The 142,384-nt window shown below is 52.8% G+C and overlaps 3 protein-coding genes across 18 annotated transcripts; 2 read left to right on the top strand and 1 right to left on the bottom strand.

The window, feature by feature from the left end:
- Positions 1-18,578: 18,578 nt before the first annotated feature.
- LOC125159348 (uncharacterized protein FLJ40521-like) lies at positions 18,579-49,363 on the top strand. Of its 7 annotated transcripts, none has more exons than XM_047847633.1 (4): positions 18,579-18,900; positions 34,630-34,899; positions 35,517-35,680; positions 49,279-49,363. In XM_047847633.1, the coding sequence occupies exons 1-4, from the start codon at positions 18,744-18,746 to the stop codon at positions 49,315-49,317; spliced, it is 630 nt and encodes a 209-aa protein (XP_047703589.1). In that variant the 5' UTR covers positions 18,579-18,743; the 3' UTR covers positions 49,318-49,363. The 7 variants fall into 7 exon arrangements, with proteins under 7 accessions (XP_047703589.1, XP_047703588.1, XP_047703587.1 ...); XM_047847632.1 differs by lacking the exon at positions 49,279-49,363 and adding an exon at positions 35,903-38,036; XM_047847631.1 differs by lacking the exon at positions 49,279-49,363 and adding an exon at positions 35,841-38,036.
- Positions 49,364-74,754: 25,391 nt separating this feature from the next.
- On the top strand, positions 74,755-97,698 carry LOC125159366 (PI-PLC X domain-containing protein 1-like). 10 transcript variants are annotated; one of them, XM_047847675.1, is made up of 9 exons: positions 74,954-75,045; positions 79,267-79,404; positions 83,065-83,182; positions 83,509-83,645; positions 87,066-87,170; positions 87,217-87,240; positions 88,061-88,216; positions 89,448-89,631; positions 91,229-92,982. In XM_047847675.1, the coding sequence occupies exons 2-9, from the start codon at positions 79,336-79,338 to the stop codon at positions 91,483-91,485; spliced, it is 1,050 nt and encodes a 349-aa protein (XP_047703631.1). In that variant the 5' UTR covers positions 74,954-75,045; positions 79,267-79,335; the 3' UTR covers positions 91,486-92,982. The 10 variants fall into 10 exon arrangements, with proteins under 10 accessions (XP_047703639.1, XP_047703630.1, XP_047703637.1 ...); XM_047847674.1 differs by lacking the exons at positions 74,954-75,045; positions 87,217-87,240 and adding an exon at positions 74,801-74,847 and having other exon boundaries at positions 87,066-87,194; XM_047847676.1 differs by lacking the exons at positions 87,217-87,240; positions 91,229-92,982 and adding an exon at positions 96,114-97,698 and having other exon boundaries at positions 87,066-87,194.
- Positions 97,699-101,849: 4,151 nt separating this feature from the next.
- On the bottom strand, positions 101,850-114,921 carry LOC125159413 (putative GTP-binding protein 6). Its single transcript, XM_047847747.1, is given in 12 exon segments — positions 101,850-102,217; positions 102,572-102,724; positions 103,256-103,404; positions 105,055-105,263; positions 107,059-107,160; positions 107,163-107,216; positions 108,142-108,209; positions 108,553-108,683; positions 108,839-108,909; positions 109,472-109,609; positions 114,148-114,490; positions 114,604-114,921. Coding segments are annotated over 12 exon segments (1,872 nt in total). The 3' UTR covers positions 101,850-102,081.
- Between the last annotated feature and the right edge of the window lie 27,463 nt (positions 114,922-142,384).

Here is a 142,384-nt window from a genome sequence, read left to right as displayed (position 1 = left end):
GCATGCACCCAGTATTTATAGCAGAATTATCAACAGTAGCCCAACTATGGAGAAAGCCCAAGTATCCATCAACTGATGAAGGGGTAAAGAAGATGTGTTGTGTGTATGTATACGTATGTATATGCATATGGACATACGTGTATGTTCATATATACATACATACGTATATACAATGAAATATAACTAGGCTTCAAGAAGAATGAAATCTTGCCATTTGCAACGATGTGGATGGAGCTCGAATGTATTATGCTACGTGAAATACGTCAATCAGAGAAAGACACATATATGATTTCACTCATGTGGAAGTTAAGAAACAAAACACATGAAAACTAAGGAAAGAGCCAGGAAAAGAGAAGCGTGGTAACAAACCACACGAGTCTCTTAATGTTAGAGAAAAAAAAAGTGAAAGTTGATGGAGGGAGATGGGTCAGCGCTGGGCTAGATGGAGGACAAGTATTAAGGAGAGCACTTGTTGTGATGAGCACTGGGTGTTGTATGTAAAGGATGAATCACCGAATTCTACTCCTAAACCCGAGAATGCACTGTATGTCAACTAAGACTTAAATTAAAATACATACATACATACATACATACATACATACATAAAGCTATAACAAGAGATGAAGACAGACACGATCTCATACTAAAGGGGACAGCCAAACAAGAAGATCCAATGATTGTAAATTTCGATGCACCCAACATGCGATCACCAAGTATACAAAACATTTAGCAACAACCGTAAAGGAACTCATTTATAATATGATGATGATAGTAGAGAACTTTAACACATCACTCACATCAATGGACAGAACCTATAAACAGAACGTCAACAAGGAAACAATGGCTTTGAATGACACACTGGACCAGAAGGGTTTAACAGATATATTCAGAACACTCCATACTAAAATGGCAGAGTACACATTCTTTTCAAGCATACCCGGGGCGTTCTCCAGAATTGATCACATTCTAGGTCACAAATCAGGCCTCAAGAGGTACCCAACGACAGAGATCAGACCAAGCATCTTTTCTAACCACAAAGCTAGGAAACTTGAAGTCAACCACAAAAAGAGGGCGGGGGGGGGGGGAGGGCGGGAAGGCCACAAATAAAGGGAGGTTAAGTAACGTGCTACTAAATGAATGGGTCAAACAGGAAATCAATGAGAAAATACACTGAAACAAATGAAAATGAAAATACACTGGTAAAACCCTTTGGAATGCGGCAAAAGCAGTCTATGATTGAAGTATATAGCAATACAAGCCTACCTTAAACAGCAAGAAAACTCTCAAAGAATCCTAACTTACACCTGAAGGAATGAGAAAAAGAGCAGCAGAAGGAAGGAAATAGTAGAGTTTAGGGCAGAAATAAGGAATATAGAAACCAAAAAGACACTAGACCAAATCAATGAAACCAGGGGCTGGTTCATTGAATGCAGTAATCAACTTGAAAACCTCCTAGGCAGACTCTTCACAAAGAAGACAGAAAGGACTCAAATAAATGAAATCACAAATAAGAAAGGAGAGATGACAGTCAACACCACAAAAATACAATTAGAAGATAATATTATGAACATCTATATGCAACAAATTGGACACTCTGAGAAAAATGGACAACTTCCTAGAAACTCACACACTACCAAAACTGAAACAGGAAGATACCTAAAAGCTGAAAACAGAAAGATACCCCATCAGTAATTAAAAAAATCTCCCCCCAACACAAGAGTTCATGGCCAGATGGCTTCATGGATGAATTCTACCATCCATTCAAGGAAGAGGTAATAGGTATTCTCCTCGAATTATTACAAAATTAAAAAGGAAGGAAAACTTACAAATTCATCGTATGAGGCCATCATTGCCCTGATACCAAAACGAGATGAAGCCTCCACTAAAACCAAAAACTGCAGCGGCGCCTGTGTGGGTCGGTCGGTTTACTGTCCAACTCTTATATTTGGATGAGGACATTATCTTGCGGTACGTGGGTTTGAGTCCCACGTTGGGCCCTGCCATGACAGTGTGGGGCGTGGCCAGGATTCTCTCTCTCCCTGTCTCTCTGCCCCTCCCTCACTTTTATTTACACTATCTAAGGAAAGAAATAAGCATTTAAAAAGATGTTTAAAAATTTTTAAATAAAACTGCAGAGCAATAGCCTGATGACTATGTATGCCGAAATTCTCATTAAAATACCTTCAAATTAAAGTCAACAATACATTGATAGAATCATTTCCCATAATCAAGTGGGATATATTCCTGGGCTGCAAGTGTGGTTCCACATTCACATATCAATCAACATGATGCACCACAGTAATAGAAGAAAGCATAAGAACAATAGGATGCTTTCAACAGATGCAGGGAAACTATTTGATAAAACGTCACATCCATTCATGATAAAAACCCTCAGCAAAGTACATTGAGACTCAACCTACCTGCACATAATAAAGGTCGTGTATGAAAAACCCACAGCTCATCTCATCCTCAATGGGCAATAATTGAAAGTTTTTCTTCCAAAGTCAGGGACAAGCTAGGAATGACCCCTCTCACCACTGTTATCCCACATAGTACGGGAAACCCTAACCACAGCACTCAGACAACAAAAAGAAATAAGAGGCATCCAAATCGGCAAGGAAGAAGTAGCACTTTCGCTGTTTGGAACTGACATGATAGGTTCTATAAAAAGCATGAAAGGCTCCCTTAAAAATTGCTAGGATCGATATATGAATTCGACAAGTCACAGTCTACAGAAATCAAGGAAGACAGATGTATTGAATTTCTAACACAAATCATGAATTAACACAGAGAGAAAGTAAGAGATCAATCCCATTGACAGGCTCACAAATACCACAAGAAACCAGGAATAAACCTAACCAAAGAGGTGAAACACCTGTACTCTAAAGGCTATGAAACACTGATGAAATAAATGGAAGAGGACACAAAGAAATGGACATACATTTCATGTTCATGGATGGGAAGCACAAAATACTGTTAAAATGTCTACACTCCTCAAAGCAATCTACACATATAATGAAATGAAGTGTGATAGGGATATCACGCTAACAAAAACATTTGTCACCGAACAAGAACAAATAATCTCAACATGTGTATGGAATGACAAATGTCCCCAAACAGCCAACACAAACTTGTAAAAGAAAAGCAGAGCTGGAGACATCACAATTCCAGACTTTAGGTTATATTACAAAGCTATACTGATCAGAACAGTATGATCCGTATGTCCGTACTGAACAGTACTGACAAAACAACAACAAAAAGTAACAACAACAACAAACTCATATGCATAGATCAATAGCATGGACACCCAGAAATAAACTCACACCTCTATGGTCAATTCATTCTCAACAAAGCAGGAAAGAACATCCAATGGAAAAAAAAGATAGTCTTGGGACACATGGGTGGCCCAGTCAAGAAAGCGTGTGATGGTGGGTTCAGCTCAGGTCATGATCTCAGGGCAGTGCAGAGCATGCGTGGGATTCTCTCTCTCCATGTCTCTCTGCCCCTCTTCTGCATGCTCGCTCTCCCTCTCTCTCTCAAAAATAAATACATAAATTAAAAAAAAGGCTCCTCAACATATGGTTTTGGAAAAACTGGACAACAATCTGCAAAACAAAAAAAAAACAACGGACCACTGTCTTACAACATGCACAAAAATAAATCCAACATGGACAAAGACCTATATGTGAAACCTGAAACCATAAAAATCCCAGAGGATAACACGGGTAGTATCTTACTTGACATTGCCTGTACAAACGTCTTTGTAGATATATCTCTAGAGGTAAGGGAAACGCAAGCAAAAATAATGAGACTTTATAAAAATTAAAACCTTCCGTCACCAAGGAAATAATCAACAAAACGAAAACATCAACAGAATGATATTTGCAAACGACATCGGATAAAGGGTTAGTGTCCAAAATATATACAGTTATACAGCACCCAAAAAATGAGAAATCTGATTAAAAATGGGCAGAAGACACGAGTGGACATTTCCCGAAGGAAGACATATACATGGCCAAGAGACACATGAAAAAATGCTCAACAATACTGATCTTCAGGGAAATACAATTCGAAAGTACAATGAGAGAACACATCACATCTGTCACAAAGGCTAAAATCAATGAAGGATGACACAGCAGGTGTTGCCATGGATGTGGGGAAAGAATAACCCTCTTGCATTGTGGGTAGGAATGCAAACTGCTGCAGCCACTCTGGAAAACCACATGGAGATGTCAAAAAACAAAACAAAACTAGAAATAGAAGTACCTTACAATCCAGCAACTTCACTACAAGGTATTTCCACAAAGAATACAAAATCTTCAAAGGGATACATGCACCGTGATGTTTACAGCAGCGTTTTCTACAAAAGCCAAATGACAGAAACTATCCAAGCACCCATCAACGGATGAATAAATTGAGATGTGGTCTATGGAATGTAATATGATTTAGCCGTAAAAACATGAAATCTTGCAATTTGCCACGAGGTGGATGGAGAGAGAGAATGTTATGCTGGGTGAAATAAGCCTGTCGGAGAAAGACAAATACCCAATGATTTCACTAACACATGGCAAGAAAACAAAAGAAAGGGGCGGGGGGAGGAGACCAACGGACTCTTAACTAGGAAACAAACTGGGGAGTTCCACAGCGAGGTGAGGGAATGGGTGAAACAGCTGATGGGGATTAAGAAGTGCACCTGGGATGAGCACCGGGTGACGTGTGGAAGTGTTGCTCTATATTGGACACCTGAAACTACTATTACACTGTGTCTTCACTCAGTGGAATTTAAATTAAAAGATAACATAAGGTTACTGAGACTTACCTACCGGGTTTTCGGTAGTGTTCAATCACTTCACTAGGGTGGAAAAATAACCATGAAATTTTTTAAAAAGCATGTATGATATGTGGGACAGTTTGTGCCCTTACCTTGGCCTCTGGGTCCAGCAGGACTCGGAACATGGGTCCCAGCTCCTTCTTCTAGAAGGTCGTGAGACGAGCATTTCATGGATCCACGTCCTAATTGAATGCAGCTCCCGTGCTTCTGAATTTCTGTTAGGGTTCCTTCCCGGAAACAAGCCTGGATCTGGAACAAACCATCGACTGCATCTATGAGGTGATGTCGTGGGACCCCGCAATCCACAAGTCCTTTAGTAAAATACGTCTTGTTCAAACACTGTCCGGGAAGGGGTGGAATGAAACACGGGAACAGCCCAGAAAATGCAAAGGCCTGTGCAGCTCAGCGATCAGCTTGACCAGGGAAGCCACCCGGCGCCCCCTCCTCAGCACTCAGTACAACAAGGCAGCTTCTCTCTGGCGACTCAGGAGATGCCAAGTTGCTGCTAAGCTCCCAAGGTCTCCCCTGGGGCGGGTGGCAGAACCTGCTGGAAGTGCAGCTCTGCTCTCTGTACTCAGGCACCAGCAGAGGCCTGAGTCCTCTGAGAGCAATCAAAGCCCTTCCTGCTCTGAGGTGCCCTGGGTCAGAAAAGCAGATGGTGCACCCTCTGCTGGCTATCACTGCCCAGCAGAGGAACCGGCCCCTCGGGGGTCTGTGGTGCTTGAGCTCTCTCTGCTGGCCACCATGGGAATTCCTTCAATGTGGAAGGCCCTGGTTGCTCAGCTGAGAGACCGAAGGTGCTCTGGGCAACTAAGCCTGTTCTCCTCGTTGGGAAGGTTTTAGTGACAGGGCCTGGGACACAAAATCTTTTCCTTCTCTTTCTTGTGAGTGAAGAATGAAACCGAATTTATTAACGTGACATCATTGGTAATGTTTTAAGCAATATTCACAGAAAAATAGACCACCGATTTACACATGCTGAACAAGAGGTAATGTTGTTTACCACCAAAATACTTAGGTTAGATAAAGAATGGACACCTTTGAGAGAGAGAGATACCGGCGTCCAGCGATGGAGTGAATGAGTCCTAGGGATACAAGGGACAGCCAATGGAATGGAGTCAATCCTGTAACAATATTGTTGCATGCTTTCACAGGATAGCTACACTTGTGGTTGAGTACAACATAATGTAGAGACATATGGAATGACTACAATGTATGCCTAAAACTAACACAACGAATGTGTGAACAATATTTCAATTAAAAATAGACATCCTTTACACTATCTTTAATTTCTTCTTCTTTGCCACTAAACTATCCTTCCTGGGGCGCTTGGGTGGCTTAGTCGGTGAAAAGTCCGACTTTGAGTCAAGTCAGGATTTGGCAGTCCATGAGTTTGAGCCCCGCATCAGGCTCTGTCCTGAGAGCTCAGAGCCTCGAGCCTGCCTCATATTCGGTGTCTCCCACTCTATCCCCCTCCCCAGCTCGGGTTCTCTCAAAAAAAGAAACATTAAAAAGGAAAAATCATTCCTCATTGAGAATCTGCGAATTTCCATTCATACCAGATTCTCTAGCATCACCTTCTTGGTGTTGAAAGCTTATCGGAAAAGTCACGAATAATATCTTTGATGACACATATGTGACAACGTCAGAATGCAACTTACAGGGAGCTACACATCAGTTGTGAATTTACAGTGTGTATCCTTGGCTAATATTTACACTGAAATGTGCTTTAGGGATACGGATGGATGAAATAATGTCCATCCGTCATATAGGTCAATTGCCTATAGGACTATTATGCCTTCAATTACTCATTGCCATCTCTTTAGAACTAAAAGAAAGCTGGGTCAAGAAAATGTCTTTGAATTTCATGTAAGAGGACTAGGGTGTTTGAAAGGGTCCACCTACCTTCTGGATTCCTCAGATTGGTTGTGGAGAGGAGGATAGCAACCTATGATTTGGATGCACACCGCTAGTCCCAGAGGGAGGATGTGTACCTTATTGTCAAATATATATATATTATATATATATATTACCAATATTACGAGTCCACCTCTGCCAGGTCCAGACTGCAGGACCTGGGGGCAACGCAATGCCTGATGCCTGGGTTCAGAACTTGAGGAAGGCAGGCTGGCGGGGGAGGGGGGAAATCCAACAGAGCCTGGGGCAGTGAGGGAGATGGCCCTGGGACACCTCCCCACAGGGCAGGCTATGGAGTTTACCTGCCAAAGAGCGGCACACTCTCCCTCAAGACATCCCTCTCCATGACAGAACGTGAGGCTGAACCTCACAATTCTAGAAGAAATGAGGGCTACCCATCTTTTCAATTCCAATGGCCTCTGCAGAACTTGGGCCCAGGGATGTTGGAGTCTTGGGGCCATGGAACCCTGATTCCCATGATAGAAGCCCTTTCTGCCCCAGCACTCAGAGCCACTTCCTACATCCCCTCTCCCCTGGCCCATCTAACCGTGTCCACATACCCGGACCAGGTCTCTACTTTCCTTCTTGTACTTCCTCTTTGTCTCTTTGTCTGTTTCTCTCTAACCACATCTCTATTTCTTCCTTTCACTCTCTAGGGAGTGGTGTATTATACGGTGCTAAACTTTGTTCTTATACATGGGAATATCCAATTTTCCTAGCACCAGTTATTCAAAAGACTACTCTTCTCCACGGTGTATTATTGACTCCCTTGTCGAATACTAGGTGACTGTGATGCATGGGTTTAGTTTGGGCTCTCAATTTCTGTTCCATTGTCTTGTGTGTGTGCTTATGCCAGTGACATCATTGATTTCTTTGTGTTAGAATGACGCTTGAAATCCAGAAGGGGGATGCTTCCTGTTTTGTTCTGTCTTGCGTTGGCTACATGGGGTCTTTTTGTGGTTCCAAATAAATTTTAGGATATGATTTTCTAATTGCATAAATATTGCATCGGAGTCTTGATAGAGATTGCACTGAATCTCTAGATGGCTTTGGGTAATATGGACATTGTATCTGTATTAATTCCTCCGAAAGTTGGACATGGGATGGCTTTTCACTGACTTGTGTGTTCTCCCCTTTCTTTCACCCAAATTGAATTTCTTCCATTCCTGCACACAGGTTTTATAGTTTTCTGTAGAGAGATTTTCATTTCCTTGGCTAACGGTATTGCTATAATTTTTATTGTTTTTGATGCTATAAATGGGATTGTTTTCTTTACTTCTTCTCAGATAATTGGGTTAGTGTATAGGAATGATACAGAATTTGATATGGTGACTTTATAGTTTGGAACTTCACTGCATTTCTTGATTAGATATTAACAGGTTCTTTTACATTAAACTTTTTATTTCAGTCCTTTACCTAGTTAACAAAAAAACAACATGTTATTTGGGAATAGCTGACACACTATGTTACATTAGTTTCATATGAAAAACATAGTCATTGGCAAATGTATACATTCTGCTATGCTAACACAGGTGTAGCTATCATCTGTCACCATGCATCCCTACTCCAGTACCATTCTCTATGTGCCCTATGCTATATCTTCTATCTGTGATTCATTCATTGCATAACCAGAAGCCTGCATCATCCAATCCCCTTCACATATCTAGGGCATCCTTGTCTTGTGCCTGATCTTAGCGGAAAATCTTTCACAATTTCACTACTGAGTATGACATTAGCTGTGGGCTTCACATACGTGGCCTTTGTTATGTTGAGATTTGACCGTTCTGCACAGAATTTTACAGATTTTTACCACAAATAGACACCAAATTTTCTAAGAACGCTTGTTCTGTGTCTATTGACATCCTCACATGAGTTTCCTTTTTCCTTTTTAACATGTATTTATTTAGTTCAGTTTAAACGTATTTATGTGTTTTTTTAGTACTCATTTTTTCAAGTTTTTATTTAAATTCCAGTTGGTTAACATGCAGTGTAATGTTAGCTTCAGGTAAGGAATGTAGTCATCCATCACTTACATACAACACCCAGTGATCCTCACTACTAGTGCCCTCCATAGCCCATCACCCATTTAACCCATCCCCCTATGCCACCTCCCTGGCGACGTCCCTGGACCGAACCCTAACCCAAGCTATGGCTCTCCCCCATGGGGACCCAATTCCAACGTTTGACAACACCACACGCCTGGGGTCCATAAGCGGTGCAGGCTGACTCGGCATGGAACCTGGAAGCTCACCATGTCGTTTCCCAGGCCCGGCTGCAGCTACTAAGAGGATTCTGGAGGCCTCCTCGACCAGGGGCAAATCGTCGTCTGTGGCCAAGGCAGCCAAAGACAGATCCTGCACGGAACCATCCCTTGTGCCCTCAGGTCAGCCCTTTGGGGAGACCACTGCCCTGCTGAGGGTTCGGCGCCTGGAGCCTGCGGGGCCTAACCCAAAACCTAACCCTACCCCGAACCGGGACCCTCCACCGAAAAATAAGCCTGCCTCGATACCTAACCCTGGAATTGAGCTGCCTTCTGGCATGGGCCCTCACTTCAACCCTCGAGGGAGATCAGAAGACTGGAGTCGCTTCGGCACCAGCTATGTCCCTGGACCGAACTCTAACAGAGCTAAGGCTCAGTCCCCATGGGGACCCAATTCCAACGTCTGACAACACCACGGGCCTGGGGTCCAGAAGCGGTGCAACCTGACTCCGCATGGAACCTGGAAGCTCACCATGTCGTTTCCCAGGCCTGGCTTCAGCTGCGCGAGAGGATTCCGGGGGCCTCCTCGACCAGGGGCCGATCGACGTGTGTGGTCTTGGTAGCCAAAGACGTATCCTGACCGGCACAGTCCCTTGTGCACTAAACGCAGCCCTTCGCAGATACCACTGCCCTGCTGTGTGTTCGGCGCCTGGAGACTCCTGGGACCTAACATTAACCCTAACCCTACCCCGAACCCGGACTCTCCACCGAAACCTAACCCTGCCTCAATTCCTAACCCTGCAATTGAGCAGCCTTCTGGCATGGGCCCTCACTTCAGCCCTCTAGGGGGATCACGAGACTGCAGTCGCTTCGACCCTGGCGACGTCCTTGGACCAAACTCTAACTCTAGCTCATGCTCAGTCCACATGGGGACCCAATTCCAACGCCTGACAACACCACGCGCCTGGGGTCCAGAAGCGGTGCAGGCTGACTCGGCAAGGAAACAGGAAGCTCAACATGTCGTTTCCCAAGCCTGGCTACCGCTGTCCGAGAGGATTGCGGAGGCCTCCTCGATCAGGGGCCAATAGACCTGTGTGGCCTTGGCAGCCAAAGAAGTATCCTGACCGGCACCGTCTCTTGTGCCCTCAACTCAGCCCTTTGCGGAGACCACTACCCTGCTGTGGGTTCGGCGCCTGGAGCTCCTGGGACGTAACCCTAACCCTAATCCTACCCCGAACCGGGAACCTCCACCGAAACCTAAGCCTGCCTGGATCCCTAACCCTGCAATTGAGCCGCATTCTGAAATGGGCCCTCACTTCAGCCCTCGAGGGAGATCACGAGACTGGAGTCGCTTCGGCCCTGGCAATGTCCCTGGACCGAACCCTAAACCTAGCTAAGGCTCTTTCCCCATGGGGACCCAATTCAAACGTCTGACAACACCACCTGCTGGATGCGGTTTTTCCGCCTCCTGGATGCGGTTTAATTCCCAAGGTTTCCAGGGATGAGCATACCTTCACAAAGAGAGAAAGCACAGGCCAGGCCAGCCAGACTCCTTATCTGTCGAGGAACAAAGTGCCAGCCTGGTGGCACCAGGAACCAGCACCAGCACGGCGCTGACTGCCCCACCATACAGACCATCCAGGGCGGGAAGCTGGCCTACGCTCCCTGCTCAGCCCCAGAACGCATCCCCAAGACCAGAGGCTGCACGCACAGCCTCAGGGAGGCACAGCGGTGGGCCTACATCTCTCCTCTCTGTGCCTGAAGCTGCGCAGTAGGTTCTGGGTCCATGCCTTCTTGACCTTGGCTTTCTTAGAGGCCAGCTTCTTCCGCTTCCTGGGAGGGTGGACGAGACGATGCAGAGCAGGAGGGACAAGGTAGTCAGGGACATGGGCCAGGTGGGGCTTCACCACAGCAGGGTGTAAAGGCAGATCGGGCCACAGCAGCTGGAGGTCCAGGGGGTTGTCTTCGAAGTATGTCTTGTAGCTCTCTGAATGCAGAAGTTCCTCCCTATTCTCCTTCAACTTTCAACCACTCCTGGGGTCCAGAAGCAGGGCATGCTGACTCGGCATGGAACCAGAGAGCTCAACATGTCATTTCCCAGGCCCGACTGCAGCTGACCGAAAGGATTCCGGAGGCCTCCTCGACCACGGGAGGAACAACGTGTGGCCTTGGCAGCCAAAGAGGGACCCTGAACGGCACCGTCCCTTGTGCCCTAAACTCAGCCCTTCGGGGAGACCACTGCCCTACTGTGGGTTCGGCGCTTGGAGACTCCAGGTACCCAACCATAACCCTAACCCGACCCCGAACCGGGACCCTCCACCGAAACCCAGGCCTGCCTCGATCCCTATTTTTGAATTTGAGCCGCTTTGTGGCATGGGCCCTCACTTCAGGCTCGAGGGAGATCACGAGACCGGAGTTACTTCGCCCTTGGCGACATCCCTGGACCGAACCCTAACCCTAGCTAAGGCTCTCTCCTCATGGGAACCCAATTCCAAGGTCTGACAGCATCACGCGCCAGGGGTCCAGAAGCGGTGCAGGCTGACTCGGCAAGGAACCTGGAAGCTCACCATGTCATTTCCCAGGCCCGGCTGCAGCTCCCGAGAGGATTCCGGAGGCCTCCTCGACCAGGGGCTTATCGACGTGTGTGGCCTTGGCAGCCAAAGAGGGATCCTGCCCGGCACCGTCCCTTTTGCCCGCAACTCAGCCCTTCGGGGAGACCACTGCCCTGCTGTGGGGTCGGCGCCTGGAACCTCCTGGGACCTAACCCTAACCCTTCCCCGAACCGTTACCCTCCACTGAAAACTAAGCCTGCCTCTATCCCTAATCCTGCATTTGAGCCGACTTCTGTCATGGGCCTTCACTTCAGCCCTCGAGGGAGATCAAGAGACCGGAGTCGCTTCGGCCCTGGCGACGCCTCTGGACCTAACCCTAACCCTAACTAAGCCTCTCTCGTCATGGGGACCCAATTCCAAGGTCGGACAGCATCACGCGCCTGGGGTCCAGAAGCAGTGCAGGCTGACTCGCAAAAGGAACCTGGAAGCTCACCATGTCATTTCCCAGGCCCGGCTGCAGCTCCCGAGAGGATTCCGGAGGCCTCCTCGACCAGGGGCTTATCGACGTGTGTGGCCTTGGGAGCCAAAGAGGGATCCTGAACAGCACCGTCCCTTGTGCCCTCAACTCAGCCTTTCGGGGAGACCAATGCCCTGCTGTGCGTTCGGCGCCAGGAACCTCCTGGGACCCAACCCTAACCCTTACCCTACCCCAAACCGGGACCCTCCACCGAAACCTAAGCCTGGCTCGATCCCAAATCCTGCATTTGAGCCGCCTTCTGGCATGGGCCCTCACTTCAGCCCTCGAGGGAGATCACGAGACCGGAGTCGCTTCGGCCCTGGCGACCTCCCTCGACCGAACCCTAACCCTAGCTAAGTCTCTCTCCTCATGGGGACCCAATTCCAAGGTCTGACAGCATCACGCGCCTGGGGTCCAGAACCGGTGCAGACTGACTCAGCAAGGAGCCTGGAAGCTCACCATGTCGTTTCCCAGGCCCGGCTGCAGCTCCCGAGAGGATTCCGGGGGCCTTTTCGACCAGGGGTTTATCGACGTGTGTGGCCTTGGCAGCCAAAGAGGGATCCTGAACGGCACCGTCCCATGTGCCCTCAACTCAGCCCTTCGGGGAGACCACTGCCCTGCTGTGGGTTCGGCGCCTGGAACCTCCTGGGACCTAACCCTATCCCTAACCCTACCACGAACAGGGACCCTCGACCGAAACCTAAGCCTGCCTCGATCCCTAACCCTGCATTTGAGTCACCTTCCGGCATGGGCCCTGACTTCAGCCCTCGAGGGAGATCACGAGACCGGAGTCGCTTCGGCCCTGGCGACGTCCCTGGAACGAACCCTAACCCTAGCTAAGGCTCTCTCCTCATGGGGACCCAATTCCAAGGTCGGAAAGCATCACGCGCCTGGGGTCCAGAAGTGGTGCAGGCTGAATCGGCAAAGAACCTGGAAGCTCACCATGTCGTTTCCCAGGCCCGGTTGCAGCCCCCGAGAGGATACCGGAGGCCTCCTCGACCAGGCGCTTATCGACGTGTGTGGCCTTGGCAGCCAAAGAGGGATCCTGACCGGCACCGTCCCTTGTGCCCTCAACTCACCCTTCGGGCAGACCACTGCCCTGCTGTGGGTTCGGCGCCTGGAACCTCCTGGGACCTAACCCTAACCCTACCCCGAACCAGGACCCTCCACCGAAACCTAAGCCTACCTCGATCCCTAATCCTGCATTTGAGCCGCTTTCTGGCATGGGCCCTTTCTTCAGCCCTCGAGGGAGATCACGAGACCGGAGTCGCTTTGGCCCTGGCAAAGTCCCTGGACCGAACCCTAACCCTAGCTAAGGCTCTCTCCTCATGGGGACCCAATTCCAAGTTCGGACAGCATCACCCGCCTGCGGTCCAGAAGCGTTGCAGGCTGACTCGGCAAGGAAGCTGGAAGCTCACCATATCGTTTCCCAGGCTCGGCTGCAGCTCCCGAGAGGATTCGGGAGGCCTCCTCGACCAGGGGCTTATCAACGTGTGTGTCCTTGGCAGCCAAAGAGGGATCCTGACCGGCACCGTCCCTTGTGCCCTCAACTCAGCCCTTCAGGGAGACCACTGCCCTGCTGTGGGTTCGGCACATGGAACCTCCTGGGACCTAACCCTAACCCAAACCTTACCCCGAACCCTTACCCTCCACTGAAACCTAAGCATGCATCGATCCCTAATCCTGCATTTGAGCCGCCTTCTGGCATGGGCCCTCATTCAGCCCTCGAGGGAGATCATGAGACCGGAGTCGCTTCGGCCCTGGCGACGTCCCTGGACCGAACCTTAACCCTAGCTAAGGCTCTCTCCTCATGGGGACCCAATTCCAAGGTCTGACAGCATCACGCGCCTGGGGTCCAGAAGCGGTGCAGGCTGACTCGGCAAGGAACCTGGAAGCTCACCATGTCGTTTCCCAGGCCCGGCTGCAGCTCCCGAGAGGATTCCGGAGGCCTCATCTACCAGGGGCTTATCGACGTGTGTGGCCTTGGCAGCCAAAGAGGGATCCTGACCGGCACCGTCCCTTGTGCCCTCCACTCAGCCCTTCGGGGAGAACACTGCCCTGCTGTGGGTTCGGAGACGGAACCTCATGGAACCTAACCCTAACCCTAACCCTACCCCGAACAGTTACCCTCCACCGCAACCTAAGCCTGCCTCGTTCCCTTATCCTACATTTGAGCCGCCTTCTGGCATGGGTCCTCACTTCAGCCCTCGAGGGAGATCACGAGACCGGAGTCGCTTTGGCCCTGGCGACGTCCCTGGACCGAACCCTAACCCTAGCTAAGACTCTCTCCTCATGGGGACCCAATTCCAAGGTCGGACAGCATCACACGCCGGGGGTCCAGAAGCGGTGCAGGCTGACGCGGCAAGGAACCTGGAAGGTCACCATGTCGTTTCCCAGGCCCGGCTGCAGCTCCCGAGAGGATTCCGGAGTCCTCCTCGACCAGGGGCTTATCGACGTGTGTGTCCTTGGCAGCCAAAGAGGGATCCTGACCGGCACCGTCCCTTGTGCCCTCCACTCAGCCCTTCGGGGAGACCACTGCCCTGCTGTGGGTTCGACATCTGGAACCCCCTGGGACCTAACCCTAACCCTATCCCGAACAGTTACCCTCCACAGAAACCTAAGCCTGCCTCGATCCCTAATCCTGCATTTGAGCCACCTAATGGCATGGGCCCTCACTTCAGCCCTCGAGGGAGATCATGAGACCGGAGTGGCTTCGGCCCTGGCAACGTCTCTGGACTGAACCCTAACCCTAGCTAAGGCTCTCTCCTCATGGGAACCCAATTCCAAGGTCTGACAGCATCACGCGCCTGGGGTCCAGAAGTGGTGCTGGCTGACTCGGCAAGGAACCTGGAAGCTCACCATGTCGTTTCCCAGGCCCGGCTGCAGCTCCCGAGAGGATTCCGGAGGCCTCCTCGACCAGGGGCTTATCGACGAGTGTGTCCTTGGCAGCCAAAGAGGGACCCTGACCGGCACCGTCTCTTGTGCCTTCCACTCAGCCCTTCGGGGAGACCACTGCCCTGCTGTGGGTTCGGTGCCTGGAACCTCCTGGGACCTAACCCTAACCCTACCCCGAACCAGGACCCTCCACCGAAACCTAAGCCTGCCTCGATCCCTAATCCTGCATTTGAGCCGCCTTCTGGCATGGGCCCTCACTTCAGCCCTCGAGGGAGATCACGAGACCGGAGTCGCTTCGGCCCTGGCGACGTCCCTGGACCGAACCCTAACCCTAGCTAAGGCTCTCTCCTCATGGGGACCCAATTCCAAGGTCGGACAGCATCACGCGCCTGGGGTCCAGAAGCGGTGCAGGCTGACTCGGCAAGGAACCTGGAAGCTCACCATGTCGTTTCCCAGGCCCAGCTGCAACTCCCAAGAGGATTCCGGAGGCCTCCTCGACCAGGGGCTTATCGACGAGTGTGTCCTTGGCAGCCAAAGAGGGACCCTGACCGGCACCGTCTCTTGTGCCCGCAACTCAGCCCTTCGGGGAGACCACTGCCCTGCTGTGGGGTCGGCGCCTGGAACCTCCTGGGACCTAACCCTAACCCTACCCCGAACCAGGACCCTCCACCGAAACCTAAGCCTGCCTCGATCCCTAATCCTGCATTTGAGCCGCCTAATGGCATGGGCCCTCACTTCAGCCCTCGAGGGAGATCACGAGACCGGAGTCGCTTCGGCCCTGGCGACGTCCCTGGACCGAACCCTAACCCTAGCTAAGGCTCTCTCCTCATGGGGACCCAATTCCAAGGTCGGACAGCATCATGCGCCTGGGGTCCAGAAGCGGTGCAGGCTGACTCGGCAAGGAACCTCGAAGCTCAGCATGTCGTTTCCCAGGCCCGGCTGCATTCCCCGAGAGGATTCCGGAGGCCTCCTCGACCAGGGGCTTATCGACGTGTGTGTCCTTGGCAGCCAAAGAGGGACCCTGACCGTCACTCTCTCTTGTGCCCTCAACTCAGCCTTTCGGGGAGTTCACTGCCCTGCTGTGGGGTCGGCGCCTGGAGCCTCCTGGGACCAAACCCTAATCCTAACCCTACCCCGAACCGGGTCCCTCCACCGAAACCTAAGCCTGCCTGGAACCCTAAACCTGCACTAGAGCCGCCTTGCTGCATGGGCCCTCACGTAAGCCCTCGAGGGAGATCACGAGACCAGCGTCACGACAGCCCTGGCGACGTCCCTGGACCGAACCGTAACCCTAGCTAAGGCTCTCTCCCCATGGGGACCCAATCCAATGTCTGACAACACCATGCACCTGGGGCCCAGAAGCGGTACAGGCTCACTCAGCATGGAACCTGGAAGCTCACCATGTCATTTCCAGGCCCGGCTGCAGCTGCCCAAGAGGATTCCTGAGGCCTACCCAAACATTGGCCCACAGAATTGACTCGCCTTTGAACCCAAAGACTAATCATGCCCGGTACACTCCCATGTACACTCCACTCAGTCCTTCTGGGAGTCATTTTTCTCCTGTTTGTTCAGTGCCTGGAGCCTCCTGGGGACTAATCCTAAGCTTAACTCTCACCCTAATCATAATCCTCAACCTACACATAACACTATACATCTCCTTAACTCCACACAAGACTACAGTCGCATTTGTGCCCTGACAAAAGGCTTCCAACTAATTCAGAAGACTGGTGTCGTTTCTGCCCTGGAAATATGCCTGGACACAGCCTCACCCTAGCTAAAGCTCTCTCCCCATGGGGACCCTATTCCAATGTCTGAAAACAGCACAAAGTTTCGAGAATAGGTGCAGAAATATTCTGCCTAGAACATGGAACATCACCATGTCTCTTCCAAGTCTAACTGCTGCTACAATAGAAGATTTCTGAGGACTACACAACGAGCATCGATAGAGTTGTCTGGCCTTGTAACCCAAAAACTTATCCTGACTGGCACCCTCCATAGTGCTCTCCACTCAGCCCTTCTTGGATCCAACATCTCTGCTGTGGGGTCAGTGCCTGGAGCCTCCTGGGACGTAACCCTAACCCTACCCATAACCCTAACCCTAATTCTCAAGCTACACCTAACCCTATCTCTAACTCTAACCCTACACTTGGCCTGCACCCTTTCATGGGCTCTCAATTCAGCCCTCGAGGGAGATCACGATATTGGAGTCGCAACGGCCCTGGCGAGCCTCCTCAGACCTAAACCTAGACATAACCGTCACCCTACACCTAACCCTCTCTGTGTCACTAAGTTTACACCAGTCCCACAGCCACACATGTGCTCTCACTTCAGCCCTCCACGGAATTCACAATACTGGTTATCACTTCAGCCCTGGTGACGTCCCTGGACCGAACTCTAACCCTAACTAAGGCTCTCTCCCCATGGGGTCCTAATTCCAAAATCTGACAACAGCACGCACACGGGTTCGAGAATCGGTACAAAAATACTCCGCATGGAAAGTGGAACATCACCATGTCACTTCCAAAGCAGGACTGCAGCTGCACGAGAGGATTGCTGAGGCCTATCCGAAGTGTGGCCCATACAGTGGTCTGGTTTTGGAAACCAAAGACTAATCGTTACCAGCAGCCTCATTTCTGCAATCCACTCAGCCCTTGGGGGAGACAACTGCACTGTTGTGGGTTTAGGGACTGGAGCGTCCAACGACTTAACCCTAACGCCTAACGCTAGCCTATCTGTAACGCTGACCCTCCATAGGCCTAACCATACCGTAGCGGGACTCTGGCTCCAAGAAGCCCCACCTGTCTGTACAAAGCAAAGAATAGATTTGGGGCCCATAACCCGTGCAGGATTCTTAAGCAAGGATCTTGAAATTTTGGAAAACATATTCAGTGCCTGGGTGGAGCTACAGGAGGGTATGCTGAGCCCGACATAAGGCAGGCTCACAACTCGGTCAGACCCTGAATCAGAATGCTAACCCTGGGGTGCCCGGGTGGCTCAGTCGGTTGAGCGTCCGACTTCGGCTCAGGTCATGATCTCACGGTCCGTGAGTTCGAGCCCCACGTCGGGCTCTGTGCTGACACCTCGGAGCCTGGAGCCTGCTTCGGATTCTGTGTCTCCCTCTCACTCTGACCCTCCCTCCCGTTCATGCTCTGTCTCTCTGTCTTAAAAATAAACACTAAAAAAAAAATTTTTTTTAATAAAAATTAAAAAAATAAAAACAGACGCTAACCCTAACACACTCTTCACTGAGCCCTGATATCAGCTGGCCCAGGCCCTATTCCTAGTCCTAATCCTAACGCTAACCCTCAACCCAGAACTGTAACCTGGAACCCTAATCCTCATCCAAACCCTAACCTCTACCCCATACCCCATAACTCCAAACCCCAACCTAAAACGATTCGAATCCTAACCCAACCCAAAACGTGCACCTAAAACCTAAGCCTAAAGCTTATAGCCTAAACCCAACCCCTTCCCTATCTGACCCTTGCTGTTCGTGGTATCACCCCTACCCCTCTGCCCTGACCCCTCGCTTGAGAGCATGATGGTGTGGTTTCCTGAGACAGCATCTTCCGAGAATGTGAGAATTCACCCCAGATGGGAGAAACCGCAGAGCGCCTGCGCAGATCCCCCCCCCCCCCCCGCACTGAAAGAGAGGGGCGTCCGTGGGTCAAGACCAAGAATGGGCGCGCGACCGAAAGACCGCGGGATGGGGAACAGGGCCGAAGCCGTGCGCGGTGCCGATCATCGACGGGGACAGCCGAGTGGCGGCGGGCAGCGACGAGGGAGGCTGGAAAGGGCGGAGACTGAGCGGAAAGAGCCGAAGCTGAGCCGATGTCGAGCGATGGGGGCCGAAAACTGACGGAAGAATCCGAAGGCCCAAGGGAGGGCTCGAGGGCCGCTCCGCGCCGTAGACTCAGTCGGGGAGCCGAGGCTGAGGACCGAGCGGCGGGACGCAATGGGAGCGGGCGGGCCGCGCCCGAGAGCGGCGGTAGGTAGGACCAGGACTTTAGTGCAACCTGCAGGGGTGATCGGGAAGGGGGCGACTGGGGGCAGGCCAAGAACTGGGTTGGCTGGGGAGACGCCCGGGGTTGTGGTGGGGGTGGGGCACCAGCTAGGAGGGACCAGTGAGCAGGGGGAGGGGCGGGGGAGCTGGCGCCGGCGGCCCTTAAGTAGGGGCGGGCAGGAACGGACAATCCAGGGGCGCCGCGGGAGGGACAGAGGGAGGCCCAGGATCCTCAGTTGGGAGGAGTGAAGGTTGGGGGGGGGGGTAGCCGGGGTCTTTAGCTGGGGTCGGGGCTCGAACCGGCTGTGGGGGCGCCGTGGGAGGGCCGGTGGGGCCTTAGGGGGGGATGGGCTGGAATGGAGGGTCTGGGGTGGTGTGGGAGGCTGGGGTCTGCTTCCCAGAGTCTACTGGGACCCTGGGCAGCACGATGCGGGTCCAGGACGCGGGCGGTGGCAGGTCCCTGGAGCCAGGGCCCCACAGGGCACGTTGAACTCCCCAGAGGTGTCTTTAGGGACTCGAAGCCCAGATGCGCTATTCCCGACCCGAATCAGGCCCGGCCCAGGGAAGGTGCGGGCCACGCCAGGGCTGCCGGTTCACGGGCACGACTGGGGACACGGGCCGTCATTCGGGACCCTGGCGCAGGGTCCGGGGCTCAGGCCTCATGGCGCCTGACACGCGCGGGCGCGGGAGCCCACCCACACCTGCCAGCGTGGCAGCGCGTGGCGCAGTCTCGGCTCACAGGAAGCTCCGTGCGTTCGTTGCTTGTTTCCTGCTGGCCGCAGGTACCCTGGGGGGAACGGCCTTGGTTTTGACACCGACGTGCCTTCGCTCCTCAGCTGCCTCGTCTGGTGGCGCAGAGCACTTTCCCCAGAGTGGCAGTGGGAGCAGGCTGTGCCGCAGTCACCGGCCGGTGTGTTGGATTCCTTTTTGGGGAGGACGGCGGGTTTGCTGCGCGGGGTGCACCCCACTTCTCTTTTGGGGTTTCAGCAGATCCGTAACAGTCTGTCCTGCGTAACTGTCGAAACAGGCGGGTCAAAGTTGCATGGGCTTAAGCTGTCCCCCAGATCCTTCCGTCTGAGAGTAACCGCCCCCCCAACCCGGCGCTCGCTCTAATGTCTGAAAGTAACTCCCCCGGCGCTCGCTCTAACATCTGAGAGTAACCCCCACCCCCGAGCCCGGCGCTCACTCTAACATCTGAGAGTAACCCCCCCCAGCCCGGTGCTCGCTCTAACATCTGAGAGTAACCCCCCCCCAACCCGGTGCTCGCTCTAACATCTGAGAGTAACCCCCCCCAACCAGGTGCTCACTCTAACATCTGAGAGTAACCCCCCCCCCCCGAACCCGGCACTCGCTCTAACATCTGAGAATAACCCCCCCCCAACCCGGTGCTCGCTCTAACATCTGAGAGTAACCCCCCCACCCCCAGCCCGGCACTCGCTGTAACGTCTGTAACTGCCCCCCCCCCAGCCCGGTGCTGGCTCTAACATCTGAGAGTAACCCCCCCCCCAGCCCGGCGCTCGCTGTAACGTCTGTAACCCCCCCCCCCAGCCCGGTGCTTGCTCTAACATCTGAGAGTAACCCCCCCCCCAGCCCGGCGCTCGCTGTAACGTCTGTAACACCCCCCCCCCAGCCCGGTGCTCGCTCTAACATCTGAGAGTAACCCCCCCCAACCCGGTGCTCACTCTAACATCTGAGAGTAACCCCCCCCCCAGCCCGGCACTCGCTGTAACGTCTGTAACCGCCCCCCCCCCCGCCCGGTGCTGGCTCTAACATCTGAGAGTAACCCCCCCCCCCCGAACCCGGCGCTCACTCTAACATCTGAGGGTAACCCCCCCCAACCCGGTGCTGGCTCTAACATCTGAGAGTAACCCCCCCCCAACCAGGTGCTCACTCTAACATCTGAGAGTAACCCCCCCCCGAACCCGGCACTCGCTCTAACATCTGAGAATAACCCCCCCCAACCCGGTGCTCGCTCTAACATCTGAGAATAACTCCCCCGGCGCTCGCTCTAACATCTGAGAGTAACCCCCCCACCCCCAGCCCGGCACTCGCTGTAACGTCTGTAACCGCCCCCCCCCCCAGCCCGGTGCTGGCTCTAACATCTGAGAGTAACCCCCCCCCCAGCCCGGCGCTCGCTGTAACGTCTGTAACCCCCCCCCCAGCCCGGTGCTCGCTCTAACATCTGAGAGTAACCCCCCCCAACCCGGTGCTCGCTCTAACATCTGAGAGTAACCCCCCCCCAGCCCGGCACTCGCTGTAACGTCTGTAACCGCCCCCCCCCCCAGCCCGGTGCTGGCTCTAACATCTGAGAGTAACCCCCCCCCCCAGCCCGGCGCTCGCTGTAACGTCTGTAACCCCCCCCCCCAGCCCGGTGCTCGCTCTAACATCTGAGAGTAACCCCCCCCAACCCGGTGCTCGCTCTAACATCTGAGAGTAACCCCCCCCCCAGCCCGGCACTCGCTGTAACGTCTGTAACCGCCCCCCCCCCGCCCGGTGCTGGCTCTAACATCTGAGAGTAACCCCCCCCCCGAACCCGGCGCTCACTCTAACATCTGAGGGTAACCCCCCCCAGCCCGGTGCTGGCTCTAACATCTGAGAGTAACCCCCCCCAACCAGGTGCTCACTCTAACATCTGAGAGTAACCCCCCCCCGAACCCGGCACTCGCTCTAACATCTGAGAATAACCCCCCCCAACCCGGTGCTCGCTCTAACATCTGAGAATAACTCCCCCGGCGCTCGCTCTAACATCTGAGAGTAACCCCCCCACCCCCAGCCCGGCACTCGCTGTAACGTCTGTAACCGCCCCCCCGCCAGCCCGGTGCTGGCTCTAACATCTGAGAGTAACCCCCCCCCCAGCCCGGCGCTCGCTGTAACGTCTGTAACCCCCCCCCCCAGCCCGGTGCTCGCTCTAACATCTGAGAGTAACCCCCCCCAACCCGGTGCTCGCTCTAACATCTGAGAGTAACCCCCCCCCAGCCCGGCACTCGCTGTAACGTCTGTAACCGCCCCCCCCCCCCGCCCGGTGCTGGCTCTAACATCTGAGAGTAACCCCCCCCCCCAGCCCGGCGCTCGCTGTAACGTCTGTAACCCCCCCCCAGCCCGGTGCTGGCTCTAACATCTGAGAGTAACCCCCCCCCCCAGCCCGGCACTCGCTGTAACGTCTGTAACCCCCCCCCCCAGCCCGGTGCTGGCTCTAACATCTGAGAGTAACCCCTCCCCAACCCGGTGCTCACTCTAACATCTGAGAGTAACTCCCCCGGCACTCGCTCTAACATCTGAGAGTAACCCCCCCCCCAGCCCGGCGCTCGCTGTAACGTCTGTAACCCCCCCCCCAGCCCGGTGCTCGCTCTAACATCTGAGAGTAACCCCCCCCAACCCGGTGCTCGCTCTAACATCTGAGAGTAACCCCCCCCCAGCCCGGCACTCGCTGTAACGTCTGTAACTGCCCCCCCCCCAGCCCGGTGCTGGCTCTAACATCTGAGAGTAACCCCCCCCCCAGCCCGGCGCTCGCTGTAACGTCTGTAACCCCCCCCCCCAGCCCGGTGCTCGCTCTAACATCTGAGAGTAACCCCCCCCAACCCGGTGCTCGCTCTAACATCTGAGAGTAACCCCCCCCCCCAGCCCGGCACTCGCTGTAACGTCTGTAACCGCCCCCCCCCCCGCCCGGTGCTGGCTCTAACATCTGAGAGTAACCCCCCCCCCGAACCCGGCGCTCACTCTAACATCTGAGGGTAACCCCCCCCAGCCCGGTGCTGGCTCTAACATCTGAGAGTAACCCCCCCCAACCAGGTGCTCACTCTAACATCTGAGAGTAACCCCCCCCCGAACCCGGCACTCGCTCTAACATCTGAGAATAACCCCCCCCAACCCGGTGCTCGCTCTAACATCTGAGAATAACTCCCCCGGCGCTCGCTCTAACATCTGAGAGTAACCCCCCCACCCCCAGCCCGGCACTCGCTGTAACGTCTGTAACCGCCCCCCCGCCAGCCCGGTGCTGGCTCTAACATCTGAGAGTAACCCCCCCCCCAGCCCGGCGCTCGCTGTAACGTCTGTAACCCCCCCCCCCAGCCCGGTGCTCGCTCTAACATCTGAGAGTAACCCCCCCCAACCCGGTGCTCGCTCTAACATCTGAGAGTAACCCCCCCCCAGCCCGGCACTCGCTGTAACGTCTGTAACCGCCCCCCCCCCCCGCCCGGTGCTGGCTCTAACATCTGAGAGTAACCCCCCCCCCCAGCCCGGCGCTCGCTGTAACGTCTGTAACCCCCCCCCAGCCCGGTGCTGGCTCTAACATCTGAGAGTAACCCCCCCCCCCAGCCCGGCACTCGCTGTAACGTCTGTAACCCCCCCCCCCAGCCCGGTGCTGGCTCTAACATCTGAGAGTAACCCCTCCCCAACCCGGTGCTCACTCTAACATCTGAGAGTAACTCCCCCGGCACTCGCTCTAACATCTGAGAGTAACCCCCCCCCCAGCCCGGCACTCGCTGTAACGTCTGTAACCGCCCCCCCCCCAGCCCGGTGCTGGCTCTAACATCTGAGAGTAACCCCCCCCCCCGAACCCGGCGCTCACTCTAACATCTGAGGGTAACCCCCCCCCAACCCGGCGCTCGCTCTAACATCTGAGAGTAACTGCCCCCCCAGCCCGGTGCTCATTCTAACATCTGAGAGTGACCGCCCCCCCCAGCCCGGTGCTCACTCTAACATCTGAGAGTAACCCCACCCCCGAACCCGGCGCTCGCTCTAACATCTGAGAGTAACCCCCCCCGAACCCGGCGCTTGCTCTAACATCTGAGAGTAACCCCCCCCCGAACCCGGCGCTCGCTCTAACATCTGAGAGTAACCCCCCCCCGAACCCGGCGCTCGCTCTAACATCTGAGAGTAACCCCCCCCCCAACCCGGCGCTCACTCTAACATCTGAGAGTAACCGCCCCCCCCAGCCCGGTGCTCACTCTAACATCTGAGAGTAACCCCCCCCCCGCCAAACCCGGGGCTCGCTCTGAGAGTAACCCCCCCCCGAACCCGGCGCTCGCTTTGAGAGTAACCCCCCCACGAACCCGGCGCTCGCTCTAACATCTGAGAGTAACTGCCCCCCCCAGCCCGGCGCTCACTCTAACATCTGAGAGTAACAGCACCCCCAGCCCGGCGCTCGCTCTAACATCTGAGAGTAACCCCCCCCCCAACCCGGCGCTCGCTCTAACATCTGAGAGTAACCCCCCCCTCCCCCGAACCCAGCGCTCGCTCTAACATCTGAGAGTAACTGCCCCCCCAGCCCGGTGCTCACTCTAACATCTGAGAGTAACCCCACCCCCAACCCGGCGCTCGCTCTAACATCTGAGAGTAACCCCCCCCCCAACCCGGTGCTCACTCTAACATTTGAGAGTAACTCCCTGGCACTCGCTCTAACGTCTGAAAGTAACACACCCCCCAGCCCGGCGCTCGCTGTAATGTGTGTTATCCCCCCCCCACCCTGGTGTTTGCTCTAGCATCTGAGAGTAATCCCCCGCAACCTGGTGCTCACTCTAACATCTGAGAGAACCCCCCCCCAAATCTGGCGCTCGCTCTAACATCTGAGAGTAACTGCCCCCCCAACCCGGTGCTCGCTCTAACATCTGAGAGTAACTCCCCGACACTCTAATGTCTGAGAGTAACTCCCCCAGCGCTCGCTCTAACATCTGAGGGTAACCCCCCCCAGCCCGGCGCTCGCTCTAATGTCTGAGAGTAACTCCCCCAGCGCTCGCTCTAACATCTGAGAGTAACCCCCCCCCCCAGCCCGGCGCTCCCTGTAATGTCTGTAACCGCCCCCCCCCCCAGCCTGGCGCTCACTCTAACATCTGAGAGTAACTGCCCCCCAGACCAGTGCTCACTCTAACATCTGAGAGTAATTCCCCGGCGCTCGCTCTAATATCTGAGAGTAACTCCCCGGCGCTTGCTCTAATGTCTGAGAGTAACTCCCCCGGCGCTCACTCTAAGCTCTGAGAGTAACCCCCCCCCCAACCCCGTGCTCACTCTAACGTCTGAGAGTTACCCCCCCCAGCCCTGCACTTGCTCTAATGTCTGAGAGTAACACCCGCAACCCAGCGCTTGCTCTAACGTCTGAGAGTAACCCTCCCCCCCCCCAGCCCGGTGCTCCCTCTAATGTCTGTGAATAACCCCTCCCCCCCAACCAAGCCCTCGCTCTAACATCTGAGAGTAACCTCCCCCAACCTGGTGCTCTAACATCTGAGAGTAACCCCCCCAAACCGGCGCTCGCTCTAATGTCTGAGAGTAACTCCACCGGCGCTCACTCTAACCTCTGAGAGTAACCCCCCCCCAACCCGGTGCTTGCTCTAACATCTGAGAGTAAACCCCCCACCACCACCTGGCACTCTCTCGCGCTAACATCTGAGGGTAACCCCCCCCAGCCCTGCACTCACTCTAACATCTGAGAGTAACCCCCCCCAGCCCTGCACTCACTCTAACATCTGTGAGTAACCCCCCCCAGCCCTGCACTCAGTCTAACATCTGTGAATAACCGCCCCCAGCCCTGCACTCAGTCTAACATCTGAGGGTAACCCCCCCCCAGCCCGGCGCCTGCTCTAACATCTGAGAGTAACCCCCCCCAGCCCTGCATTCAGTCTAACATCTGTGAATAACCCCCCCCAGCCTGGCACTTGCTCTAACATCTGTGAATAACCGCCCCCCCCAGCCCAGCGCTCGCTGTAAAGTCTTTAATCCCCCCCCCCGCCCTGCACTCGTTCTAACATCTGAGAGTACCTCCCTGGCGCTCGCTCTAACGTCTGAGAGTAACCGCCCTCCACCCAGCACTCGCTCTAAAGTCTGAGAGTAACACCCCCAGCCCTGCACTCAGTCTAACATCTGAGAGTAATCCCCCCCCCCCCAGCCCGGTGCTCGCTCTAACATCTGAGAGTAACTCCCTGGCACTTGCTCTAACATCTGTGAATAACCCCCCCCCAGCCCTCACTGTAACGTCTTTAATCCCCCCCCCAACCCGGCGCTCGCTCTAACATCTGAGAGTAACCCCCCCCCCAACCCGGTGCTCACTCTAACATCTGAGAGTAACTCCCTGGCACTCGCTCTAACGTCTGAGAGTAACACACCCCCTCAGCCCGGCGCTCGCTGTAATGTGTGTAACCCCCCCCCCACCCTGGCGTTTGCTCTAACATCTGAGAGTAACCCCCCCAAACCGGCGCTCGCTTTAACATCTGAGAGTAACCCCCCCCCAGCCCGGCGCTCGCTGTAACGTCTGTAACCCCCCCCCCCCAGCCCGGTGCTCGCTCTAACATCTGAGAGTAACTCCCCCGGTGCTCGCTCTAACATCTGAGAGTAACCGCCCCCCAACCCGGTGCTCGCTCTAACATCTGAAAGTAACCCCCCCCCCCCAGCCCGGTGCTCGCTGTAACGTCTGTAACCGCCCCCCCCCCAGCCCGGTGCTCGCTCTAACATCTGAGAGTAACCCCCCCCCAGCCCGGTGCTCTCTGTAACGTCTGAAACCGCCCCCCCCAACCCCGTGCTCACTCTAACGTCTGAGAGTTACCCCCCCCCAGCCCTGCACTTGCTCTAATGTCTGAGAGTAACACCCCCAACCCGGCGCTTGCTCTAACATCTGAGAGTAACCCTCCCCCCACCCCAGCCTGCGCTCCCTCTAATGTCTGTGAATAACCCCTCCCCCCCCCAACCGGGCCCTGGCTCTAACATCTGAGAGTAACCTCCCCCAACCTGGTGCTCTAACATCTGAGAGTAACTCCACCGGCGCTCACTCTAACCTCTGAGAATAACCCCCCCCCAACCCGGTGCTCACTCTAACATCTGAGAGTAACTCCCTGGCACTCGCTCTAACGTCTGAGAGTAACACACCCCCCAGCCCGGCGCTCACTGTAATGTGTGTAACCCCCCCCACCCTGGCGTTTGCTCTAACATCTGAGAGTAACCCCCCCAAACCGGCGCTCGCTTTAACATCTGAGAGTAACCCCCCCCAGCCCGGCGCTCGCTGTAACGTCTGTAACCCCCCCCCCCAGCCCGGTGCTCGCTCTAACATCTGAGAGTAACTCCCCCAGCGCTCGCTCTAACATCTGAGAGTAACCGCCCCCCCCCAACCCGGCGCTCACTCTAACATCTGAGAGTAACCGCCCCCCAACCCGGTGCTCGCTCTAACATCTGAGAGTAACTCCCTGGCACTTGCTCTAACATCTGTGAATAACCCCCCCCCAGCCCAGCGCTCACTGTAACGTCTTTAATCCCCCCCCCAACCCGGCGCTCGCTCTAACATCTGAGAGTAACCCCCCCCCCCCCAACCCGGTGCTCACTCTAACATCTGAGAGTAACTCCCTGGCACTCGCTCTAACGTCTGAGAGTAACACACCCCCCCAGCCCGGCGCTCGCTGTAATGTGTGTAACCCCCCCCCCACCCTGGCGTTTGCTCTAACATCTGAGAGTAACCCCCCCCCCACTGCTCGCTCTAGCATCTGAGAGTAATTCCCCCCAACCTGGTGCTCGCTCTAACATCTGAGAGATCGGAGGAGTAAACCCCCCACCACCACCTGGCGCTCTCTCGCGCTAACATCTGAGGGTAACCCCCCCCCCCAGCCCGGCGCCTGCTCTAACATCTGAGAGTAACTCCCCTGGCGCTCGCTATAACGTCTGAGAGTAACGCCCCCCCCCCCCCCATGCCCTGCGCTCTCTCATGTCAGAAGCCCAGAGTTCCAAGCCTAACCAAACAGCCAGACCGGGTCCCCAGGCGTGACAAGTAGGAAGCCTGGCCCCACCAGGTGACGATGGCCTGGCAGAGCGGTGCCCACAGGTGTCAGGATGCTGAACGGGACCACCTGTGACTCTCTGCACACCCTTTGGAAGGACCAGAGATGCCCACTTTGACCCCATTGCATACATTCTTAGGCGTCACCCGCCGTCTAGCTGATTTCAAGCAGAACCTTGTGCAAAGTACGCCTGCATGGGACAGGGGGTGGCGTTCACTTCTTGCCAGTTCGCATTCAAACGAACATTCTAGTTAAACACTTTCGTGTAAGACAGGACGCATCTGAACTATAGGAATCCTTTTACTTAGAGTTTTATAATCCTTTTAGAACAGTCTTTAACCCAAAACAAAAACCCCTGCTTTAATACACTAACGTTAACCTTTAAAATAAGTTATTTTACCAGCGAAAAAGGGTTTATCTGGGAGTAAGAGAACTGTGACTTGGGACAAGGAAGCAAAACTGTGGACAAGCCCAACAAACAAGGGTTCTGCTGTGTGGAGAAGCAGTAAGTTGGCAGGGGTCGTTCTGGAAGAAACTTTGGACAGAATCAAGACTTGAGATGACACTTTCTGCCTGGTTAACTTGCAGGGGTGGGGGTTCCTCCTGGTAGGTGCAGGGTGCCCCTTCCCCCGCTGGGATCTGTAAGGGATGAGTCTTCCTGTTGAGACTTGCATCTGGGGCCCCTGAGTGCTCCCGCTGCAATGAGCCCAGAGAGTGATGGCTCCCTCTTGCAGCGCGCCCCCCCCCCCCCGTCCTCTTTAGTGAGGGCCCGGTCACCGTCTCCCTAACCCAGGAGGGTACCCACATTCCCCGCAGGAAGGGGAGACCTGTGTGAGGTACGGAGCCAACAGTGGTGCTTTGAGTCCTGTTCCCAGTTGTGCCAGCCGTCAGGGCAGTCAGGGCGTGCACACGGCAAAACAGGGCAAATACCCGCTCCACACATTCAGTGTTTTCCTCTAGGTTTCTCCAAATAAAGCAGACGTAAGTATAAGTCCAAGTCAAGTTCCTGAAGGGTTAGGCATGAAATTCTACTTGCCAGGCTCTCAAGCCAGATTTTTAAAAGTAGTGTAATCTGTTCTTTGAAGCAATTCATAGACGTAAGACGTCTAGGTTATTTCACGGTCTTGTTGAATGATGAGGACGCCTTAAGAATTTGCAAGGAAAAAAGTGATAAAATATAAGCTTTTTCAGGCGTTTTCCATGTTCGCAGAAGTCTTAAAAGGGGGAAGTATTTATTTTAATGTTCATTTACTTTTGAGGGAGAGTGCGCGACCAGGGGAGGGGCAGAAAGACAGGGAGACAGAGGATCCAAAGTGGGCTCCACGCTGTTAGCAGAAGCCCGACTGGGGATTCACACTGACCAACGGTGAGATCGTGACCTGAGCCGGAGTCGGGCGCTTAACCGACTGAGCCACGCAGGCACCCCGAGAGTGGAAGTATTTTGAGGAGACTTTCAGGGATTTGTAACCACCAGTGTTGTGGCTGGACCAGCCCTTGTACTGCTTCGTGATCCCAACACGCCTCTCAGAAACAGCCCTCAGGAAACCTTGAAGGGGGGAGAAAAGCTGATCACTTGTAGGAAGCGTGGGTTACACGGCACACCTGGGGCCACACAGCTGGAGACAACGGCTCTACCCGCCTGGGGTTCTGCTTTTATCGGCCGCAGGGGTGCAGGCGTAGAGTTTCACTCTTTACATCCAGGAGTCTGGGGTGCCTGGTGGGCTCAGTCCACAGAGCATCCGCCTCTACTTGAAATACACTTACTGGGGCACCTGGCTGGCCCAGCAAAGCACTGGACTGTACTTCAAGAATAAACGTGTGAAACACACAGGGATTTGAAGTGCGGCAGGAGCGAGACCACACAGCCCAAACGGTCCATCATGAAAATCCCCACCCCCACCCCCCCCAGCGCTCGAAACAGAGGAGCCCCCTTGTGGAGCGGCGCCTGCATCTGTCCCGGCTCGGCTCGTGGCTGGCCGTGTGCGCAGCCATCAGTGCTGAAGTCAGGCCCTTGCGGTGCAAAAGGGGGAACCCCCAGGTCGGGGTTTACACACCAGCAGCAGCACCACCTGGCCGTGAAGGGGCCGCCGGCCCCCTCATCCTCCCCAGAAGCCCGCACAACCTTTCTGCCCCACTCAGTTGGGTGACCACGTGGCATGTGCTGGGCTGGCCCCAGGGACTTGCGCTCTGCAAGGAAGGGGAAGGAACGGCTGTGACAGCTGGCACACCCCAGTGGCCCTGGAGGCAGCCCCAAAGATGCAGTCCTGATATGTAGACATGCCCCCCCCCCCGGAAGATGCAGTCCTGATCGGTAGGCACGGCCCCCCGCCCCCCCCCCCCAAGATGCAGTCCTGATCGGTAGGCACGCCCCCCCCCCAAGATGCGGTCCTGATCGGTAGGCATGCCCCCCCCCCCCAAGATGAGGTCCTGATCGGTAGGCATGCCCCACTCCCACCCCGCAGGGAGGCAGAGACTCAGGCTTTTCCGTCCTCTGCCCAAGGCCTAGACGTGCCCTCTGACACATTGCCACAGTGTGACCCCAAGGAGTGTATTTGGTCATTCTAGCACTAGCTGCAAAAATTCTTGTCGATTCTCTGGTACAAGTGTGTTTGTATGGGTGATGGGTCATCCTCATATGGTCCCTGCTGACACTGTCGGCCTAATTTCTTCTCGGGAGCCTCACCTCTCAGCTGCCCTCAGCCTGCAGCCCACCCCCTGTGACAACCGTGTCTGGCTCGATGGGCCCCAGACTAATGGGTACCAAGCGAGAGAAGCTGACAATACAGAGCAGTGGTGTCCTCGGTGTCTGAGGCAGGATTATAGCACCCCCCCCCCAAGAAACCCCAAAATGGAGCTTCACCGAGGGAACAAAGCTGCACTTTTGTGAGTGAGTAGAGCAGGTGACCATGGTGCCTCGCCTCCCCCAGCCCTCTCCCACCCTGGGGTTTACAGGTTCGTGTGCCTTGGGCTCCTAGAAATAGCAGTCCAGGGAGAGCATTTCGGACATCCCGTGGGCAGGTCACTGCCCCCAGACTCGGTGGTGCCATCACTAAAACAGGGGCTCCGGCGTGGGGAGAGTGAGGTCAGAGGAGGAGAGAAGGGCAGAGTCATGGGACAGAGATGTTCTAGCCAGAGACTCAGGAGGGGCAGAGTGAAGGGATCCTTTGGGGTGACTTTAGGGACCCCACTGTGACCCACCTAGTCTCGGCGACCACATAGTGGGTATAGCAGGCCAGTGTCCACGGTCCGATGCCAGGAGAGGTGCTGGGAGGGGTGGGTAGTGCCACCAGGCCCTAGTCTCTCCTGTGGGTTGGTGCTCCATCCAGAGGAGAAGATCCGCAGGTAGGTCACAGTGTGTCCTCGATGGGAATGCAGATGGCACCTGATCCCGTTCAGGGTAGCCTTGCAACACAAGGTTATGTCCACGTGAGACCCTTCTTAGTGGGTCTTTTACAACGTTTGGGAAGAGACGTGTCGCAGGGGGCACAAGCCATGCCAGCCCTAGCATCTCAGGGACACTGAGCTCTGACCGTGGTTCTGACTTTGACGCTGACCTCCATTACTTTCCCATGGCCCTAGCCCTCACTCATAACTCCTATCCTCACCCTGAACAGCCGAAGATCCACAGAAGTTGCAACCCATACAACACTGTCAGCCTCATGAACTTTATAAACCCCTGGCCCCTGACCTGAGACCTGCCTTAACCACAAACCCAGACCTGGAGTTTACACAGGGCCGAACCCGAACCCTAAGCTCCCACCTTAGGCTTAAACCCTGCCCCGGTGCTAACCCTATGCAGGCTCCCATCCTCGCGGTCCCCACGCACCACTGGGTCCCGCCCACAGAAGCAGCCGTGCAGTCCAGGATGGGAGGCAGGTGTCCAGGCCGCCGGGAAACAGCAGGGCTGCAGGATGGGGGAACCTGCAGGACACGGGATCTGGACTCCCCGTTTGGAATGGAGGCTGTCCCCAGCAAGTCCCCGAGGCCTGCGGCTCCTGGAAACACCAGGCTCAAGGTGGGAGCCGCGTGTCACACAGACGTCTTTGAGCTCGACCCATTTCTTGTCCCTTCCAGTGTGAAAGGACACATCCCCGCCCTCCTAACACGGGCTCCTTCTCCGTCTGTGGAGGGGGGCGGGGGGCGCACGGTCCGCCCGTGTGCAGAGGGGCGCGGGGCGCATGGTCTGTGTGCACAGCAGCTGACGTGTATTGCCTTGTTGGAAACAGCCGCGGAGGTCCCTGCTGTCAGGACAGGTGGGAGGTGTGGGGAGGGGGTTAGGGTTTAATCAACTGTATGTTATGTAGACGCATCAGGCCTGTCTACACACACACACACATGCACGTATGCACAGATCTGGGGCCGGGGGCTTCCTGCCCACCGCCCAGCACCGTTCTGAGGGTCACATCGCACAATGCGCGGATGAATCCTCCGTTCCTAGGTCACTTGCCCCAAGAACTCAAAGCCAGGTTGTGCCTGAATATCGATAAAGACTCAGGCCCCACGGCTCGTACCTCCTGCCATTTTGACCTTGTTCTCTTGACCCTGCGGACCCTGAGGGCTCCTGGCGGCACCAGTTCAGCTTCTCATCTGGCTGGCAGACTTCCCCTCGGTCTCATTCACAGACCTGTTGTGTCGTGGCCATGAGGGAGCTCTGACGGTGCCCCCTATACCCAGCGGACATCAGGTGGGGCTCCCAGGCCTGATGTTAGCCTCTCACCCCCCACCATGAGGATTCAGCCTCTGCAGGTGAAGACAGCCCTGTTCCAGGTCCCCGGGCAGTGACACCGCGGGGCACACCCTTCCCCTGCCCTCTGACCACCGTCCTGGTCCAACCAGACCCCTCCCGCTCCCCACGAGTGACACAGGCTGAGCGCGTGCCGGACAGGCATGTACCCAGGGACCAGGTCTAATCAGAGGAGCAGCGGTCGGTCGGGGATGCCACCTCTTCCGTCGGCTTCAGTACAGGCAGCAGGGATTGGAACAGTCTGCGTGGGACTCTCGGCGTCCCTGTTTCCGGGGCAGCGTGCTGGGCCAGTAGGATCCCTTAGACCCGCCGCCCTCTTCTTGACGGTGTTGATGGGAACTTCCGCTCTGGGCCAGTGTGCAAGAGCCCCGTTAGTAAGCTGGCCCAGGCACTGTGCAGGGGCTACGTCCCCTTTCTGTGTGGCACACGGGGCCCTGTGAGGAGCGGAGTCGCCCGGGCCAGGACAGCCCTGTGAGGAGTGCGCAGTTCCGACTGTCGACATCCCCGGCAGCCTGCTGGGGGGGGGGGGGGGGGGGGAGGGGCCCGAGTCCTCCTCCCCACTCACAGGACATGCTCCAGCAGCCTGTCCTGCAAAGCAGCTGAGGAGCAAGACGCCTCCTTGGAAGTAACCGGAAAGGCAGCCTGTCCCCTTAGAAGGGAGAGAGAGCCAGTGGGTGTAGCAGGGGGTGACCGGGGACACATTGGGGTTGTGGCGCACAGTGACAACGGTAAAGTAACAACTGCGTGCAAAGGCCCCTGGGAAAGCGGAGATCGGACTGCTGTTCGGGAGTTTGATGAAATGGGAGAGGCACAGACGGGAGAATATTCCAGAAAGAGGGAAGTACCTGCAAAAGTTGGAGGGAACAGCATGGACTGCCCATGACCAGAAACGGTCACTTTGGCTGTGGGAGGCCTGCAGGCAGAGACTCTGAAGGAGCGGCCAGCACGGCGGGCTGACTTCCCAGGGCCGCAGGGGTACCAAACGCATGGGGTCGGAGAGAAAAGGGCTCTTGTTCCGAGACCCTAATCGGACACCCAGGCGCACCTGGGTGGCTCCCCGGTGAGCAGGGACCCTCCACTGAAAGGCAGACCGAGGTAGGGGTGCTGTTCTGGACACAGACATGGCACTGGAGGCCGTAGGAGCTCGTGAGGTACCAGCACCGTGTCCCTGGAGCATCACAGAGGAAGCCGGCCTAGCAGGCAAGTCCCCAGTACAGAGGCCAGCAGCACTCGAGGGCTCCTGGGCAAGGGAGGGTTGGTTTCTTTCTTAGGACACCTGCAACGCGAGGCACCGTAAGGGCTGCTGGTACGCAGTCTGTGCGGGGTGGGTGGACCGCAGGGACGAGCACCTGAGCAGAAGTGATGCTACAGGTGACAAGGGCCCAGTGGACAAGCATCGGAAGGTGGTAGGTCAAGGGACAGAAAAGGAGTGTCTGCAGGGGGCTGCAGTAGGCAGGTGCACGTGGGGGGCACCTCCTCCCGCCTGGTGCACCTGGACCTCGCACCTGTGCCCTGGCAGGACCGGGCTGGGTACGTGCTGGCCACCGGGACGGTGCATTTGTTCTCAGGTTGGAATGCCAGCTCTCCTGCGTTTACAGGGTTACAGGGTTACAGGGTTACAGGGTTACAGGGTCACAGGGTCACAGGGTCACAGGGAGGCCCGGCTGCTCACACCCCAGCTCATTTCCACACTGGCTTGCGGCAACAGGCCGGGAGCCTGGGTACAGGGTCTACACTGCCTCCGGCTGCTGGTGTCTGGAGCTGGTTGTTGTCTGAGCCCCATCCCTATATCTGAGAATGGGGACAGTTGACCGGCCAGGGGCAGTATAGTGAGAGGGGGGAGGAGACAGGTTGGGGTCGTGTGCAGGGGTGGTGTTGGGGGAGGTGCAGAAGACAGGTCGGGATTGCGAGGAGGGGCTGAGGGGCCAGGTCCATGTGACACACACACCCGCCCCCCGCAGGGGCAGCTAGGAACAGGTCAGGGGAGATCAAAGTCCAGTTCCGTGGCCAGGACACGGGACAGAAGCGTGGATGAGGGAGACAGCACATTCTCTTTCACGGTGGCCGTGCCATCAAGGTGCAGCATCGTTCCCAGGCCCCTGGCCCCCGTCCTCTCCCCCTCAACTGGAGGTTGCCAGTGTCCAGACCAGTGTCCAGACCCTCCTGTCTTCTGGCTGCACTGCCAACCCTGCTGACCTGTCTACTGCTCCACACTCACAGGCCCGGACACGCGGGACACCGAGGACGGCGGGACACCGAGGGCGGCGGGACACCGAGGGCGGCGGGACACCGAGGGCGGCGGGACACCGAGGGCGGCGGGACACCGAGGACGGCGGGACACCGAGGACGGCGGGACACCGAGGACGGCGGGACACCGAGGACGGCGGGACACCGAGGACGGCGGGACACCGAGGACGGCGGGACACCGAGGACGGCGGGACACCGAGGACGGAGCGGCTGTTGTGAAGCCCAACGTCCACAGGATGGAAAGTACGGTGTTACTGTACCCTGATACATGACCCCGTGCTGCGCAGGGAAGTGTCCCCGAGGCCACGGCCAAGCCCCTTGTGGCACCCGGCACCCGGAGAACCTTGCAGACCACAGAGACAAGGCTGGATCGCAGCTGCCCGAGCCTGGGGGTCGGGAGGGCACACAGGGTCCCAGCACAGCAAGAAAGTCAGGCTTGGGGGGGGCTGCTCAGAAGCACGTGCTCAGCTGCCCCTGCAGAGACCGGCCGCCCGTCCACCTGTCTCGTTCGGGTCAGGTCCGGGGCTTCCTGCTCCCGGGGGGTGGGGGACAGCTGCAGGCCAGAAAAGACTGCACTCTTGGGCTGAAGCAGCAAAGTACACGACCGTGCACCCAGCTTGACGTCTGGCCCCCTTTGTTGTACTGTGATCTGTACAGCAAGGGTTCCAGGAAGCTGACGAGGATGCTAGAAAATCCTGGGAGGATAGGTTGGGCCAGGTGTCCCACAGGTGAAAGGCAGGTGAGGATCACGGCCCTGTCCCCAGCACTCACCCCCCACGTGTCAACTGTTTCTTCTGCCAGTCACACGATGACCACGTACCAACCACTTTACCCTTTTCTCACGTCCTGCCACTAACCAGGGTCCCGAGTCCCGAGTCCCCTGTGCTCAGGGGACCCTGGGGAAGCGGGGGGGCCCACCTTATCCCCTCCTAGAACATACCCCGTCCAGTGGCTGAGGCACAGATACCGTGACCGCCGCCGTCAGTGTCCAGGACCGCACAGACGCAGCAGGGATTCACAGGAGGTAAGGGAAGCGCCTGCTTACTCTCCCACCCCTGCATGGTCTGTTGACTGTGGGCTGCAGACACCCACCTTCTCAGGGGACGCTGTGGCACAGAGCTTGACACAGGTTAATTAATTGCAGAGTTTGTTATTTCTTCTAAATGTTTGTTTTGTTTTGTTAGAGAGAGACACACATGGGTTCAGGGTGGCGGAGAACCAAGCAGGCTCTGTGCTGTCACCTTAGACTCCGTCACGGGACTCGAACCCACAGACTAGGAGATCATGACCTGAGTTGACATCCAGAGTCAGATGCCTGCCGACTGAGCCCCCCAGGCCCCGAGTTTGGATTCCTAGAGCCACGCCAGAGTTCCTTGTCCCCTCCCCAGCGTCACACACATTCTCTCCCAACGGGAAGGCCCCTTCTGGGGAACTGCTGTGGGAGAGCCCCGAGTCCCCATCCTGAATGTGCTCCCTGGGGAGCCGAGCTCCGCTGGTGCACGTGCCTCTCGCACTGGAAGAGTCTGGAACAGTCGTGAGCAGTAGGTCACCCTGCAAGGTGGGACTGGCTGTGCCGGCGCTGGAGGCTGTGTCCCTCTCGTGTACGACCAGCAGGACGCTTGGGACTGTAGGGTGTTTAGCAGGGATGGCGCCCAGGCCACACGCCCAGAGTGAAAACCTGGGAACGCTGTAGGGGACACGGCTTCAGGCCACGGACGGGACAGACTCCCGTGGCACCACGTGGGCACTCACCACCTAGACATGGACGCACCGTTTCCGGTCTGTGTCTCTACAGCACTGCACTGGGCCAGCTCAGAGGCCTCACGAGTTCACATTAACTTTGTCTCCTTATTGCTAGTTCTAGACCACGAGTTAAAGCTGGATTCAAATGCTCTTTACCCAAAAAATTACAAAAAGAAAACGTTCACCATATGCACTTGAGGCATCACGGTGGCGGCTCCTAGAGCTTTCCTGCTCGGCTGGGAACACAGCCAGTGCAGGACAGTGTTGGGGCAGCTCCATGTGCAGGGTCAGGTACAGCAGCAGGACACCCCCTCCTAGGGCGTCCGAGGCTGAGGGAGACGGAGACATTGGAGCACAGAGAGGGAGCCCACACCACACGTGCCGGTCTGCACTGTGTTTTGTTTTGTTTTAACATTTATTTATCATTGAGAGACAGACACAGAGCGTGAGCCAGAGAGGGGCAGGGAGAGAGGGAGACACAGAATCCGAAGCAGGCTCCAGGCTCCGAACTGTCAGCACAGAGCCCCACGCGGAGCTCGAACTCACAAACTGGGAGATATGACCTGAGCCGAAGTCAGTCGCCTAACCAACTGAGCCACCCAGGTGCCCCGAACTCACCGTCTGTTTTAATGCACTTGCACTCAGCCTCACCAAGTGGACTCTGACCAGCAACTAAGGCGCCATTTGGACAGCAGGTTTCAAGCCCGTCCCTTACTAGAGACAGCACTGCAGCGAAGGGGTGGGTGCTCCGTGGGAGGTCCCGTCCTAGGGAGGCAGATGACACACAGACTCATCAGCCTCCCCAGGACAGCGAGCCTTCTGCGAAACAGACAGGGGGAACGATGTCAGAGCTCCGCACTGGGCCACCTGTCTAGAGTAGGTGGGTCACCTTCTAGAAGGACTGCCACGCATTATGCCAAGACTTGTCTCCGACTCCGCTTCAGCCTGCCCTTTGTGGACATGGTGCAGAGCCAGTTGAGTGCCCTACACAGATCAGTGGAGACGGACAGAGAATCTGGGACTGACCCACACTTACAGGATCAACTCCTGTTTGACGAAGGTTCCAGGACAGTCCGATGTGGGAAAACATGGTCCTTTCAACAGAAAGTGATGGGGAAAGTGGACATCCATATGGCCAAAAAAATAACATTGATCCTTGCTTCACACGGTGCACGACATAAATTCCAAATGGGTCACGTACATAATCATAGAATCAAACGTGTAGGAGAAACATGGGATAAAACATGCCCTGTGTGTGTCCGGATGTGCACGCAGTGGAGACGCATACTTCACAACTTAATACAGAATATACACAGAACTGTTTCCACAATAACACAAACAAGTCCCTGAGATGATGGGAAGACACTTCCCAAAAAATACACGGTTGCCCAGTAAGCACACAGAAATGCTCAACGTATTAGTCGCCGGAGAAATCTAAATTAAAACCATGAGATCCCACTAAACACCCACGTGAATGACTACAGTGAAAAAGACAGACGTGCCACATGGCGAGGCTTTGGAGCAGTGGGGACTCTCCTACGCTGCTCACGGGAGCGGTGCTCACACTTTGCAAAACTACTTTCATCAGTTTCTTTTAAAAGTTAAAATACAGGGGGTGCCCAGATGGCCCAGTTGGTTAAGTGTCTGACTCTTTGTTTCGATTCGGGTCCTGATTCGTGATTTGTGAGATCGAGCCCCACGTCGGGCTCTACGCTGACAGCACAGGGCCTACTTGGGATTCTGGCTCTGCCCCTCCCCTGCTCGTGCATGCACAGACGTACGCATGCCCTCCCTCTCTCATAAAAAAATGAAAATTAAAAAAGGAAATGAACTTGCAATCCTACTTTTAGGGTTGCCAAAACAAATGAAATATATGTGCACACACATGTGTACGTAAATGTTTACAGCAGTTTTATTCATAATAGCCAAACTTGGGAAAAAAAACACAAACATCAACTAATATATCTCTACAGTGTAATATTACACATCTATTAAAAATGGACTTCTGACACACATAATATGTACGAATATCAAAATTGATATGTTGTGCAAAAGCCAGACAGAAAAGAATACATATAATTCAACATGTATGAAACTCTGGATAAGATAAATCTAACCTTCAGTGACAGAAAACAATCACTGTTTGCCCGGTGATGCTGGGGATAATTGGGAAGGTCAGGGTCAGCGGGGGGGGGGGGGGGGGGGGGGGCGCTGGAGGGGAGAAGACTGTGGTGACAGAAGTATTCTGTATTTTCATTGTAGTTATATTTTTCAGATATCGGGGTGCCTGGGGGGCTCAGTCGGCTGAGCAGCTGACTCTTGGTTGCAACTCAGGTCATGATCTCACAGGTTCGGGAGTTTGAGCCCCACCTCAGGTTCTGTGCTGGCAGCACGGGGCCTGCTTGGGAATCTCTCTCTCCCACTCTCTCTGTCTCTCCCCACCTGCTCTGTGTCTCTCAAAATAAAAATCTTAAGCTTTAAAAAAAATTGGTCAGATATCAAAACTGGACACTTAAATTATGTATATTGTATGTAGATTATGGTTCAACCAAGTTCTTTTTTATTATTTTTTTATGTTATTTTTGAGAGAGAGACAGAGAGAGACAGAGTATGAGCGAGGGAGGAGCAGACAGAAAGGGAGACACAGAATCCGAAGCAGGTTCCAGGCTCCGAGCTGTCAGCACAGAGCCTGATGCGGGGCTTGAACCCACAAACCGTGAGATCATGACCTGAGCCGAAGTCAGAGGCTCAACCAACTGAGCCCCCCCAGGTGCCCCCAACTTATTAAAATAGAGAATGGACAGCCCAGAAAAAAAAAAAAAAAAACCTCGAGTTATGGCCAGTTGGTTCTGACAATTTACACCTCAAAATGTATCAAAGACCTACATTTCAGAGCCACAACTACAAAACCGTGAGAAGAAAGCATAGGAAAGACCTTCATGACCTTGAATTGGGCAGCTTTCTTAAATATGGCACCAAACGCAGAGGCAGCGAAAGGAAAAATAGATTCAACTTACTAAAATTAAATACTTTGCTACAAAGGACACGGTCAGGAGATTTAAGCAATACAAAGCAGCACATGGCTGGCTCAGTTGGTGGAGCGTAGGACTCTTGATCTCAGGGTTGTGAGTTCGAGCCCCATGTTGGGTGTCGAGATTCCTTAAGAAGAAAATCTTGGGGCCCCAGGGTGGCTCAGTTGGTTAAGCTCAGTCTTGATTTTTGGCTCAGGTCATGATCTCTCGGTTTGTAAGTTCGAGCCCCACACAGGGTTCTGTGCTGACAGTGCAGGATTCTCTCTGCCCCTCCCCTGCTTTCCCTCCCTCCCTCTCTCTCAAAAATAAACTGAAAAAATAATTTTAAATTTTTTTTTAAAATCTCAAAAAGAAAAAACAGGGAGAAATATTTGGATATAATCTATCTGATAAGGCAGATACGGAACATGTCCAGAATATATAAAAACGCCTACAATACAACAACAAAACAATTTTTTTTAATGCTTATTTACTTTTCAGAGAGAAAGAGAGAGCACAAGCAGGGGAGGGGCAGAGAGAGAGCAGGACACAGAATCTGAAGCAGACTCCAGGCTCTGAGCTGTCAGCTCAGAGCCTGACGTGGGCTCAAAGTCACGAACCACGAGATCATGACCTGAGCCGAAGTCAGACGCTTAACTAACTGAACTACCCAGGCGCCCCTATGTTATTTTATTAATATTTTAGAGAGCACACATACCCAAGCAGGGGAGGGGCAGAGAGAGGGGGACACAGGATCTGAAGTGGAGTCCTCACTGACAGCAGAGAGCCTGACACGGGGCTTGAACTCATGAACCGTGAGATCATGACCTCAGTTGGACGCTTAACCGACTGAGCCACCCAGGTGCCCCAAAAGACAATTCAATATGAAACTGGGCAAAACACCAACAGACATTTCTTCAAAGAAGATCTATACAAAGGGCCAATAAGCACATAAAGATGCTTATCATTGGTCATCAGTCAAAGGAAAACAGTGACAAAAGGACTATAGTTTTAAAAATGTCAACAAAAATATAAAAGGAGTTTGGAGAGAATAAACCTGTATTGGAATATGGAGAAAGTGAAACCATATACATTCCTAGTAACAAGGTAAAATGATGCTGGCAGTATGGAAAACAGTTTGGGTTTTCCTCAAAAAGTTAGATTTTCCACATGACCTTGCAGTTACATTCCTGGGGATGTACCCACAAGGATTGCAAACAGGAACTCAAGTAGATACTTGTACGTGAACATTCAGAGCATTGTGATTCACCCAGTGTTCACAGTACGTGAATGGATAAACAAGTTGTGCTATGTACATGCAGTGGACAATTATTCAGCCCGAAAGAATGATGAAGGTATGAGATACATAACATGGATAAACCTGAAGAACATACTCAGTGAGAGAAGCCAGACACGAAATGGATTATACGATTCAATTTATAGGAAATATCTAGGAAAAGCTACTTCATGGAGACAGAAAGGACATCAGAGGTGGCCAGGGGTTGGGGAGGCAGGACTTGAGAGTAACTGCTTAATAGGGACAGTTTTGCTGGGGGCAGTGAAAAAGTTTTGGAAATAATGGTGAAGGATGTAAAACACTACGAACGTAATTAATGCCACAAAATTAGACACTTAAAATGGATTAAATTGCCAACTATTATCAGTGACATGAAAAGAAACAGTGATGTGGTTATTCAACAAAAGAACACAAAGCAAAACATTCCATAGAGATTTCGTAAAGGTAATGGTTCTCAGAGATAGAATTGGATTGTGTTCTATGCACCTGCCTACCCGACCTCTTCACCTTGATGTCTGAGAGATGCCTCAAGTCCCCCAAGTCTAGCTTAAGCCTCCAATCTGTTCCTGCCAGTGCCTTCCTCCCTATGGACACCTGCCACTCGTTTCTCAGGATCAAACTGTGGAGTCATTCTTGGCTCCCTTCCTTCTCGCCAACTCCTGATCGAGTCTGAGGGAAAGTAAAGCTGATCTACTGTTGAAATAGGTCTAGAACCAAACATATATGAGCACTTGATTTATTACAGTGTTAACCACTGTTGAGCACTGAGGAAAAGTAGCTTTTTCAGCAAGTGGTGTTTAATCAACTGACCATCTACATGGAGTAAAATGATTAATAAAAATGTGATTTGTGGATCTAAATGCGAAAGGTAGGGCTGCCTGGGTGGTTCAGTCAATTGAGCGACCAACTCCTGGCTTTGGCTGCAGTCACGATCTCATGGTTTGTGGGATCAAGCCCCACGTCGGGGTCTGCACCGACAGCGTGGAGCCTGCTTGGGATTCTCTGTCTCCCTTTCTCTCTGCCCCTTCCCCACTCGTTCTCTCTCTGAATAAGTAAATCAACTTAAATAAACGTGAAAGGTAAAACCAGCCAGCAGACAACAGGAGAACAGTGGCTTTATGCTGTGAAGGTAGGCAAAGATCTGAGTGCAGATATCTTGTCTGCTAGGTTTATCCTGTATCCCCAGTGCAAGGAAGGGGCCTGCCCCATAGTAGACGTCCAGTAAATATGTACAGAACAAGTAGAAAGGACAGTTTCCTTAACACCCTCTGAAGGAACACACATACACACACAAATTGTATCCTTGTGAAGACAGTGTTTTTCATGGTAAGATTTCATATAAATGTCACTTCTTAATTAGATTAACGCAATGTTAATAAAAACCCCAGTCAGACTTATTTTCAGAATGCAATAATTTGATCGTAATTTCAGAGAAAAATGAATAGTAATACCTAGGAAACACCCAAAGGAATGGCAGGAAAAATGGGCAGTGAGATGTGACGAGGCCTCGCAGGCAGTAAAGAAAACTTACAACCACAGTGAAGAGCACCTCACTGCATCCAGGACACCACCACGCATTGCAGGGGTCGTGTGCCGCTAAGAAATCGCCACCAGTTAACCTACGACTTGTCAGATGGATCAGGACCGACAGCTCACAAGTGTGAGAAACCACGTGCCTCGGCATGGTATCCACAGATTCACAGAAGGAAAATAGAGCAGACAGAGCTAAAAACATGCATGGTTTTAGCATAAAAATGAGATAATATTGCAAATAGGAAGAGAGATCTAAGAATGCTAGAGAGAAAATTAGGGAGGTGAGCTGCGTAGCCGGCCTCTCACACTCCAGCAGGACCGCGGATGTACAACCACAGGTGAGCCTCGTACACGAGCTGCGGCCGAACCACGGATCTACAACCACAGGTTAGTGGTGGGTCTCACGTTACACGCGTTCCACCAGGACTGTGGATGGACAACCGGGTATCTCCCATGTGCACACGCTCCGGCAGGACCGTAGATGGACAACCGCATAGGTCACGTGTACACGCGCTCTGGCAGGACCGCAAGTGTACAACCACAGGTTAGCAGGGTATCTCGCATGTACACACACCCGTGCGGGACCGCAGATGTACAACCCCGTATATCAAGTGTACACACGCCCCATCAGAGCCGCGGATGTACAACCGCGTATATCGCGTACACGCTCTGCGGCAGGACTGCAGGTGTACAAGAAAGAACAGTAGCAGTTGTCCAAGAAGTGGAGGGCATCAGGGTTTACACCGTCATAGTGGGAAAGGCCTTTCCAAGGGGGCCCTGGGTCAAGAAGTGACGCGGGACACGGTGCTCCGTGCGACTGCGCAGGCTGACCGGCCCTGCTTCAGGGACGGTACCCCATGCCCCGACCCACTCCTGCCCCGCTGCCTGCGTGCACGCACAGGGGGCAGGAAGGCGGGGTGGCCGCGTGCCACGCATGTGCGGGAGTCCGTGCACACCCGCGTGCCCAGGGAGGAGAGCTGGCAGGACAGCGCAGTCACGGAGAACAAGGGCCAAGGCCACCCGAAGTGCGCACGGAGGGAGCCGAGCCTGGACGAAGGGCCAGAGGGAGGCGCCAGGGACCAAGGACGGACAGAGAGAGACAGAGACAGAGAGAAAGACAGAGAGAGAGAGAGAGACACACACACAAAGACAGAGAGAGAGAGAGAGAGACACACACACACACACACACACGAACCGCGGACGGAGGGACCCGAGTGGTGACGGGAGGTGCCGAGCGGTGGTGGGCGGGGATACATGGCGCCGAGCGGTCCAAGCCCGGACGGAGGGCGCCAAAGGGCCGCCGGACGAGACCGGGCAACTTGAAGGGAGACGGACAGGAAGTGACGCAGCACAACGAACGGAGACACGGGAGCAGACGGAGATGCACGACAGGTGCCGAAGCTGGTGATGGAAGATCGCCGATCGATAGGACGGAAGTGACGCAGAGGGACGGAGCGACAGGTGCCGATAGCGACAGGACAGGAAGTGACGCAGAGCAATGGAGTGACAGGTGCCCAGGCTGCTGATGGAAGACCACGGAGCGCCTAGCAACAGGACAGGAAGTGACGCAGAGCAATGGAGTGACAGGTGCCGAAGCTAGTGACGGAAGACTGCAGAGCGCCGAGGGACAGGACGGGAAGTGACGCAGTGACGAGAGCGAGCGAAGATGGACGACTGGTGCCGAAGCTGGTGACGGAAGACCGCGGAGCGCCGAGCGATAGGACGGGAAGTGACGCAGAGGAATGGAGTGGCAGGTGCCCAGGCTGGCGATGGAAGACCGCGGAGCGCCTAGCAACAGGACAGGAAGTGACGCAGAGGGATGGAGTGGCAGGTGCCCGGGCTGGCGATGGAAGACCGCGGAGCGCCGAGCGACAGCAAGCCAGTGTGCACCCCGGAGAGGCCGCATGCAGAACGGACGTGACGGGGAGGCCCTGGCGCGGGTCGGTGCTACAGCCGCCCGGGGACAGTCCTGCTCCAGCTCGGGGCTCCCAGCTCCCGCACACCCCCCAGGGAGGGGGGAGTCTGTGCTTGAAAGCCCACCCTTTGTGTGGGTGGCGCCAACATTTCTCTCTCACATCACACACTCACAGCAGTCCCCCCTTCTGCCATCTTTCTGGAAAGGGGGCCCTAAGTGTTCCCCCTAAGGACCTCCACACAGCACCCCCGAAAACAGCCCTGACTCGTCTGTCCCACAGGGGTCCTCGCGGGGGGGGGAGGGGGGGTTGGGGGTAGGACAGGACACGGACTCCCGGCAGTCCTGTGTCTGAAGTCTAGGATTCTCCCCAACCCTTGCCAGAGGCCTCTCTGCACCTGGGAAAGAGGGGCAAACGTGCTGGTTACTTTGGGGGACACGGAAGCAGGCCGTGTGCAAAGAACTGGCCTGGCGGAGGGCAGACAGGGGGCCGGGCTCAGCTGGGGCCCCGGGAGCCCCTCCTGTTAGCCGCAGTGAGCAGCGGGCCTTCTCGAAAGCAGTCACGGGGTCCGATGCCGTAACCATGGCGCCCGCAGCCGGTGTGGGGATTGCACACTGCGCAGACCTCCCGCTGCAGCTAATCAGTCCCTGATGGCAAACGCGTTGACAACAGACTGCTCGCCCACCCCGACCAGACGACAGGGGGGCTGTGCTCGGGGACCTGGGCTTTCTGGCTAGATCATAAAGCTGCAGCAACGGACAGCTGTTGGCGTCTGTGCCTCACAGCTGCTTCCATCAGGCCTACAGTCAGCCACACAGGGTCCGCTCCTGACCCACCTGCCCCCACCAGAACGTCATCGCCCTGGCGCCTCCGACATGACCTTTCTCCTCCCCCCCCCCCCCCCCCCCAGATGGATACATCTATCCAACCAAGAATCACAGTCTCGACTTCAAACAGCCAGCTCCCAGGACTGATCTCGGATGCGCTCTACACGCTAGTTGCTGAGCCCAAATACATGGGGCCATCCTAGTCTCCCCACTCTCCTTGTGTCCCAGTAACATCTGCAGCTCTACGCCCCAAGTCGGTCTCTAGTCCCGACACTAATTCCCACATGCAGCACAGCCCTGCCCCAAGCCCCAGTCTTGGGCCCGACTCCTGCATGGGGCCCAGACGAGGTTCCCTGCTCCCCGGTGCAGCTCACATCTACCCCCGAGGGGATCTTTCTGGAACACAAATGACACCATGACACTTGTCCACCTGTAACTCCACCCAAAGGTTTCTCGATACTTGCTGGGGTGTCTTTTGGAAGAGGCACCTGCTCCTGAGAGCCCCCGACACCCTCAACTGAGGCTGTTGACTCCCAGGTTTCCCAACAGGGAGCATTTCCTGGGGCGGGTCACCTGGGCATTCCAGTGGTCAGAGGACACAGACTGACACCTCAAACTACTCGCCCCAGCAGGGGGCTGGCTCCTATGCTGCAAAGAGTTCAAAGACAGGTTCCCCAGCTGGGATCAAACCACTGCCCGTGTGGTGTTTCCCTTGGCCACTGCATCACACCCATGGGACTTGATGGAAGGAGGGACCAGAGCACATGTTTCTAGGCAGGATGTTACAGGTTAAATGATGTCCCTCAAAATCCAGATGTTCAAGTCCTACCCCCACCCCCAGCACCTCAGAGTGCGGATGTATTTGGATATAGGGTCTTGAATGCGGTAATTAAATCAAAATGAGGTCATTAGGATCGGCCCTGAACCCAAAGGACTAGAGTCCTAGAACATGAGGAGACAGACATACGCAGAGGGACAACCACAAGAGGACCGGGATAAAGATGATATCTACACACCCAGGAGAAGGGGCTCTGCAGGAACCAGCCTCAGCCCTGCCTGGATCTCAGACTCCCAGCCTCCAGAACCCTGAGAAATGAATACCTATGGTCTAAGCCGCCCAGTCTGGGGTATTTGCTATGGCAGCGCAAGCATGCCGTGAAAATATCAGGTCTCAGAACTGACAGAAGCTGCCACTTGTTCCCCTGGTACACAAGTCACAGGGACCCCAGGGACAGGATCGTTGAGGGACGCAGGGACCTGGCTCCGGACCCTCACGGTCTGGATGCAGCATCTGCCTGACGCTGTGAGCACCTTCTGTGTAGCAGGTCCTTTGCGTCAATGGTCACATGGGAGCGTCACAGCAGTCCTTGGACTGGGACATCCTTATACACTGTTTGCTCATGGTGTAGCAACTGAGGCCCCAAGAGGGAAGTGGGTGTCCTGCATCACACGCTGGTAAATGGCAAAACCAGACTCCCAACCACGTCTGCACGCTGACTCAAACTCCCTGTGCCATCTGTACGTGAGGCAGAATGGTTTCAGCCTTCGAGCAAGGAAAATCTTGTTTCCCCAGGGGCAGTGGTCCGTGGGGACGAGGTGCTGGGCTGCCAGACGGGCTCAAGAGTGACCATCAGAAAAAGCCTGGTGCGTAAGCGGCACGGACTTCTCTGCCTTGTCAGGCCATGCCTCCCGGCCACCACAGCGCCCTCCCCTTGTGCGCTCTGGATTATCATCCACATTCATTCATTTCAAACACCCTTTCTGGCCTCCCAGGCACCAGGAGCCGGTTCCTACCCTGTACCCACCAGGGACGTCCAGACACATTGTACATCTGAGTCCAAGTGAGCGCCCCGCCCCTGAGTGGCCACTGTCGTCCCCCCTCCCCGACCACTTTCTGGGTGCCTGGCCCCTGACCAGGACTCTCCCTTTGGGGACCAGGCCCTGAAGTGGCACCTGGGGGTTGTCCGCATCTTTTGGTCTCACCAACGTCCCCAGGAAGAGTGAAGGCAGAGGCCGACTTTGCTGCATCATTTAGACCTGGGTCGTGGCGAGCCCATGCTGCACAAAGGGGTGTTTGTAAAGGGTTCATCACATCTTGTGGCCCCTGGCTCCAAGGCTGCTGGAGAACACAAAGGTGACACCATAGTATCTCTAGGTGGCACTGAGGGCATTTAACGTCACTCAGACCACAGTGGGAGCACGTCCCCTTGTTGCCAACACTCACCGGCACTTTGGAACCGTAAGTGTGCAGCTCATGTCAGATGGTCAGGATTGGCCATTCCCTACCAGGCATCTGTGATTACAGTGGATTTGCTTAGTATTTAATTTTTTAACATTTATTTTTGAGAGAGACAGAGCGTGAGTGGGGGAGGGGAAGGAAGAGAGGCAAACACAGAATCTGAAGCAGGCTCCAGGCTCTGAGCTGTCAGCACAAAGCTCTATGCAGAGCTCGAGCTCACAAAGCGTGAGATCATGACCTGAGCCGAAGTCGGACGCTTAACCGAGTAAGCCACCCAGGCGCCCCTGCTTGTATTTTTTAAATGACACCGTCTGGATGTGAACATGGCTGCTCTACTCACAGCATGTTGGAGAGGCAGAGGCGAGAATCACCAGAGCAACAAACACGTCACCAGGTTCACTCCCAGTCACTGAGAAAGCTCTCATTACATATATGTTCACCTGAGGGGCACCTGGGGGGCTCAGTCAGGTAACCATCCAACTCTTTTTTTTTTAATTTTTTTAATGTTTATTTATTTTTGACAGAGAGAGAGAGAGCATGAGCTGGGGAGGAGCAGAGAGAGAGGGAGACACAGAATCCGAAGCAGGATTCAGGCTCTGAGCTGTCAGCACAGAGCCCGACGTGGGGCTCGAACTCCCGGACCACGAGATCATTACCTGAGCTAAAGTCGGGTGCTCAACTGAGCCACCCAGGCGCCCCTCAACTCTTGATTTAGGCTCAGTTCACGGTCTCACGGTTCATGGCTTTGAGCCCCGCATCGGGCTCTGTGCTGACAGTGCAGAGAATGCTTGGGATTCTCTCTCTCTGCTTCTCCTCTCCTTCTCTCTCAAATAAACTTAAAAAAAATTATTTTTTAAATATGTTCACCTGAGCGCACATTTCAAGGCAGCAACGTTACAAGTACCCTAAATACACACTGAGGGGTGACTGTGCTCCTGTGGGGCACAAACACAAGGGACATGTACCAAGTTACCTGCTACTCCAGCATCCGCAAAGCCCAGCAAGGGCCCCACAGTAATTGTGTTAGTTGAATTCTCTAATAACGCACAAAAGCTTGTAACAGGTATTTAAAAAAAAAAAAAAAGCAATAGAAGAGATTTTAGGCAAAACACAACCACATACAGGTTTAATGCACCCTATCCACATTCCCACAAGGTGGTTTCGTTCTTGCCAATTTTCTGCGCCTACATCGGCACCTCCAGACTGAACCACAGAACTTTGCTGTGACTGCGTCCATAGCTTAACAAGCGATGTGAGCCACCTCCTATGGGGCTTCCAAAACAAGGAAACAGCAGAGTCCATAGTAACGTGTAATTCACATCGTATACGACCCAGAGACTGTGAACCAGGAGCCTGGTGACCCCACTGTGGCAGAGGCTCCTTGCCAGAAGCCGTCTTCCTACCTTTTTCCTGCTCATATCTGCACTGCGCTTCCCAGCCTATCCCCACCTTGCAGTGTGGACTCCACGTCTCTGGGTGTTCCCAAGGGGATGTAGTCGGATCCGTGAGGGTCTTAGGACAAGGGGTCTGGCTCCTGCAGGGTCACCCAAACAGCCCCACCCACTGCTGGCGGGAACCCTCCATCCAGAAGGAGGAGGGAGAAACCACACGGACAAGGCTTGACCGGCCTGAGAGTCACATGACGAAGACATGGCCTGAATCTTTCATCCCTGATGTGTTGGGACGCTCTGCTGTGGTAACATCTGTTGCCCTAAACACAAAGGTGCTTTGCAAACCCCTCCACGACTGTGACAAAAAAAATAAGGCTTAATGGAACTCACTTCCCCAAGCCACAGCCCACACTAGAAGGGTACTCAGAGAGCCTCACTCAGGTAAATGGGGCTTGAAAGCAGGGGCCCCTTTGAAAGGCTAATCCCTCAGTTCAGGTCCCGCCCACCTCCGCCTTCCCTGTGGAGGAGAAGTTTCCTTGACAACCCTGACAAACCTGCTCGGTTCCCTTGGCAACCAACTTTCTGAATTGCCCAAGCCTTCCCCATTAACAGCATTCCTATTTCAGTCTTGCAGAGCCTACAGTGACAGTGCTGTCATTATGTTCCAGCGATCAATTACTCCAAACCTGCAATTATTGGCTACGTGAGGTTATTAATCATAAAATCCCGTAAGAACCAGCGTTACAAGGTGACTAATTCTGCACTCGGCACCCAGGAAAAGGATGGGGTAACTGTTCTCATGGTCGAAGAGCCTGCCTTGTGATGGAGCCAGGACTTGGGTTCCTTCCCTCAGAGATTTTTCAGTGTCCCTATACCCACACCCCAATAATACTGCTGTCAACACCAGTCCATAGAAGACCTGACTCATCCAGGATGAAAGAATTATCTTAACACAGATAGTGGACTGAATGGTGCCCTCCAGAAGGGGTTTCTCCTAGAACATGTGAACAGCACCTTATTTGGGAAAGGGTTCTTTGCAGTGAAGGATTTTGAGCTGACACTATCCTGGGTCAGGGTGGCTCTAAGTCCAGTGGCAGGTGTCCTTAGAAGAGACAGAGGAAGAGACACGGATACAGAGGAGGGGACATGCTCCTGAGAAGCCACGTGAAGACAGAGGTAGAGTTGGAAGGGACATGGCCACAAGCCCAGGAGCCACAGAAGCTGCAAGAGGCAGGAAGGACCCTCTCCTGGAGCCTCTGGAGGGAGTGTGGTCCTGCCCCTCCTGGATCTCAGCCTTCTGGTCTCCAGAACTGGAGGAGGGTAGACTTCGGTAGTTGTAAGCCAACCAGCTGATTTCATTTGTGACCGCAACCATAGGAAACTAATTCCCACAAAAAGTGTGTTCCGTCCTCTTTGCTCGGATCCTGGACGCAGCTCACGTAAAGGCTAACATTTGGGCACTGTGAATGCACATTATACAGGAATTCTTTGTACCATATTGTTGCCTTTTGGGAAGTCTGTCATTGTGTCCAAACATTGAAACTTCTCGACAGAACTCTTATGTTTATGCTTGCTACGGAGACATTCTCTGCTCACTAATATGTCTGTGCCTTTGCTCTGGGAGGAACTTGATGGACTGGTGCAAGAACACCTGCTCTTTGTCTCAAGTTATTCAAAGGCCACATAAGCACAGGCAACAAAAGCAAAAATACACACATGGGACTACCAACTTAAAAGCTTCTGCACAAAGGAATCCAGAGTGAAAAGGAGACCTGGAGTAAAAACTAATCCCAAATCCTACTTCTGATAAGGGTTGGTATTCAGAATATACAGAGAACTCCTACAATAAAAGCGAGTGAGCTACTTCATAGGTAGACCTGAACAGACATTTCTCCAAGACGACACAAAGATGGCCAACAGACATATGAAAAGATGCTCAGCATCTCTGGTCATTAAACACACATGGGAAGCACAAGGAGCTACCGCCTCACGCCCATTAGGAAGGCCACTATCAACACAGAAAACAAGAAGCATTGATGAGGATGTGGAGAAATCGATGCAGCCACCATGGAAAACAGTATGGAGGTTCCTTGATAAACTAAAAATAGAACTACCCTTTGACCCAGCGATCTCACTTCTGTGCACATAGCCAAAAGAATTGAAAGGAGGATCTTAGATGTTTGGATGCCTGTGTTCGTGGCAACATCATTCACAACAGCCGAGAGGTGGAAACAGCCCAGATTGTAAGGGTTAAATTGTAGTGTAGGGCTAACCCATAGCCTTAAGAAATAACAGCTTTAACACTATAGGTTAAGAGACAACAGCCTTATCCTATCAATCAAGGGATGGCTTAGTGTTTGATTGTACTGGGGCAAGGGCTTGTTTGAACTGTTTCCACCTGGGAACTATTCCTTTGTTCTGCTCCCAGGTGATAAGACGATGTGGTCGGCTATAAAAACTCTGTACCCCAGCTGTTCGAGACGGCACTCTGATGAAGAGTGTCGTCCCGATAGGTCGGTTTGCCTTGCCTCTCATTGCAATAAACTTTGTTGTGACTGTCACTGGTGTCCATGGCATTCCGTTTCAGGAGTCGTGTGGATGCAACAAGATGTCTCTGGGAAAATGGGCACAGAAGATGTGGCACATACAATGAAGTATTATTCAGTCGCAAAAAAGAAAGAAATCCATGGGAACGCAAGCTGGTGCAGCCTCTCTGGAAAACAGTATGGAGGTTCCTCCAAAAACTAAAAATAGAACTACCCTACGACCCAGCAACTGCACTACTAGGCAATTATCCACGGGATACAGGTGTGCTCTTTCAAAGGGACACGCGCACCCCCATGTTTATAGCAGCACTATCCACAATAGCCAAAGTATGGAAAGAGCCCAAATGTCCGTCGACGGATGAATGGATAAAGATGTGGTACATATGTACAATGGAGTATCACCGGCAATCAAAAAAAAACAAACAAAAAAAAGAAATCTTGCCATTTGCAACTACGTGGATGGAACCGGAGGGTATTATGCTAAGTGAAATTAGAGAAAGACAAAAATCCTATGACTTCACTCATATGAGGACTTTAAGAGACAAAACAGATGAACTTAAGGGAAGGGAAACAAAAATAATATAAAAACGGGGAGGGGGACAAAACAGAAGAGGCTCATAAATATAGAGAACAAACCGAGGGTTACTGGAGGGGTTGTGGGAGGGGGGGATGGGCTAAATGGGTAAGGAATCTACTCCTGAAATCATTGTTGCACTGTAGTCTAATTTGGATGTAAGTTTAAAAAAAATAAAATTAAAGAAGAAATCCTGTCATGTTACAACATGGATGACCCTTGAGGACATGATGAGTGAATGAATGGAGTCACAAAAGGACAAACACCAGGACTCCGTTTACATGGAATTCACGGGAAGGAAAGTATAGAAGGATGGGTGCCAGGCACGGCGGGGGGGGGGGGGGGGGGGGGGGGGGGAAGAATTGTTGAACAGGCTCACGAGTTTCAGTTTTGCAAGATGAAAAAGTCCTAGAGATCCGTTACACAAAATGGAATACAGTTACTCACTCCTGAACCGTAGGCTGAAAAATTGTTCAGAGGATAATTTTTGTATTCTGTGTTCTTTACTACAATTAAAAATAATTTTGGGGGGGGGGGTGCCTGCGTGGTGCAATCGGTTAAGCATCCGACCTCGGCTCAGGTCACGATGTCACAGTCCATGGGTGTGAGCCCAGCACTGGGTTCTCTGCATACAGCTTGGGACCTGGAGCCTGCTTCCGATTCTGTGTCTCCCTCTCCCTCTGCCCCTCCCCCGCTTGGGCTCTGTCTCTCTGCCTCAAAAATAAACATTTTTTAAAAGTTTTTAAGGCAGGTTAGCTTTGTTCTTCACTAATAAATATGGAAACTAGAATTAAAAACTTTAATAAATTCACAATACTTCAAAATACAGGGTCCCTGGTGGAAACAAAGCATAGCATACAGGTCCTTGATCAGAAAGAACTTGCATACAGTTCAAGTGGACACTTCCTGAGGCCACTCCTGGCTCTACAATTCTACAGTTTATGGCCTAAGACATCTTCCCGCCCCCCGCGTCGTTCCCACGTGCACGCTACGACTAGAATGTTAAAAACATGGTCGTCCCTCAGATTGTGGCCGCATGGGACACCTTGAACATACCGTTGTGTCAGCCCACAGCCCGCCTCCCAAAGGACGAAAGGCAAGTCCGCCCCGGATTCTGCAGCTCACGAGCTCAAGTCAAGGAGGGTTTCGCTGAGGCTGTGAAGTGGCCTCGTGGGAAGTCACCTGGCTTCAGGAGTGACTGTGAACTGTCCTTAGTAACCAGGAGAACTTGCCAGGAGATCGCAGAGAGAAGGTACGATGTAGAGTCGGAGACCACGGTGTCCTAACAGTGACTCTCAGAGCCAATTCTGCACCATACCTTTGCGAACGCATGCCAAGGACTTCACAGACCCTGTGTGGGGTTGAATTGTATTCCCCCCAAAAGATATGCTCACATCCTAACTCCCAGTACCTGGGAACATGTCCTCATTTGGGTTAGGGTCCTTGCAGATGTGACCAAGTTGAGGTCCCACTGGAGTAGGGTGGGCCCTAATTCGGTGACAGGTGTGCTTTGTAAGAAGGGGAAAAGAGAACCTGTGGGGACAAAGCCGATGGGACGGCAGAGCCAGAGACTGGAGTGAGGTCTATAAGCCAAGGATTGCCAGCAACCACCAGAAGCTGGAGAGGCTGGAAGGACCCCCACCCCCACCCTCCGGAGCCGCCAGAGGGAGAACGGCCCTGCTCGGCCTGGATCTCAGACTTCCGGTCCCAGAGCTGAGAGAGGTTGCCTTTCTGTTGTTTTCAACACCAGCTTGTGGACCTTGTTACAGTAAGCTGCGGGAAACTCACACACACGGCCCCTGCTCTGTAGGCTCCCGGGGGCATGGGTCCCCTAAAAGGCAGATGGACTATGGAAGCCGCAGAGTCAGCAGTGGGCCCCCACAGGTCCCACAGCAGGGGCTGGACTCCAGACTGCGGAAGGGTCAAGTCTGGAGCCCTGGGCCCCTAAGTGTGCAGACTGCCTACTGGCCTCCCGAGGTTTTGGCGCCCTCTACGTGTGGGGTCAGAAGCATCGCAGACAATCTCCTGGTTCAACACCTTCCATGCCCCTGTTCTCAGTGGTAACCAAGAGTCCGGTCGTCCCAGTGACAAAACCCCATTGGGACACCTGCCACGCTGTCAGAAGCTGATTGGAGGTGGACAAACGACGTGAGGGAGGGGACTTCCTCATGTGAGGCCAGCAGGCACCCATGCAGGGAGCGTCCCCACCGGAAAGCTGCTGGGCCCCACCAGGGGCCGCCTGGCTGGTAGCTGAGCCCAGTGCCGTCTGCCCAGCCACAGCTCCCCACTCCACAGGCCACACCACACAGATTATGTGCGACAACCTTAAATATGGGGAAACACGTAACCAAAAAGTCACACAAAACCAAATCAGTAAACACAAGCAAGCCAGCCTAGTTTGGCACCTTGAGGCCACAGGGCCTGGTTTCGTGCACACACTCTTCTGCAAGCTTTTGATTTACCCGAGTCGGCCCCTCCTTCCTCACCCCAGGGCCTTATTTTCCTGCTTCCTCACCTCTACCTGGCGTGAATTTCACACAGTGGGTCGTGCCACACAGTCTCTTCCTTCGCAGGCTGCAACCCAGCAATTTGATAGAAGATTCCATCCAGCAAAGGCCACTCAGACCAGGCAAACTGCCAGGCCGTGACCCCTTGTTCTCTCCCAGCAGCCCAGCCCTGAAGCCACCGGCCAGATCAGGCGTGCCTACAGGTGCCCTTACTTTGAAGGGGGTATTTATACAAACCTCTTTTGCAGGGACACCTGTGCCCCACTCCCAGGAAGGCTGTCTTGGCTGGGGGAGGCTGCCCCGTAGGCCAATTCTCCAATTCTCGCCGCCCCGGTAGGCCAATCAGGGGTCGCAGGCGGAGAAATGGGCCTTCCTGCCCCAGCCAGGAACAGGTGTGGGGCATCAGGACAGAGTGGGGAGGCTTCTCTGGTTCGTTTTCTGAATCATTTCAGCCAGCTGGTGAGTCAGAGGGCGCTTCGAGAAGAGCTGGTCCTCACGAGGAGTAAGGAAGAGGGGAGGAGGGGTGGTGGGCAGAGCCACACGCCCCGGAGCCCCTGGGGGCAGCAGGCACGGCAGCCCAGAACGGCCCCTCTCTATGCAGCGCAGGTCTGTGCACCTGCCGGAGAAGGAAAGCCACACAGTGCAAAGCCCTCTGCACCATGGCCGTGGAGGACTCATCCAGGAGCAGCTGGGGGCCTTGCGGGGGCCCAGTGGGGCCTCCCCGAGTCGTGCCCCAGAGCAGCTCCTGGTGATGGGAAATACAGAACCCGCTGCAGGGCGACCCCAATGGTACGATTGGACACCGAATCCCATTGAAGGAAGGCTTTTTTCTTTTTCTTTTCTTCTTTCTTTTTTAGGTTTATTTTGAGAGGGAGAGAGCGCAAGCCTGGGAGGGACAGAGAGAGGGGACAGAAGATCCAAAGCAGGCCCTGTGGTGACAGCAGAGAGCCTGACGCTGGGCCTGACCCCACGAGCGTCGAGATCATGACCTCAGCCAAAGTCCGTAACCAACAGAGCCACCCAGATGCCCCAAGGGAAGGCGTTTGCAAAGTAAGTCCTGAGGGTCAGGTTTTGCCAAGGGGCAGTCAGAGGGGGGTGGGGAGGGGCGCAGAGGGCCGGGCCCACTCCCGCCAGCCCCCAGCCCCCAGGTGCGAACCGCACCAAGGCCCTGCTGTGTGCTGTGTACGTGTTATTAGTGTCCCCCAGCCTGGGCGTGGGGCGGTGACGGCGGGCATTGGCAAGTGTCCCTTGCTGAGCACAGGGCCTAAACGAGTGCTGAGCAGACTTTTCGGGAACCACAGCGGGCGTCTCCTGCAGGCCTCAGGCTGCAGTGTGGGTGCCGGGCCTCGCACCGGGTGACACTCCAGTGAGCAGTGGCAGAGTTTGCTGGCATGAGCGTCCCGGACCTGGAACCCTCAGGATCTCACTGCGCGGCCCCCCTCGTGCGCTGCGTCTGGGCTCCTGCGAGCGGGGCGACCAGCCGGGCCTCCTCCACGCTAGGCCTCCTTCGCAGCCTATGGCGTCCCTGACGCCTGGGGCGTGGCCAGGGCGAAGCACAGGATGGGGGACGTCCTGTGTGGGAAGAGACGACGAGGAAGCGTGTGTCCGTGAACAGCGACGCCAGGACACGGGCCAGGGAGCCCATTGTGGCCAACGTGCTGCTTCCAAAGCCCCGTCTCTTCTCCCCGTTTTAGCTCTCGGTCTCCAGCTAACAGCGCGTACGGCAGGAGCCGTGGCTCAGTGTGCGCCTTTGTGAGGCCTCAGCCACCCCGCGGGGGCGTTGCGTGGACCAGCCCCGGAACCCAGTGCCCTCCAGCAGCGGGGCCTGCGGCCGGCAGGTGGGAAGGGCCGTCCCGTCCACACAGGGGGCAGAGGGGGCCAGGAGAGCTCACAAGCATGTTTTCCATGGCAGACGTGACCGCGTGGGGAGAGCGGAGCCGACTGCTGAGACCTTTGCTGTGCAAACTTCCAGTTCCTTCCTTAGGACATGGGGAAGGGAAGGATTCCAGGCCTGGGGACCAACCAGCTCTGGGTGGTTTGCATGTTCTGGGTGGGGGATGGGGGCATCGAGACAGTGGCTCAGCCTTCAAACACTGGAAATGCTCCCCAGACGGCAAGGGGAAGTGGTTCCTGCATCTAGCAGAGAGAGAGGGGAGGCGTGCGGGGGTCCCCGAGGTCACACAACACTTCCCCTGCCCCCCACCCCCACCCCCACCCCCGGCGGAGCCGTGCTGGCGGGATCCCAGGACTCGGTAGAGGGCTGCATGCGTGAGTCCGTGCGCGCCGCGGACGCGTGGCCGGATCCGACTTTGGGACCGGGAGGAATCTGGGTGCTGGTGCCCTAATGCTCCCTCCTTCCCCGGGGGTCTCGCAGAGCCTGCCCCTCCCCCCGCAAGGAAGGGTGAAAACAGGTGGGCTTCCCCCCCTCAGAGACGCGGAGCCTGGGCTGGGGGCTGGTCACTGGGGCACGCCGCTTGGCGCCCCCCTGTCTCCCGGCGCCCAGGAGGAACGCGGATGTCTTGGCCGAACCACAGGGTTTGGTTGCAAACAGTGTCAGCACAGCTCCTCCGCCGGTTGCAAGAGTTTCTGACTCCGGTCTGGGTTAGACGACTCCGTCCCGGCTGGGTTAGCTTCCTGGGGGGACAAAGACCACACCTGGAGGCCCGGGCAGGACGGCCTGGGGGCAGGGGGGGGGGGGGGCAGGAGGGGGCAACGTTGGGGAGGTGGGGGCGGGGTCAGGGACCAGGTGGGGGTGGGGACTGAACGGGGGTCAGGGCCGGGTGGGGATGGGGACTGAGGGGGGGGCGGGGTGAGGGACCAGGTGGGGGTGGGGACTGAGGGGGGGTCCGGCATCAGGTGGGGGTGGGGACTGATGGGGGTCGGGGACGGGTGGGGGTGGGGACTGAGTGGGCGTCAGGGGCAGGGGGCGGGGGCTGGTGGGAGAACACCAGCTCCTGAGGCCGCTCTGTGGCCCGTTACCCCCCCAGGCACCTGCTCCCTGATGAACACTGGAGTCGTCCAGGGGGCTCACCTCCGCGTCTCCTTTTCCAGGTGTACACATCCTCTCAGGTGACATGGGCCTTACTCTGGGGCTGCCAGTAACAAAAGAGGGGACTTTCCTGGCTCTGTGTACAGACACGCGGCAGGTGTGAAGGCCGAGCTGTTAGCCTGGCCTCTGGATAACAGTATGGAAGGTTCAGGCTCCTTCCGTCTTTCGTCTTCCTTCTGCGGTCAGTGGAGCTTTATCCCAGCCTAGTCTCCTCAGGGTCCCTAAGTGGCTGCTGCAGCTCCAGGCATCACACACCGTGGACAACACTGATGCTTGTTCAGTCTGTTTCCTCCTGTGAACCTTTTTTTCTTTCACATGATACGATATTTCTAAACCAGTGTCTGTGTTGGCCAGCATATTAATACGTTGATATTTATATGTATTTATGTGACAATACATCCGTGTGATCATCTATATTAGCAGCCTCATGTTGTAGCATAGCAAAGTCCGAACCTCCTGTGAATCTTAATTTCTCTGTGGAAACCCTTCCCGTGGGGGTCCCCGCAGAATGTCTCCACGACCTACTGGCCAAGATGGCGGCCAAACCCAATTCTGGCACAGGAGCTAGAATTCCTAGGATCACCTGAGGCCGTGCTTCTCTACCCACCAGATTCTCTTCTTGCAAACAGCTTTATTGAGATGCATTCACACACCATGCAGACCACCCAGGGTACAAGACAGTGGTTGTCAGTGTGGTCACGACATCGGTAGGGTCGCAACCACCATCCCCAGGGTCCATTTTAGAACATCGTGTTCACCCCAGAAGGAAACCTGTGCCCATTAAACAGTGTCTCCCCATACCTCCTTCCCCCAGCCCTTGGCACCCACTGGTTTCCACTGTCGCTCTAGGTTTTCCTGATGTGGACATTTTGTGTAAAGGGAATCGTGTGACTTCCTCCATGGGAAGGGTTTCCATCTGATGTCCTCATCTGGCTTGTCTCACCAAGCGCACTTTCAAGGTCCACCCACGTGGCACCAGGTGTCAACGCTTCACTCCCGTTTGTGGCTGAGTGATATTCCAGTGTGCACACAGCACACTCTGTTTGTTATCCGTTCACCCGTTGATGGTCATGTGGGCGTTTTTCACTTTTCTGGTGCTCGTGAACCGTGCTGCCGTGAACAAGCGGGCACGTACGGGAGACTGGAATCGCTGGTCCACGGGGTGGCTCCCTGCTTGGCGTCTGGACGGACTTCCAGACTGTTTTCCAAAATGGCTATACCATTTTGCATCCCCACCAGCCTTGTTTGGAGGTTCCATTTCGCACCTGGTTATTGCCTGTGTTTCCGATTCCTCGGTGGGCGTGAGGCGGTGTCTCATTGTGGGTCTGTCAACAGATTCCCACCCCCTTTGTATCAAATATTTTGTAACCCTCCCCTCCCTTTCTGAAATCAAATGTAGAGGTAACATTGTGTCTCTGCATGTGTAACTCACTTATAATATGTGTCTATTATGTAGCTATAATTATACTATAAAGGAGAATGAAAGGCAAATACATTTTAATAAAATAACCTGTAATTTAATATGTCAGAGCTTGCCCTCCAGTACACTAAAGACATAACCAGTAATCAATCGCATGCTTAAACTTAAGAAAAGAGATAGGATTCAACTTGATTCAACATTTTTTTAATGTTTATTTATCTGAGAGAGAGTGAGCCTACGAGCTGGGAAGGGGCAGAGAGAGAGAGAACCCCAAGCAGGCTCTATGCTGTCAGTGCAGAGCCCAAGTCAGGACTTGATCCCATGAACTGAGAGACCCTGACCTGAGCCGAAACCAAGAGTCAGACGCTCAACCGACTGAGCCACCCAGGTGCCCCATCAACCTTTATGATGCTTTTAAACAAGGACAAATGGGCATGTCTGTATACAATCTAAATCACCATGGTTACAGCAATCCTGGTGCATTCACTGGCAATTCAAAACCTCCGAGCCACGTAATCACTGGAGACATGATTTTCCAAAATGTTCTCAATAAGGTTCTGAATAAAAATGAGAACAACCGTTCCTAGAATCACACCGTGGTTACATACATACCTGCAAAATTAAGCGCATCTTAAAGCCATTCAGAAATCATGTGTTCATCAGTAGATCAAAGTTAGATTGTTGCCCAGAATTGTGTGCTGGTCCTTTCCCAGGAAAGGTGAGCTTGACAGGGCTCTCAAGCACAGGGCTCGCTCTACCCCAGGATGCCTGGCAGCTCAGGGCACTAGCGTGGTTCACGAGCAGAACACCCAACTTTGGTGTGGACCCAGAATCTACAATTCCATGTAGAGAACGCAGCTGGGACCAGAGGTCTCCAAACTGGGACTCCCATGTCCTCTGTCCAAGGTGCAGGAGAGGGTAGTGGTTTGGAGGGAATCCCTGCACAGACCCTCCAATTCTTGGGTGCCCCTGAAAGTGGCCTGCCTGGCAGCTGACTTGCAGAGCAAACCCCCCTATGCAGCCCTCTTCCCTACAGACTTGAAGTCCTCAAGATGCCATAAATGGAAGACATCTCTGCTCGGGGTGCACTATAACAAAGCCCCACATGCCAAGTGGCCAAGTAGACCCCGTCTTCTCCCTGTGTCCTCATGTGGCTGGCCCTCTGCGCGTGTCTGTGTCCTGATCTGCTTATAAGGATGCTCTGTGTAGAACTTGTTCGTGTGACCTGTTAAGCATTTCTGCCCAGAGCCGCCCACACACCCTCACGGGGGCTTAGTTGGCTTGTGCTCCGTCTCTGGCCTCACCATCAGAACGGCCCTTCTGTTCCTGACACCAAGAGGCATTAAAGCGACTCACATTCCTCCTTGAGCCAGACCAGGCTGGCCCCCTGGGATGGATCAGGGAGGGGAGAGGACTGTGCAGGCGCCCATCCCTAAGATTGTGAGTACCATTCGAGAGACAGAAAAACCAGCTCCCTCGGGACCGCACCGAGGCCGACTTGATGACTGACTGTGGATCACACAAGTATGTGTTGCCCTGGCGGGAAGAGGTGGTGGGAGGCCTCATCCGAGGGGGGACAGTCTGCCAGGACACCCAACCGGGACTCCAGCTGGCTGTTCGCTGTGGGGCTTCCCCAGCCGAGAGGTCGGATGTCGTGAGCACCCGATTTGGTGGACTCACCCTTCTCTGTTCTTCTCGATACTCTCTCTCTTTACCTTTACTGTAATCGTTTCCTTCCGTGTGTTCCCACTCCCTTATAATTACTAAGAGAAATAATTCATCTTTTCTCCACGAGGCAGAAAGTGTGGTCACCGTGAGTTAATTATTCAGAACGAAGCACCCAAGTCATGTTGGGTTGGGGACCCCTTACTGACTATTTAAGCTAAGTTATCTCTTCCAAGGAACTTCTGGGGTCCTGGGGCTGAGGACTTGAACATGCGGACATTCAGGGGACACAATTCAGTCCATAAGAAAAGGTTTCCTGCCTTACCCAGCCTGGGCCAGTTTCTGTTAAGGGTTAGAGCAGAGAGACGCGAGGGCGGCTCAGCGATCTCGTGGTTTGTGGGTTTGAGCCCCGCGTCAGGCTCACGGCTGTCAGCGCAGAGCCTGCTTGGGACCCTGCGTCCCCTTTTCGCTCTTGCCCTGTCCCCTCGGGCACACTGTCTGTCTGTCTCTCTGTCTCAAAAATAAATAAACATTAAAACAAAAACGAGACCAGGTGGTGTTCACGGTTCATCATGAACTCAGCTGTACGTGGGACCCAAGACGGCATCCGCCCTCCGGCAACGCCAGGAGTCGCTGCATCCGGGCGAGAGCCCACGTGAGCAGCACATCTGAAATGTTGTCTTAGCCGTGCAGCATTTCACAGCCTTAAACACAGCGATTCTGTTCGGCTTCCCACACCGCTCATCTTCGTGTGCTTCCCGAGCTGGACGGAAGGAGCCTCGAGAGGGTCAGGACGGAAACGGGCTGTCAACGGTCATACCCACAGGGCTGCAGGTGGTGACAGAGTGACAGTGAGCTTGCTGTGCCCCTGGCCGACAGACCAGCTTTGTTAGGGCAGAGCTTCTCGGACCTACTCCTGCCCTAAAATGCTGATCCGGGTGTAGCTGAGCCTCACAGAATCTTGCAAAGTGTTCGTGCTTTTCCTATTAACACGGCGTAGGCACGTTTCACGGTAAATACAGAATATTCTGTCTGCTGCTCCAGGCCGTCCCCGCCCTCACCCCCAGGGCACAGCTTCTGTTGTGTTAAAGGCTATGATAAACCCGGTGAAAACGTTTGTAATTGTTACATGTTCTTATCACTTATCCCGGACTCTGAAAACCCAAGCTCCAGACACACTGGTAAGTGATATGCATTTACCAGATGTGCAGGCATCTGGGAGAAAGCAGTTGTCTGCAGATGAGCGAGGGCAGGGGCTGGAGGCTTGTCTTCGGATGAGGGGTAGGTCCTTATCTCTATGGCAGGAACCGTTCCCCGGTGTGCGCACATTTCAACACGTATCAAGCCACGGGCTTGAAGTGTGCTCGGAAGTTGCTGTTCAAAGAGTTGCAGGTAGTGACACAGCATTGCACATGCAGAGAGTTATTCTGATACTCGTTTTCTCCCCTTTGGATCTCGCCGGCGGGCTTCTAGAAACTGCCCTGAAGGTCGCCTCTCTTGGTGCCGTGAGCTTGCCTTTGCCACAATAGCACACACTTTTCTTGCAGTGAAAACTGAAACGGGCCTGTGGCTGTCAGGGGGCCTGACCGGGCTGGTTGCAGGGGCTGGGAGGGAGGGGCGGATACACCGGTTTTCCAGAAGCAGAATGACCCAGACACGTGGATCTCAGATCTCACCGGTAGAAGCCTTTATTAAAGTAAAATACCACAGGAGCAAAGGCAGAATAACATGGGCCGTACCCCAATCTCCCGAGTCTTTTGAACACATCAGGACACAAGCATTTCTAGGGGCTCCCGGCTGGTGACTCGATCTCAGGGTGGGGAGCTCGAGCCCCACCGTGAGTGTAGAGATTATTTTTAAAGATGGCACACGCAAAAGAATGTCTCGGTCCTAGACTGGCTGGCGAAACCCAGCTTCTCAGTTGCTAAGCACTGAGGAAGCCCGCTGGCCGGCTTCCCAGACCCTCGGAAAGGGGACCCTTCTCTGAGTGAATCCCACATCCTTTTGAACGTTTGCCATTGTTTACTTTCAACACAACTGGCAGAGAAGCAGATCACTCAGCGGACTGATTACCCAACCTTTTGTGTAACACTTGGGCTTGTCAGTAGGGCGTACTTCAAAGAGTAACTGATACTTTTATAACAAAACTTCTACTCTCATGTAAACACAGGGACTCAATGCTAATGGCTAAAAGTAGAAACTAGGGAGGCACCTGGGCGGCTCAGCGGACTTGATTTCAGCTCAGGTCATGGTCCCACGGTTATGGTTCGTGCGATCCAACCCGGTGTCGGGGTCCATGCTGGCATCACATGGTCTGCTTGGGATTCTCTCTCCTTCTGTCTCTGCCCCTCCCCTGTGCCCTCTGGGTCTGTCTGCCTCTCTCTCTCAAAATAAATAACATTTAAATAAATAAAAAGTATGAATATATCTATTATTGAATCTTTTCTGTTTTTTTCAAGTTTTGTTTTTGTTTTTGTTTTTTTTTTGTTTTTTGTTTTTTGTTTTTTTTTTTTTTTTTTTTTTTGGAAAAGAGAGAGCGAGGGAGGGACAGAGGGAAAGAGAATCCCAAGCAGGCTGCATGCACACTGAGCATGGAACCCAGTGCAGGACTCGATCCCACAACCCCGGGATTGTGACCTGACCTGAAATCAAGAGTCAGATACTTGGGGAGGGTGGGTGATGGGTATTGAGGAGGGCACCTTTTAGGATGAGCACTGGGTGTTGTATGGAAACCAATTTGACAATAAATTTCATATATTGAAAAAAAAGAAAAAAGTGAGGCATACAAAAAAAAGAGTCAGATACTCAAGCGACTGAGCCACCTAGGCGCCCCATGTTTTTTTTTTTTTTAAGTTTTATTTATTCATTGAAGAAATCTATACCCCCACGTGGGGCTTGAACTCACATACTTGAGATCAGGAGTCACATGCTCCTGTGACTGAGCTAGCCAGGTGCCCCCAAACCTTTTCTATTTCTAGCAATAAATTGTGGTCCTCCTTCATATACATGTGGGAAGAAAGGGGACAGTTTCATTCGTGCTATACAAAGATGCAGTTCAGATACATTTTATCTACTGGTATAAACAGTATATGACATACCAAAATATATTTACTACTATGTTAACATGTTGCAACTACTCATAATTATGATGCTAATTCAGGGGAAAAGGTAGCTCTTAGAGCTTTATGGTTGTAATACATACAAGAAATTTTTAACCATTTGTAAGCATGGGGATGCTGGCGTGACCAATAAAAGACTTTTAGGCATAAAAGTCTGCAGGAAAAAAAAGAGTATCTAACAATCTCTGAGCGGTGAGGAATGAAAATATAATTTCAAGTGGAAACAGAATAGGAGGAAACCACTCTGGAAGGCTGCCCCTCCGTGTGGCCCCGGCAACATGACCTGCTGTCAAATGCACAAATGACCATGGAAGGGACAGAACTGTCATGGTGGGGCCAGGGTGGGAGGCAGAGGGGAGGCAGAACCAAGACCCTGCTCTGCTCTGTCCTGTGGTGGCAGAGTCCCATCCGTGTAAATGTGTGTAAACCCACCAGGATGAGCCCGCCTACACTGGGTGGAGTCCAGTTAATAACATTGTAGCAACATCACCTTATAGGGTGTAACAAAGGCTCTGCCCCATGTGATGTTTGGGATCCCAGGACTGAGAAGGGGGCGGTTGGGAGGTCACTGGGATGGTTGGGGACGTCACAGGAACTCTGTGGGCTTCCTATCCAATTTTTCTTCAAACCTAAAACTGCTACAAACAATAAAGGTGTTAATTGTATAACAGGGGGAGAGAGAGGCAGCATATTATTCATAAAAAAGAGGATTAAAGTGGACTTCTCCAGCTCCCTCTACGGAGAAATCAGCTCCACAGGAATTAAGTGCCGACCATGTAGAGATTGGGTATACACACGTACAATACAGAAATATATATGTGTATATATATATATATATATATACATGCATTGTATATTGTATATACACACACGTACAATACAGAAATATATATATATATACATGCATTGTATATTGTATATACACACATGTACAATACAGAAATATATATATGTATACATGCATTGTATATTGTAAATACACACATACAATGCAGAAATATATATATAGTATACACATACATTGTATATTGTATATACACACACGTACAATACAGAAATATATATATAATACAAAAATGAAGAAAATACAGATCTCTATATTTTATATGTTGAGTGGAGAATTTTTTTTTAATCAGTTGTGTTTTAAGTTTATTTATGTATTTTGGGGGGGGGGGTGCATGCACAAGCGGGGAAAGGGCAGAGAGACAATCCCAAGCAGGTTCCATGCTGCCAGTGCAGAGCCTGATGCGGGGCTCGACCTCATGAACCATGACATCATGACCTGAGCCGAAATCAAGAGTCAGTCACTTGACAGACTTAGCTACCCGAGAGCCCAGGAATTTTTTTTTTTTTTTTTGTAACGTGGAGACCTGGCAGGTGGGTCGCATGGCGAGTGTGCCCCAGCCAGAGCGAATGCCCTGCTGATGCCTCACAATAAGGACGAATCTGAGGGGGCACCTGGGGGGCTCGGCTGGTTAAGCATCTGACTCTCGATTTTGAGTCAGGTCATGATCTCACAGTTCATGCGATCAAGCCCTTCGTCGAGCTCTGTGATGACAGTGTGGAGTCTGCTTGGGATTCTCTGCCTCCTTCTCTCTCTGCCCCTCCCCTCCTTGTTCTCTCTCTCTCTCAAAATGAATAAACTTAAAAAAAAAAGATGAATCTTAGGAAGGCAACTTCAAGGGAAAAGTAAGTTCCAAAAGATTACATAAACCGTAAATCCTTTCACAAGTTACAGAAAGTAAAATACACACCTTTTTAGGTGTTGAAGTGTCTTGAACAGTGACCCCACACCCCGAAATATGTGTGCACCTGCTAATTCTGGAAGCTGTGGTTCAGGACCTTATTTGGAAAAGGGTCTTTGCAGATGGGATTAAGTTCCAGGTGAGTGACCATGATCCAGGTGGGTGACGTGATCCAGGCAGGTGACGTGACCCAAGCGGGTGACCATCCGACTGTGCACCCGTGGTCCCTCAGAACGAGCCACAGAGCCTCGCTGTGATTTCCTGGGTGTTTGAATGGATGACACAGGGATGAGATCAGTGCGGTGAGGTTTGACGTGTGAAGGTCCATCCAGTACACGCAGAACGGAGGGACAGGCAGCACGCTGGGGCCACTGGTCTGCAGGCGTCTCCAGCGTTAGGAGCAAAAGGGCTGGACCGCCTGGGTGGGGAGAGTGTGCCGTGCGCCCGACAGCCGGCCAAGGAACGTCTGTCCTTGCCTATAGCCGGCTCTCCAGATGGGCCCACAGGAGGGCCGTCTGGGAGCTCAGGTGGATGCAGGCAAAGTCCAGAGGCCCAATGACAGGAGGCAAGCTGACTAGCACTTACCCGAAGGATCAATGGGGACGCACACTTCAGCGGGCCACCGATGGGACGGAGGAGAGAAGCGGAGGGCCCAGCAGCGTTGTCCGAGGAAACAGCGTCTTCAGGGGTCTCATCTGAGTCTTTGAGGACAGTGGCGTGACTTCACTGAGGCTGCCAAAATTAATAAACACAAACAGGTAGCTGAAACATCAGAAATGTGTCTGTCGTCCCTCAGTTCCAGGGGCCAGGAGTCCCACATCAAGTCGTCGGCAGGGCCTGACTCCTTCTCAACGCTTTGTGGACATATTGGAGAGGAAAGACTTTCCTTCTACCCTGTTATGTTCTGTCGTGGAGGCCTGTGAATTAAAGTAAAAAAAATATATTAAGAGGAAAAAAATAACGCAATTTGTATGAATACTGACATGCAGAGAGGTCTCCACAGACGAGAACTGATACTCAAAGAAGTAGTTACACTCAGGGGTTTATGTATCCTTTTAACAAAGAAAACAGGGTTTGGGCTTTAAGGAGAGATAGATTGTGGGGTCGTGACTAGGAAATGGGGAACTCAATGGCAGGTACATGTTATTCTAGTGAGGTCCCTTCATGCAGTGTCCTCTCGGTGTCAGTGGCCCCTCTGTGTGATAAGGGTCTCTCTCCTCGTCCCAGCACAGGACAGGGTGTGGACGTCCACACCAACCTCACAAAGGGAAATGTGTACCCTGCTTTTAGGCAGATTAGGAGGGCGGAGAACTTATGCCCAAGTGATGGCCTGTTCTGGGGTTGCAAGTCTGGGTCCCCTTTGAACGGTTGGCTCCAGGCGTCTGTCCCAGCTTCTGGAACTTGGCTTGTGGCAATTCCAGTCACGGGTGTCCTCCCTTCGGGGAGACAACTGCACTGCTGTGGGTTCAGTCAAATCTTCACACAACGTTCTATGTGTGTCTGAGTGTGTGTGCGCATGCGAATTCCCTTTCTATAGGGACACCAGTGCTGTTGAATTATGGTCCAACCTAATGACCTCACTTCACGTGATTGCCTCTGTGCAGACCCTGTCTCCACATAAGGTCACAGTGCAAAGTCCTGGGTTTTCAGACTCCAGCGTCCTTTCCACCCACAGTAAAGATGTTTTCTGGAGATTCCTTTTTTTTTTCTTTTATGAATATAATTTATTGTCAAATTGGTTTCCATACAACACCCAGGGCTGATCCCAGCAGGTGCCCTCTTCCATGCCCATCACCTACCCTCTCCTCTAACTCCCCATCAACCCTCAGTTTATTCTCAGTCTTTAAGAATCTCTTAATGTTTGGCTTCCTCTGACTCTAACCTTTTTTTTTCTTCCCCTCCCCCATGGTCTTCTGTTAAGTTTCTCAGGATCCACATAAGAGTGAAAACATATGGTATCTCTCTTTCTCTGCCTGACTTATTTCACTTAGCATAACACTGTCCAGTTCCATCCACGTTGCTACAAAAGGCCGTATTTCATTCTTTCTCATTGCCAAGTAGTATTCCATTGTGTATATAAACCACAATTTCTTTATCCATTCATCAGTTAATGGACATTTAGGCTCTTTCCACAGTTTGGCTATTGTTGAAAGTGCTTCTATAACCATTGGGGTACAAGTGCCCCTATGCATCAGCACTCCTGTATCCCTTGGGTGAATTCATAGCAGTGCTATGGCTGGGTCATAGCGTAGATCTATTTTTAATTTTTTGAGGAACCTCCACACTGTTTTCCAGAGCGGCTGCACCAGTTTGCACTCCCACCAACAGTGCAAGAGGGTTCCCGTTTCTCCACATCCTCTCCAGCTTCTATAGGCTCCTGATTTGTTCTTTTTAGCCACTCTGACTGGCGTGAGGTAGTATCTCAGTGTGGTTTTGATTTGCATTTCCCTGATGAGGAGCGACGTTGAGCATCTTTTCATGTGCCTGATGGCCATCTGGATGTCTTCTTTAGAGAAGTGTCTATTCATGTTTTCTGCCCATTTCTTCACTGGGTTATTTGTTTTTTGGGTGTGGAGTTTGGTGAGCTCTTTATAGATTTTGGATACTAGCCCTTTGTCTGATATGTCATTAGCAAATATCTTTTCCCATTCCGTTGGTTGCCTTTGAGTTTTGTTGATTGTTTCCTTTGCAGTGCAGAAGCTTTTTCTCTTCATGAGGTCCCAATAGTTCATTTTTGCTTTTAATTCCCTTGCCTTTGGAGATGTGTTGAGTAAGAAATTGCTGCAGCTGAGGTCAAAGAGGTTTTTTCCTGCTTTCTCCTCTAGGGTTTGGATGGTTTCCTGTCTTCATTCAGGTCTTTCATCTGCAGATTTGTTTAATCACTGTGGTTTCCCAGGAGCACAGGCTGAGGTGACATCCCACACTGCTGGGGTGCTCGTGGCTTCTGCCCCAAGCCTGTTCCCTCTCTGCTCAACTCTTGCAGTCCCAGAGTTCTGGGTTTGGATCACAGGTGGTGCTGGAGGGCTGCCATCCCTGCAGACTGGGGTCCGTCTGGATCTGAAGACCCGGGATCATGACCCAGGAGTGGGGGATGGAGTGTGAGTCCTGTTCCTGGTTGTGCACCTGTAGGAGCATGTGCCAGAAACAGAGAGATACAGATGAGACAGAGGCACACAGAGAGAAGAGAGACAGAGACAGACACCAACAGGGAGAGACCTGTGGGCACCCATCCATCCGGGCAGTGAGGAGACAGGATGAGGCAGTCTCTGCCCTCAGGGAGGGCAATTCCTGGGGCAGGTGGCTGGAGTTGGACCGGTCTCGAGCACAAGGGGAGACAAGGTTGTGCTGCAGAGTCTGAAATATGCATACCTGGAGCCCCCACATGCTCTGTGAGGAGGGGTTAAAGTAACTAGTCTCGGGGCGCCTGGGGACTCAGCCACTGGAGTGTCTGACTTCAGTTCCAGTCACGATCTCAAGGTTCGTGGGGTCAACCCCTGCATCAGGCTCTGTGCTGACAGCTCAGAGCCTGGAGCCTGCTTTGGATTCTGTGTCTCCCTCGCTCTCTGCCCCTGCCCCGCTCACGCTCTGTCTCTCTCAAAAAGAAACAAACATTAAAAAATTAAAAAAAAATAAACTAATTGGTTTCTAAAAAAATGAAAAATACTGGTGCACCTGAATTGCTCAATGGGTTAAGTGTCTGACTCTTGATTTAGGCTCAAGTCATAATCTCAAGGTTCATGAGTACAGGCTTTGAGCTCACTGTGGAGCCTGCTTGGAATTCTCTCTCTCTGTCCCTCCCCCACTCAGGACCTCTCTCTCTCTTAAAAAAAATGATGAAAATAAATAAACAAACAAACAAATAAATAAATAAACGGGGCGTCTGGGTGGCTCAGTCAGTCAAACGTCTGACTTTGGCTCAGGGCATGATCTCACGGTTCATGGGTTCGAGCCCCGCGTGAGGCTCTGTGCTGACAGCTTGGAGTCTGGAGCCTGCTTCAGATTCTGTGTCTCCCTCTCTCTCTGCCCCTCCCCCACTCATTCTCTCTCCCTCTCTGTCTCTCTCAAAAGTAAAAAATAAATATTAAAACAATAAAATAATGATTGGATCTCAGATATTTTGCACGAGGCCATTTTGAAACCAAGCAAACTGATCTCACTGTTCTTTGTCCAGAACGGGGGAGCCCGTCCAGGTGTGGGAACCACAGCAGCCTGGCCCCAGCAGCACTGGTTGGGGGTCGCTGTGTGAGATCCACACATGGGAGAACAGCAACCACAGTGAGCCCCAGGATGGACACTGATACTCACACTCTCTCATCAGGCTCCTAGGGGACTCAGCTCTCGGTCTCGGTGTCTCTGCTGAGCCCAAGACACAAATGATGAGGACCCAGACCCGGGACAGGAGCACAAGCATGGGGTGACTGAAGTTCTCACTGCACAGGCAGACGAAAGACATTGATGGTCGGAAGAAGTGACCTGAGCAGGAGGCTTTAATATGACAGACAGATGACACACTGAAAAGGTATGGAGGAAAGGTAGCAATATGGGACAGTGACTAGGAGACACAGGAGGGCAAGGGGACAGATCCCAGAGAGCAGGGGGACAGACCCCAAAGAGAGGGGCACCAGGGGACAGACCCTGGAGACAGGGAGACAGGGACATACCCCAGAGTGGGAGGGACAGACCCCAGAGCGGGGAGGACAGGGGACAGACCCCAAAGAGAGGGGGGCCAGGGGACAGACCCCAGAGAGAGGGGGACAAGGACAGACCCTAGAGCAGGGAGGACAGGGGACAGACCCCAGAGCAGGGAGGACAGGGGACAGACCCCAAAGAGAGGGGGACAGGGACAGACCCCAGAACCAGAACGGGGAGGACAGGGGACAGACCCCAGAGAAAGGGGCAGAGGGACAGACCCCAGAGCGGGGAGCACAGGGCACAGACCCCATAGGGGGAAGGACAGGGACAGAGCCTGGAGAGATGGGGACAGGGAACAGACCCCAGACAGAGGGGGACAGGGACAGACCCCAGAGAGAGGGGAACAGGGACAGACCCCAGAGCGGGGAGGACAGAGCACAGACCCCATGGGGGGAGGACAGGGGACAGACCCCAAAGAGAGGGGGACAGGGACAGACCCCAGAATGGGGAGGACAGGGGACAGACCCCAGAACGGGGAGGACAGGGGACAGACCCCATAGGGGGGAGGACAGGGGACAGACCCCAGAGAGAGGGAGACAGGGACAGACCCCAGAGTGGGGAGGAGAGGGGACAGACACCAAAGAGAGGGGCACAGGGACAGACCCCAGAGAAAGGGGAACAGGGACAGACCCCAGAGCGGGGAGGACAAGGGACAGACCCCATAGGGGGGAGGACAGGGGACAGACCCCAAAGAGATGGGGGCCAGGAGAGAGACCCCACAGGGGGGAGGACAGGGGACAGAGCCCATAGGGGGAAGGACAGGGGACAGAGCCTGGAGAGAGGGGGACAGGGGACAGACCCCAGAGAGAGGGAGACAGGGACAGGCCCCAGAGTGGGAAGGAGAGGGGACACACCCCAAAGAGAGGGGGACAGGGACAGACCCAAGAGTGGGGAGGATAGGAGACAGACCCCATAGTGGGAGGACAGGGGACAGACCCCAGAGAGAGGGGGACAGGGACAGACCCCAGAGTGGGGAGGACAGGGGACAGACCCCAGAGCAGGGAGGACAAGGGACAGACCCCAGAGGGGGGAGGAAAGGGGACAGACCCCAGAGAGCATTGGGGTGGGGGGGGACAGGGGACAGGAGGCAGGGTGAGGAGGTCATGAGGAACTTCCTGTACCTCCCAGTGGACAGTCTGGAATTCCTGAAATACTTGGAACGGGGCCCCTGCCATTGGGCAGACGTCCTGGAACACAGCCCGTGAGTGTCGTTTGCAGGGATTCAAGAATAAGTTGTTACCTGAAGGATTAGTACGAAAGAATGCCGAGAAATATGTCAAATGAGCAAACACCGGTTTACAAGTGTTGTAACTTGTGTCTTTACCGTATGTTCTTGCTAGAAAGTGTGTGCGCGTCAGGAAAAGTACCCGAGGGAAAAGTTCACGGTGACCTGGCGCCAGAGACGCGTCTTATATCCACGGGTTTAACCCCTGGGAGGGTCGGCTGTGTGCACAACATGGTCTTTATGAAAATCCTACACACAGAGCAGACGGAAGGGGAGAGGGGTTACAGCGCTGGGGGCTGGGGTCTCGGGATGGGGGGAGATGTCCCACGATGGGGCGCATCGGGCCGGGGGTATCATGAGGCTGGGGGTCATTGAGTGGGGGTTATGGGGCAGAGGTCACATGGTGAATGTCATAGGGCTGGGGGTGATGTCATGGGGTGGGGTCACTGGGTGAGGGTCTCAGTATGGAGGTGATATTACAAGGTGGGGGGCACAGGGCTGGGGGGGATGTCACAAGGTCAGGGGCACAGGGCTGGGAGTGTCATGAGGCTGGGGGTCATTCAGTGGGGGTTAGGGGGTAGAGGTCACATGGTGGATGTCATGGGCTGGGAGTTACAGGGTGGAGGTCACATGGTGGGTGTCACAGGGTTGGGGGTGATGTCATGGGCTGGGGGTCACATGGTGGGTGTCACGGGGCTGGGGATGATGTCATGGGCTGGGGGTCACCGGGTGGGTGTCACAGGGCTGGGTCACAAAGGGCTGGGGGTCACAGGGCTGGGGGATCACGGAACTGGGGAGATGGGCAGGGACACTGATGCATGGGGTGTCCTCTGGTGACTGAGAATGTTCTGGAACTGTACAGGTGGTGACTGCACAACAATGAATGTGTAAATGTCACTGATGGTCAATTTTAGGTTGTGTGTATTTTGCTAACCGTGTGAAACTTCCAGTTGTGGTCCAACAGGAGGTAGAAACTGAAATGGGCGTGAACGCATGTGTGTGTGCACGCGCATGTGAACACGTGTGTGTGCACAACAGTGGGAGAAGGGAGTCCGGACAGGTTCTGATACTGTCACTTTCAGGTGTTCTGGTGTTTCCTGTGGGGACAGGTGGTCAGTGCTGGTGCCCCAGAGGCTGTCCAGCAGGAGCTCCCCGCAAGGAACACCTGAGTCCCCCCCCCCCCCCCCCCCCCCCCCCGTGCACACAAGGCCACTGTAGACACGGGGTGTGGCCCACGCTGCCATCCTCTGCGTCTGGAGGTGGACAGGGCTGCACACGAGGACCCTGTGGCCACCAGCCCACAGCAGCTGCCCCAGCACATACTCTGTTCTTCACCTTGCGGCAGGTGTGGGTCCCAGACATTGTTTGAGGGTCTTAGGGAGGGTGCAGACACAGGGGACGGGGACTGCGGGTCCTGGCTGAGCACAGGTGTGAGGGTGGGGGTGGCCTCTGGGGGAGGGGGTGACCCCAACTTGACAGAGCACAAGGTGCTGCATCCCCAATGGGCAGCACTCTTGGGGTGGCCCTGCCTGTGTCCCCTCCAAGGGGCCTTGGTGCATCTACCCATAGTGTTGGCTGAGACCCAGCACAGCATCACTCACCTCTGCTCTTGTGTTGGAGCACACCCTCCCCTAGTACGCCTCTTGCTGGCAGTGTCCCCACAGAGACATGGCCGTATCCTGACCCCCAGAGTCTGTGGAAGGGATCTTTTTGGACATAGGGACGTGGGGAGGGGGGCGCCTATTTCAGTGATGAATGTCCCCCTGGCCTGTCTGGCTATAGGACATCAAGGTGCAGGGACGTCCACAGTGGGGTGGGGGGGACCCGGGTGCAGGGACGTCCAAGTGGGGTCGGGGGGTGGGGGGACTCGGGACCGGGGCGCAGGGATGTCCACAGTGGGGTCCGGGAGGGGACCCGGGTGCAGGGACGTCCACTGTGGGGTCCAGGCTCAGATAGTAGGCACGTGCACACTGGGGTGCAAATGTGCCGGTGTTGGGTTCTCTTGCGCCCCTCCCCCCCCCCCCACTTCGGCAAGGCCAGCCAGGCTGGAGTGCTTGTCGAGGGTCCTAACCCACGGGCCCAGCACAGCCCCTGGGACTGCACGCACACCCGCCCCCTGCTTTGAGCTCAGCTGTGCAGAGACCTGGAGTCCCGTCCGCAGTGGAGCCTGACAGTCACAGGTTCTGGGGATCCGGACAACTTCGGGGCCCTGGGTCTCCCCACCTGAGGCAGGAAGGCGAGTGGAGGCCAGCCTCAGGAAGCCCGGACAGACAGGGAGGGAGGGTCTGTTCCGCAGGCAGCGGGGAACCCCAGTGGCGGCCGCTGCCCAGGCCCCAGGAGCTCAGAGCCCCATTTCACAGGCTGTACGTGGGGCCCCGGGCTGTGGAGGACGGGGCACAGGGGGCCAGTCAGGGAGCTGCCGGCAAGGAGCTGGGTCTCCAAGGAGGGAGGAAGGGAGAAAGTGGAGGAGGGGAAGGGAGGGGGAGGGGAGAGGAGAGAGAGGAGGGAAGTGGGGAAGAAAGGAGGAGGGACGAGAAGGAGGGGGAGAGGAGAAGCGAGGAGGGGGGAGGGGAAGATGAGGGAGGCGAAGGGAGGGAGGGGGAAGGAGGGGAGGGGAGAAGAGAGGGCGGAGGGAGGAGGGGAAAGAAGGGGGAGGGTGGCAGGAGGAGGAGGCAGGGACCGCGGGGAGAGGGCGCGGAAAGAGACGCCGCTGGGCTGCTGGGTGGAGAGCCCCTGAGGCAGCGCCCTGCCTCCCGGCCCCAGTAGCCGGACAGCGCTGCGGCCGGAGGGCGCAGGGGGCAGTCGCGCGGGGTTCCGCTGCACACGTTGGGCTGTCCTGTGCGCGCTCTGGGTCCCGGCTGGTCTCGGGCAGGCAGGGCAGAGCCCGCACAAGGCGCACGTGCGGAGCGCCCCGCGCCCAGGAGCCGACGGGACGAGGCTCCGGGTCACCGGGGTCAGCGTCAGGGTGGGTGGGTCTGTAGGTGTGCATGTGGCCTGGAATGCGCCTCCGCTGACGCGGACGGAGGCCACACGCCCTGGCCCGGCCGGGACCGGGACTAGAGCCACTTAGGCCAGAGGGCCACACACTTCAGTAAAGGACGCGGTCGGTTTGCAGACCAACGTCCTCAGAGATCACAGGCGCCGAGGACATGAGGCCATTCAAGCTCTGATGAAAGTCCTGTTTGCTCTGGGCCTGGGGTCCAGAGTGACAGGAACAGACCGCAGCCAAAGCACGGCCAGGTTCTCAGGATGTCCTCCCATCCTGTCCCCTGACCCTGACCCCGTGGTCACACTCAGGATGCCTTCAGGGAGCCCTCCCTCCTAGTACTGACCCGGTGGTCATACTCAGGACACCCTCCTGTCCCTGACCGCTGACCCCGCGGGTCCCCTCAGGACACCTCCCCGTCCTCTGGGAGGGTCTGGACCCTGCAGGTGGGGCTGCCCAGGACGTGTGGGGCACTCCCCCCTCCCACCACGCAGTGCTCTCCCCGCACGGGTCCTGCTAGGACGTGGGGGCTGCAGCCTGCGACCCGTGTGGGGTTGGGAGTGACTGTCTGGAGGCGGCCCCTCCTCCTCGCGGGGGCGGGGGTTCCCGGCGTCCAATGGCGAGGCCAGAGCATTTTAGGAAGTGCCAGACTCCGCGGCTGGGGGAGGGCGCCTCGCCGGAAGGTCCGCTGGCGAGTCTGCGGAGCGCGGTGAGTGCCTCCGGGCGAGTCGCGGGTCCCTGCGGGGACAGTGGGGACAGGTGGGGACGGGGGCGGGGGGTCCCGGCCTGGGGCTCTGGCGGGGCGCGTCCTGGGCTCAGGCCTCGCCGGAAAGTCCGCTGGAGAGTCTGCGGCGCGCGGTGAGCGCCTCCGGGCGGGTTGCGGTTCCTGCGGGGACAGTGGAGACAGGTGGGGACAGCGGGGGGGTCCCGGGCTGGGGCGGGGGAGGGGCATGGCACGTCCTCCGGGCCGGACGGGAAGGGTTAGCAGGAGGGGCCGCCACAGGCTCGACTCCGGGCTCCGCGGCCGCGGGAACTCGCCGTGGTCAGCGCTGACCCGCTCCGGGGTGGTGAGGGCGGCAGATGCCGGTGCGTCCTCAGACCCTGCTCTGCCGCTGGCGCAGGACTTAGCGCCCCAGGTGTCATCGCGGGTCCTTGGGGCTGGGGCAGAGCCTGCGTGCGCGCAGGCGGGTCGGGGAGCGTTGGGGGCCCGTGAACGGGACAGAATGTCACGCGGGTTTGCCGGCGGCACGTCCGTCCTTTTATTCACCTAAGAGCTATTTCCTGAGTGTGACTGTCGCCAGCCACCACTTCCGGATGCGCCGCGTGGACACGGAGCCATCTCCCCGAAGGCTCACGAGTGGGAGGCTGCTGTGTCTCACCTGCTTGGGCCGGGAGCCTGCAAACCTGCTCTCACCCGGGTTTTGTATAATCACCCCCCTCCTTCCCAGGGCACCCCTGAGCCGTGCCTTGATGTGATCAGAGAGGGTGGAGGCCATCCAGCTGTCGAGGGGCTGGGCTCGGGAGAGGACACGGGGTGCTGGTGCTCCCAGGACCTCTCCCAGGGGCTGGGCTCAGCGGATGGGGACCTGGGGTGTTGGTGCTCCCAGACCTCTCCCAGGGGCTGGGCTCGGCGGAGGGGACTCAGAGTGCTGGTGCTCCCAGGATCTTCCCAGGGGCTGGGCTCTGGAGAGGACTCGGGGTGCCGGGGTGCCCAGGATCTCTCCCAGGGGCTGGGGTCGGTGGAGGGGACTCAGGGTGCTGAGGCCCCCAGGAGCTCTCCCAGGGGCTGGGGTCGACAGAGGGGACTCGGGGTGCTGGTGCTCCCAAACATCTCCCAGGGGCTGGGCTCGGCAGAGGGGACTCGGGGTGCTGGAGCCCCCAGGAGCTCTCCCAGGGGCTAGGCTCGGCGGAGGGGACTTGAGGTGCTGATGCTCCCAAACCTCTCCCAGGGCCTGGGGTCGGTGGAGGGGACTTGGGGTGCTTGGGCGCCCAGGATCTCTCCCAGGGGCTGGGCTTGGCAGAGGGGACTTGGGGTGCTGGTGCTCCCAGACCTCTCCCAGGGGCTGGGCTCGGCGGAGGGGACTTGGGGTGCTGATGCTCCCAAACCTCTCCCAGGGCCTGGGGTCGGTGGAGGGGACTTGGGGTGCTTGGGTGCCCAGGATCTCTCCCAGGGGCTGGGCTTGGCAGAGGGGACTTGGGGTGCTGGTGCTCCCAGACCTCTCCCAGGGGCTGGGCTCGGCAGAGGGGACTTGGGGTGCTGATGCTCCCAGACTTCTCCCAGGGGCTGGGGTCGGTGGAGGGGACTCGGGGTGCTGGGCTCCCAGGATGTCTCTCAGGGGCTGGGCTTAGCGGAGGGGGCTCGGGGTGCTGGTGCTCCCAGGACCTCTCGCAGGGGCTAGGCTTGGCGGAGGGGACTGGGAGTTCTGGTGCTCCCAGGACCTTCCCCTGGGGCTGGGCTCCAGAGAGGACTCGGGGTGCTGGTGCTCCCACGACCTTCCCCAGGGGCTGGGCTCAGAGGAGGGGACTTGGGGGGCTGGGGCACTGAGGAGCTCTCCCAGGTGCGGGGGCAGAGGCATCTCTTCAGGTGGACATTTCACGTCTACATGGAAACTGGCTTCACGCAGACAAACTAGTGCCCCGTTGGGCAGTTTCTCTGGGGTCTGCTGCTCCCATCAGCTGGTAGGAACCCTAATGCCCCAGGGGCACATTCTGGGGGTGTGTTTCGTTACCTGTCAGCTGAAACTCACAGAGTGGTTTTCCTTGGAAGCAAATTGGTGAGCCCCTGGCAGATCTCAGGGTTCACCCAAGGCACCTCTTCCTGGGGCCATTGAGACGTGGGCCCTGCTGGGATGGGACTGGGGAGGGCTCAGTTGGGTGTGATGAGGCCCCCTGGGTGGCAGCTGGGAGAGGCATAGCCACAGCCCCTGCTCTGTGTGTCCTAGCTGGGGCTGACCACACTCCCAGATGAGGTCCAGCTGACACATATAGGGGTTCCTGAGGCTGGGGCTACACGGTCCCTGATCTGCCCACTTTCCAGACACCTGCATGGCCGGAGGGCAGGCGGTGGCCCATCTGTCCCTGGATGGCACAGTGCCTTGAGGAATGTCTCCTGTGTGCATAGGCCAGCCCCAGACCACCTGGATGCTTGCTGCCCCCGCAGGAGGGCCGGGGTCCCACACTCACTCCTGCAGGGACACTGATGGACTGGGTGTGAGCTGGGAGAGCCCTGGGACACACCATGAGGGAAGATGGATGGCAGGGGTGCTAGCTCTAGGACCCTCTTATGGACGGGGGGTAGGGTTAGGGTTAGGGATTGGGCTTTTGTCTGCCGAGGCAGAATGAGAATCAATACTGTACCGTTGGCTGTTGGTGCACTCAACACAGGGTAGACAAGGAACAAATTTTTTCTAACCTCTTAGATTCTGGGACCAAGACCTGCAAATTAAAATGACAAAGAGGGGGGTGCCTGGGTGGCTCAGTCAGTTAAGCATCCGACTTCAGCTCAGGTCATGATCTCACAGTCTGTGAGTTCAAGCCCCCCCGTCAGGCTCTGTGCTGACAGCTCAGATCCTGGAGCTTGCTTCAGATTCTGTGTCTCCCTCTCTCTCTGCCCCTCCCCTGCTCATGCTCTGTCTCTCTCTGTATCAAAAATAAATAAAAACTTAAAAAAATATATTTTAAAATGGCAAAGAGGGGCCCCTATGTGGCTCAGTCGATTGAGCATCAGCTTATGTCACAATTTCCTGGTTTGTGAGTTTGAGCCTCGCATCAGGCTCTGCGCTAACAGTGTGAATCCTGCTTGTGATTCATTCTCTCTCTCTCTCTCTCTCTCTCTCTTTCTCTCTCTCTCAAAATAAATAAATTAAATTAAGTTAAAAATAAAATTAGATAAGATGACAACAGAGGGGAGCATCTGGCTGGCTCAGTCAGTGGAGCATGCCCTCTGGACCCCGGAGTCATTGGTTCAAGCCCCATGTCGGGTGCACAGCTTACGTTATAAATAAATAAATAAGTGAAATGGCAGAAGACAGATGGACAGGGGACAGGGTTTATTCTGAATGTTTGTAGAGGCCTTCCCAGAAGAGGAGTGGACCCAGGGAGATAGTTGGATGTTAGGCCTTATCTGCCATTTCACCAAAGGTTGATGAATTTGTGTGGAATTGACAAGCCAGAGTGAAAGGGCTGGGGGTTGTAGGGACCCTAAATCCTGAGAAGGTAGCTGGCTGGGGGAGGCTAAGGGCAGGGTCAGTGTTACTCCTTGAGGCTAGTTGTGCAGACCTAAGGGGGGTGCCCTCCCCTTCCGGGTACAGGTGATGGAAGGGGACGGCTGCACAGAGGGAAATTTATACCTGCTTGCAGGCGAAGGTTAGGGTTAGGGTTAGGGTTAGGGTTAGGGTTAGACGAGGAGGGAGGAGAGTTTTTCTTGTTTCTGCTTTTCTTCAATCTCCTTCCGCTCAAAATAACCCTTAGGGTGAAATGGCTTATTTCCAGGGAAGCCAAGTCTGACCCCCTCACTGTACATACAGAGTTTCCACGGCTGGGGACGTGCTGGGGGAAGGGGCCACGTGGGAATCTGGTGGCAGGTCACAGCTCAACCCAGGATGGGCTCCTGTCTTTGGGGCTCCTTTTTGGGCCGGCAATGTCCTGTGCCCACCTCGTCGGCTTATCTTGAGAGTAAATTACACCCCATGCATGTTCATCACCTGGCAGATGCTGGGAAGACAGTGGCCAGAGCCGTAGGTTAAGGACCAGGAGACCTTCCCTCCTCTCCCCTAGCCCCAGACGTCTCCCCATTGCTTCTAAGGGAGCACTGGCTTCCGTGGAAACAGATCTCAGATTCCCTGCACCACAGCCCAGCACCCCAACCCAGGGAGGCAGAGGGCAGGGTGTTGACCTGGGCCCCCAAGGCACCACCACCCCCAGGATTGAAGCCCTACACCCACAGACCTGGCCGACTGGCGTGTGAGCCCCTCTGCGCGGCGAGGGGGGGGGTGGTGGTGGAGGGATTAGCGCAATACTGGAGCAGGGGCACCAGCAGGGGGTAGGATGCACGCTTCGCCAGCGCCCCCCAAGAGAGTGGCTCTGGGCCCTTTGGTTTATGTCAGCAAAACTTTGTTTCCTTCCTCAGGTCGCACCGAGTGGCCCCTGATGGGTGGACAGGTAAGCGCTTCTGGCAACTTCCAGAGCTGCGGTACAAATGCAGACTGGATGTCGGCGCTGTGCCCCCTGCTCTGGGATGTGCCTCTGCACCACCTGTCCATCCCAGGTGAGGGCTTCTGCGTCCCCCAGGGGCACGGCTGGCCATGGGGTGGGGCCTGAGTGCACGGAAACCGCAGGAACCATGCACACATGCACGCAATATAGGCACACACACGCACGCACACAACACAGACACTCATGCATGAACACACATGCACACAGTACAGGCACACACGCATGCACACAATACAGCACACATGCACGCACACACGTATGGACACAAGATAGACACACATACACATGCACACAGAAACAGGCACGCGTGTGCACACATGCACACGCATGTACACAGACACGCACGCATGCACACAATACGGACACACATGCGTAGACACATGCACATAAGACAGACACATGTGTACACATGCATGCACACAGTACAGGCACACACATATGCACACAATATGGACACACATGCATGCACACAATACAGGCACACACGTGCACACAATATAGGCACACACACGCACACAATACAGACACGCATGTGTGCACACACGCACACAATGCAGTCACACATATACACACACGTGCACACAATACAGACACACACACACATGGATGTGATACAGACACACCCACGTACACATGATACAGGCACACATACACATACACACACATGTACACACAGACACACATGCACACACACACCATATGCACACACATGCACCAAATGACCGTCTTCTCTTCTCCATCTCCTTCATTCTGATGTGGCCCAGCAGGCACGTGCACAGTCCCAGGGAGTGTGGCTGAGGGGAGATGTGATGGCATAAGGATTTGGGGTACTGCTCCCCCGCCAGTCTGTCCCTCTGTGTAGGGAACTCACTAGCCCTTCAACTGTAAGGACTGAGCACTGCATTCCTGCAGGGCACCTCGAGCTGCCAGCTGGCCGTGAGCCATCCCTATCACAGGACCTGTGGGACCCTAGGTCTGGTGCGGCCAGCGCAGCTGGCTGGCAGGTCAGGCCCAGTCGAAGAGGGCTGGGAGTGCAGGGGAGGGAGAGAGGGGCTGAGGGCAGAGGAGCAGCAGAGACAGAACCCCCCCTCTGGGGACAGAACCCTCCCCTCTGAGAACAGAATCCCCTCTCTGGGGACAGAACCCCCTCCCTGGGGACAGAACCCTCCCTTTTAGGAACAGAACCCTCCCTCTGGGGACAGAACCACCCCTCTGGGAACAGAACCCCCCCTCTGGGAACAGAATCCCCCTCTGGGGACAGAGCCCCCCCACTCTGGGAACAGAACCCCCCCCTCTGGGGACAGAACCCTCCCCTCCTGGGGACAGAACCCCTCTCTCCGGGACGCCTGCCAGGCCTGCGAGGGGCACGACCTGGTGACCCTGAATCCTGCTGGGCTCCGTCTGGGCCCTTGCGGCTCCAGTGGCCCCGGAACCAGTGGCCGCCGCTCCCCACTGATGAGCATGTGGGCATTACCAGCCTTTTGTTTTTGCAAAAACGAAGGGCTGTAGTGGACCCACTCCGTGTCTCCACGTCCGTGCACGTGCGGTATCTGGAGATCCTCCCTCAAAAATAAGCAGGTTTCTCACCTGGGTACATTTTTGTAGTTTTTCAGATTGAGCCACGTTTTCACCCTGTCCTAGCGCTTTTCTTTGGGATTTTACGAAGACTTCTCAAAAACGTTTAAATCCTTGATTCGAATGCAGTTTCTCTTGATGGGGCAGGACCCAGTCTGGTTATTTCCCAGGTGGCTGTCTGTTGTTTGTCAGCTGGACTCCCACAGTGGCCCGAGTCCCAACACCTGAATGACTTCACAGACGAGAGAGAGTCCCTGGGGGTCAGGCTGTGTCCCTGCTGGGCCCGAGGGGTGACCACACAAACCCGATTCTAGGCACTGACTAGTGCCTACAAATTCACATCCCGCATAGCCTCAGAACGGGGCCTTATGTGGAAATAGGGTGTTTGCCGATGTGAGTAAGTGAAGGATCTGAGATGAGCCCATCCTGGGTCAGGGTGGCCCTGACTCCAATGGCAGGTGTCCTTGTAGGAGACAGAAGGGGAGACACAGACACAGAGAAGCCACGTGAAGGCAGAGGCAGAGATGAGGAGGACGGGCCCACCAGCCCAGGGACGCCTGGAGCCCCAGAAGCTGGAAGAGGCAGGAAGGACCGTCTGCTGGAGCCTCTGGAGGGACTTTGGTCCTGCCCCTTTGGATCTCAGTGGTCCTGCCCTGCCTGGATATCAGACTTCTGGCCGCCAGAGCTGGGATACAATTAATTTTTGTTCTTTGAAGCCTCCCACTTTGTAAGGGAGCCACAAAAAACTCATATAGCCAATACATAATAATTGCAGACAAATGCAAACGTGTAAGTTAAAAAAAATTACATTCTCTGTGACGTATATAGATTTGCCTGCAGTTTATAGTTCTATATTATAATATATATGTGAATCCATTTACATATAGGGATAATCCATTTTTATATATAAAGATATATACTATAAACGAAAAGAAGGCCCAACTGTACAATTTTTGATCTACATTTTCACTTAGCATAATATTGTCTGCATTTTCTGTATCAGCACATATGGAGCCGCAGTATCGTCTTACTGGCTGTGTGCCCTCCGCTGACATTCGTATAGGAGTGTATGTAAGTGAGGACTGTCACTGGGCGTGGGGACCATCCACTTCCCCATCGCAAGCTTCTCCAGGCGCATCCTGAGTCTTGGACTCTTGACCAGGTGGTGGGAGGGGATCCCTCCCACTGCCCTCTGCCTTCATGTCATGCCCTATGGCCACTCCCCCGTCATCAGTGTCAGGAACCCCTGGCCACACCCACGTGCTCGAGGAGAGAGGTGTCACCGTGCTCTCACTCCCTGGTGATCCGAATCACAGGGTTTCCAGTTTGCCTTGGGGCCATTTTCCTTGTGGGAGGCGGTTTCCTGGTGGTTCCAGGGGATCTGCAGGGAACTCTTCTGGGACAAACAGCCACCAAGGGCCCAGGGCATGCCCTTCTTCAGGCCCGTCCCCTCCCCTCCGTGCCCTGCAGAAGCAGGTGGCCTCTGGGGAGCTAGTGGGAGTTTAGCTCCCTTAGAGGTCAGATCTGGGGAGCGGGGGCAGCTGGGCTGTAGGGGACGCCCCAGCACCACAGGGGAAAGGGCCCCTAGTCCCCAAGGCCCCGTGTCCAGGTGGCTGTGAAAGTGTCCTGGGGCCGCTGTAACAAAGGGCCACAATCTGTGTGGTTCCAAACAGCTGTGTGAACTCACAGCTCTGGGGCCAGAAATCTGCACGGGGGTGACCTTTCAGTGCCCACAGGCCCGGCTCCTTCCGGAAGCCCCAGGGGGAATCCCTTTCTCTTTTCTCTGCTGCCTCCAGCCTCCGTCTTCTCCTTTCATACGTTTGCGTTCGGGATTGTCCTCAGAAAGATTTCCTGGCACATTCCGACAAAGCAGGACAGCTTCATTTTTCCAGCTAAGCCTGTAAACATTGTGGGTTCCGCTGGATGGGACACAGGGCCCAGAAATCTCTCCTGATCTCGGTGCTCACTGATTTGTCCAGCGAGCAGAACGCCCCCGTTATAACACCTTAGATGCGTAAAACTGCGTCCGTCTTTGAAGTCAGCGCTCTGATGCGTTGATCTGTGGAATCGGCAGCACCGGGTCTCAGCGATTCCAGCAGCTTCGCTTATTTATACGTATTTGTGCTTATTTACACAGATGTCCCTGTACAACATGCGAACGTTCGCACCCAGTAAACGTGCCCCTTTCTTCTTCAAGAGTTTCTGGAAAACCTTCACGGACGTCAGTGCGGACGGACATGGGGGTGTTTCTCCAGGTCAGGGGGGCACGTTGGTGGCTGTGCTGGATGAAGATCACTTGGCACGGGAAGGTCCCCGAAACCAGGGGCGGTGTTCCCCACGAGGAACCGCGTGGTGTCATGTGGCATCTCCTCTGTGTCTGTGTCTCTCCTCTTGTGTCCCTTGAAAGGACACCCAGGTTTAGGGCCACCCTGGTCCTGGACGACCCTGTCCCATCGGCACGGTGGGCATGAGTTTGGGGCAGTACCCACCGCCGGGCACGGGGCGCCTGGTGGAGGGGGCTCACAGGGTGCCCGGCAGAGGGGGCTCCCGGGTGCAAAGTCCCCCTCGGGTTTGCTTGCAGGGAGTCACGACACCATGACGTACTGCTTGGACAAGAAGTTGCCCATTGCACAGAGCCAGTCCTGGCTGCTGCAGCTGCTGGGCAAGGTCCTTCCCTGCATCACACGCCCCATCATGCTCAAGTGGTCCACCACCCAGGTGAGGGGCACGGGGCCCTGGGGTCGGCTGATCAGTGCCATCTGCCGGGTGGGTGCCCTCCCTGGCAGGGGAAACACTATTGAAAACAGACATCCGGCCAACCCAGCAGCCATAAACAACGCACGTCCCCATGTCTTTGTGAGGTGTTTTGCTGGCTGGAGGCAGGCCCTCATGGGATCCCACTTCAGAGCCCCCAGTCCTGGGGAACCTCCTCTGGGCCGTGCCGTTGTCCAGAGGCCTGTTTAGAGACGTGCACACGTTTGAAAAGGAGGAGAAAGAACCCACAATGACAGGTTTCTGCCCTGAATGCTCAGGGAGGGACAGGGAGGGGCCGGGTCCCCACATCCTGGGAGGGGTCAGTCTCCTGTCTGATTGGGGTTTGCTCAAACTCCCTGCAGGCCTCTGCTCCTGGGGGTCTGAGGGCATTGTGAGCACTGGGGTGGGGGGGTCATCCTGGAGTAGGGTGTACATGGAGAGGAAGGTCCGGGTGACGTGCAGTCTTGAGGGTGACCTGGGGCATCCCGGTGGGGGGTGGGGTGACCCACAGGGATCCGGTGGAGGGTGGGGAGAGCAGACCCAGGGTGACCCGGAGGGTCCCGGTGGGGGATGGGGAGAGCAGACTCAGGGAGACCCAGGGCATCCTGGTGGGGTGGGGTGACCCGGAGGGTCCCGGTGGGGGGTGGGGAGAGCAGACCCAGGGTGACCTGGGGCGTCCTGGTGGGAGATGGGGAAAGCAGACTCAGGGAGACCCAGGGCATCCTGGTGGGGGGTGGGGTGACCTGGAGGGTCCCGGTTGGGGGTGGGGAGAGCAGACCCAGGGTGACCTGGGGCATCCCGGTGGGGGGGGTGTGGACAGCAGACTCAGGGTTGGGGGCAGGCAGCTGGCAGTATGGCCATCACCGCACAGTGTCAGTGAGGGAGGAGAGGCACGTGATGGTTCCAGGTTCTGGCAGCAATGCAGGACCCACCTGGGGAGCAGCCCAGCCCCCCACCGCTGTTTGTGGGGGGCTCAGGGGTCCGAATTCTCTGCTCCCTGGACGTGTGCATTGGAAACTCCGGGTTCCCAGAGGCCCCAGTCCCGGGCTCTGTGCTTTGTAATCGCTGCACAGCAGGAATTCAAGTCACAAGGGCAGCAGGAATCCTTCTGGAGACCAGCCTGTCTGGAATGTGGAGAAACCAGATTCCCTACTTGTGTGAGGTGCTTGCACTGGCCAGCCTGAAATGTCACCACAGAGCCCTGCGGGAGGGTTCAGCGGGTTCGATGCCGTCCCGGTGCTGGGGTCCCAAGATGCGGGGGTCCCACCGAGCTGGGTCCCCGCGGTGCTGGGGTCCTGGGTGGTTCTGGGTCCCATGGTGCTGGGGGCCTGTGATGCTGGGGTCCTGAGTGGTGATGGGTCCTGCGGTGCTGAGGTTTCATGGTGCTGGGTCCCCACAGAGCTGGGTCCTCGTGGTGCTGAGTCTTACATGGTGGTGGGGTCCTGTGGTCCTGAGTAGTGATGGGTCCCAGCAGTACTGGGGTCCTGGGTGGTTATGGGTCCCATTGCTGGAGTCTCTGGTGCTGCAGTCTCATGGTGCTGGGGGCCTGTGATGCTGGAGTCCTGAGTGGTTGATGGGTCCCGACGGTGCTGGGGTCCCACGGTGCTGGGGGCACACAGTGCTGGGGTCCTGGGTGCTGGGTCCCCACAGTGCTAGCATTCTGGGTGCTGGGTCCCTACGGTGCTAGGTCCCCACGGTTCTGGGGTCCCCACAGTGTTGGGTCTCTCAGTGCTGGTGTCTCATTGTGCTGAGGGCCTGTGATGCTGGGGTCCTGAATGGTACTGGGTCCTGCGGTGCTGGGGTTTCATGGTGCTGGGTCCCCACAGAGCTGGGTCCTACATGGTGGTGGGGTCCCGTGGTGCTAGGGTCCTGAGTGGTGATTGGTCCCAGCAGTGCTGGGGTCCTGGACAGTGCTGGGTCCCCACAGTGCTGGGTCTCTCAGTGCTGGGGTCTCCTTGTGCTGGGCCCTACAGTGCTGGGGTCTCATGGTGCTGGGGGCCATGAGGAGGTCTGGGTGGGGGTATGCTGTTGTAAAGTCTGGGTGCCTCCAGGGAATCGGTTGAGGAAATAACCAGAACTGCTGGTTCATAAGCACCGGCCACAGGAAAGCATATGGGGTGCATCCACAGCCGGGAAGGTGTGCACACCCTGAGTTTGCTGCAGAACGCCGCATGTCACACGGTGTCATCGCTAATGCACACCGTTCAGGGAAGAAGCACCAGGGAGGGCATCATGTTAAGTTTGTAGCTCACACACCGAGGGGAAGGGGCAGGAATGCCCCATCCAGCTCCAGGGAGGTTCTCGGCGCAGCCCCCCTGTTGCGTCCCCAGGTGTAGGCAGGGATCCTCCCTGGGCGGTCAGACGGCGCATGCGTCCTGTGACGACCTCCTCAGATCCCACGGCTTTACTAATACTGACACCGCGAGCACCTAGTTTAAGTTCTGAAAAGACACCATACGCATCTGAAGGGGTGTTTTACGGGAGAAAATGTTCACTTCTCAGTCCTGTCTGTCCACGACCTCAGCCCACCTGAGGCACAAGCCTGTGCCCCGGGGAGTAGCCAGCTGGGTGCTTTCCTCTCCCCGGAGTTCGCTCCTGCAGAGAGCTTGGGATCCCTGAGCGAGGGCCGACCTGGGCGTCAAGGCCCCTTGCAGGTGGTTCTGCACGGTGGGGGGAGAGGGGGGCGCACCTGGCTGGACCTCGCCCCCCCCCCACACAGTAGGGGACACGAAAGCCTCTAGGTAGCCTCCTGAACCCGAGTGCTGCATGTTTCCACAGGGGGGCTCACAGGGGGGACCCTGGCTCCCTGCAGGGCCGCAAAGGATGTACAAATTACTTTCACGTTCACTCTCGCTTTTTCCATTGTCACGTTGTGTGGGAGGGTGCGGCCTTTCCCTCCTTTACCCTCTCTGGATTGGATTCCTTCCTGCCTGTCCTCCTGCTGTTTGTGGCGTGGGGACGGTGCCCACCTCCGCTGACCCTCCTCTGCGCATCCTGACCGCCAAGGGTGCAGGTGCGGCCCTGGGGGCCTGGCTCAGGGCTGCTGAGGCCCAGAGAGCGTTCCTTCCCGGTGCCCGCCCCGGGCGAGGGGGAGGCGGGACCCTGCAGGGCAGCGCCGAGGGGGCGTGGACGGCAGGACAGGGCCTCCCCAGGCTCCGTCTGTGGCTCACCGTGGCCAGTGTCACCCGAAAGCATGTGCCCGAGTGCCAGGCGTGTGCGGCTTCCGGACCGCAGCCGGCACCTAGAACAGCTCTTGATTCGACCTCAGACAGCGTGGCCCAGAGGGGGGGCATCTCCGGCCGGACTGTGAGCCCTGGATGGGGGCAGTGAGCCGAGGCGGGAGCCCCATGGCCCCCAGCAGCGACGACGGAGCTCTGTCCACAGGTGCTGGGTGTCACGGAGCAGCTGGACGCCGGGGTGCGGTACCTGGACCTGCGGGTCGCGCACGTGCCGGAGGGTTTGGAGAAGAACCTGCACTTCGTGCACATGGTGTACACGACTGCGCTGGTGGAGGTGCGGGGGGAGGGGGGGGATGGTGTACTCGACTGCGCTGGTGGAGGTGTGGGGGGTGCAGGGGGTCACGGGGTTGAGGAGGGGGGGCACAGGGGAAGGGGGAGGAGGAGGAATGCGAGGTCGCCAAGGGGTGGCGGCTGGCGCAGGGAGGGGCTGGGGTGCTGGAGGGCTGTGGCAGGGAGGACTGCATGCGGTGATGCGCATCCTTGTGGGGTCCAGCAGTCCAGAGGTTACGACTCTTGACCTCCTGGGTTTTGCAAACCTGGGGCCGCTTGTCTTCCTGCCTTTGGTTGGGGCCTGGGGCGTCTTGCACTGTCTCCTCCGCCACAACCTGAGTGGCTCTGAAGTCCGAATATGAGGAGTCACCGTCCCGCTCAGCCTGACTCCCCCCTGCCATCCAGGACGCCTGGGGCCGGGTGACACCATTCCGGGACCTCACTCCACATGCCACTTGCCGGGCTTTGCATGTTCCCTGCACTTGCAGACTTCACACCTTTGCACATACGGTGCCCTGTGCAGTGAGGGTGCACACAGGTGGTCACACACACACACCCCTCCCTGTTCAGTGAGCATGCACACACGTGGCCACACACACACACACACACACGCAGACACACACACTCCTGTGCAGTGAGAGTGCACACACGTGGCCACACACACACACAGGCGTATGCTTCTCCCCGAGCATAATGGCTGGCCGCCCGGCGGTTGTTGGTGAGGCTGCATTGGCTATTTGTTGGCCCAGGACCCAGGCCCGTTTGCCCAGTGGGTTCTGTTTGCGGAAGGCCCTTGGGCCTGTGGGAGTGTCCTCAGCTTCCTGGCCCCTCTCAGGACGGTCCGACTGAGCTCCTCTCTCTCCTGCACAGGACACCCTCAAGGAGATCTCAGAGTGGCTGGAGAGCCACCCCCAGGAGGTGGTCATCCTGGCCTGCAGGGACTTCAATGGCCTGACGGACAACCTGCATGAGTACCTAGTGGCCTGTATCAACAACATCTTTGGGGACATGATGTGTCCCCGAGGGGTAGGAAGGGCCCCTTTGGCGCAGGTGGGGGGCAGGAGTATGATTGTAGACTCCCCTGCGTGCTTGGTTCTGTTGTGCATGATGGTGAGATAATTCCGGTGCTGGGGGTGGGGGCACTGCTGGAGTGCTCTCTGTGATGCGCCCAGGGAGAAAGACCACTGCCCACCCCCCACCCACAGTGTGCCCTGGCACCACTGTGCCACATACACAACCTGGGAGTGCGAGGTCCAGGTGGGGACGAGGCTGGGAGTCTGAGGTCCAGGCAGGGCTGAGGCCTGTCTCCTGGGCGTGTAGACCCGTCTTCCCCCTGTGTCCTCATGTGGTCGTCCCTCTGTGCATGTCTGTGTCTTTATCCGCCCTTCTCCAGTCCTATTGGATCAGAGCTCATCCTAATGATCTGATTTTACCTTCATTATCTACTTCAAGTCCCCACCTCCAAATACAGTCATGTTCTGGGGTATCAGGATGAGGACTTCAGCTTAAGAATTCAGAGGGGACACAGTTGAGCCCACAACACACCTGGTCTTTGTGATCCAGATAATTGGTGCCATTTGCTGGCAACGGCTGGAGTGACCCTCCCTGGGTCTCCGGGAAGCTGAAAAGTTAACTCCATATCCATTTGGGGTCCATTTTACATCACTTTGTTGGGCGTTTCTCCAAGTTCGTCCTATGAGCCTGGTCTGGGGCCAAAACAAGACAGTGGGGCTGCTGTGACCCAGGGCACCCAGGTGCTTGGGGCTTCTGAGGGAAGGTGGCAGGAGCAGCTGTTAGGGGACAGACCACCAGGCTGAGTCTCCAGAGGGAACGTCACAGAGGGGAGACGGAAGAGGGTGGGAGGTCCACGTACAAAATCACTGGTCCTTCGAGCACTGGTCCTTGTAGTAACATGTGCTTGACCTTCCTGACACACCTGGCTATTCAAGGGGCGTGGCCTCTGCGGGGTCAGCGTGAGCTCCGGGTGCTGTTGGTAACACTTCTGTCTGGGTCCCCGATATTCCAGAGGCCAAGGAGCAGTTGTAGATGCTGCCTGCCCCCCCCTCATGTCCCTACTACAGGCACCCCAATGATGCCACATCCCTGCGTCTCTCAGACACCCTGATAACCGACCACCGTTGCTCTCAGACACCCCGATCCTCCACCATCAGTCTCTCACTCCCATCCTCCACCATCAGTCTCTCACACTCCCTGACCAGTCTCTCTCAGGTACCCGCTACTCCTCCTTCCTCTCCAGGAGGTGCCGACATTGAACCAGCTGTGGACACGCGGCCAGCAGGTCATTCTGTCCTACGAGGAGGCGAGTGTCGTGAGCCGGCACAGGGAGCTGTGGCCTGGGATCCCCTACTGGTGGGGGGACCAGGTGAAACCCCAGGAGCTCATCCACTACCTGGAGCACATGAAGAGGTGTGGCCGCCCAGGTGAGCAGTGTGGGTCGGTCACACATGGCACCTGCAGGGCTCACACACACGTTATCGCTCACAGGTTTGCTTTCGGCTCTTAGGGAAGAACTTTAGAAGTCATGTAGCGTGTGTGTGTGTGTGTGTGTGTGCGTAACATATGTGGACACGTGTGTAGCTGTGTGCGCATGTGTCTGTACGTGGGTACGTGTACATGTGTGCACAGATGCGCAGAGGTACAGATAAGTCCATACACACGATGCGGTTTGAAGTGTTGGGGTTCTGAGCCAACGGCCAAGAAAGAAAGGATTGTTGCGCTGTCTTGGGTGCAAACAGGTGCTTTTATTACAGCGCGGGGACAGGACTGTGGGCAGAACGAGGTTGTGAGGAGTGACTGATACTTGGGAGGTGGGGGAGGTGAAGGGAAAGAAGTTCCAGAAGGACTTTCATATGCTAACGAGCACTCCGGAGGCTGGAGGCCTGGCTATTGTCAAGCTAAGGTCATTTCCCCTCTAGCAACGCATGAACTTTAAGAGGGTAGGGAGTTGCTGGAGAGATGTTTCACTCAGGGTGTCAAGAGTTCGCCAATGGCCGCAGGTTATAAGGACATTTAATCCGCATCTCTGCCTTTGTTTCCCACATCTTTCCCCCCTGAACAACGTTGACATTTAAATCTTTGGGTTTTTTAAAAATTTTTTTAAACGTTTATTTATTTTTGAGACCGAGAGAGACAGAACATGAATGGGGGAGGGTCAGAAGGAGGGAGACACAGAATCCAAAACAGACTCCAGTCTCTGAGCTGTCAGCACGGAGCCCGACGCGGGGCTCAAACTCATGGACCGCGAGATCATGACCTGAACCGAAGTCTGATGCTTAACCGACTGAACCACCCAGGGGCCCTGACACTTAAATCTTTAAGGTCGCTGAGGCAGGAAGGTCTCCTTTCTGTAACTTCTTCCTGCTGGGTAGGGGCATAGAGATGTCCCCACTTGTGGGTCCGCATTGGTCAGCTGGGGTATTTATGTTAGGAGTTACAAAGGCAGGGCAGCCGGTCCACGGCAGACAACATAGGCGAACCTCCTTGAGTACAAGGGGATCGTCTGTTGGCTGGAAGTTACGGCAGTGATGGAGTCTTGGCACCAGGCAGGGAGCCAGCGGAAAAGACAACAAAATACTTTACTCTTATTATGAGAAAAACAGCCTTCAAGGGGCGCCTGGGTGGCTCAGTTGAGTGTCCAACTCTTGATTTCAGCTCAGGTTTGTAAGATTGAGACCCGTGTTGGGATTCTCAGTCTCTCTCCCTGTGTCCCCTCCCCCAACTCTCTCTCTCAATCTAGAGGTAAAAATAAAAACAAACAAAACCCCCAAAAAACTAAAAAAATAAAAAATAGTATCTACAAAGATGTGTTGTAGAAACATAATTTTTCCCTACAATTACCCTCATTTGGAGAAGTAGCCACGTCAAGACTCATCTGTTTGTAAACCGAATCCAGTGCTAATAAACTTGGCCTAATTATTTACATAACCTCAGCAGGAATAGTGATAAGCCATACAGATTTTTCAAAATTTGCTTTGCTGGAACTTTTCGTAAGGAATCTCTCAACTGAACCATGCATAGCCTCTCCAGGCCAGAAGCCAAGCCAAGTACTTCCGTCAGACCTGCCTGCTGTACCTGTAGAATGGGGCCAACTCCTCGTCACGAGGTCCCCAAATATCCTGAGGTTCCTGCACCTGCCAGGAAGTGACCTGTACTCGCCTGGTGAGGCTGCTGGGAGCTCTGTGAGCAGGTACCTGGCCAACGTTTCCAAGGGGCTTGATGGCTCCGTGTTTCATAAAGTCAACCTTAGTTCCTTAGAGCTGTCTGGTCATATGTGAGTCTACACAGGTCACTCGCAAATAGGACATTCCGGTCAAAGCCTTGGTAAAATAACCAATGGTCCCAATGGCGTCCTGTGACAAGAACGGGTTCTTATCGAACTTATGTAAATGATTCTAATTGCCAGGAAAGAAAGAAGACTCATTGAGGGCTTGTGAATTTCAGAGGGTTCAGGGAGAGAGAAAAGTTAGAAGCTTTAGTCTGTTCACAAATTAAAACTTTATCATATTCCTGTAACTCATAGATCTCTCAAGAGAAAGTTTCCTTAATCTGGAAAAGCAAACATTTTTGGTTAGTTGTGGGAATTTTTACCAATTTCAGTTTTAGGATTTTACCCATGTCAAAAACCTGTATTTGTCAAAAGCCTTTTTACGAATTCCCTTGCAGATAAACCCATTGTCACAAGAGAATAATGATAAATGAGGAAAGACTCAGAAATGGACACGGTTAAAGATCTGGTGAGAGATTACAACGTAGCTGGCAGGGAAATTCGGCTATTTCTGTGACACAGAACACGTCAGTAATCAGAATATCAAGCGATGGCCTCATAACAAAACGTTAAAACTTTAGGAATTTTGGGGCGCCTAGGTGGCTAAGTCATTTCGGTCGGATGAGTGTCAACTCTTGATTTCGACCCTCCCCTGCTCAAGCTCGATGGTGCAAAAAGAAAATAAACTTAAAAAAAAAAAAAACACTTTAGGAATTGCATAGTCTCCAGAATAGTTCTAGCATTTGCCCTAAGACCTATTATTTGTTTAATGATGCTTCCTGAGTCACCTAATGTACCAAAGAAGCAAATCTAATTGGTCAAAAAGACTTTATTTACAATTTAAATCTTGGGGAAGTTTGTTTAAAAAGACTTAAAGAAGTTACAAAGCACACGCCTTAATAGGATTACCTGCCATCACAAAGTTATTTATTTAATCAAGGAGGCAATAAAAGATTCCAAAGGCAAGTGTGTAGGGTTATACAGTTATTAGCAAAACTTAGCTCTTTTAACACTGAGATTTAAGTAATCAAAGACCTGATAAACAGAAAATGTAGAAACTGGCTTTCTTAGCAGGTAACACAGAAAAAAAAAAAACCTTTGTTTACATGTTCTTATCAAAAGCAGGCTAACAATAAAAAAAAACGTCCTTTTTTATAACAGAGAAATCAGAATTTCAAACTTATACCAGTGTACTTTTAAAATCCACTCATGGGGCACTGGGGTGGCTCAGTTGGTTGAGAATCCAACTCTTGGTTCCAACTCAGGTCATGATCTCACAGTTTGTGAGTTTGAGCCCCACATCGGGCTCTGCGCTGACAGTGTGGAGCGTCTCTCTTTCTCTCTCTCAAAATAGATAAACATAAAAAAATCCATTCATTTCAACTTTAGTCCTGACCACATACAAAATTCCTTTCCAAAGATTTCCCTTCATAAACCTTCTACACCTTTTTTTTCATCCAGTGTTGTTTCCCTTATTTCCATCAAGGTTAATTACATTTAGCAGCATTTTCAAAAATGTTTATTTTTGAGAAGGACTGTGAGTGGGGGGAGGGACAGAGAGAGAGGAAGATAGAGGATGTGAAGCCGGCTCCAGGCTCTGTGCTGAGAGCAGTGAGCCCAATGTGGGGCTTGAACCCACGAACCACACGATCATGACCTGAGCGGAAGCCAGACGCTTAACCGACTAAGCCACCCGGGTGCCCCATTTAGCAGAATTTTTCGTGTTAGAAACCTTAGTCTCCAGTGGAAATTAACTGGTAACCATTTGTAAACTGTTAACCCAGAAGTCTCTAGATGGCAGATTTGTGAATCTAAAATTTAAAGCACAAATTAAATGAAAAAATTTAAGCACAAAGCATGTTTTCCAGCAGATTTAAATGCCCTTAGTTCCTCTGCAATAAAAAGCCGAAAAACCACAAACCTACGTTCAGTAATCAATCCATGCTTTAGTGCCACGTCCTATTAGGGAAAGGTCTGGATGTCCAAGGAATTCAGTCCAATTTGTCATCGCAGCAAAGCTTTAAAGGTCTCAGGTCACTACAGACTTTGAAAGCTATCTTAACAAGCACGCGTGAAAACTGAGACAAAAATCAAGCATCATTTTAAGTCGTCTTTTTGCTGACCAGTTGCGACAGAGAGAACTCGACCTGACCTCACCTTTAGTGAGCCTGAATAGAATAGCAGCGTGGTATTTAAGGCTCATGAGTCTAAAGACAGGTGCATCTTAAGTAAACCGACAAATTTAAATTAGTTTAAATACCGAATTATATTCCGTTTGTGTCCATTTGAAAGTCAATCAGCTTGTTCCCCACTGTCAGTTTTTCCAGGACGAGGGCAGGGATCTCTGAAGTGGGCACTGTGAGGGTTAGGGTTAGGGTTAGGGTTAGAGTTAGGGTTAGGGTTAGTTTGCTCCTTGCGGGAGGGGAGGGGGAGCCCGGGCTCCGAGCTGGGCCAGGAACCGGTGGTGGGCCAGGAACTGGGCCACCCAAGGTGGTGGGAAATAAGGAGGAGAGGCAAAAGAGGAGAGATGCCCCAGAAGGCAGAGAAAGGGCTTCCCGATGGATTCTAAGCCTCGTAGGCTCGGACAGATGAGCAGACACCGTGGGGTTTTCCACCACAGTGGACGCGTGCTGTTTTCACAGCTGCGTGGGAACATTCCAGAAAGTCCCCGTCCCGAGGCAGACTAACCACAGCTGGCTCTGATGATCGCGGCCGTGAGCCCGGGAAATGACGTCGGGAGAAGCCCCTGCATCTATTTGTCGAGGAACAGACAGGGTCAGCGTCCCCTTTGCTAGGACGGCCTGGGTGCCATCAAGAGGACGCCTGTCTACATAATTATCGCAAGGGAGTTTGCTGGCCTGGGCCAGACACATCCTGCCAGAGCCGCTTAGGTCCGGGCTGATGTGGAAAATGTTGGGGTTCGGAGACGGCAGCCCAGCAAGCATTCTCGAGATGTTTTTGGTGCAACAGGTGGCTTTATTAAAGCGCAGGGACTGGGCCGTGGGCGGGAAGTGCTGCTCTGGGATTGAGGAGAGGCTGGTTATACACTCGTGAGCTGGGGGCGGTGAGGTCAAGGGAAGCGCCCAGAAGGACTTTCATATGCTAAGGAAGATCAGGGATCCTCAGGGATCCTGGAGGCCCAGCTGGCGGCTGGCGTCAGGCTACCGGAAGCGAAGCGAAGCCTGAACGTTAGGACAGAGGAAGTTCCCGGAGAAATCCCGGACTCAGCGAGCGCTGTCCAGTGATCGTCAGTGGGCTGCAGGTTGTAAGAAATTCCATTGTGTCTGCGTTTCCTTTTTGCTTTAATTCCCCACGTCACATACACACGCACGTACGCACATCCACGAGACATCTATGTGTGTGTACGTACGTGTACACACACCTGTGGTGTCGGTAGCGAGGTGCGGAGACTCGGGTCTACAGCCTGCCCCAGCTCTGCTCTGCAGGTGTGCGACACGCGTCGTGAGCAGTGTGCTGTGCTCGCTCCCACACGCGCGGTACAGACTCCCACACGTGCTGCACACGCACCCACGCGGGCGGTGCCTGACCCACATGTGCTCCACAAGCATCCACACGCACTCACACGCTCTACATGCACCCCACGAGGTCTACACGCACCCACACGTGCTCCACACGCACTCACATGCTCCACATGCTCTCCACACGCACCCACACGAGGTCTACACGCACCCACACGTCCTCTACACGCACCCACGCATGCTCTAGATGTACCCACACGTGCTACACGCACCCACACGTGCTCTACACACACACAGGCTCTACACACACACACAGGCGCTCCCCACGCACCCACACACTCCGAGCATGCCTCCTGCTCGCACTGTCACGCCTCTGTGTGCTCACAAACCTGTTTCAGAAGCCATGTTGTAACCCGAGAGATGAACATAAGGCCCGGCCCCAAGGCCACCGGAGAAGCAGGTTGTGACGTGGTATCTCGCGCTCTCGTGTTTCTCCGGTTGACAAGCGTGCACTCTGAGGGTTAGAAGGAAACCGTCGGCGGAGACACCAAATGTCTGACCGTGGCCGCCTGCCAACTCGCCTGTGGTGGGGGTGGGGGGCTCTCAGACCTTTGTCCAGGGGTTCCCAACCACACAGGTGCTGAGACCCTCCCGGAGATTCTGCGATGTGTCTGAGGATTCTGGGCCCCCCCCCGAAATCTACTGGCTGACACGCGGTGTGTGAGTGTCCATTTGCCGCTGTGACAAATAGTGGTCATTGTGTCCACCACACGGGTGGGACGTGCACGTCGCTGGGGACATTATTCCATCCAGCACGTGGGACAGCTCTGGGGACATTAGTGTGTCTGCCGCTCAGGGTCAAGGGGTGGATGTCTGTGGGGACATTAGTGTGTCCGTCATGTGGGGGGTCGGGGCATGGTCATCTCTGGGGACGTTATTCCGTCCACCTCACGGGAATTAAGACATGCACGTCCCTGCGGACATTATCTGTCCCCATGCTGGGTGGCAGGAGTCTGGCACTGATGTGGACACGTGTGTCCCTGCCGTCGGAACCCTAATGTGCACGCAGCTCTGAGAGTCTGTGCTCAGAAGTGTGTGGACACGAGGGCCGGGGGAGCCTGACTGCCGTGGCACCAGCTTCCTCTCCTTCCTGTTCCAGGCGGGCTGTTCGTGGCGGGCATCAACCTGACAGAGAACCTGACGTACATCCTGGCGCACCCGTCCGAGTCCTTGGAGAAGATGACGCTCCCCAACCTGCCATACCTGCACGCGTGGGTGCGTGAGCAGTGCCCTGGGCCGGGCGTGCGGTGCACCAACATCATCAAGGGGGACTTCATCGGGGTGGACACGTTTGTCAGCGATGTCATCAGGCTCAATGACAAGCTGCTGCGATGCTGACACGGAGCACGGGCGCAGGTGGGGGGGGGGCATGCGGGGCAGGGTCCACCTTCCCCCATCCACGGAGCGCCCCCTGCGAGTGACACCCAGCCTCACGGCTCCTGGAGGCGGGAGTGGAAAGAACACGCTGGTGATCAGAGACGTGTGCTCGAATCCTCAGAGGAAGAAGGACCCGGAACCTGGGATCTGTTTCTTCAGGTTTAGCTGCAGCGTGGCTGCCGTTGGTGGGTGCCGTGGGGCATCCCCTTGCCTGGGGCTGTGGCGGCAGCAGGATGATGTATGACACTTTCCCGGAGCTGCATAAAACCCAAAAGTACCGCGTCTGTGGGGTAGGACTGGGCATGTCCGATCCACGGATAAAACCACTAAAACGGGGAAGAAATACTGTGGTTTCCGATGAAACCACCGCACGTTTGCTTGTCCCCAGGCCACGGTTCCTGGGGCTGCTTCTACTCTGGCTTTTCCGACAGGGATGGAAGGAGCAGAGGGGCCTCGAAGGAGGTGTTTGGCACTCACTCCCTCACTTTCCAGACGCCTCCCTGGCGCTCTCTTCGAGCCAGTGTGGGCCCGCACGCGTGACGGGCAGCTGGGTGCCCACCCTGGGCGCTGCCGTGGCATCCGGGGGCCCGCCGGGAGGCCACCTTCAGGCATCCCCGGAAATTAGGCCAAGTGGTGCTGGGGTTTCCCTCTCTGGCACACGTGCCATTCTTCTCCCAGGACCACGTTGGGCAGTGGTCAGTTTTCCAACATCCTTGTTCTGTGGTTTCTTAGGGTCTGTCTGTCCGTCTGTCTGTCTCTATTTGCCCAAGATGCGAACTCTCTTTTGTTCTTTTCTCTGTTCGTGGTGCTCTGGCGTCTGGGGGCCTTGCGGCTCCCCCCCTCAGGGCTAGCGGATTCCTAATCAGAGACGCCAACCACGGGCTCGGGAGCACACGCTATATGCGAGCAAAGCAACGCCATCATCCAGCCTGCGCTTGCCAAGCCCACATGCATAGGCTTCGAGCTGACCCCTGAGCCAACACGGGCACGCGCTGGAGATACTGTGGGTTTCGGTCCAGCGAAACTGCGATAAAGTGCGTCAGATGAATTGTTTGGTTTCCCGGGACATACAAAAGTTGTGTGTTGACGAAGTAGTCTATTAACCACGCACCTATTGCGTGGTGTCCAGAAAAACAGTGCTCGTGCCTTAACTGAAACATACTGTATCGCTCAAAAAAAACAAAAAATGCTAACCATCCCTTGAGCTGTCGGTGAGTCCCCGCCACCGGGCAGAGATCACCTTAACGGACACGGTCATAACAAAAACGTGGGAAACACGGCGAGAATGACCAACCTGGGGCGCAGACACAGGAAGTGAGGGGATGTGGTTGGAAAAGTGGGGCCGGCAGCCTGGCAGGGCACTTTAGGTTTGTGCAACATGCGGTGTCTAGGAAGAACCACGGGGGGGGGGGGCGCCAGTGTCCCGCTGTCACGTCTGCCTTTCCCACGGAAACTGCATGGCCTCATGCAAATTTCTGCCCCAAATGGGTTTTCCTTGTGGCCCAGGGGCAGCACACTCCACCCCCTGGAGCAACATACTTAGTAAATTCTCCTGGCGGCTGGCCGCCTCTGGGAGTGAAAACCCCGAGGGTGTGCATGAGGCCGTGCTCCCCATGAGGGGCAGGACAGCATTGCTCCGCTTCCCCGGTACCCAGGGATCCAGCCGCGTGGACGCAACGTCACAAGTCCCGCATTGCGCACACGACGTTGACGGTGCTGGCCCTTTCAGCTTCTCAGCCCAACGGTGAACCCCGATGGTGTGTGGGTGTTCCTCTCCCCTACGAAGGGCTCCCTGGGGTTCCTGTGTGTCTTGTGTTCCGGAGCATTCTGCCTCCGATGGAGAAGGACATTAGGCTTTCTCAGGGTAGTCTTGAAGACGACGCTTTCCTCCGTGTTGGAGTGTGTTCTCTTCAGGTCCAAGGGGTCATTTTCCAGAACATCCGCTTATGTTTTCGGTATGCGGATGCCATCATTCCAGGAGCGGCCCGAGGCCCAGGAACTGGAAGCTCGAAGCCCGCAGGGGAGGGCGCCGGACAAGATGCTGCGTCCTCTGAACGCCCCGTGGCCGTAGTTCCTGGCCACGTCCGGCCCACAAGTACCTTCCATTTGGGTCCGGAACGCTCCTCACGACTGTTCAATCCCACGAAATCCGCCTCGTTCGTGGATTTCTGTTTCTGTCATTCAAGTGACTGACACATCTGGGCAACACGGTGTGGAGGACCCGGTGTTGAAGGAGCAGGTTCCCCGGGTCATGGGGAGGTTTCTTCACCTGCTCGCTGAGCCGCACTTTATTGTTGCTTTATAACTTAAAATCCTGGGTCAAACCTTTCAGTTTTCTGGTATTTTAAGTCTCTTCATGTGGACATGAAGCAAAGGTTCTGTACTTTATTCATTTTTTTTAATGTTTTGTTTATTTTTCAGAGAGACAGCAAGAGACACAGTGCCAGCAGGGGAGGGGCAGAGGCAGAGGGAGACACAGAATCCGAAGCAGGCTCCAGGCTCTGAGCTGTCAGCACAGAGCCTGACGTGGGGCTCGAACCCACGAACCGTGAGATCATGACCCCAGCTGAAGTCAGCTGCTTAACCGACTGAGCCACCCAGGCGTCCCTATTTAATTTTAACTTAATTTAACTTAATTTTATTTTACTTCATTTTGTTATTGTTTATTTTATTTATTTTGTTCTACAGTCTTAAAAAATTTTTTTTTCTTTACATTTATTTATTTTTGAGAGAGAGAGAGAGAGAGAGAGCATGAGCGGGGGAGAGGCAGAGAGAGAGGGAGACACAGAATCCCAAGCAGGCTCCAGGCTCCGAGAGCTGTCAGCACAGAACCCGACGAGGGGCTCCAACTCAGGAACCATGAGATCATGACCTGAGCCGAAGTCGGACGCTTAACAGACTAAGCCACCCAGGCGCCCCGCGTACTTTATTTTTTTTAAAAGATGTTATTTTGGGGCTCCTGGGTGGCCCAGTTAAGCATCAGACTTTTGATTTTGGCTCAGGTCATGATCCCAGGATTGTGGGACTGACCTTGTGTTGGTCTCTGCATGGAGAGTGGACCCTGCTTGAGATTCTCTCTCTGCCCCCTCCTCAGCTTGTGTTCTCCCTCTCTCTCAGAAAGAAAGGAAGAAAGAGAGAGAGAGAGAGAAAGAAAGAAGAAAAAAAGAAAGAAAGAGAGAGAGAAAGAAAGACACAGAAGGGTGAAAGTAAATAGAAAATACTAACCCAAAGAAAGCTGGTGGGTCTCTATAAATAACAAACAAAAGGGGTGCCTGGGTGGCTCAGTTGGTTAAGCATCCGACTCTTTTTTTTTTTTTAATTTTTTTTTCAACGTTTATTTATTTTTTGGGACAGAGAGAGACAGAGCATGAACGGGGGGGGGGGGGCAGAGAGAGAGGGAGACACAGAATCGGAAACAGGCTCCAGGCTCCAAGCCATCAGCCCAGAGCCTGACGCGGGGCTCGAACTCACGGACCGCGAGATCGCGACCTGGCTGAAGTCGGAGGCTTAACCGACTGCGCCACCCAGGCGCCCCAAGCATCCGACTCTTGATTTTCGCTCAGGTCATGATCTTGCACTGAGACGCGAAGCCTGGTTTGGATTCTTTCTCTCTCTCTGCCCTTCCCCTGCTTGCTTTCTGTCTCAAAATGAATAAACTTAAAATAAATTTAAAAAATAAAAAAGATGTTATTTTTGAATGATCTCTACAGACCACATGGGGCTTGAACCTAGGAACCCGAGATCAATAGTTGCATGGTTCATCCACAGCCAGCCAGATGCCCCCCTCCCCACCCATACTTAATTTTATTTAGTTTATTTAAATTCATTTAAAATTTTTAATGTTTGTTTTGAGTGAGAGACAGAGTGCAAGCGGGGGAGGGGCAGAGAGAGAGGGAGTCACAGAATCTGAAACAGGCTCCAGGCTCCGAGCTGCCAGCACAGAGCCCGACGTGGGGCTCGAACTCAAAAACCACAAGATCATGACCTGAGCCAAAGTTGGACACTGAACCGAATGAGCCACCCAGGGGCCCCTAATTTATTTAAATTTTTAAAAATGCTTATTTATCTGAAGCAGGCTCCAGGCCCCGAGCTGTCAGCAGAGCTGACCTGGGGCTCGAACCCACGAGTCGTGAGATCATGACCTAAGCTGAAGTCGGATATGTGACTGAGCCACGGAGGCGTCCCCTGCCCATACTTAAAGATGAGTGTCTGAGCCTTGTGTATTTGAGGGACGCACTCTGTCAGAAGGATGTGCCTGGCAGGTGCTGTGGTGGCTCCGTGTGTGGACCACGAACCCATGGGAAAGGAGGCCGTGTGGTTCGGGTGTGTGCACTGCCCTAGGCTGCTGAATAAACATTGGCGGAGTGAAGTACCATCAGGTGACAGTGTCTCTGGGTCACTCAAACCCATACTTGGCCCTTCCTATGTCAGAATCGGGGTGTGGGCACCTCGGGGGTCGGCCATGCCCGGGCCCCCTTCTTGGGGTGACTGCCTGCCTCCCAGCACATGGGCATGTTCTCAGGGCCCAGCTGCTCGCGGCACAGTGGACCGGGCCTTGGGAGGGGAGAGGCCCATCTGTGGACAGAGGGGTCCTGGGGAAGCCTGGGTGCTCGTGGGGGGGGCGGTCTTGTACCTGGTCCCCTCAGTGGGAAGACCGATGCCCTCTGTCCGGGGTCCCTCCCCCCCATGTCCCTGATCCTCCCTCCTGGGCCCCCGAACCCCTCCCCCAACCCTCCCATGCAGGCCCCCCTGAGTGCCAGCCACCTCATCATGCTTGTAAGCATGCAGTTGGGCGTCAGGACCCTGTGGTTCTGGGCCTTGGGGTGGGGCCTCTGGGACACTGGGGTGTGGACACTGGGGTGGGTGGCTGTGAGGAGGGACCAGAGGTCTGACCCACCCGCACCCCTTCCTTGTGTCTCCTGCACGGGGAGGTGCTGCAGTGGTGAGAACAGAGTCGGGGGTTGGAAGAGGGTGGCCCTGGTGTGGGTCCCAGGCAGAGAGCCAGGCTGTGGGGCCTCAGGGAAGAGTGGGCACACACCAGGGGCAGACAGACCGGGCGGGACCTTGGGGGCTGGGGGTGGCCCACGCAGCACACTCCCCTGCCCACTGTGGTCTTTTTGGGGTCCCTGTACGAGCGAATCCCCGGGGTTGGCCAGTCTCCTGGTTTCAGGATGGGCTGGGCTGCCCTGTCCACACCTTGTCCTGTCTACACTGCCCCATCATCCACACTGCCCCGTCCCCTTGTTTCTCCTTGACCTGTGTGTGCCCTTGGAGGCCTCAGGGTCGTTGGGAGACAGTCCTTGTTGCCGGGACACTGCGGTGGGGAACAGGGAGGTCTGGCAGCCCTGAGTTTATGGGGACCAGCACCTGGAAAGCCCCAAGTGGCTCCTCCCACACCCACCACACTGGCAGGACCGTGTGCCTGGCAGCCGGCCCTTGGAAGACTCAGAAAGGCTGGTTTACAGACACAATAGCAGAGCTTTTAATATCCTGTAGCTGGAACAACGTGGAAGGGAACCCACGCTCAGGTCACAAGCACATCCCCGCGGAGTCACCCTGAGACCTGACCTTTGACTTCTGGCCGCAAGGGGGCGGCCACCAGCCTTTCGGGCCCAGCAGGGAGCAAGGCACCTGAGGGGGCGGGCAGGACGCCCCAAGGCGGTGGCTGAGGCCACACAGCCTCCCTTCCCTCACTGGCTGGCTAACTCCAGGAAGAGCTTCCGGAACTTGCTGTAGGCAGAGCTGCTGATGACGACCCTGACATTGGCTGCCCCTGCATCAGGGATCACGTTCACGTCCTGCACTGTCGCCTCCTGGTGCAGCCAGCTGAGGAAGTGAGCAAGGGACACGTCTGTGAGGCAGGCAAGGACCCCAAAGGGCTATGTTCCCAGGAACTGGTCCCAGGCAGAGCGCCATCCCACAGAACGCTACCCCTGAAGCCCCGTCCCCTGTCCCCGCAGAGCCCTGTCCCCCAACCACACACCGCCTTGCTGTCACTGGTGGGGGACTTACTGCAACGAACCACCCCCCTGCATGCCTGTCAGCTCAAGGAGGCCGCTTGCCCCGCAGGCCAAGTCATTAACCCAGATTTGCTGCAGGCGCATCAGACACCCGGCACCTGCCCCGTGTGCTGGTGCTCTGCCCGGCCCTTCCTACACCTGCTTGGCCAGCCCCACGCACCTCAGCTGTGCCCCCGCCAGCCGGACTCGGAGCATGAGGACCTGTCTCCCTGTGGCTCTCAGGACAGCGTCCTCCAGCCGGGCTCTCAGCTCCGGGGGCCCGTGTCCCAGGAGGGCGGACATGGCCACGGCCTGGGATCCTGCCGGGCTGTACCTGCGTCGGGGCGGCGGGCAGACCCCACTCAGCCCAGGGAACACCAGCGGGGGTCCCCAAGAACCCCCCCCCCCCCCCCCCCGCCCACGGGGCCTGAACTGTGACTGTGTCAGACGGTCCCAGGAGAGGGCGCGACGCCACTGGACAGGGACACAGGGACGGAGAAAACCATAAGGCTGCGGTGACACGGGGGGGGGGGCGGCTGTGGGGGTGAGGGGTTCAGAACATGCGACCCCAGAACACGGCTGCGGTGACACAGGGGGCCTGTGGGGGTGAGGGGTTCGGAACACGCCGCCCCTCCGATGGCATGCGATTGTCTTGAGTTCAGGCACCTGAGGGAAGGCAGCCGGGACAAAGGCGCTGGGACCGCCCCTTTCCCTCCCGGGACCAGCAGGGGGCACTCCGTGGAAAGCCGTCGGGGCGGGGCGGGGGGCGGTGAGAAGCGGCGGACGCCACAGGTCACCGGGCCGCGTCACCAGTACCTGCGGGAATGAGGTCCGGGAGGAGGGGGGCAGACTGGGGTCCACTCACCCGGGCACCAGGTCGACCTTGTTATGAACTTCCAGCACGGAGTCCAGCAGCGAGGCGGGCAGGCGCAGGCCCCGCAGGGCGGCCGGGACGTTGGCTTTCTGCAGCTCCGTCTCGGGGCGGCTCACGTCTCTCACGTGCACGACCAGATCCTGGGGAGCAGACGGGCCCGTGCTGGGGACGGGGTTCCGGGGGTCACACAGGAGGACCTGCGCCGGCCGGGGGCGCTCACGGGCACCGCATGGTGGGGTGGGAGTGGGAGCCGGCCCGGCCCCCTCGCTGTCCCCTGCCCTGGTCGCGGTGGAAGGGGGCGGGGGCTCCCTGAGACCAGAGCTGGCCCGGGGCCCACGCAGTGTCCTTTGATCAGGGGTCCAGCCGTGGCCAGGCCACCGCCCTCCATGTGATCGGGGCCCTGGGCGGCTCCGGCACGAAGACAGCAGGCGCCTACCTGCGGGCTCAGGTAGGCCCCTGACCCCCCACCGGGTGCCTTGTTCATCATCCGCGGAAGCCTGAGTCTGCGTTACTCCAAATTTTAAAGGACGCCTCTTCCTACGTTTAAGTATCTTTACCGGTAGGTGACCGATGCACAATTGGGAAAACGCGGGCATCTGACTGGTGCAGCCGTTTTGGCTGAGGTCATGACCTCACGGTTGGTGGGTTCAAGCCCCACCTCGGGCTCGGGGCCCGACAGCGTGGAGCCCGCTTGGGATCCTCTCTCTCCCTCTCTTCCAAGATAAATGAAAAAGAATTTGGAAAATGCAGCAAGAAGAAAGAGCTTCCTGTAATTCTGCCCCTGGGAACAGGCACCACCCACATTCCAGAATGTTCACTTCCAGGTTTTAGATGTGCTTAAAATTAAAAAAAAATGTTTTACTTCAGAAATGTTCTAGATTTTCTGGAAATATGGCAGAGTGGACACGTGGCCCTCACCTTGCTGCCACAGCCAACATTAGTCATGGCATGTGCCACAAGCCGGGGGTGACCCCGGGGTGCACTTGTGACGACATTCCAGGCTCTGTCCCGAGTCACTGGCCTCTCCCTTTCCATTCTGGACACCACCCAGGACACTTGTCACATTGCCAGTCACCTGTCCTTAGCCCCTCTGAGCTCTGACCACATTGAGCACCGTGCGGGCATTTTGTGGGACGCCCTGTAGCTGAGGTCGGCCTGGTTCATTCTCCTGTTTACACCACGGTTCGGGGTTTGGGGGCAAGACCACAGAGAGCATGCCCGGAGTCCCCGCGGCCACAGCTGCGCACACAGGTGACCTGAGGGATGAGGGGCAGGCGCCTGGTCGCCCTGGACAGCGGTTCCACCTCCTTCTGTGAATTAGTCTTCAAAGGGGTCACCGGACAGGGCTCAGTCTCAGGGTGGCTTAGGCACCACCTTCCTGAGGGTGTGTGTGTCCAGAGACCCGGCCCCCGGGTTGTGTCGTGTGTGAGGGGACCTGGCCCCCATGTTGTGTCATGTGAGGGGACCCAGCCCCCGCATTGTGTTGTGTGTGAGGGCACCCAGTGCCAAGGTTGTGTCACATGTGAGGGGATCTGGCCCCCAAGTTGTGTCATGCTTGAGGGACTTCGCCCCCATGTTGTATTGTGCATGAGGGAATCCTGCTCCCAAGTTGTGTCATGTATGAGGGCACCTGCTACCCAGGGTTATGTCGTGTGTGAAGGTCCCAGATCCCTATGTTGTGTCACGTGTGAGGGGACCCGGTCCCCAAGGCTGTGTCGTGTGAAGGGACTGGGCCCCAGGTTACACAGGTGTTTTAGGTAATTTGGCCTCTGGGATCATCCCACACTCACTGAATGAGCCACATCTTCCAGGATGGCAGAGAAGGACTCGATCAGGCTGTGGGGCAGCTGGGAGAGGAAGCTGATGGTGTCCACGTAGATGACAGCTACGCGGGAGGGCAGCCACCCCGCGTGGGCTGTGACGTCCAGTGTCGCAAACAGCCGATCCTGGGGCCGGATGGTGTTATCACCCGTCAGGGCCTTGATCAGCGTGGTTTTTCCTGGAAGGTGGGTCACAGTGGACGCACTGTGTGAGGCCCCCTCACACGTGTCCCACCTCGGTAGCAGTCGAACCCATGTGCATCTGGCCGAGGGGCGGCCATGCATTGTAAGGTCTCTGAGCTCCTAGTCTCCGCCCTGTGTGGTCAAAGAACCTGCTGTTCTCTGTCACGCTTGCGGCCCAGAGGGCCAGGGCCCAGGGTACGAGTGCCTGTATGCAGGACAGCGGTGGTGCGGACAGGGTGGTGATGGCTGAGGGGGTGAGGGCAACCGTGCACATGAGGATAGTATAGACACAGCGGTCACATTTGTACACGTGTGGGTGACACGTGATTGGCGTCCACATAGACGAGGCAGGTTCTCTGCATGTCTGAGATGCAGTAGGTATCTGCATGGCAGAAAGGTGATGGTGTAGACAGGGGCCGTGGTGCCTATGGGGCATGTGTGTTGTCTGTGAGGTGGGCTGGGTGTCTGTGTAGACAGAGTGCTGGTGGTAGAATTGAGGTATGTGTATAAGGTGCACCGGACGTCTGTGTAGATGGAGTGATGATGGAGTGGGGCAGGTACACTGTGAGGTAGGCTGGGCATCTGTATAGACGGGGGTGTTGGCGGAGTTGGAGTTGTATAAGTTGGATTGGACATCTGTGTAGACGGGGTGGTGGTGAAATCGGTGTGTGTGTGTGGGGGGGGGGTAGATGGGGGTGACAGCGTTAATGGAGTGTGGCGGTGTAGACAGGCAGGAGCTGTATGTGTCTGCAATGGCCCCAGAGGACGTCCCCTCCACTTAGCCTTCCTGCAAGAATGAGCCCGTGTGTGTGCCTGACACCTGTGTTCAGGGCCACGCCAGCACCACGCCAGCTCATGGACATTACTGGTGGCCACTGGCTTCAGCCCGCCCCACAGGTGAATGAGGAGATGACCCGGTAGGGCGGCCCCACCTGGACACACAGGTGCCCTTACCACACAGGTCCCGGGGCACAGACTCTGTGCTGGTGAGCCACGGGCCGTGGGCATAACCTAGCAGTACTGAGTTCGGTAGCCTCGGCGGTGCAGCTCGGTGCTGACGCCGCCGTGCGGACGCACTCGCCGTTTCCCACAGGGTGAGAGCCTGTATCTACCCAAGCAGGATTCTCTGCAGCTGCGGTGCCCCTGCACTTTCTGTTCCAGGTTTTGTGGGAAGTTCCCTCCCTCCTTGAGGACAGGGAGCTGGTGGCGTGAGGCTGGTGGGGACCTCACGCTGGCAGGGGAGTGGACCTCGTGCAGCCCGGCACCCGCTGGCGGACCGGACCCCGACGGTGAGGAAGTCGCACCTGCCGTTGTCTCCCTTTACCAAGCACAGCCGTGAGCTCAGGGCTTCGGGATGAAGGAGACCCGAGGTTCCGTGTCCTGCAGACGATCGCGCTGAGCGCACACGTTAAGCTAAACCACGAGCCCTGTGGTGAGGTCCTACTGCGCACAGTCTGAACCACTTTTATCTTTCTACGGGCCTGCCCACCATGAATGGTCTTAACACCGTCACCCTTCTGTCTCTCTCTCAGTCTCAACACACCTGTAAGAGAAGGGAGTGCAGTCCGCTGTCCAGCACTCGATGACCACGCTAGTGACCTGATGGGGCACCCGCCGTGGGCCCTGCAAATGCCCCGGGGACATGAGCCATGCTTTCCACCTGTTCTCATCATCCATCGGCCCTCTGAATCCCAGGGCCTTGTTGCATTTGTGAGCGGTTTCTCCCCAAATGCACTAGCAGGGTGGTGGGGGGACAGTGGACCCCCCAGAAGCCCACAGAACTTCTCTCACCGCAGTTTGTGTATCCCACCATGGAGACCACAGGAAACTCCCGCCGTCTGCGCTGCCTTCCCAGGAGATGCCTTTTGTCCCGAAGTCTGTCCAGGGCCTTCGAATCTTCAGCTCCTTGTCCTTCAGCAGGTGCCGTTGCACCTGCATGAGCGATTCTCCTACAAACACCCAACACGGCGAGTCAGTGAGCACACTCACAAAGACATAAGAGCAGAGTGAGCCACGCGGGTCCCTGTGTGCGTTGTGGACAGGCATTCTGCCACTGGGACCCGCCCCCCCGCCCTGCCGGTCTGCTCTTCTATACTGCCCCAGCACCTTCCTGTCTGACAGATGGCTTTACCCAGTGGAGGGTGGCCTCGCCTCCGGACTTCTGCCCTCTGAGGTCACCTGGGCTCCCCTTTATTTGGGAGTAAGGGAGAGCCTCAGAAGGACAGCCCCCATGATATCCAGAGCCACCTGAGCGGTGCCCCAAAGACACATCTACATCCTGACCCCTGGGACCCGTGAACGGGAACTCATTTCGGAATATGGTCTGGGCGCATATAACTGGTGAGGGATCTGAGGGGTCATCCTGGATCAGTGTGGCCCTAAATCCAAAGACAAATGTCTGCATAACATAAGAGAAGACAGAGGAGAAGCCGTGTGAAGATGTGAAGACCCATGTGGGAGGGACGCAGCCACAAGCCCAGGGACGCCTGGAGCCCCAGAAGCTGCAAGAGGCAGGAAGGACCCTCCCCTGGAGCCTCTGGAGGGAGCACAGCCCTGCCACTTGGATCTCAGTGGCCCTGCCCACCCCCCCTGACCCGATCTCAGCGGCCCTGCCCCCACCCCACCCCCCAGATCTTAGACTTCTGGTCTCCAGAGCTGACAGAGTAGATTCCTGAGGTTTTGAGGCTCTGGCTTGTGGTCCTTCATTGCAGCCACCCCAGCAGAACACGTAGATATTCTAGTTTGTGTGAATGGGACCATGTACGAGGTCACATGCAGCCCCACTGGGATCTTTCAGCGCTGCTGTCCCCTTCCTAAGGGTGGCTGCCATGACATACCCCTTTCTGAGCACGCGGTGACAAGACCTCACGTTACCTGACCCCATGATGTAGCGTGAGCCTCCTCCCCGTCCATCCAGGCGGGTGGTGCTGCTCAGGTGGGACCTGCCATGGAAAGGGGGCGTCTCAGTAGACAGGGTGAGATGTCCGTGCCCATCTAGGGGGAGCGCACCAGGTGACAGCACACAGACCGAGGGTGAGATGAGAACTCTGGGTGGAGAGAGCGAGGCAGGGGGTCTTTCCTCCTGCCTGGATCTTCACCGTCACGGAAGGGGGGGGGGCCCCACAGCGGGGTGACCTGTCCGGGTAGGCACGCTGCTTGGACAGGAGCCTGACAGGCCTTGTCCGGGAGGGCACGGCCAGCCCTGCCTTCCGTCTTCACCGCACCCCAGGCAACGGGTCGGACACCCTACTACGCGAGCCACGAGAGCTGGGGTGTGCCCCGAACCTGAGAAGGGGGAGCTCAGCCAGCGCCACCTGCAGCCGGGCCTCCTTCGTCCGGGCGTTGCAGCGGAAAATGGAAAGAACAACGGTGAATCGGTCAAACACCTGCACGCCCCAGGCGGCCTCCAGTTCTTTCTGGAAACGGAGGGAGGGAGTGAGGGCATCTGCAGCGGTGTCTCGGGTGAAGGGGGCCGCGGAGATGGCGTCGGCGATTGATCCCGGGGCCTCCTCCGTCTGACCCAACTCCCTCCGCCCCGGAGCGTGGGAAGCACCCAGAGACTCCCGTGTACCTTGGTGGGCGGGGCCATCCTCTCCACATTCAGAAAGACCACGGTGATTTCTGGCAATGCTCTGATTTTCTCTGAGGAAAAGAGAAGGTTCGGTCGGACGTCAGGGCTTCATGGGGTCTGTCGTGGGGCCGACCCTGGGCTCAGGCTGGCTGTGGTCACCAGGTACCCCTCGACTCCCTGAGTGTGTATTTGGGAAGTCGGGTGTGTGAGGCAGGGGAGGGAAGGACCGGGGTCCTTCGGGGGTCGTGGGTCTTGCACAAGCAGGTGACACGACCCCACGGGGTCTGAATGGCTCCATGACCTGTGGTGACAGAGCCGGGCGGTGAGCACCCCCTCAGCGTCTCCGCAGGGCTCGCCGCTCTGAAGTGTGACACCCCCGGGGGTCCCTGGAAGGCAGGGTTCACACACAGCACCCTGTCTGCGGGGAGGGCCGGGCTGGGGTCCCAGGGCCAGCTTCCACCGGACTCTAAATTGCCCTGACGGCCCCATCAGGCACAGTTCAGGTTGCGATCGGGGCACGGAGGCGTTTTGGACGTCTGATCCAAGTTCCCGTGAGGACGCCTCTACTCGGCCCAGACGGCGAGCCCCACCGTTCCTGCTTCAGGAGGAAGAGAGCCAAGGAGCAGGGCCCACCTGTCAGGTGCCGCAGGGTCCCTCTGCTGAACGGGACCTTCCCGTCGGGTGTTCTGGCGGGCACCACCATCCTTTCCACCACCGACCAGCGGTCCAGCGTGTGGACCAGAGATTCCGCCTCCGCCACCTGCCGGTCAGCTTCGGAGAGACACAGGGCCAGGGTGAGGGACACACCCCTGCGAGGTCGGCCCCAGGGCCCCGTGCTCCCCAGCTCGGATGGCTGCCCGCACGGCTGCACAGAGGTCCGGACGCAGCACCCAGGTAGGCACCTGGTCCGAAACACAGCTGTGTGCCTCCAGGCCCAGACCGTTGCAGCCTCTGCTCACGCTGGATGCCGGGGGCTGGGCAGATAACGGGACGTGTGCTCGGTGAGGCCCCCGCGGTCTGTCGTGACCCAGTGCACAGCGGGTCTTGTGACGGAGCCCAGGAACTGGCTACATTCATTGCCTGCAGGGTGGGCTGTGAGCCCCCGCTTAGGCAGGGAGTGGGGTGCTGGTGCCGGTTGAGTCCTGACTGCTGCCGACAGGGCTGAGGGGGGCTCAGGGCTCTGTGACACGGAGGCCAGCGTTCTGGGTAACACCCCTGTGAAACTTGTACTAAGCCGCCCTCTGTGCCCCAGTGGGGTCCGCCCTCTCCCGGCAGCCGCCTTGGAGCACAGTGTCCTCAGGTTCTCCTGAGGGACCTCGCTGGTCCTCCTCACTTCCGCCCCTCTGGGTGGGGTCCCCTGACTTCCCTCCTTAACCGTCACACATGGGGCATCAGCAACCCCCACAGACGCGGTCTTTCCTGACCTCCGTGGGGGGCCACATCCCCACTCAACCGTGGATCACCGTGCAGCTTCCCACAACCCCCCTGGCGGTCCTGCTCCTGTGGCCACTCCCACAGCCACCAGCCTGGGGGTCTGGTCGAAGTGCCACGTGGGACCCCCAACGCTAATGCTCGGGGATCCACCAGGTGGGGATGAAACCTCAGGACACTTGTGTATTCACAGTTCACATGCACGGGCTCACTCACAACTGGGCCCTGCTCGCAGGACTACGGAGGCTTCCCCCACCCCTCACCTCCCCACCCCTGCACCACAACTCCCTACCCCTGCACCACAGCTCCCCACCCCTGCCCCACACCTCCCCTCCCTGCCCCACACCTCCCCTCCCCTGCCTCACACCTTGGCACCACACCACTGAAGACCGGTTGACACCACTTCCTTGTACCCCATCTATCACATCCGGCCATTAGGAGAAAATTACAGGGTATACTGACAGGTGACAAACGTGATGTAAAGACACAGAGCAGCGTCAGAGCCAGTGGAATATGGCAGGAATGCTGGAATTATCAGACCAGGAACTTACAACAACTATGATTCATATGCTAAGGGCTCTGACAGATAAAGGAGCCGGCACGCAAGGACAGATGGGCAACGTAAGCAGACAGATGGAAATTTGAAGAAAGAGCCAAACAGAAATGCTGGCTGTCACAAACACTCCAACGAAAAGGAAGAATCCGCTAATAGGCTTATGAGTGGGCTGGGCAAGGCCAAGGAATGAATCTCTAAGCTTGAAGACAGGACAAGAGTCATGATGAAGAAATTCCCACTGTGAATGTCGTAGAGAAACTGAAAAGTCAAGCCACAAACTAGAAGAAAATATTTGTAAAAAACATCTGAGAAAGGGCTATTATCCAGAAGAACTCTTAAAACTTAGCAATAAAAGAACTTGAGGGGCGCCTGAGGGCTCAGTCGGTCGAGCGTCCAACCTTGGCTCAGGTCATGATCTCGTGGTTCGTGAGTTCAAGCCTCACGTCGGGCTCTGTGCTGACAGCTCAGAGCCCGGAGCCTGCTTCGGATTCTGTGTCTCTCTCTCCTTCTGCCCTTGCCCTGCTGGCACTCTGTCTCTGTCTCTCAAAAAGTGAATAAACATTAAAAAATGTATTTTAAGGGGCCCCTGGGTGGCTCAGTGGGTCGAGTGTCCAACTTCAGCTCAGGGCATGATCTCACATCTCGTGAGTTCGAGTCCCGCATCAGGTTCTGTGCTGAGAGCTCAGAGCCTGGAGCCTGCTTTGGATTCTGTGTCTCTCTCTCTCTGCCCCTTCCCTGCTCATGCTCTGTCTCTGTCTCTCAAAGATGAATAAACGTTTAAAAAAAAATAAAAAAATAAAAAACTTGATCAAAAGCTGGGTCAACAGGACGCCTCAGTGGCTTGGGCGGTTGAGGGTCTGACTTTGGCTCAGGTCACAATCTTATGGTTTGTGAGATCAAGCTCTGCGCGGGGCTGTCAGTGGGAGTTGGCTTGGGACCCTCTGCCCCCTCTCTCTTCACCTCTCCCGCTCCCGCTCTCTGAGAAATAAACTTTAAAAAAATTTATAATAAAAATATAAAAAAACAAAAGCTGGGCTGAAGACCTAACACACACTTGACCACAGAAGCTGGGGAGAGACGCTCTACACCATATGTGGTCGGGGAAATGAATGCACGTTACCTCGAGAGCCACGCACACCTGTGAGGCTGGCCCAGACGCAGAACGCGGACAACACCTGACACTGGTGACACGGGTGCAGCAAGAACCCTCCTTCGTCGCTGATGGGAACCCAAAGTGGTGCAGCCGCTGGCAAAGCAGTTTGGTGCTTTCTTATAAAACCAAATGTGCTCTTACCAGAGGGTCCAGCAGAATGCTCCCTGGTATTTACCCAAGTGAACAGAAACTTAGGTCCACACAAAGCTGCACGTGGATGTTTACAGCAGCTTGGAAGCAACCTTGATGTCCCTCAGCAGGTGGATGAATAAATACACTGGGGACCATCCAGACAATAGGGTCTTAGCACCACCAGAAACAAATGAGCTGTATGGCCACAGAAACTCACGCAGGAGCCTTAGATGCATGTGATTGAGCGACAGGAGCCGGTCTGAAAAGGCTGCGTAGTGGATGGTTCTAACCCTATGATGTTCTGGAAAAGGCAGAACGAGGCACATAGTAAAAATATCTGCAGTTGCCAGGAAGGGGGTGGGGTGAAGTATGAACAGGAGGGGCAGTGAAACCCTCTGCAGAATCCTGTAATGATGGATCCGTAACATTGTACATTGTCTAGACCCACAGAGCGTGAAACACTGAGAGTGAATCACTGAGAGTGAATCGTACTGTAAACCATGGACTCTGGGTGATTCCATGTTCACGTAGGTTCCTGGATCGTAATACGGGTCCTGCTCTGATGGGGATGCTGGTAACACACGAGGCTAACCAGGTGGGACAGGAGGTATAGGGAACCCTCTGTACTGTCTTCTCAAGTTTCCTGTGCAACTAACACTACTCTAAAAGGATTTAAAAGAGAAAACAAGGAACATAGCACTGAGATGGAATGTTCTTGAACAGGAAAGTTCACAGGAACAGAGAGCAGATTCGTGGCTGTGAGGGACTGGATGGGGATGCGATGCAAAGTGGCTGGTATTAAGGGGACAGGGCCTCCTGTGGTGATATGAACCACACAGAGGGGCTGGCTGCAATGTGCTAAATGCTACTGAACTGTGCCCAGCAGAAGGCTAATTGTACGAATGACATGTTAATAAAGGTCTAAGGGGAAGAGGGGAATTAAAAGAACCCACTGTATCAGGTCACCCTCCTGCTCAATGCAGAGTACTCGTGACAACCCCAGCACTTACAGCCCACATCAGTGTGTGTTAGACACCCAGGGACTCCACTGTAAGTGTCCCCACCTCCCCAAAGCCACCCAGCCAGCCTGCCGGGGGTCACAGGCCGTGCTCCCTGGAGGACCCCTCTCTGGAGACTGTCCTCACATCTCTGTGCCTGCCCCTTTCCACTGTGGGGTCTGGTCTTCCCAAGCCATTCAGGATCGCCCTGCTGAGACCCTCGAACCACGTTTTCGCCCACCAGAAGCACGTGGGCCCAGGAGGTGGCTCTCTGCCGTGAGTGCATCCTGTGCCCCGAATCTCCATCAGCACAGGCACAGCACTGGCTGTTAGCTACTGGGGGGAACGGTGGTGGTCCCAGGCAGCTGCCCTGGAGAGGGCAGGCAGACAAGGGTTTGCGGTTCCGGGTATAAAGTGTACGTACTATAACCGTCTTCTTGCGCAATCTTTAGTATTCGGTGGTTACATAAATGAAAATGCTGCACAGTAAGGTACTTAAGGATCCGTCTCACACACACACACACTCACAAACACACACAGACGGGGCACGCTGGCTCTAGACTTTTGTTAGATTCTTTACAAAAGAACGGGTAGGACACAACACACAATGCAGGGGAGAGGAGGGCTTAACCAGGAAGCAGGCAGAGAGGGGATAGGGCCAGGCAGCAGAGAGCTGGTGCTGCCGCCAGCAGGTTTAAGGGGGATGGGTGCTGGCATTTCAGTGCTGCGCTTGGCGCCCCGCCCCCTCAGCCCAAGCCCTCCGAGTCTCCGCCCCCCGATGCCCCGCCCCTCCCAATCTCCGCCCCCAGAGCGCCAGCCCTGAGCTCTGGCATTGGAAGCCCCGCCCATCCGAATCTCCGCCCCCAGCGCCAGCCCTGAAAGCCCCGCCCCCAGCCTCCACTCCGGAGTTCAAGCGCCTACAACCACGCCCCCCAAGCCCCGACCCCCCACTGAGCTCCAGCCCGATTCTCCCGTCTCCGCCCCCTGGAAGCCCCGCCTCTGAGTCCCCGGCTGCGCCCGCGGCGCAGTTCCTGCGCACCTCGGGTCCGCTGCGGCTTCCCGGGTCCCCACTTGACCTCAGGGTGAACCAGGCACACACACTGGGTCCCCACCGGCAGCAAAGGGTCCCTCCTCAGCAGCTCCTCCTCCTCTTCTTCCTCGTCCTCGGCATCTTCTGGTTCCTCCACCTCTCCCGTTCGGCTTCTCGGGCCATCAGCCGGTGGGCCCCGTCCTCCGCCCCCTCGCCCCTTGAGGCCCCCGGGCCCGAAGGTGGCGAGCGCGCGCTCAGGGCAGAACAGCAGCGGCGGCGCGGGTCTCGGAGCCCGGTGGCAAAGAACCACGCGAGACAGCCAAGCCCCGGGGCGGACGGCGGCCCGCAGGGCCTACTTCCCGCGCTCACCGGAACGCTATGGGGCGGGGCTTCGGGTGGGGCGTGTTCCCATGCGAACTCCCCATTGGCCGCCGGACTTAACGTGCTCGTCGCCGCTTGATTGACGCAAGTGGTCCTGGGCAGGCAAAATTTGGGACTACGCCGCCGCCGGGGATTAGCTTCGCTTCCGCGGATCCTGCTCGGAGTGTATGCCCGCATCGGTAGTGCCACCAGCGGGGCAGGCGCGGGCATCCGACCCTGGGCGGGCGCTTCCCCACACCCGTCCCTATCCGGCTTCTGAGCGGGACTGGTGGTTTGGTCCTGGAGGCCTGACTGCTCCCCCAGAGGTCCCACATACTGCCAGGAGGTACGAGGCTGCCCCGGGGGTGGGGGTGCCTCCAAATCCTGCCGCGGGAGTCCGAGTGAGGCCGCGGGGGTCCACATCCAGCCTTGGGGTTAGAGGAGCTCCCTCGGGGGTCCCACATCCAGCCTTGGAGATAGGAGTGCTCCCTCAGCGGTCCCACATCCTGTATTGGGGGTCCGAGTGCTGCCCCGGGGGGGGGGGGTCTCCACATCCTGCCTTGGGGTCCGAGTGAGGCCGCGGGGGGCACACATCATGACTTGAGGCTCAGAGTGCTCCCCCAGGGTTCCCACACCCTGCTTAGGGGTGTGAAGGCACCCCTTGGGGGGTCCTAGTGCTCCTCCAGATTTCCCACATCTTGCCTTGGGGGTCTGAGACCTTTTCGGGGGTTCGGAATTCTACCTTGCAGGTCTAGTACTGCCCTGGGGAATCCCACATCCTGCCTTGGAGGGTGGCCCATACATTTGTCTGGCCATGGAACCCAAAAACTAATCCGGACCGGCACCCTCCCTTATGCACTCCACTCAGCCCTTTTGGTCAACAACTGCACTGTTGTGGGTTCAGTCCCTGGAGCCTCCTGGGACCTAACCCTAAATATAACTGAAACCCTAACCATAACCCTCAACCGAAACCTAACCGTATCTCCAAACCTAACCCTATGCTTGACCTGCACCATCCCATGGGCCCTCACTTCAGCCCTCCAGGGAGATCACCAGCCTGGAGTAGCTTCGGCCCTGGCGGCATTCCTGGACCAACCCTAACCTAGCTAAGGCTCTCTCCCCATGGGGACCCATTACCAAAGTCTGACAATACCATGCACATGGGGTCCAAGAGCGGTGCAGGATCGCTTGGCACAGAACCTGGAACATCAACATGTCATTTCCAAGGCCCGGCAGAAGCTGCCCAGGAGGATTCCTGCTGCCAACCCGACCAGTGGCCTGATATTTGTGTGGCCTTGGAACCCAAAGACTAATCCTGACCGGCAACTTCCCATGTGTACTCCACTCAGCCCGTTGGGGAGACAACTGCACTGCTCTGGGTTCAGCAGCTGGAGCCTCCTGGGACCTAACCCTAACCCTAACTGTAACCCTAACCATAACCCTCACCCTAAGCCTAACCCTGTCTCAAACCCTAACCCTACACTTGGTCCGTACCCTCCCAAATGCCCTCACTTCAGCCCTCGAGAGAGATCATGAAACTGGTGTCCCTTCGGCCCTGGCGATGTCCCTGGACCAAACCCTAACCCTAGCTAAGGCTCTCTCCCCATGGGGACCCAATTCCAAAGTCTGACAACAGCAAACACACGGGTTGCAGAATCAGTGTAGAAATACTCGGCATGGAACGTGGAACATCATGTCATTTCCCAAGCGTGACTGCAGCTGCAGGAGAGGATTTTTGAGCCTACCGAAAGAGTGGCACATACATTTGTCTGGCTTTGGAACACAAGGACTAATCCTGACAGGAACCGTCCCTTGTGCAGTCCACTCAGCCCTTCAGGGAGACAACTGCACTGCTCTGGGTTCAGAGCCTGGAGCCTCCTTGAACCTAAACCTAACCCTAACTGTAACCCTAACCGTAACCCTCACCCTAACCCTAACTCTATCCCTTACCTACACTTGACCTGCACCCTTCATGGGCCCTCACTTCAGCCCTCGAGGGAAATCACGAGACTGGAGTCACTTCATCCCTGGTGACGTCTCTGGACTGAACCCTCACTGAAGCTAAGGCTGTCTCCTGATGAGGACCCATTCCTAATTCTGAAAACACCATGCACATGGGTCCCAGTAGCGGTGCATGATCAATCTGAGGGAATGTGGAAAATCACCATGTCATTTCCAAAGCTCAATTGGATTTGCACGACGGGGCTCCTGACGCCCTGCTGAAGAGTGGCCCACACAAGAGGCTGGCTCTGGAAGCCAAAATCTAAGCCTGACCAGCAGCCTTAACCTATACCTAACCCTAACCCTAACCCTACACCTACCCTAACCCTACACCTACCCTAACCCTACACCTACCCTAACCCCTACCCCTATCCCTAACTTTAACCCTAACCCATTTCAAGTTTCCCCACTGGTGCCCCAGGTAGAAATAGACAATTGGGAACAAATTAATGAATGAACACAGATTGAACATCTGTGTTTTATTTTTATTTATTTATTTTTAATGTTTTTAAATATTTTTTATTTATTTTTGAGACAGAGAGAGACAGAGCATGAGCAGAGGAGGGGCAGAGAGAGAGGGAGACACAGAATCCAAAGCAGGCTCCAGGCTCTGAGCTGTCAGCACAAAACCCGACATGGGGCTCACACTCATGGACTGTGAGATCATGACCTGAGCTGAAGTCAGACCCTTAACCGACTGAGCCACCCAGGCACCCCGAACATCTGTGTTTTAAATTTTTTTTTTTTCAACGTTTATTTATTTTTGGGACAGAGAGAGACAGAGCATGAACGGGGGAGGGGCAGAGAGAGAGGGAGACACAGAATCAGAAACAAGCTCCAGGCTCTGAGCCATCAGCCCAGAGCCCGACGCGGGGCTCGAACTCACAGACCGCGAGATCGTGACCTGGCTGAAGTCGGACGCTTAACCGACTGCGCCACCCAGGCGCCCCTTTTTCTTTTTTTTTTTTTAAATTTTTTTTTTTTTTTTTTTTTTTAACATCTGTGTTTTAAATGAACATCTGTGTTAAATGAACACAGATGGAACATATTTGATATTGAAAGGGATTTGATATTTAAACATATTAAGTTTGTTGGTTTAAGATAGACATGTCTTTAAAGTTATCATTAAGTAAATAAAACTTTTTTTATTTAAAAAAATTTTTAATGTTTATTTTTTGAGGGTGAGAGAGTGTGAGCGGGCGAGGGGCAGAGAGAAAGAGGGAGGCACAGAATCCGAAGCAGGCTCCAGGCTCTGAGCTGTCAGCACAGAGCTCAACATGGGGCTCAAAACCACAAGCTGTGAGATCATAACCTGAGCCGAAGTCAGATGCTTAACTGACTGAGCCACCCAGGTACCCCCATAAAATTTTTTTCTACCTAATGTTTTCTGAAGGTCAAATAAGGTCTTGTTATCTCTGTTACAATTTGTCAGCAAAAAAGGTGACTTATAATGATGGTTAATTTTGTCTGTCTCAAAGTTTTCATGGGTAATTTTTACGATAGCTTTCAAAGTTTTTGGTAACCTAAAACGTTAAAGTTTTGCTTGCATGATAAATTGAGAATTGAGATTGAATTAATTGGATATCAGGCGAGATAAGAGGCTAATTACTAATTACTAAATGTAAGTTTGTGCTTCTGACTTGTTGCAGAGAAACAAAGGATATTTGGATATGTGAGGAAACATGCTTAATAGATTCATAAGTTTGTCATCTAAAGAAATTCTGCTGTAACATAGAGTTCACATTTGGTTACTACTTAGTTTTCAGTGGAGACTAAGATTTCTAAGAGTTAAAATTCTGCTAAATGTAGTTAACACTGATGGAAATAAGAAAAGGAACTCTGTAGAGAAGTAGGAGATATGAAATAAAGATATAAAAAATTGAAATATATTTTTGTTGAAGGTAAAAGAAAGTAATCTTGTCCTAAATGAGACTGGTTATTTTAAAAGAAATGGCTTGGGAGAGAATCTAAATGGAAAGGGAAGTCGTAGAAGGTCTATGTGGGGAAATCTTTGGAAAGGAATTTTATGTGTGGTCAGGATGGGCTAAGGTTAAAATAATTGGATTTTAGGGGCACCTGGGTGGCTCAGTCAGTTGAGCATCCGACTTCAGATCAAGTCATGATCTCATGGTTCGTGAGTTCGAGCCCTGCATCGGGCTCTGTGCTGACAGCTCAGAGCCTGGAACGTGCTTTGGATTCTGTGTCTCCCTCTATGTCCTCCCCTCCTCCCCTTCTCAAAAATAAATAAACATTAAAAATTTTTAAAAAATAAATGGATTGTAAATTGCACTGTGTTAAGATTCAATTCCTCCTCCTTTGATCCAAAGGCTTGGAAAATAATAGCAATACCCTTGGTGTCGGCCTCCAAATTCTCCACATTTGTGTTGTTTCTGTTTAGCAGAGAATGGATGCCTCTGCCATATGAGGAATGGATGATATATAAAGGGCTTTTACTGAGATATATGGGAGCCATCTTACTAAACTTAGCCCATTGTATGCCGAAATTGATATCCACATGGCTGGAACATATGTGTGTGGGCATTGCTAAAAAAGGCAGGGAAATAGACCTTGACTTTGGCCCTTTAATCCCCTCCCTCAATGGTGGGTGATCAATATGTAAGTTCCTGTTGGGCAAAAATAAAATTAGTGCATTCTATGACAACCAGGGAAGTCTCGCTTGGTCACAGTCCATACCCCCAAGGTCCTGCAGGCAGGAAACGGAGGGGTAGGAGAAATTGGGGAAGAAAAGGTCAGCTCTCAGGGGTAAGGTCAAGCCTGGGTAAGAGTGGCTACTCCCAGCACCTCACAAGACTGACAGGGCTTTTGGCTGCCAGTCACATAGCCAGCCAAAACACGGGGTCAGAAGATCAGGTTTCTCCTGGCCAGCTATAGGAAATTGAGATAAGGGATGCCTTTCTTCCTTTTTCTTATAGATGGATAATTCCCCAACCAAGGCCATTATTCCTTTGGAATGCATTATGATTCATTTCCTATTGCACAAAGCCTTGGCCCCAATACAAATTGGAGGAGAAAACATTGCTTCAGAAGGAAAATATCAATGATAATACTATCCTACAATTGAACTTGTTTTGCAAATGTAAAGAAAAATGGGGAGAATCTCCCTATGTTCATTGTTTTGGGGCCTTAAATCAAAATATATGTAAGCAATGTAAGGTGGATCCTGATTTAATGGCAAACCTTTCTAAAGCCCAGCAATCAAGAGGGGAAACAATTAAGGGCCCCTTACCTGTATCCAAAGCAGACCTAGAGAAGGAGGATGGAAGGTCTTCCACCTCAACCTCCTCCTCCTCGGGTCCTCAATCTATATAAAAAAATTCAACTCTGCTCCCTGCTACCCACCTTATCCAGGCATGTTTCCCTTACAAGAAGCTAGAATGCCAGAAGGGGAAACCATTACATTATAAGATTTAAGACATAAAAAGAGATCTAGGTAAATTTTCTGATCGGATAAAAATGTACAGGCTTTTCAGAATATTGAGTATGTTTTTAAGTTGACCTGGAAAAATATAATGCTTTTGTTAAATCAGACTCTTAAGACAGAAAAATGTGGGGTTCAGGTAGCAGCTAAGAGATATGGAGATGAGCAACTCATTAATTACCATGGGACTGGAGGTCCTATAGGGAAATTTCAGCTCCCTACTACTGGAGCTCAGGCAGTTCCACCCCAAGATCCTAATTGGGACCATGACCATCCCAATGGGGAATGATATTGCTCCACCTCCAAGCTTATGTTTTGGAAAAATTAAAGAAATCTAAGATTAAGTCCTTAAATTATGCTAAATTAGCCACTATTTTACAAACACAAAATGAGAGCCTGATGGCCTTCCTGGAGACGTTGAGGGAATCTCTCATTAAATATATGGGTATCTCCCCTGACACCTCTAAGGCTGAGATGATTTTAAAGGACAAAGTTGTCACTCAGTCAGCCCAAGATATTCAGAGGAAATGCAAAAATTGGCTGTTGGTCTGGAAGGGACACTGAAGGAGCTCTTACGAACTACCAATTGGGTATATTACAACCAAGATTAAAAAAAAAAAATCTTGAGGCCTTGGTCATGGGCTTATGTACCATGTCAGTACTATGTAATACTAGACTTCCAGAGGTCCTGGCACCAAATGCCACGTATGTGGCCATAGAGGGCCCTGGAAATAAGACTGCCCTCAGAAGAGACAACGAAGTCAAAGCCCTGTAAGCCATGCTCCTTGTGTGGAGACAATCACCGGAAGCCTGAATGCCCCCAGGGACCTCTATCTGCAAGGGCTCAGAAAACCAGAGTCCCTGGAAGGGATTGATGGGGTCTGGGCTCTTCGGGATGGCTCCCAGAACCAATTGTCTATTGGAAGCCCAGAGCCTCGGGTAACTCTGGAAAATTCAGGTAACTAGGAAGCCGGTTCAGTTTCTTCTTGATACTGGAGCCACCTTTTCTGACCCCCTTTCCACTCCAGGCCAACTATCCAAATGCCAGCATTACAATTAGAGACATCTCTGGAAAACTTCTAACTAAATATTTTTCTCAGCCCCTGGGATGTATGAGGGAAAACCTAATTTTTTCTCATTCATTCCTCATAATGACAGAGAGCCTTACTCCCTTGCAAAAGAGGACATTATAACTAAATTAGAGACTATAGTGCTACAAACTCCAGGACAGATAAACAATTATGTGAGGTGGGAAATTACTGGATATTGTAGGCTGTGGATACCAGGGTTCAGAAAATAGCTCTCCTGCTATATCAACTATTTCCGACCCGCCCCCCCCCCCCAGGGGCGTTCTACCAGACGTTTATTTTTTTATTATTATTTTTTTCATTTATTTTTATTTATGTTTTTTCAATATATGAAATTTATTGTCAAATTGGTTTCCATACAACACCCAGTGCTCATCCCAAAAGGTGCCCTCCTCAATACCCATCACCCACCCTCCCTCCCTCCCACCCACCCACCCCCATCAACCCTCAGTTTGTTCTCAGGGTTTTTTTTTGTTGTTTTTTTTTAATTTTTTTTTCAACGTTTATTTATTTTTGGAACAGAGAGAGACAGAGCATGAACGGGGGAGGGGCAGAGAGAGAGGGAGACACAGAATCGGAAACAGGCTCCAGGCTCTGAGCCATCAGCCCAGAGCCTGACGCGGGGCTCGAACTCACCGACCGCGAGATAGTGACCTGGCTGAAGTCGGACGCTTAACCGACTGCGCCACCCAGGCGCCCCTGTTCTCAGTTTTTAAGAGTCTCTTATGCTTTGGCTCTCTCCCACTCTAACCTCTTTTTTTTTTTCCCTTCCCCTCCCCCATGGGTTTCTGTTAAGTTTCTCAGGATCCACATAATAGTGAAAACATATGGTATCTGTCTTTCCTTGTATGGCTTATTTCACTTAGCATCACACTCTCCAGTTCCATCCATGTTGCTACAAAGGGCCATATTTTCATTCTTTCTCATTGCCACATAGTACTCCATTGTGTATATAAACCACAATTTCTTTATCCATTCATCAGTTGATGGACATTTAGGCTCTTTCCATAATTTGGCTATTGTTGAGAGTGCTGCTATAAACATTGGGGTACAAGTGCCCCTATGCATCAGTACTCCTGTATCCCTTGGGTAAATTCTTAGCAGTGCTATTGCTGGGTCATAGGGTAGGTCTATTTTTAATTTTTTGAGGAACCTCCACACTGTTTTCCAGGGTGGCTGCACCAATTTGCATTCCCACCAACAGTGCAAGAGGGTTCCTGTTTCTCCACATCCTCGCCAGCATCTATAGTCTCCTGATTTGTTCATTTTGGCCACCCTGACTGGCATGAGGTGATATCTGAGTGTGGTTTTGATTTGTATTTTCCTGATGAGGAGCGACGTTGAGCATCTTTTCATGTGCCTGTTGGCCTCTGGATGTCTTCTTTAGAGAAGTGTCTATTCATGTTTTCTGCCCATTTCTTCACTGGGTTATTTGTTTTTCGGGTGTGGAGTTTGGTGAGCTCTTTATAGATTTTGGATACTAGCCCTTTGTCCATATGTCATTTGCAAATATCTTTTCCCATTCCGTTGGTTGCCTTTTATTTTTATTTTTTTTAAACGTTTATTTACTTTTGAGACAGAGAGAGACAGAGCATGAACAGGGGAGGGTCAGAGAGAGAGGAAGACACAGAATCCGAAGCAGGCTCCAAGCTCTGAGCTGTCAGCACAGAGCCCGACGCGGGACCCGAACTCAGACCATGAGATCATGACCTGAGCAGAAGTTGGATGCTTAACTGACTGAGCCACCCAGGCACGCCCCGTTGGTTGCCTTTTAGTTTTATTGGTTGTTTTCTTTGCAGTGCAGAAGCTTTTTATCTTCATAAGGTCCCAGTAGTTCATTTTTGCTTTTAATTCCCTTGCCTTTGGGGATGTGTCAAGTAAGAAATTGCTACAGCTGAGGTCAGAGAGGTCTTTTCCTGCTTTCTCCTCTAGGGTTTTGATGGTTTCCTGTCTCACATTCAGGTCCTTTATCCATTTTGAGTTTATTTTTGTGAATGGTGTGAGAAAGTGGCCTAGTTTCAATCTTCTGCATGTTGCTGTCCAGTTCTCCCAGCACCATTTGTTAAAGAGACTGTCTTTTTTCCATTGGATGTTCTTTCCTGCTTTGTCAAAGATTAGTTGACCATATGTTTGTGGGTCTAGTTCTGGGGTTTCTATTCTATTCCATTGGTCTATGTGTCTGTTTTTGTGCCACTATATCAACTATTAAAGGAGACTCAATCCCACCTACTCTCCCAAGGAAATAAACTGGGGTTTAACTAATGGATACTGACTCCAGCCCTTGGGATGTTTATGAACAGAGCAGGGGTAATTACTGTTGCTGAGCTAACAGAGCTAAAAAAATCATTAAAACACTGCCTCAGGCCCTTCATTTAGGGAGGGATAAAACTTATCCAATAGCGCAAAGGATGTTTACTAAAAAATTTGTCAAGGACAGTTCACCACATAGTATCAACCTCTAAGATATGATAAATGACTGCCTTGACTCTTTCTCTAATTAGGACTCCCAGCTCCTGGAAAAGTTTTACACCTCAAAAGAAAACAAACTGTCTGCTTATACTCAGCAAAGCTATAAATAACACCTTACAAGCATTAGATGCTTTAAAAAAATTAAAAAAATAAAGTTAGGGCCAAACTCTTGGAGAATAGGGCCATCATTGATTACTTACTGCTTGTCCATCACCTGGGATATGAGAGATTCCCTGACATATGTTGTTTTAATATAACCAGTAATTCTCACAGAGTCTTAGAACTGATAGATGACATTTGGGCATAATTGGACAAAGTTAGGGTCCCTCCTAGATTGTTTGACTGGTTTGGGGACCAGGAACATTATCTTTTTTAATTTTTTTAAATGTTTATTTATATTTGAGAGAGAGAGAGAGAGAGAGAGAGAGAGAAACATGAACAGGGAAGGGGCAGAGAGAGAGAGAGAGAGAGACACAGAATCCGAAGCAGACTCCAGGCTCTAGGCTGTCAGCACAGAGTCTGACGTGGGGCTCAAACTCATGAACCATGATATCATGACCTGAGCCAAAGTCAGACACCCAACCAACTTAGCCACCCAGGAGCCCCTAAGAACATTATCTTAAGTTGCCATCTTGTTGGTCAGTATAATTTTTATGTTTTTCTCTTTGTGTCTGCTAATGTTTATGCCACCTCATGCCTGCCATCCTTCCTGTAGAACCATACCGTGGGCCTCTCGACTGACCCTTGGGCAGACTCTAACTGCTGTACCCCCCAACACCATCCCTTATCAGCCTAAAGAAGCCAGACGGTTATCATCCCTGTTCCCTAACAGCAATTATGGGCCCTCTTCCAGGGGGAAATATGGATAGAGAAATAGTTAACATTAGGCAGGAAAAGACAAGGGACCTTCAGAAATGCAGACTTCAGCTGCAAATGGGAAGCTAAAGCAGCAGATGGGGTTCTCCCCTTATAAAATCCTTTATGTGTACCCTCCCCCCATTATCAAGGGCATAAGGGTGGGATATAAATAAAAGTAGGCAATCTAACCCTAAGGCAACAGTTGTGGGCCATTGGCTCTACCTTAACCACCTTACACCACTGGGTTAGAAAACAAATCAACAAACAGAAGCAGAAATTAGCAGACTTATGGAACTCTTGGAGCAATATATAAAACTGGGCATCCTGGCTCCTCCCTTTAGCTGGTCCTCTCCTAATACTTTTCATAGCCCTCCTGTTTGGTCCTTATATTCTTAATATGCTAACCAGATTTGTTTCCTCTAGCCTGGAAGCTATAATACTCCAGCTGATGCTCCAGTTGGACCATTCTAGCTGTAGCTATTGTCCTTTAATTGGTGAAAAACCCTAGTTGTCACATTCCTCCCTTCGACATCCCTGTCTAGCAGGAAGAAGACAGAACGGTCTTCGCCCCACCTCCCGTGGCAGCAAAGGTTTCCCTGGCCCTCACAAACTGATTTTCTCTAAGACTACTACAACAACTTGAGAATCAAGAGTGGGGAATGAGGAGGAAAGCTGATAAACGCAAAATAAAAAGGGCCAGCCAGATGTCCAAGGCCGGATACTCCCCTTACATGCTTTCGGCTTCTGCAGTCTAACTTGCCTTTTGCATCAGCCAGCATTCAGGAACCAGAAGTTTGACTATACTAGTCCTATCCAACCCAGAAGCACATATGTATAAAAGATCAGTAAAACCTGAGCCAGATGCTCAGTCTTTCGAGGTGACTCTGCAGGGCTGGCACCAGTGTGAAATGAACAGTCTTTTCTGATTGCCCGAGTGCTTGTTGCTTGTCTCTTCCTGGGCGCTGAGTATTTGCTGTAACATAGGTTGTGTGGCAAAATGTTCTGACCTAAGTAACTTTAGAAATTAATGGAATCTCTAAACTAAAGGAAAAATGTACTTAACATAAACAGTGGACTCTATAAGATTTTTTTCCATCTGGGTGGGTCTGAAAATCCCACATCTGTAATCTGGAAAGGAGCAATGAATTATAGAAATGGCAGGTGGTGGGAGCCAGGTATCTCACCACAGGAGTGGGGAGTTACAGACTAGCAAAGGCAGAAAATCACAATGTCCATGTGATGATGGAGAGTTTGGGGACATCAGTATAAACTCATCTTTAATTTAATATAGGTACAGACAGTTCCACATAGAAACCTTTATAATTAGGTGTGTATATATAGGTTAGAATACATGCATACATTTCTTTGCATTGTCCACTGAGCACATTTAGTTCCCACATTTAAGTTTTTTTCATACCATTCCCTAATGAAAGGAACAAGGGCTCCTTGAAGAAATTGCTGACACCAAGACTAAGACAATATAGGAGCCATGATAATCTTGAATATTAGAAAGTAAGGAAGTACCAAGGAAAACCCCACAAAGATGGAAATATGTCAAATGAAAACATGAGCCAATGGAAAGTGCTCTCAGTGGCTAAGCAGGAATGAACCAAGGAGCAAACACTATACTGCTGGAGTATACAACAGCTTAAAGTGACTACCCAGGTGTCCACACTGGTAAAAATAAATGATTAGTTAAAAAACAAACCACAGGCCTCAAAGTGGACTCACTTATGTTCAGAGACCCAGGTCAGCAAACCAAGATGTACTATCTAAACTAACTGCAGTTTCACACACATGCCCCAGGTAACCTGGAAAATGTACTGAATGGCCTCTTCTGGTTCCCTTAGGATGGCGGCCTTGCCTAAAACAATGCATCCTTTGCTAATAATTTCCTTTTTTCAATTCTCCCACTGCCTTTAAAAACCTTTCCTTCCCTGTAGCTCAAAGGAGTTCCTTTTTGTTTGCTAGATGGGATGCTGCCTGCTTCATTAATTGTTCAATGAAGCCAATGGGATCTTTTAAATTACTCAGTTGCATTTTTATCAACAGATTACACAGGTTTGTTTTACAAATGGGTTGAATAGACCTCTCCTATAAAATTCCATGTAATAGGTGTAGACATTCAGCCATCCATCAAGGAGGCAAAGCTAACTCCCCTCTCCTACAGTATAGGCTCCACATAGTGTATTCCTGCTCAAGAAGACTCATCATACACACATGGGAAAGAGTAATTCATGGTGAAGAAGTCTGAAAAACACTGCCTCAGCCAGGTGACCATAGTGAACACAGTGGTAAGTGGCCTCTAGAGTGTATTCCCTTGATATAAAGTGATGACAGAGCACTTTACCTCTGTGATCTGCTTCCTCAAAACCCATAACCCCAGTCTAATCATGAGGAAAACACCATCTAAATCCCACTGCGGGACTTTCTACCAAATACCTGAGCAGATCTCCTAGAAACTTCCAAGGTCACTGAAACAAGACAAGTCTGAGGGACTGTCACAGCCAAGAAGAGCCTAAAGAGACATGAGGACCACATGTCATGTGGTTCCCTGCATGGGATCCTGGAGCAGGAAAATGTAGAGCAGAGGGAACCTGAATCAAGTATGGACTTTAGTAAATAATAACATATCAACATTTATTCGTTAATTGTGACAATTCTGTAGAAAACTATAAAGAGAGTAGATATTAAAGGTCGAATAAAAGAAATGTATTGCATCACACTGGACACCTAGAGGAAATGGGTGGATTCATAGTAAATATACATGTTAACAAAATGGACCCTAACATAAGGAAGAAACAAACAGACCAATTAACCATCCAGGGACCTCTTTCTTCCTCCTGCTGGTTCTCCTTCCACTTTTCTGGAGTCTTCCTCTCCAGGGACAGAGAAGGAACAGGAACAGAGCTGTTCTGGAGGTCCCTTTGAGACCTAATGCCACCTACTGTCCTCTCCCCAGCTATGGCCACTGTGCACAGGGAGTCTCAGGGACTGTTGATCCCCGTGTGTCAAGATTTTGGATTGGAAGGGACTGGACACACTTAACTGCAGTAAAATAAGTTAATATTTTTAAATGGTGGAAAAAATTAATGCTTGCAAGTGGCAAGAGTGGATTTGGATTTGGCAGATCCAGGGGCTCACAGTCTGTCTCATTTGGATCTGGCAGACCCAGGGGCTCAAAACTCTTCATCCTGCTAAGTGCCTTTGGGGAGGCCCCATTCACAGGCACAGTCTCTCTCACTGCATCTGGGGCCTCCAGCAACTCCACGCTGACACTCACTCACTGTCCATTCTACTGGAAAGGGATTCTTTTTCCCTTGGGTTCCATGAAAAGTCATGGCTTTAAATGTCTTTGGCCACATTCTCATCCTTGAAGCTATCAGAGCACCCAAAGGTTGGAGCATGGGTTTGGCTAGATTTGGATAATATGCCCATCTTCAAGGTGGGTGGAATCTGGGGGCTGCCCTCTGGAGCTGCTTGGATGGGAGGCAGGGGGAGATACAGTTCCTAAAGGAAAGCCATAGTGCTGGACTTAGGCATGAGAACAGATGTTGGGGCAAGGAAAGCAACAGATTTCACACCCTTAAGGGCCCACTGCACGGTTGTAGAATCTGAAGACCAAGGAAGAAAGGGTTTCTCTTAGAGTCAGGGGCTGCAGCTGCCCATCCAGTGCTCTTGTCCTCCCACAATGGCAAGACACTCTTCCACTTGCTGAAAAAGCAACTTTACTGTGGGTGATAAACTCAAGGCTCCTGCCTTGGGCATTGGGTCCTCACATCTCAGATACTGGAAGGCACACAGACCTCAGTTGTGTCCCTGGGAGGAGGGAGCCCAGGAGTCACAACTGCTCCCCAGCCACATTAATCACCCATCCTCAAAAAACAAAGTGGCCCATTTTACAGTCTCTTCTCTCTCCTTTACTAAGACCAGAGACCAAATGTGAGGATGGTAAGGAAATTATTGCTCAGTGAAGCAGTGGGAAACCCAAGGACTATTCCACAACACAAATCCACACTTGGCAGGCCACAGGCCCTGGGTCATGCAAGTGGTTCTCTGAGACCATGCAGCTTCAGTGAGAAACTGCTCACTGGGAGACACAATTGCTCCCATATCCTTGATTCTTAATGAGTATGCATGTTAAAGGTTTACATTACAATCGGGAGGCCAAAGGACTGCAGGGCCATTCTGCTTTATGGCTGTTGTGGTCAGGGCCACATTCAGCATTTGAAGGATTATTATCTCTCTTGGCAGGCTAGAAGGCTGTGATAGAGGAGGTGTTTTTCTCAACCACACAGATGTTAGGAATGGAAATATCTTGAAGGGCTGTCTACACTGCCCATGGGCCTGTTAAATTGCCGGGAGCACAGCCACTCAGTAATTGGCCATGGCGGTTGTCAAGACCCTGGCTGGCCCAAGCTGGAGGACCACAGATGCCTGCCTGGATGGCCAGAGACCAAATACTGTCCTGTCTGAAACCTGACTACTGCTGCCTACTCATATGGGATGAAGGACCCAGCCAGTCCCAGGATGGCCCCACCAGCCCTCAAGAAGTCTGCATGTGGGGGCTGGAAGTTTGCTGCACTCTGTCCTGTATAAATCAACATGTCTACTGAGTGCCCTCATGTGTTAAGGCTGTACTGGAACCTGGAGATGCCCAGAGTGTGGCAGCAGCACCCTTTCTTGGAGGGAGGGTAGGAGGAAACCCTGCATGACTTTTGAGGCCTTCCACAATCCTTGACCCTTCTACAACACTTGAGGTTGTGTTATATTTGAAATAGGCAGTGTCCAGACAGGCATTTCATTTTTCTTCTAAAAGAGCCCAGTACTGGGGAGAATACAGCCAATGGCCCAGCCCAATCCCTGCCTCATGTGTGACCCTGGGTGAGTTCTGTCCATCCCGGAGGCCCAGAGAGATGGAGAGAGAGAAGGGGGAAGAAGGCTAGTTATGACTAACTATAATCCTAACCCTAACCCACTGACCCTAATCCTCTAACCTCTAAATGTAACTCCCTAACCCCTGACCTATACCTCTAACCCAGACTTCTGGCCACCAATCCTGATCCTCTAACCCTAATCCCTAACATAAGTAAATCTTGAGTCCCCAAAGCATTTGGGGGAGGTTAGTGGGAAGGGAAGGGAAAGTGAAGAAAAGACAAATTCTACTTTTTGGCACTAAAATTGCAGTGAAGCAGGAGGTACCTATGATCTTTAACTGTGATAGGAAATAAACTGGGAGAGAGCTGGAAAAAAGAAATCACTGAGGGGTTCTGACAGTAAAATGAAGAAATATCTCTTTATGTATCAAAGTTTCTTGAAATATTTGATTTCTTTGCTAAGGCTTTGAAATGCATACTCTATTGTGACATTTGTGTGACATTTATTATGGGGAACTCAGTATAAAGAATGGGGAAATAGAAAGGAAACCCAGAACCTAACCCCTAACCCACTACCCCACCCAGCCCAAACCTAAACCTTAATCCTGAATATTTAGCCTCAAATGCCAACAGTGCCAAGGGTGAGAAATCCTGGTCTAGGCAAGACCCTTCTGAGTATTCTTCCAAATCACCTGTGAATCATGAGATTTTCCAGTCTGTCTGGTAGGTACAGGAAAAATCCCTTGCCCTGTGTGAGTGTAGGATACTGTTCACTGTAATCTTTTGTGGATTCTTTCTCAGGCATTTGAGTAGTTTCCTAAGATCTCTAGAGTCCTCTCTCCAGGGCTCTCCTCTCCAATACCCAAGTCTACAAAGACTATGTGTCTTGATCTCCATGAAAATCTCAGTCACATCTCTACTTAGGGAATCTTCCAGGCTCTTCCTGGGTTCCTCCTCACTGTATAATTGTCTGGGTACCCTCTCAACATAAGCTGGGGCAGTTGCTGTGTTCACCTCTTTGAAGAATCACTGCCTTACATTGCCTAGAGTCCAGTGTCTTAAAAACTGTTGTTTCATATATATATTATTTTCCTCTGTGGGGTTATTTCAAAACAGAGGATAATTACAGTCCTCCTGTTACTCCATCTTGCCTAGAAGTGAAATCTGTAAGGGGCACTACTGAATTTAATGTTCTCTCTGTGTGCATGAGACCTTTAAATTTTTTCTTTATGCTGTTACAAAATTGGAATGGGAATAAAAAGGTATATCAGGGTGTCAGCCTGTGCATATGAATTTTCTCATATAGAGTATTGCCATTGTTTTCCTTCTCTTTGGAAAAGAGATGTAAAAAATCACAACATAGCTCAGATTTAGGTAATGTTTTGGTTTAATAAGCAGCATGAATCCAGCATAATTTTGCACAATGTACCCTAACCAAAAGAATGTTTTAACTTGCCCAAAAGGTCTTTCTCCATGAGGTAAAGCAGTTGAATTGATATTACAAATGAATCTAGGAGGAAATTGGCTGTCCTAACTGGAACCACTGATCTTCCCAGAAGCTGGGAACTTTATAGAAACTTCTTTACCTATATACTTTTAGGATTATATTTTGCCAGTGAAATGAACTCATGTGAGACTTGGAAAGCAGAAAGGAAGTAGAGGCCAATACTTTCTGAAGGTCAGGGCAGTCAGACACAAAGATGATAAAGTGCCTGGTGTGCCCCAGCTTTTTCTCATTCTCTTCCAGTCCATATCCACTTCATCCTCCTGTCTGCTGATCCTGCTGACCAAATGGGACCCCAAGCCAAGTACTTCACATCAAGCTTCCTGAGGCTGTAGCTTCCATAAATCTTTCCACACCATCCTCTTCACACAGTTGCTTTGTCAAAAAGATATGTAGGGATTCTCAGGTTTTCCAGCAAGCTTCAACCTGCCCACTAGTGCTAATGCTTCAAGTAGAAATGCTTAGTACTATTCCTCTGGTTCCCTTGCGCCTCCCTTCCAGATCTTCCCTTCCCAGTTTTTTAGACACTTGTATAAGCTTAAATCCTGTATTAAACCCCCTGCTTCTTTAATTGTCTTGATTCAGTTTTCCTCACTGAATTCAAATTGACTCATAGATCAACCATCACCACCACCACCACCACCACCACCCCACCTCATTTATTATTCTTAAAAAGATGGAGCAGTCAGTAACAGACCTGCTTCTAATGTAGAATACTGTAGTAAAGTCTAATGCTGCTATTATTTTTGTTACAACCTTCAAGATACTCTAAGAAGCAATCCAATTTCTTTATCTATCTCAAGGCTAGGAAAGATAGGTACTAGCAGAGTTAGGCAAGGAGGAACCATTATCTGATGTAAACCATATCCACTAATTCGGAAGGAAACATATGGATTGTGGCAACATTTGGCCTTACAGTCAAGGGTTTGAAGTACAAAGAAAGAGTTATTTTGTGCCACTTCTTTCTCTGTTAATAGCCAAATAAATAGCCATTATTTTTTTCTGTAAATGTCTGATTAGGGATGGAATACTTCAGTTGAAACCTAGAGGAGGCCTGGGGAAAAGTTAAATGGGTTGTTTAGAGTTGCCTTAGTCTAAAAAAAAACAAACAAAATTCTACCATTCCTGACTTGTTACCTAGGTTCAAATAGCTGATTATTGTTTTGTTGTGGCCAAACTTCTTGTACATTTGATCTTGGCCCTTCTTTTTTTCTGTTTAGCTATCCCTGTCTGTCATAACGAATGATTGTCTCCCACCACCTTTTGCCTTTCTTTGAGCCATCTCATTCAGAGCCAATCATGCAACTTTAGATAGAAAGATTTTTTCAGAATTATGTTGAATTAGATTAAAATCCCTGTTTTTGTTTTTGTTTTTGTTTTCGATTATGTCTCAACCATGGTTTAAGGATGATATTTGCAGAGGTTGTGTGGTCATTTCAGTATCTTTCACTGGTTTCAGTATGGTATACATATACATTTTTTAAAACTTTTTCTGTGTCTTTTCATTTTGAAGAAACAAAACATAGCTGAGACAATGCCCTTTATTGAAAGTTTCCAGGTCACACTTCTTCTTCTTTGTTTCAAGTTTTTATTTAAATTCTAGTTAGTTAACATATAGTGTAATATTGGTTTCAGAAGTAGAACTTAGTGGGGCGCCTGGGTGGCTCGGTTGGTTAAGCGTCCGACTTCGGCTCAGGTCATGATCTCACGGTCCGTGAGTTCGAGCCCCGCGTCGGGCTCTGTGCTGACAGCTCAGAGCCTGGAGCCTGCTTCGGATTCTGTGTCTTCCTCTCTCTCTGACCCTCCCCTGTTCATTCTCTGTCTCTCTCTGTCTCAAAAATAAATAAACGTTAAAAAAAAATTTTTTTAAAAAAGTAGAATTTAGTGATTCATCACTTACATACAGCAGACACCCAACACTCATCACAACTGTCTTCCTTAATACCCATAACCCTTTAGCCCATTCCCTGCCACCTTCCCTCGATTAACCCTCAGTTTCTTCTCTATAATTAAGAGTTTCTTATGGTACTTTTCCCTCTTTTTTCCCCTCCCCCTTCCCCTATGTTCATCTGCTTTGTTTATTAAATTCCATATATGAGTGAAATCATATGGTATTTGTCTTCCTCTAACTTATTTCTTTCCCTTAGCATACTACACTCTAGCTCCATCTGTGTCATTGCAAATGGCAAGATTTCAGTTTTTGATGGCTGAGTAACATTCTGTTATACACACACACACACACACACACCACATCTTCTTTATCCATTCATCAGTTGATGGACATTTGGGCTCTCTCATAGTTTGCCTATTGTACATAATGCTGCTATAAACATTGGGGGGCATGTGCCTTCACATCTGTATTTTTTATCCTTTGGGCAAATACCTAGTGCAATTTCTGGGTTTTACGGTAGTTCTAACTTTTGAGGAACCTACATACTGTTTTCAGACTGGCTTTACCAGTTTGCATTCCCACCAACAGTGCAAGAGAGTTCCCCTTTCTCTGCATCCTTGTCAAATCGGTTGTTTCCTGTGTTGTTAATTTTAGCCATCCGCCAGGTGTGAAGTAGTAACTCATCATGGTTTTGATTTGTATTTCTCTGATGATGAGTAATGTTGAACATCCTTTCATGTATCTGTTAGCCATCTGGATGTCTTCTTTGGAAAAAATGTCTATTCATGTCTTCTGCCCAATTCTTAACTGGATTATTTGTTTTTTGGGTGTTGAGTTTGATAAGTTATTGATTTTGGATACTAACTCTTCATCAGATATGTCATTTGCAAATATCTTCTCCAATTTCATAGGTTGCCATTTCTTTTTGTTGATTATTTCCTTCAATGTGCAGAAGCTTTTTATTTTGATGAGGCTCAAAAAGTTCATTGCTTTTGTTTCCCTGGCCTCTGGAGATGTGTCTAGTAAGAAGTTGTCATGGCTGATGTAAAAGAGGTTCTCCTCTAGTATTTTGATGTTTGGTGGTTTCCTGTCTCAAATTTAGGTCTTTCAGTCATTTTGAGTTTATTGTTGTGTATGGTGTAAGAAAGTGGTCCAGGTTCATTCTTCCGCATGCTGCTGTCCTTTCACAACGCCATTTGTTAAAGAGACTGTCTTTTTTTCCATTGGATACTTTTTCCTGTTTTGTTGAAGATTCATTGATTATATGGTTGTGGGTCCATTTTTGGGTTTGCTTTTCTGTTCCACTGATCTTTGTGTCCGTTTTTGCTCCAGTACCATACTGTCTTGATCAATACAGCTTTGTAATATAACTTGAAGTCCAAAATTGTGATGCCTCCAACTTTGCTTTTCTGTTTCAGGATTGCTTTGGCTATTGGGAGTCTTTTCTGGTTCCACACAAATTTTAGGATTGTTTGTTCCAGCTCTGTGAAAAATGTGGCTAGTATTTTGACAAGGATTGCATTAAATGTGTAGATTGCTTTGGATAGTATTGACATTTTAACAATATGTTTTCTTCCAATCCATAAGCATGGAATATGCTCAATTTCTTTGTGTCATATTCAACATCTTTCATAAGTGTTCTATAGTTTTCAGAGTACAAGTCTTTAGACTCTTTGGTTAGGTTTATGCCTAGATATCTTATGGGTTTTGGTTCAATTGTAAATGGGATCTGTTCCTTGATTAATCTTCCTGCTGCTTCATTATTTGTGTATAGAAAGAAATGCAACAGATTTTTGCACATTGATTTTTGTGTCCTGTGATTTTGCTGAATTTGTGTATCAGTTCTACCAATATTTTGGTGGATTCTTTCAGGTTTTCTACATAGAGTATCATGTCATTTGCAAAAAGTGAATGTTTGACTTCTTCCTTGCCAATTTGGATGCCTTTTATTTCTTTTGTTGTCTGCTGAGGCTAGGACTTTCAGTACTATATTAAGTAGCAATGGTAGAGGGGACATCCCTGTCTTGTTCCTGACCATAGAGGGAAAGCTCTTTTTCCTCACTGAGAATGACATTAGCTGTGGTCTTTTGTGTGTGGCCTTTATGATGTTGAGGCATGTTCCCTGTATCCTTACTTTGTTGAGGGTTTTTATCAAGAATGCATGCTTTACTTTATCAAATGCTTTTTCTGCATCTATTGAGAGGATCATTTTGTTCTTATCCTTTCTTTTATTAATGTGGTGATTTATGTTGATTGATTTTATGAATATTGAACCATCTTTTATTCCTTGCGGCCCAGGAATAAATACCACTTGATCATGGTGAATAATTTTTTAATATACTTCTGGGTTCAGTTTGCTAGTATCTTGGTTGAGAATTTTTGCACCCATGTTCATCAGGCAGATTGGCCTATAATTCTCCTTTTTAGTGGGGTCTTTGTCTGGTTTTGGAATCAAGGTAATGCTGACCTTGTAGGATGAGTTTGGAAGTTTTCCTTCCATTTCCATTTTTTGAAAGAGTTTGAGAAGAATAGAGTTAATAGACTATTAATTCTTCTTTGAATTAAAATTTCCTGAAAAATTCTTGGAAATTTCCTAGAAAATTTCCTCTTCTAGCTCCTTTAGGTGTAAGTTTGGTTTTGTGTTTGGGAATTTTCTTCCTTCTTGAAGTAGGCTTACACTGGTATATACTTCCCTCTTATGGTTGCTTTTGTTGCACCCCAAAGCTTTGGACTGTTGTGTTTTCACTTTCAGTTGCTTCCATGTTTTTCTTTTTCCTTCTTTAATTTCCCAGTTAACCCATTCATTCATTCATTCATCCTTTATTTATTTATTTGTCTTTTTAAAATATAATTTATTTTCAATTGGCTAACAAACAGTATGTACAGTGTGCTCTTGGTTTTGGGGGTAGATTCCTATGGTTCATCGCTTACATACAACACCCAGTGCTCATCCCAACAAGTGCCTTCCTCAATGCCCATCATCCATTTTCCCTCTCCCCCACTCACCCCCGTCAATCCTCAGTTTGTTCTCTATATTTAAGAGTCTCTTACGGTTTGCTTCCCTCCCTCTCTGTAACTATTTTTTCCCCTTCCCTTCCCCCATGGTCTTCTGTTAAGTTTTTCAAGATCCACATATGAATGAAAACATATGACATATGTCTTTCTCTGACTGGGTTATTTCACTTAGCATGATACCTTCCAGTTCCATCCACATAGCTGCAAATGGCAGGATTTCATTCTTTCTCATTGCCAAGTAGTACTCCATTGTATATATAAACTACATCTTCTTTATCCATTCATCAGTTGATGGACATTTAGGCTCTTTCCATAATTTGGCTATTGTTGAAAGTGCTGCTACAAACAGTGGAGTACATTGTGCCCCTATGAATCAGCACTCCTGTATCCTTTGGATAAATTCCTAGTAGTGATATTGCTGGGTCATAGGGTAGCTCTATTTTTAATTTTTTGAGGAACCTCCACACTGCTTACCAGAGTGGATGCAATAGTTTGCATTCCCACCAACAGTGCAAGAGGATTCCCGTTTCTCCGCATCCTTGCCAGCATCTGTTGTTTCCTGAGTTGTTAATTTTAGCCATTCTGACTGGTGCAAGGTGGTATCTCAGTGTGGTTTTGATTCTTACTTCCCTGATGATGAATGATGTTGAGCATATTTTCATGTGTCTTCTGGCCATCTGGATGTATTCTTTGGAAAGGTGTCTATTCATGTCTTCTGCTCATTTCTTCACTAGATTATTTGTTTTCCAGGTGTTGAGTTTGATGAGTTCTTTATATATTTTGGATAGTAACCCTTTTCCAAAAGGTCATTTGCAAATATCTTTTCCCATTCCATCAGTTGCCTTTTAGTTTTGTTGATTGTTTCCTTTGCAGTACAGAAACTTTTTATCTTGATGAGGTCCCAATAGTTCATTTTTGCTTTTAATTCCCTTGACTTTGGAGATGTGTTGAGCAAGAAATTGCTGCGGCTGAGGTAAAAAAAGATTGTTGCCTGCTTTCTCCTCTAGGGTTTTGATGGTTTCCTGTCTCACATTCAGGTCTTTCATCCATTTTGAGTTTGTTTTGTGTGTGTGTGTGTGTGTGTGTGTGTGTGTGTGTGTGTGTATGGTCTAGGAAAGTGGTCTAGTTTCATTCTTCTGCATGTTGCTGTCCAGCTCTCCCAGCACCATTTGCTAAAGGGACTGTCTTTTTTCTATTGGATACTCTTTCCTGTTTTGTTAAAGATTAGTTGGCCATACATTTGTGGGTCCAATTCTGCATTCTTTATTCCATTCCATTGGTCTGTTTTTGTGCTAAAACCATACTTTCGTGATGATTACAGCTTTGCAATAGAATCTAACATCTGGGATTGTGATACCTCCTGCTTTGTTTTTCTTTTTTCAATATTACTTTGGCTATTTGGGGTCCTTTGTGGTTCCATACAAATTTTAGGATTGTTTGTTCTAGCTTTGATAAGAATGCTGGTGCAATTTTTATTGGGACTGCACTGAATGTGTAGACTGCTTTGGGTAGTATTGACATTTTAACAATATTTATTCTTCCAATCCATGAGCATGGAATGTTTTTCTATTTCTTTGTGTCTCCTTCAATTTCCTTCATAAGCTTTCTATAGTTTTCAGCATACAGATCTTTTACATCTTCAGTTAGGTTTATTCCTAGGTACTTTATGGTCCTTGGTGCAGTTGTAAATTGGATCAGTTTCTTAATTTCTCTTTCTGTTGCTTCATTATTGGTGTCTGGAAATGCAACCGATTTCTATGCATTGATTTTGTACCCTGTGACTTTGCTTAATTCATGTATCAGTTCTAGCAGCCTTTTGGTGGAGTCTTTTGGGTTTTCCATGTAGAGTATCATGTCGTCTATGAAAAGTGAAAGTTTTTCTTCTTTGCCAATTTTGATGCCTTTGATTTCATTTTGTTGTCTGATTGCTGATGCTAGGACTTCCAACACTATTTTAAACAACAGTGGTGAGAGTGGACATCCCTGTCGTGTTCCTGATATCAGGGGGAAAGCTTTCAGTTTTTCCCCATTGAGGATGATATTAGATGTGGGCTCTTCATATATGGCTTTTATGATGTTTAGGTATGTTCCTTCTATCCTGACTTTCTTGAGGGTTTTTTAAGAAAGGATGCTGTATTTTGTTAAATGTTTTTTCTGCATCGATTGACAGGATCATATGGTTCTTATCCTTTCTTTTATTAATGTGATGTATCACACTGATTGATTTGTGAATATTGAACCAGCCCTGCAGCCCAGGAATGAATCCCACTTGATCATGGTGAATAATTATTTTTATATGCTGCTGAATTCAATTTTCTAGTATTTTGTTGAGAACCTTTGCATCCATGTTCATCAGAGATATTGGCCTGTAATTCTCCTTTTTGTGGGGTCTCTGTCTGGTGTGGGAACCAAGTAATGCTGGCTTCATAGAATGAGTCTGGAAGGTTTCCTTCCGTTTCTATTTTTTGGAACAGCTTGAGAAGGATGGGTATTAACTCTGCTTTAAATGTCTGGTAGAATTCCCCTGGGAAGCCATCTGGCCCAGGGCTCTTATTTGTTGGGAGATATTTGATAACTGATTCAATTTCTTCCACTAGTTGTGGGTCTGTTTTCTATTTCTTCCCGTTTGAGTTTCAGTAGTGTGTGGGTGTGTAGGAATTTGTCCATTTCCCCCAGGTTGTCCTGTTTGTTGGCATATAATTTTCCATAGTATTCTCTGATAATAGTTTGTATTTCTGAAGGATTGGTTGTGATAAGTCCATTTTAGTTTGTGATTTTATCTATTTGGGTCCTATCTCTTTTCTTTTTGAAAAGTCTGGATAGGAGTTTATCAATTTTGTTTATTTATTTATTTTAAAAAAACCCAGCTCTTAGTTTCATTGATCTGTTCTACTGTTTTTTTTTAATTCTGTATTGTTTATTTCTGCTCTGATATTTATTATTTCTCTTCTTCTGCTGACCTTGGGATTTCTTTGCTGTTTTGCTTCTAATGCCTTTAGGTGTGCTGTTAGATTTTGTATTTGGGATTTTTCTCGTTGCTTGAGATAGGCCTAGACTGCAATGTATTTTCCTCTAAGAACTGCCTTTGCTGCATCCCAAAGGGTTTGACTGTCATGTTTTCTTTTTCATTTATTTTCATATTTTTCTTAATTTCTTCTTTAATTACCTGGTTGACCCATTCATTGTTTAGTAAGATGTTCTTTAACCTCCATGCATTTGGAGGTTTTCCAAACTTTTTCCTGTGGTTTATGTCAGGCTTCATAGCATTGTGATCTGAAAATGTGCATGGTATGATCTCAATTATTTTATATTTATTGAAGGCTGTTTTGTGACCCAAAATGTGATCTATCTTGGAGAATATTCCATGTGCACCAGAGAAGAATGTGTATTCTGCTGCTTTAGGATGAAAAGTTTTGAATATATACACCAAGTCCATCTGGTCCAGTGTATCATCCAGGGCCATTGTTTCTTTATTGATTTTCTGCCTAGATGATCTGTCCATTGTTGTAAGTGGAGTATTAAAGTCTCCTGCAACTACCATATTCTTACCAATAAGATTGCTTATGTTTTTTATTGTTTTATATATTTGGTGCTTTCAAATTGGGTGAAAAAACATTTATAATTGTTAGCATTGGGTGCATAAACATTTGTAATTTTTAGCTCTTCTTGATGGATATACCCCATAATTATGATATAATGCCCTTCTCCATTTATTATTACAGCCTTTAGTTTAAAATCCAGCTTGTCTGATATAAGTATGGCCACTCCAGCTTTCTTTTGACTTTTAGTAGCATGATAGATGGTTCTCCATCCCCTTACTTTCAATCTGAAGGTGTCCTCAGGTCTAAAATGGGTCTCTTGTAGACAGCAAATAGATGAGTCTTGTTTTTTTATCCATTCTGATACCCTATGTCTTTTGATTGGAGCAATTTAGTCCATTTACATTCAGTGTTATTATTGAAAGCTATGGATTTAGAGTCATTGGGTTATCTGTAGGTTTCATGCTTGTAGTGATGTCTCTGGTCATTTGTGGTCTTTGCAACATTCCACTCACAGAGTCCCCCTTAGGATCTCTTGTAGGGCTGCTTTAGTGGTGACGAACTCCTTCAGTTTTTGTTTGAGAAAACCTTTATCTCTCCTTCTATTCTGAATGACAAGCTTGCTGGATAAAGGATTCTTGGCTGCATATTTTGCCTATTCACCACATTGAATATTTCCTGACACTCCTTACTGGCCTGTCAAGTTTCAGTAGATAGGTCTGCTACTCCTGTTATGTCTATCCTTGTAGGTTAAGGCCCATTTGTCCCTAGCTGCTTTCAGATTTCTCTCTTTATCTTTGTATTTTGCCAGTTTCACTATGATATTGTCGTGCAAAAGATCGATTCCTGTTATGTCTGAAAGGAGTTCTCTGTGTCTCCTGGATTTTAATGTCTGCTTCCTTCCCCAGATTGTGGAAGTTCTCAGCTATGATTTGTTCAAGTACACCTTCGGCTCCTTTCTCTCTCTTCTTCTTCTTCTGGAACTCCTATGATACAGTTATTACATTTCATTGACTCAGTTCTCTAATTCTCCCCTCATGGTCTAGAATTTTTTTATCTCTCTTTTTCTCAGCTTCATCTTTTTCCATAATTTAATTTTCTATTTCACTTATCCCCGCTGCCTCTTAAATCCTCACTATCACCACCTCTAGTTTATTTTGCACCTCAATTACAGCATTTTAAAATTTATCATGACTATTTTTTGGTTCCTTGATCTCTGCAGCAATATATTCCCTGCTGTCTTCCAAGCTTTTTTCAAGCCCAGCAATTAATCTTATGGCTATTATGCTAAATTCTTGTTCAGTTATATTGTTTGTATCTGTTTTGATCAATTCTTTAGCTGTCATTTCTTCCCGGAACTTCTTTCAAGTAGAATTATTCTTTTCATCATTTTGGCTACTTTTCTGTCCCTTATGTGTTTTAAAAGCTCATTGTGCGTCCTGCACCTGCGAGCACTACTATATTAGAGAGGAGTCATGCACTGCCCAGGGCCTGACCCTTCAGGAGGTGTTTTTTGGAGTGTGTTACTTGCTCTCTGTTGTGACTTTGGTTGCTTTATCTCCCTACTTGTAGTGATGTTTGGACCCTCCACCAGCTGTGCTTTGATTTGTTCATTGAAGTAACCCTGGAAAGAAAACAAACAAACAAAAAAACACAAACAAAAGCCAAAAACAAACAAAATGAAACAATGAAACAAACAAAAAAAAAAACCCCGCAAACAAACCAGAAAACCCCAAAACACCATCTACAAAAAACAACGGGGTGATGGTGGTGTTGATGAAAGAGGCCTTATCCCTTACCAAGAGAGAAATGGCAGGGGCAGGGAAAAAGAAAAGAAAAGAGAATTGACCAGGCAGAGAAACTACATGGCTTAAATCAGAGAGAGAGAGAGGAAAATAAAGGAGACATAGAATATGTATAAAGAGAATAGATTATATATGTCTGCTTAAACAAGCCAACAACCAGAATACCAGACTAGAGAAGGGAAGAAATAAGAAGGAGAAAAGGAAGGGGAGAAATATATATATATATATATATATATATATATATATATACACACACAATTCTAAATATATACAATTCTTACATATATATATATATATATAATTGTCCAATAATTAAATTAGAATTGTCCAATAATTAAATTAGAAAATGCAAAACTGCTGGGTGCCTTGGTACTTACTGGTGGCAGTGCTGGTCTGGAGGAGGGGTCGTCTGGTTTGTCAGCATCTATCCCGCTCCAGTAGATATGCAGTAACCAGGTGCAGAGGGGTGTGGTTTCATGTAGGCAGGTCCTGCCTCCACTGTGGACCTGCTGTCTATTCCCTGAAGCCCCACCTTGTTGGTGATGGGGAGAAAAATGGCGACACCCCAGTCTCTCCCCCACGGGCCAGGTTTCTCAAACCACTCTGTTCAGTCCATCCTCAGAGTGCCACAGTCACAAACAAGGCAGTTTTTTCCACTCCGCTGACTCCCACACCTCCCTGGCACTCAGCTGGGATTTAAACCCCGATGTCTTAAAGGGTCTTGCTCCGTGTGCGTCCAGGTTCCAGGGAAGTGCCACTACGTGCCCACTGATATATGGTCTCTGGCTGGTGGGCGCAGGCAGTCTTTGTCCTTCGAATGGTTATATACCTTCTTCCCACAGCTCTCCATGCCTCGAGGGGGTTGCTTTCTTTCACTGAGGACTGCGCCTCTGAACTAGTTACCAAGCCCAGGGCTGGCTCCCCTCCTCCCCAGGTGCATGAATAGGGCAAACAGCCCCAGTCTGGAGAAAGCCCCACAGAGATTGGATCTTGGTTTTTCTCTTGTCCAGATACTGTCCTACACTTCCCAAGCCTCTCTCTCTCTCTTCCCTTTGTCTCTACGCAGAAGGGGATCCCTCCCATCTGTGCCTGCACCACCTGTTTTATCTCTCCCACTTTGCAATCACACACCTATGGCCCTCCAGGTTGTCTCTGTGGGCCCCTGGAGACATCTCTGTCACTCTGCAGCCCTGACTCTTGGAATTCGAAGTCTTTTGGCCTCAACACTGCTGTGTTTGAAAGACAAGGGAACTTTGGGTCCCCACACTTCTCCGCCATGTTGGATCTCCTCTTACCCATTCATTCCTTAGTAGGATGTTCTTTAATCTCCATAGATTTGTAGCCTTTTGAAATTTTTTATGGTTGACTTCAAGTTTCATAGCATCGTGGTCTGAAAATAT

The sequence above is a fragment of the Prionailurus viverrinus genome, unplaced genomic scaffold (assembly GCF_022837055.1).
Source record: "Prionailurus viverrinus isolate Anna unplaced genomic scaffold, UM_Priviv_1.0 scaffold_49, whole genome shotgun sequence".
NCBI classification, from domain to species: domain Eukaryota; kingdom Metazoa; phylum Chordata; class Mammalia; order Carnivora; family Felidae; genus Prionailurus; species Prionailurus viverrinus.
The sequence above is the reverse complement of the archived record's forward strand: the minus strand, read 5'-3'. Positions and strand labels throughout refer to the sequence as shown.

Excerpts from the sequence above, each read along its gene's own strand:
- LOC125159348 (XM_047847631.1), top strand. The coding sequence starts at position 18,744 with ATGTCGAGCGATGGGGGCCGAAAACTGACGGAAGAATCCGAAGGCCCA. Across the intron at positions 34,900-35,516 it reads CAACGTCCACAGGATGGAAA|GGTCCCGAGTCCCGAGTCCC; the intron begins GTACGGTGTTAC and ends GCCACTAACCAG. Across the intron at positions 35,681-35,840 it reads GCAGCAGGGATTCACAGGAG|AGAGAGACACACATGGGTTC; the intron begins GTAAGGGAAGCG and ends TTGTTTTGTTAG.
- LOC125159366 (XM_047847683.1), top strand. The coding sequence starts at position 74,755 with ATGGCGAGGCCAGAGCATTTTAGGAAGTGCCAGACTCCGCGGCTGGGG. Across the intron at positions 79,405-83,508 it reads GCACCACCTGTCCATCCCAG|GGAGTCACGACACCATGACG; the intron begins GTGAGGGCTTCT and ends GTTTGCTTGCAG. Across the intron at positions 88,217-89,447 it reads ACATGATGTGTCCCCGAGGG|GAGGTGCCGACATTGAACCA; the intron begins GTAGGAAGGGCC and ends CTTCCTCTCCAG.